The sequence below is a fragment of the Lynx rufus genome, unplaced genomic scaffold, assembly GCF_022079265.1.
Source record: "Lynx rufus isolate CCGP_SWC_20201006 ecotype Redwood Valley unplaced genomic scaffold, mLynRuf1.p SCAF_2, whole genome shotgun sequence".
Lineage (NCBI taxonomy): Eukaryota > Metazoa > Chordata > Mammalia > Carnivora > Felidae > Lynx > Lynx rufus.
In genome coordinates, this window is record NW_025814834.1 from 117,381,992 (window position 1) to 117,503,887 (window position 121,896).

General features: G+C 40.9%; 2 protein-coding genes across 5 annotated transcripts; both read right to left on the bottom strand.

Annotated features, from left to right (window-relative positions):
- Positions 1-31,544: 31,544 nt before the first annotated feature.
- On the bottom strand, positions 31,545-40,006 carry PLEKHO1 (pleckstrin homology domain containing O1). Its single transcript, XM_047083841.1, has 6 exons — positions 39,799-40,006; positions 39,078-39,224; positions 34,749-34,889; positions 33,904-34,008; positions 33,434-33,535; positions 31,545-32,333 (listed from the first exon to the last, which is right to left on the bottom strand). Exons 1-6 carry the CDS (start codon positions 39,823-39,825, stop codon positions 31,629-31,631), a joined length of 1,227 nt encoding a protein of 408 aa, XP_046939797.1. The 5' UTR covers positions 39,826-40,006; the 3' UTR covers positions 31,545-31,628.
- A 5,206-nt stretch (positions 40,007-45,212) lies between these two features.
- VPS45 (vacuolar protein sorting 45 homolog) lies at positions 45,213-111,280 on the bottom strand. Of its 4 annotated transcripts, none has more exons than XM_047083542.1 (15): positions 111,094-111,280; positions 110,321-110,455; positions 107,127-107,187; positions 104,118-104,197; positions 102,752-102,820; positions 102,497-102,634; positions 101,955-102,065; positions 99,556-99,690; positions 98,868-98,981; positions 98,304-98,471; positions 88,895-89,053; positions 88,584-88,691; positions 87,609-87,730; positions 70,967-71,098; positions 45,213-45,888 (listed from the first exon to the last, which is right to left on the bottom strand). In XM_047083542.1, exons 1-15 carry the CDS (start codon positions 111,184-111,186, stop codon positions 45,609-45,611), a joined length of 1,905 nt encoding a protein of 634 aa, XP_046939498.1. In that variant the 5' UTR covers positions 111,187-111,280; the 3' UTR covers positions 45,213-45,608. The 4 variants fall into 4 exon arrangements, with proteins under 4 accessions (XP_046939498.1, XP_046939499.1, XP_046939500.1 ...); XM_047083543.1 differs by having other exon boundaries at positions 110,321-110,475; positions 111,094-111,152; XM_047083544.1 differs by having other exon boundaries at positions 45,679-45,866; positions 111,094-111,278.
- Between the last annotated feature and the right edge of the window lie 10,616 nt (positions 111,281-121,896).

The window sequence follows — 121,896 nt, forward strand, 5'->3', positions numbered from 1 at the left end:
CACAATGAGGCTCTGAGGCACCGTGGAGGGAGCCTTCACAATGGCTGCTTTCACCGTGAAAATACCAGTGAAATGAGATGAGAATACATTGACAGCCAGTTCCCTCTGTCCACATGAAGGGGGTAGGCCTATTTTTCACAAGTTATCAAGCTTAATTCTCTCCTACAGTAACCTAACATGTTTCTAACATCTACTGAAAAGGTCAGCTTTCTGCTAAAGGGTCACACCAAAGTAGCATTGTTGACTCTGTCATTTTGTCTTCTGAAGTCAGCTTCTATTTTCTGAATCAAATTTCAACTTTTTTGGCTGTGCTACTGGATTTACTTTATCTCTTGAGATTTCATGGGTAGCTACTGCCACGTGTTTAAATGCACGTGTCATGTCCACTAAATTTGTCTTGCGGTGGTTAGTATGGGTGCTCCTCATTGAATGTGTTTGTCTCCAGGTTTGGCTCTTGGGAATGTTATTTAACTTAAGGTAGATAGCAAGTATATTTTAGTGAAAACATAGTTACTAGCAACCAGCGAAAGAGAACACACATTTTAAAAACACAAACATGATGAAATGTGATTGTTCAAATGGTGAAATGCCAACTTAATGGGATATTAAAAATACTAAAAGGTTCATGAAATGTTTCTGTATTCGTTTCCTATTGCTGCTATATATAACAAATGACCATAAACTTAGTCATATTATACAAATTAATTTTCTTACAGTCCTGGAGGTCAGAAGTCTGAAATGGGTCTAATGGGGCTAAATCAAGGTGTCAGCAAAGCTGTAGTAGAGAATCCCATCCTTGTCTTTTCCAGCCCCCATTCCTAAGCTCATGTCCCTTTCATCTTCACAGGTGGCCACTGCACTACTCTGACCTCTGCTTCCGTGATCATATCTCCTCTGCCTTTCCTGTCCCCTTCTTTCATAAGGACACTTGTGATGATACTCTGGTTTCTCTTCGGATTGAAGACAGAGACTTGTGATTGCCTTGGGCCCAGCCAGATAATCCAGCCTAATGTCCCCGTCTCAAAATCCTTAGCTTAAGCATACCTGCAAAACCTCATTTGCCATGTTAGGTAATACATTCACAGGTTCTGGGAATCAGGACATGGACTTCTGGGGAGCAGTGGGTGATTATCCTGTTCCTTTAAATGAAAACCTAAGGAAATATTTCCTTCATGGGGTTTAGAGTGCTGTGAAATTAGCAATGAATACATAAACTAATTTCTAGAATAATTTGCTTAAAAAATGTTTATTTATTTTGAAAGAGGGGAGCGAGGGGCAGAGAGAGAGAGGGAGAGAGAGAATTTCGAGCAGGCTCCAAGCTGTCAGTGCAGAGCCAGGCGTGGGGTTCAATCTCAAAGTGTAAGATCATGACCTGAACCAAAATCAAGAGTCCAGGCACCCCTGTGTTATCATTTTAAATACACATTCTAAGCCATTTGGCTGTCCTTTAAAAAGATCAAAGGCTAAAATCTATCTTATCTTGCTTTATTATACGACTAGAAGACTTTCTAGGGGTGCCTGGGTTGAGGCTTTCTCGGGGTGCCTAGGGGAGCCCCGTGTTGGGCTCTGCACTAAGCGTGGAGTCTGCTTGGGATTTTCTCTCTCCCTTACTACCCCTCCTTCACACATATACACTCTCTCTCTCTCTCTCAAAGAAAAATAAATACATTTTTTTAAAAAGGTGAATTTCTTTTTTGAAAAAAATTTTAACATTTATTTTTGAGATAGAGACAGAGCACAAGTGGGGGAGGGCAGAGACACACACACACACACACACAGAATCTGAAGCAGGCTCCAGGTTCTGAGCTGTCAGCACAGAGCCCAACATCAGGCCCAGACCCATGAACCGTGAGATCATGACCCAAAGTCTGATGCTTAACTGACTGAGCCACCCAGGTGCCCCAAAAAGACAAATTTCTAATCGAATTTAATTAGAGAGGATAGAATGAAACCAGTATAAACAGAGTTAGGAAAGCAGTAGCTTCTAAGAGGAGGCTGGGGAGTGATCACATACTACTCTGTGTAGCTAAAATAGATTTCCATCCCAAGGTTCTGCTTATAGAGCTATAATATTTCCAATTTAAGTCATAAATATAATAGTAGATCTGAATACATTAATAAAAAGTGATATATTCTTTTTTTTAATTTTTAAAAAATGTATTTATTTTTGAGACAGAGAGAGAACATGAGCAGGGGAGGGGCAGAGAGAGAGGGAGACACAGAATCCAAAGCAGGCTCCAGGCTCCGAGCTGTCAGCACAGAGCCTGATGTCTGGCTCAAGCTCACGGACTGTAAGATCATGACCTGAGCTGAAGTCAGACGTTTAACTGACTGAGACACCCAGGTGTTCCAAAAGTGATATATTCTTTTTTTTTTTTTTTAACGTTTATTCATTTTTGAGAGAGACAGAGCATGAGTGGGGAAGGGGCAGAGAGAGAGGCAGACACAGAATCTGAAGCAGGTTCCAGGCTCTGAGCTGTCAACACAGAGCCTGACGTGAGGCTTGAACTCACGAACTGCGAGATCATGACCTAAACGGAAGGTGGACGCTCAACCAACTGAGCCACCCAGGCGCCCTGTAAAAGTGATATATTCTTAACCAAATAATAATTATTTATTGATTCTTATTTCTTTATTTTCTTTAGTAAAACCAATTTAAGTCAGTGAGAAATCTGATGAAGGGGGTAAGTTACATTCAGGGCCAGTCCAAACTCCTTTTTCATTTTTAAAGTATCTAGTTTGTAGGTTTTAAAATTCATTTGTAGTCATTTGTAGGTTTTAAAATTCACAGAATCAGGATTTATAAGCATAATGTACTTACATGAGGAATAATCATTCACAGCAGGCAGATCTGAATAAACCCTCTTACTGTAACTTTCTAAAATCCCGATTTAAAATTTTGATAATTTATAAGAATTTTCATGTTATGTGTACAATTATTATGTTTCATATTATGTTAGAACACAGAACAGACCATACCTCCCCTACCCTTTTCCCTACCATCTTCCCTACATTCAGCTAGAAGTACAAGCTGTTTTCTAAGCACTTTGAAAGGAAGTGAAAAGATCTAAGAAGTAAAACTGGGGTATAAAGTTAAAGGTGTAAAGAATTTCCCACTAGCCAGAACTTAGGGGGGTAGGGAGAGAGACCTGATAACCTTAATTCTCTATTTTTTTTGTTTTTATTTAATGCAGAAATGAAATTCTCCTTTATCTCACTTAGAGTAATTAGAGGAGACCCTTTTCTGCTTATAATTTTCAGGACTAATGTGAACATTTTGGACAACTTTTTAGTATAATACAGTGGTTTTCAACCAGAGGTGATTTTGCTCCCCAGGTGACATTTAGCAAAGTCTGGAGACCTTTTTGTTTGTCACAACTGGGGTTGGGGATGCTACTGCATCTGGTGGTCAGAGGCCAGGGATGCTGCTAACACCCAGGATACGCCAGGACAAAGACTTATTGACCCAAAATGTCAACAGTGTGAAGTTGAAAAATCCTGGGTTAATAGGATGTTATTTAAGTTTTGACAGACTTTTTTGTGGTATGATGTTAGTGTTTAATTTTATTATACATTTTATTATAAAATTTTATTATAAAAGTATAAGCACTAGAGGGCAGTACGCGCCCAACAGTTGCGGCTAATGTCACTTTACTCTGGAGGGGTGGGTAAAAGTGGAAGGAAAAAAGAAGCTTGTGATTGAGGTAACTTGAAGATAAGGGACTGTAAAAGATCCTTAAAGAACTACTTAAGTCATTCTAGATCAAAAGACAGTTTTAACGATTACTGTTTCTGAAGTCAGTAAAAGCAGAGCAAGAAGGGTTTTTTTCTTCTTTTTATAATACCTTGTGAACTGTTGCCAGAGAAAGGGGAAAATTCACACTAGGTTTTCACACACTGAAACACTAACGTCATTGCCACTTACACTTCTATTTGCTCTCTTGAAGCAGATTGATGCCAAGTCACTATTCCTAGGGCATGTGGATCTGTCATGCTGTTGAAGCTGTGTCTTGGGCAAGGGACTTAGAAAGGCAAAGCTGATTGAACCTATTAGACAACTCAGAGTCTGACTCAACTCTGATTCTGTGAAACAGAAAAATAATTCCCAGTTTGTCGCTGGAAGATTTACATAAGCTATCTATGCGAGAATGCGATACAATTTTCTATTTTTTTCCCTAAGGGTCAGTCTAGTTTTTAAAAATGAAACAACTTTTTTCTTTTTAGTATGAGACATCCAGGCTTAAACCTGAGTTTTCAAGGATTTTAATAAAGATTGACCCCACTTCCCCAAAACAGGGTACACCATTTGGTAAACTCATGTTAAACTCACATTTTTATTTATTATTAAACATTCAAGGTATACAACTTGATATAAAGAATGGACATCCATGAACCAACCATTCAACTTAAAAAAAAAAAAGTAATAATCCAACTTAAACCCACTGTGCACCCTTCTCCAGTTATGTCCTTCTCTCCCTGCCTCCTGCCTGCCCTCAGGGCCTGGTAGAGGAGTTTGATGTTTACCATTCCCCTATATTTCTTTGTACTTTTATTCTGCGTGTTAAATATGCACAGTAATACATAGCTTTTGCATATTTAAAAACTTGATATACCTGGCGTGTTAAGTGTTCTGTAATTTGTGTTTTTCCTTCAACATTCTGTCCATGTTGATACAAATAGCTCTAGTTATATCAACATTTATTCATCATCTTTACCATTATAGATTTTTTATTGTTTCCAGATATTTGCTACTACAAATAATGACGTTGTGTATGATCTCATATATAGTCGTTTTGGTGCACATACTTGGTGTTTTGCTATCTTATCAATTAAATCTAATGTTGAAAAATGCAAAACCCTATAATCTGTTGCATCAGATTGCATATTTTCTGAAAGTCTTGAACAAATATGAAGAGAATTCTCTGAATCTTATGCTTTCATTTGGTTTAAGTAATGAGTTTAAACACATCTTTGTTGTTGCCTCTGGGGCTAGGGAGAAGGTACTAATTAGTGTAGTGCTATAGAATACTGAATAGATTAATCTTTCTTTTGAGAGGGTGCTAGGAATGGATAAAAGACTAGGAAAATAATGGGCTCATGTAATTTTTGAACTTACTTTTTTTTAAGTAAATTTTTTTAATGTTTATTTATTTTTGAGAGAGACAGACAGCACGAGTGGAGGAGGGGGAGAGAGAGAGGCAGACACAGAATCTGAAGCAGGCTCCAGGCTCTGAGCTATCAGCACAAAGCCAGAGGCTGGGCTCAAACTCATGAACTGTGAGGTCATGACCTGAGCCAAAGTTGGATGCTTACCAACTGAGCCACCCAGGTGCCCTTTATTTTTTTTGTTTTTAATGTTTATTTTTGAGAGAGAGAGACTGAGAGTGAGGGAGGGGCACAGAGAATGGGAAACACAGAATCCAAAGCAGGCTCCAGGCTCTGAGCCACCCAGGCACCTCTTGAGCTTACTTTTAAGATCTCTTTTAAATATCCAAGAATAAGTCATATTAAAAGATGGAAATAGTTCAGATTGACTTTATTCATCTGGACAGGCTTTATTGCCTTCTACTAGAATATAAACTCCATGAAGACAGCAATTTTTGTGTTTTTGTTTATACTTGTAAAAATGCCTAGCTTGTAATAAATGTTCAAGGAATATTTAATCATTGAATGAATGAATATATAGAACACAATGAATGAAAGCTTGAAATTCATTGAACCACTTGGATAGTTATAATACAGCATTTAATACTAAGCAACACTGTTTGGAATTATCAAGATATTTCTTGTTTTTCATCTAGGTATTTTACACAGTAAAGACATAGTTGTGACTTTGCTCTCCACGGTGAATAATAATGATAATGAAAATAGCCAACCCTGGTGAGTAAGTGCTAGGCACAGTACATACTCATGTACATGTACATACTCCTGTAACAACTCTATGAGGTAGGTATTATAATTATCATCATCTCTATTTTTATCAATGAAGAAACTAAACACAAAGCTAGTAAGTGGCAGAGCAGAGATTTGAAATCAAACAGTTTGGAAGAATTTTACTGTTTAAACCTGGGAGTAGGGATCTTTTTTTTTTAATTAAATTTTATTATTATTGTTATTACTTTTAAAGTTTATTTATTTGCTTTGAGAGAGAGCAAGTGAGCTGGGGAGAGGCAGACAGAATCCCAAGTAGGTTGCCAAGGCAGAGCCTGATGTGGGGCTCAAACTCAGGAACTGCGAGACCATGACCTGAGCCAAAATCCAGAGTTGAATGCTTAACTGACTGAGCCACCCAGGTGTCCCTGGGAGTAGGGATCTTTGAAGTCCTGGAGTCCAATCCTTTTAAGTCAAGCTTTATATAGAAAGATAACACAAGCCACTTATTTTAAATTAACATTTTTCTAGTTAGCACATTAAAAAAAGTAAAAAAAAAAAATTGGTGAAATTCATGTTTTTTTTGGAATCAAAATCTTTATTACCAGTACCCTCCAAGAGCACAGGAATATAACTGCATATAAAAAGGTCCTTCTTGGGGCGCCTGGGTGGCGCAGTCGGTTAGGCGTCCGACTTCAGCCAGGTCACGATCTCACGGTCCGTGAGTTCGAGCTCCGCGTCGGGCTCTGGGCTGATGGCTCGGAGCCTGGAGCCTGTTTCCGATTCTGTGTCTCCCTCTCTCTCTGCCCCTCCCCCGTTCATGCTCTGTCTCTGTCCCAAAAATAAATAAAAACGTTGAAAAAAAAAATTAAAAAAAAATAAGTAAAAAGGTCCTTCTGGGGTGCCTGGGTGACTCAGTCAGTTAAGTGTCCGACTTTGGCTCAGGTCATGATCTCCAGTTCATGAATTCGAGCCCCGCATTGGGCTCTGTGCTGACAGCTCAGAGCCTGGAGCCTGCTTCAGATTCTGTCTCTCTCTCTCTCTCTCTCTCTCTCTCTCTCTCTCTCTCTCTGCCCCTCTCCCACTCGTGCATGCACATGCACTCTCTCTTTCTCTCTCTCAAAAATAAATAAATGTTAAAAAAAGTTTTAAAAGTCCTCCGAGCAGTTCATCATTCATCTATGAGGATACAGATTGTAAGAGATTTTTGAAGAACGTTCAACAGAGAAATAAGGCATAAATTTTCCTGTAAATATATCAGTGAATGTATACAAATATGACCTGCTAGTCAAATTATAAAATGAATCCTCTCCCAACTTATAGTCCAGAAAGATACCATTTCACTTGACTTGTACTGTATGCCATGGTCCGCGTATGTTAGTGGACTGCTGATATTGCCAGCAGCTGTTGTTGTTTGGAGATGGTGATGTACGAGCGTTTCTGGGGAAAGATGCCTTATACACATCTGAGAACCATGGCGAAGTTAAATTTTTTTTAAGTTAATTTAATTTTATTTATTTATTTATTTAAAAAAATTTTTTTAACGTTTATTTATTTTTGAGACAGAGCATGAACAGGGGAGGGGCAGAAAGAGAGGAAGACACAGAATCTGAAACAGGCTCCAGGCTCTGAGCTGTCAGCACAGAGCCTGACGCGGGGCTCAAACTCACGGACCGTGAGATCATGACCTGAGCTGAAGTTGGACGCTCAACCGACTGAGCCACCCAGGTGCCCCAAGTTAATTTTAATAGTATATTTTCTTGGGGCGCCTGGGTGGCTCAGTCAGTTAAGCATTCGACTTCAACTCAGGTCATGATCTCGTGGTTTGTGAGTTAGAGCCCTGTGATCCTGGAGCGAGATCCTGACAGCTCAGATCCTGGAGCCCACTTCAGATTCTGTGTCTCCCTCTCTCTCTACCCCTCTCCCACTCATGCTCTGTCTGTCTCTCAAAAATAAACTTAAAAAATAATGAATTTTATTTAACCTAATATATCAAAATATTATCATTTAAAAATGTAATCAATATAAAAATTAAGATGTCTTACATTAGTTTTTATATTAAGTATTTTTATTTTATTAAAAATTTTTTTATGTTTATTCATTTATTTTGTTAGAAATAGAGCACAAATGCACGTGTGAATGGGGGAGGGGCAGTGGGCAAGGGAGAGAGAGAATCCCAAGCAGGCTCCCAGCTGTCAGCGCAGGGCCCAATGAGGGGCTCAATCCCACAAACCTGTGAGATCGTGACTTGAACCAAAATCAAGAGTCGGACGCTTAACCAACTGAGCCACCCAGCTGCCCCTATACTAAGTCTTTAAAATGCAGTGTGTATTTGACACTTGCAGCATATCTGAATTTGCAGAAGGCACATTTCCAGGGCTCAAAAGGCACCTGTGGCCGGTAGCTACTGTGACTGAATGGGATAGCTATAAATTATAGGGAAAGCACATAAATTGTCCAAAGTCATGCAATTAGTTGGGTGATTCACAGGTATAGGTAAAAATCTTACCATTTTTAGAGGTGGGGGGAGTGGTGCCAGGTGATGGCAGACGAGGGTTTCTAAAACTCTGAGAGAGACTGGGACCAGGACAGACCCTTGGAAATACAGGAGTAATATGGAGTCCCCTGGAACCACTAGGTAGGTATAAAATGGATTGATTTAAATGGCTACAAACTTGTTCCCATTCTGAATTAAGGTTCATTTAGTTATTGGGCATTTAGCTGCCAAATGCGGCAAGAATAGTTATGTAATTACTACATACAGTAAATACAGTGTATCTTTGTCACATATCCCAGGGCATTAAAAGATCCTGGGATCCATTATGTCTGATTATTTCACCAGCTGCTCTACTTAGTGACTTAGCTCTTTATCAATGAGAGAAACAGTCATTGAGAAGTTCTGATTATATGCAGAAGGGATGGGGGATGGGGAGGTAGTTTTACTACAAAAAAACCCCAAATGATCTTGTTTCTCAGTAAGCTTGAAATCTACTGGGAAAGTTAGTATAGAGATTTAGTATAAACTTTATAATCCTAAAATGTTATGCTGTCAAAGTACTAAATTTGTAGTTCCAGAAATGCAGAAGGAGGGAGAGAGAGTTCATGGATCCCAACTTAAAATGAAATATCTAATTATTTCAGAAACAACTTGTTAATCATAGCTGTCATACTGTCATTTGTACATTATTGAGACAGTAGGTTTTTAATTTAAGTTTAATCTGTTTTTTTCCCATTGTGAAAAGCACCCTTTGAAAATTTGGAAAGTATGAAAAAAAATTAATGCATAATGTTCAACACAGCAGTTTCTGTATATTTCCCTCCAAGTCTTTTAAATGTATTTTAAAAATATTTGGGATCATGAAATATAATTGCTTCTTTTGCTTTTTTCTTAAAATTATGAGCATTTTTTAAAAAGATTTTTTATTTTTAAGCAATCTCTACACCCAATGTGGGGCTTGAACTTAAAACCCTGGGCTCAAGAGTCTCATGCTCTATTGACTGAGTCAGCCAGGCAAACCCCAAATTATGAACATTAAAAAAAATGTTCACAAATATAAAATGCCTACAGGCCAATAGTCTAATATATCATAATTTGTTCAGCCTTCCTCCATTGCTAGACATTTATTCTACTTTTCCATACAGGTATCATTTGGAGGTATTGTGGGTTTGATTCCAGATCACCACAATAAAGCAAGTCAAATGAATTTTTTGGTTTGCCAGTGCATATAAATGTTTATAATATACTGTCGTCTAATCAGTATGCAATAGCATTATCTCTAAAAAAACAATGTACGTACCTTAATTAAAAAATACTTTATTGCTCAGAAATGCTAACCATCATCTGAGCTTTTAGTAAGTCAACTTTTTTTTCTGGTGGAGGGTCTTGCTGCAGTGTTGACAGCCACTGACCGACGATCAGGGTGGTGGTTGCTGAAGCCTGGGGTGGCTGAGGCAATTTTTAAAAATAAGACAGCAGGGGCGCCTGGGTGGCTCAGTTGGTTATGCGTCTGACTTCGGCTCAGGTCATGATCTCGTGGTTCGTGAGTTCGAGCCCCACATTGGACTCTCCAATGTCTCTCCTCTCTGTCTCTCCTCATTGGATTCTGTGTCTCCTCTCTGCCCCTCACCTGCTTGTGCTCTATCTCAAAATACATAAAGCGAAGCACAATAAAACGAGGTCTGCCTGGGTTCATCTTTGAACACGAGGTCTGCTTCAGTGACCATCTTTGTAAGCAAACTCTTCTTCATATTCAGCATTAATGTCTTTAGGTCCATTTCCTGGAAATGGAACTGCCATTCTGAAGAATGTAAACATTTGTAAGGTTCCTGATGTATCTTGACAACTTACGTGCTGGAAGGGTTGTCCTGTTTGCACCTCATTGTGGGTGAAAGGGCCCATTTCATGGCAGTCACCAGCGCTGAGGTAGTCTCATTTGCGTTTTAGTTGCTAACTTGGGAGACAAAAAATGTTATTTTGGTGCTTTAATATCAATTACTTGGTCGCTATTGTTCACTATGAACACTTCCTTATATTGATGGAGATTTTCTATTTATATTATAATTTACTTTGCCATTTTTCTCAGATTTTTCTTATCAGTTCATTTGAGTTCTTGATGTATTAAGACCTTGTTAGTTTTTTAAGTGAATAGTGTTGATTGTTCTTTTAAGTTAATATTCCTTTAAACAGCAATTTCCAACATGTAGGGTTTTTGCTTTTTAAAATATTATTTGAAGAAAACACTCAGTTTCTGTTCTTTTTAGGTGCTCTTTTGAACTGGTTTCTTATACTGTCAATGGATGTGGCCTCAACTGGTATAATACCTATACTTAAGCCATATTTTAAGAAAAAGAAAATTACAAATTTTCTGTAAAATGTACACAAGGTATATATACTAAAGCGTAGAAGAAAATGCTTTTGGAGAAAAGTGTCTTTGGCAATGTTTACTTTGGATTATCTGCACCAGCTCTTCTATCGTAGTGCCAACAGAATTGGTTGATTGCACACGAAGATCTTTAAAAAACTAATTTATCGAAAGGCAATTCAGCATGAAAAAGTTTTTACATTCAAATTTTGGAAAGCTGTATGGTTTGATTTGGAAAGGATGGATGGGCTCTGCATTTGTTTTGTTTTGTTTTGTTTTGTTTTTTGGGGTTTTTTTGCTATTGCAAAACCTGAAGAGTGTCTCCTTGTTGATTCCTGGTGCTCAGGACTGACTTTCTTTTCTTTTCTTTTTTCTTTAATTAGTGCTGGTTTCTATAGGTTGCAAACTTTTCTCCAGGAGCTGAAAGCAGAGACTTCTGGGTACTTTTTTTATTTCTTCTTTCTTTCCAGTTTTAAAAGAGCCCCTTTGCCTGCACTGTTTGTCATTATGTGTACTGAAGTACGGAATAGAAAATGCAAAACAAGACAGCTGTACAGGAGGTTTTTCTTTTTAAAGAAGTTGATAGACAAATGGCACAAGGTTCACTGTTCTCACCAGCTGAGAGCTGAGCTTCCAGAAAGCACTACTTTAGGAGAACAAGTGAAGTAGTGTGGAAGGTCTGAAAGGCTTCATTGACACAACAGCCGGGAGCCTCTTGTACCGCATTGTCTGGTATGCACTGCCTTTCCGAAACCAGATCCTGAGACCGAAGTCTCAACATCCCCCAAAGCTTAAAAAATTGTTTTTGTTTTTGTGTTTTGTGTGTGTGGGTTTTTTTTTTTTTTGGTTCCCCCCCGCCTCCCCCATTATACTTCGTTTTCTAAGTGAAATTCCTGAAAAGGTGTTTGTTTTTGTTTATCTTTGACCTTTGGGTGTTAGTCAATGATTCCCATAATCACATGGCTTACCTAAAGGGAACAGTGGGGGTCTAGGCAGTAAGGCTGTGTTGCTGACAAATTAGTGGTCTAGCAGGTGTTTGTTTCCTGAACTAGAATCTAAGTGCTGTAGCAAAAAGGAGTACTGGAATGGGGGAAATAAGGCAAATCTGAAGCTGATGATTTAAACCATTATTGATAGTTTCTCAGTGTTCTTGAAGGTTGATGTGGAGAGACTTAAGTTTATTATAAGGAATAACTCTCCAATGGAAGAAGATATTCAAAGTTACTAGGTTTGTGAGTTGTAGACTCACTTGTAGATGTAGAGCGGAGAGCTCTTCAAGGAAGACACAGTCATCTGTTGGTTTGGTATAGAAGGGTTGGGGCCAGGCAACCTCTTCATCAATGGCTTTCATTCAAGTCTTAATAGAGCTCCCATTATGTGTCTTGAGAAAGGATGTGGCCTGTGCTCCTGAACTTTAAGGAGCTCAGAGTCATAGGCCCGTAGACTGGAGGATCCTTTGAGATCAGTACTCTACCCTTCTTCTGCAGGGGACACTGAGGCCCAGAAAGGTGACTTCCTCAAGATTACACAGAGGGTTAGTGGCAGACTCTTGACTTTCTTGAAGCTAGATCTTTTTACTCCCAGCGGTATTTTTCCATTCCCCTGTTGTTGAAAGTGCTTTGTAGCTGTTAGAGAACAATTCAAGATATTATATAATTAAGTGTAAAAAACAGAATAATCAGTTGCCATTGTATATCGATAGAGTTCACTGTTAACTGGAATTATCTGGATGTGTGACAGATTTTGAGGAATGGGTATGGTGTGGACATTACAAAAGAACCAGAAAAATCTGGTCTCTGTTCTGTGTTGTTGGGGGACATGAATGAAGAAATTTATATCTTTCAGTCCAAGTACAAAGCCTTTAAAGGTGCTATCTGATGGTGCACATAACCTAGGAAATTGCCCTGGTGAGGATCCAAATGAAAACTGGGCTGGGTTGGGAGGTCACATTTCAGAGTAAACTTGGAAAGACCATCACACCTTTGAGGATGAACCTAGATTATTAGAACATTGAGTCTATGGCAGCCTTGTGGAAGGCTGGATGTGAAGAACTTGAGTCGTTTCCTCATTAGGTAACTTCTGCCTGGCTGCTAGAAAAGTTATTTCTTGGCTTTAATATTTGCTCTCTTCTTACCTCTATGCCATATAGGTTTCCTTTCCATTTTTGGAGCACTGCTGAAAGCCAAAGTAACAATCTGAACGATCTGCCACTTAAGCAGAGATTTATTGCTTTTAATGGAAATGATACTTGTTCCAACAGGAGAAAGGTATGCATCAGAGAGGAAAGCCTGTGGCAACACACATTTTGGTCACTGCTCTGCAGTCAAGTTGGTAAGGTGCGGGTCCCCAGAGAGCATACAGCAGATGCAGAGTGTTAGAGGCCAGAGAGTGTACACTGCTGGTTCAAGGAACAGGAAGTTCAGCTCTAAACTGGAGTTTAGAGCAGGGTGCAGGCCCCGAGGCATTAGTAAGGGTTTGGGAGGGGGAGACTGAGGCTGAAGAATCCAGATCTGGAGGGCCCAGTAAGCCCCATTAAAGAAGTAGGTTTTCCCTCAAGGACAATGGGGAATCTTCCTGTCATTTAAATTTTAGATGTAGTTCTGATTGCAGTATGCGGATGGCTTCTGGGAGAGAGAGGAAGAGAAACAATGGAATCAGTGAGACTAATTACAAACCTGTTCCACAGTACCGGAGAGGGGGCCTCAACCTGTAGGGGCAGAACCATGAATAGCAATTTTGGTTCTCAGGGCAAACATCCCCAGATTGACCTTCAAGCAACTCTGTCATTCAAGATATGCCTTGCAAATGGGTGTGACTGGTAATGTGCCTTTCAGTAGCTTTCAATTTGACTAAATATTCTGGGTATTTAGTGCTGTTCTGAGAGTGATATTCTTTTAAATAATTATGTAAAAAATATCTACCTCCTGTAGCTTTTTGTCTCCAGGAACAAAGCATAGTCAACCCCTGGCAGTTAGTCTAGAGAAGAGGTGGGTGAGGGAGGGAGGTAATCAGATTTAGGAGATATTTAGGAAGTAGGATGGACAAGGAAAGCTTTTGAGGGATAAAGAATTTGAGTTCATTTTTTAAGTTGTTTTTTAATTGAAAGAGTAATACATGCTATGATAAAATTCAAACAGTACTAAAGACATAACAATGAAAATATGTCTCCTTAACGAAAGTCAACCACTATGAATAGTTCTTGCGTACTCTTCTAGACATTTTTGGTGCCAGTATAAGCTTATACAGGTGTTGCCAGGTGAACTGGGGAGACCCTGGGCCCTGGGGCCTTGACCCAGCCAGAGTAGAAGGAGTGGCTTCTGAAGGTTCTTGGTCTGGTCACAAGAAGGAATTCAAGAACAGACACAAAGCACAGCAGATGAGTAACACCAGCAGAAAGTTTATTAAAGTGACAAGTACACTGGAGATATGAGGGCCGCAAGCTTTTAGAGAGAGAGCTATGTACCCTGGGGTCGGGTTTCTGTTGTTTATTGACAGTCGGTTAACTAGGGGATAGAACGCTTACTACTTGGGGCTGTAAGCAGGGCTTCCCAGTTTGTTTGTTTTTTCCTAATTTGGTCAGGGGTTTCCCCATCTTGGCTCCCACCATCTGGGGCCTGTCTGGTTTGATCTGGCTTCTTGTGTGGACTGCCTCCGCCAGGACAGGCCTCTGACCTTGCCAATAGCTGGCCAGCACTTCCTCTTTGCTGACCTCCAGGTGTCCTGTTAGAACCTAACTAACTGCCTGCTCTAACATAGCAGAGATATTGTGGGTTCGGTTATAAATCAATGCAATAGCACTAGTTCAATGAATTTTTGGTTTCCCAGTGCATCTAAAAGTTATGTCTCTACTATACTGTAGCCTATTAGGTGTGTAATAACATTGTGTCAAAAAAAATTGTACATGCCTATGAAAATCCCTTTGGAAACTTCCACTTGACTTTACCTCCCCCAACTCCCAAGTATATAATCAATCTCTCCTCATGGTCCCAGGGCAGCTCTTCCTGCCCACGGGTCCTGTCCCCATGCTCTAATGAAATCACCTTTTTTGCACCACCCCCTCCAAAAAAATTATGCATGCCTTAATTAAAAAAAATATATTGCTAAAAAATACTATCATCTGAGCTTTCAGCAAGTTGTAATCACTGGTCACAGATCACCATAACAAATAATAATGAAAAGTTTGAAATATTGTGAGGATTACCAAAATGTGATAAAGACAGGAAATGAGCAAACACTGTTGGTAAAATGGCACCAACAGACTTGCTTGATGTAGGGTCGCCACAAACCTTTAGTCTACAGACTGAAGGCAATGTTTGTGAAGCATGATGAAATGAGGTTTGCCTATTATTTTTAACATTTTGTGAAAATAATATTTATTTGTATTAAGAGAAATATTAAAATATTTTTCTTTTTATAAAATGGGAACATACTATGCATGCTGCTCTCTCTGTACTAAGTCACTTAAACATTATATTGTGGTCCATTGAGTGCATGTGTTACCATAATTTATTTATATTGGTCTCCAAACTGATGGACTTTGGGGCTGTTTCCAATTTTCGATATTTGAATTAGATTTTATCTATTTATTTATTTATTTTTTTTATTTTTAAAAATTTCTTTATTTTGAGAGAATGTGTGCATGAGCAGGGCAGAGGCATGGGGGGGGGGAGAGAGAGAGAGAGAGAGAGAGAGAGAGAGAGAGAATCTCAAGCAGGCTCTGTGCTGTCACCACAGAGCCCTACAAAGAGGCTCAAGGCAGGGCTGGATTCCATGAACCGTGAGATCACAACTTGAGAGCAAACACCAAGAGTTGGATGCTTAACTGATTGAGCCACCCAGGTACCACTAAAATTAGATTTTAAATAAGAACAGCCACATGAATTAACAAAGGAAGAATTCTAGGTGGTGAAAAAAGGTTTATACATAAGTGGGGATCCTAACATTTTTGTGACTGAGGAACTATTCTTGACTTGCCTAAGCCTTAAGGTGCCCTATTTATGAGGGTGGAGGTGGGAGAGCAGAGGGCGTTTATGCAGACCTTCAAGTCTATGTGTAGAATTGGAATGTGACTTAAGAGCTGGGCCTTTCTTTTTTAACTTAGTTATTTTTATTCTGGAGAGAGAGTGCAAGTGGGGGAGAGGGGCAGAGGGAGAGAGAGGATCTCAAGCAGGCTCCATGCTGTCAGCACAGAGCCCAATGTGGGGCTCGATCCCACGACTCTGGGATCATGACCTGAGCAGAAACCAAGAGTCGGATGCTCAACTGACTGAGCCACCCAGGTGCCCCAAGAGCTGGGCGTTTCTAACAGGCAGTAGCCATTTCTTCACCAACTAAAGATCTTTCAGGGTAGGAGGTGTGAGCGCTGTGGGAACACTGCCCATACTCCCCTGTGGTTAGAAGTGCGTTCTTACCCATCCATAGCTGTCACCCTATTGCACCCTAAATCTGCCTGCTAGCATAATTGTTTCTCTGGGCACCCCAGCCCTCGTGAGAAACAGGAAGGATTTGTAAAAGAAAATAGGTGTGATAACCTGGATAGAAAGCTGTGTCAGGGAGGAAAGAGAAATGGGCCATTTGTGGAAGGCCGCCTCTTTCATTTAAGCACAGTTGACTTCTCCCACTGCTGCTGGAAGGGTTTGTTCCCCAAGCACCTAATTACCACTTGCGTGATTCTGGGAAAGTGTCAACATCTGCAAGCGTCAGTACCCCCATCAGGAAAGTGGGCATAATAATTCCTGGTTGGCACAAGCATTGGGAAGGTTGAATAAGCCAATGGGTATCAAAGGGCCTATTGTACTTTTTTCCAAAGACTTGACAGAATGGAGTTTGTAAGGCAATATGTGATCCATTCCAAGACAGTGAAGCATAATCTATTCTTTCCTGGGATGTGCCTGCTGGTGGCCAGTGTAAGCCTCTCATACTCTCAGCCTGTGTGTGTGTTTTAAAGTGTATTTATTTATTTTGAGGGAGAGAAGGAAAGAGAGAGAGAGAGAGAGTGTGTGTGTGTGCATGAGTTGGGGATGGGCAAAGAGAGAGGGCAGAGAGAGAGAATCCCATTGGGCTCCATGGTGAGCCCAATGGGCTCGATCTCACAACCATGAGATCATGGCCTGAGCTGAAATCAAGAGTCGGACACTTAACCGACTGAGCCACCCAAGAGTCCTCAGCCTGTGTGTTTCATTTAAACCATGCTTGAAAGTTCATCACCTTAGGAAAATACTACCAGATTTCTTTATATTTGTATATTGCTTTGTGGCTGGCAAAGAGACCTTAGCAACAGTGACCTAATGTGAACCTCCCAGCAAACCATCCGGTGTAAGAAAGGCATGTCTTATTCCCATGTAGCAGGTGGTGTAACTGAGGCTCAGAGAGACTGATATAATGAAACTGAGACTCAGGGAAGACACATAAATAATAAACACTGGAGACCAGGAATAGGTCCCCTCTAGGCTACTTACAGGACTCAGAAGGTGAGAGGTAGCTACCCTGCTCTTTATCAACCTAGGCTTGGAATTCCTGAGTCTGTTTTCCCAATTTTACCCAATCATATTTTATATCCTAGTAAAATGTATGCAACTTTAAAAATAGTTTTTACCCCAAATAGCCAAAGCAATCTTAAAAAAAGCAAAGCAAAGCTGGAGGCATCACAATCCCGGACATCAAGTTGTATTATAAAACTGTAGTCATCAAGACAGTATGGTACTGACACAAAAACAGACACATAGATCAATGGAACAGAATAGAAACCCCAGAAATGGTTCCACAACTATATGGTCAACTAATCTTCGACAAAGCAGGAAAGAATATCCAGTGGAAGAAAGACAGCAAATCGTGCTGGGAAAACTGGACAGTGACATGCAGAAGAATGAACCTGGACCACTTTCTTACACCATACACAAAAATAAATTCAAAATGGATGAAGGACCCAAATGTGAGAAGGGAAACCATCAAAATCCTAGAGGAGAACACAGGTAGCAACCTCTTTGACCTCAGCCGGGGCAACTTTGTACTAGATCTGTCTCTAGAGACAAGGGAAACAAAGGCAAAAATGAACTATTGGGACCTCATCAAGATAAAACGCTTCTGCACAGAGAAAAACAATCAAGAAAACTAAAGGGCAACCTACAGAATGGGAGAAGATATTTCCAAATGAAGTGTCTGATAAAGGGTTAGTATCTAAAAATCTACAAAGAATTTATCAAACTCAACACCCAAGAAACAAATAATCCAGTTAAGAAATGGGCAGAAGACATGAACAGACATTTTTCCAAAGATATCCAAATGGCCAACAGACACATAAAAAGATGCTCAACATCACTCATCATCAGGGAGATGCAAATCAGAACCGTGATGAGATACCAATTCACACCTGTCAGAATGGCTAACATTAACAACACAGGAAACAACAGATGTTGGTGAGGATGTGGAAAAAAGGGAACCCTCTTACATTGCTGGTGGGAATGCAAACTGGTGCAGCCACCCTGGAAAATAGTATGGAGATTCCTCAGAAAGTTTAAAAATAGACTACCCTATGACCCAGCAATTGCACTACTAGATATTTACCCAAAGGATACAAAAATACTGATTTGAAGGAGCACATGCATTCCAATGTTTATAGCAGCGTTATCAACAATAGCCAACTTCTGGAAAGAGCCCAACTGTCTATCGACTGATGAGTGGATAAAGAAGATGTATATATACAATGGAATATTACTCAGCCATCAAAAAGAATGAAATCTTGCCATTTGCAATGACATGGATGGAACTAGAGTGTATTATGCTAAGCAAAATAAGTCAGAGAAAGACAAATACCATATGATTTCACTCACATGTGGAATTTAAGAATAAAACAGATGACATAGGGGAAGGAAGAAAAAAAAAAGAGAAAGAGGCAAACCATAAGACACTCTTATGTTTATAGACTCTTAGGTTCTCTGATAGAAAAAAAACTGAGGATTGCTGGAGGGGTGGTGATTGGGGGGTGGGCTAATTGGGTGACAGGCATTAAGGAGAACACTTGTTGGGATGAGCACTGGGTGTTATATGTAAGTGATGAATCACTAAATTCTTCTGAAACCAATATTGCACTGTATATTAACTAATTAGAATTTAAATATAAGCTTGAAACACAAAAAATACTTTTTCATTGAAAAAAATAAATACCATTGGCAAGATATTTTAGTTTACACCTTAAACACCTTAAAATCCATGGACTCATTTGATTCTTACAGTAACCCTATAGGTAAGCAGAACAAACATGAATAATTCCACTTTGCAGATGAGGAAATAGATTTAGGAATTGAGATCTGTCCAAGGTCAAAAACCCCGTAAGGAGCAGAGCCAGAATGGGAACCTGGGTTTTTGGTCAACAACTTCAATGCCTTTTTATACTTTCATTATTGTTATTAGGCTTTTATTATGCTTTTAAAATCAAATAACCTTGTGTAGACATTCATTACAAAACATTTATTGAGTACCTTTGTAAACTGCTCAGCATCTATCTAGTTGGGAGAAAAGTAAATAAACAAAGAGTTGCAATAAAAGACAAAACAAAGTTTGCAATTTGGAGATTTCACAAATGGTTTTTAATGACAGCATGATGACAGCTTTTACTCAAAAGGTAATAATCACAGCTGACTTTTGTGAAAAGTGGGAGAAAGAAGCCACACACACATACCTGTGTGTAACTACCCAACCCACCCCAACCCCATCAGTGAAAATCCGAATCTTACATTCCAGGAAGTAAGTGGCATTTTCTTGGCATGTTAATCTGTAGGAAATTACAGGCCGAGGTGTTGTGGTGTATCGACAGAGAATGTCGAGTAGATTACTGGGTTATGTTAACTTTGATGTCGCTGCCCAGCATTGTTTTGGTCTTTTCCTTGCTAACAGATACATTTACTAGATGTTAGCTTGACAACATCATGTGAAAAAGGGGAATTTATAATAATTTCCTTTGTAAACAGCTTATTTCTTGCTTGATAATAAAGACTTTGCTTATAGAAGTCCCTTTGCTATTTTTAGGGGTAGCTCAGGTGGTTAAGCGGCCGGCTCTTGATTTTGGCTTAGCTCATGTCTCACAGTTTGTGCGTTCAAGACCTGTGTCGTGCTCCGTACTGACAGTGCAGAGCCTGCTTGGGATTCTCTTTCTCTCTCTCTCTGCCCCTTGCCCACTCGTGCTCTCTCTCAAAATAAAGAAATAGACTTAAAAGAAGGGGGCACCTGAGTGGCTAGGTCAGTTGAGCGTCTGACTTCGGCTCAGGTCATGATCTCACGGCTTGTGGGTTCGAGCCCTGGATCGGGCTCTGTGCTGATGGCTCAGAGCCTGGAGCCTCTTCACATTCTGTGTCTTTCTCTCTCTCTCTGCCCCTCTCCCGCTCACACTCTCTCTCTGTCTCTCAAAAATAAACAAACATTAAAAAAAAAAAAGGCCTCTTGCTATTTTGGGGCCTCAGTTGCTTGTTGGTCTGCTCACCTTCTTAGTTCTCCAGGGTAAATGTGACCTGGAGCAGATTCTAAGAGAGGAGGGGTGGAGCAAGGCTTTGAGATCAAAGATTAGATAGAATAGTATCTTTGGAATTAAAAAAAAAAAAAAGCAAAACAATCCTGTATAGTGAAGAATTAACTTTTTAAAAATTTATTTGTTTGAGGGAGAGAGAGAGAGAGAGAGAGCAAGCAGGAGAGGGGCAGAGAGAGAGGGGGAGAGAGAATCCCAAGCAGGCTCCATGCTGTCAGCGCAGAGCCCAATGCAGAGCTCGAACTCAGGAAGTGTGAAATCATGACTTGAGCTGAAATCAAGAGCCAGATGCTTAACTGACTGAGCCACCCAGGCACCCCAAGAATTGACTTTACCCAAAGAGAGGCATGGCTTTTGCCTTCTGCTACTGGGAGGTGATCTCTAGGCACCTAGAATGTCCTGCTTGATAGGAGTGTCTTTGCCCTGGGGGTGGGGGCTGGCTACTGGGCAGTCTGACAATGTGATTTGTGATGGCTTTGAAACATGCTGTATCAGTTCCAACCTCCAGAGAAGCTGGAGACTATGGGTCAGCAGTGTAGGTGGTGTCTGATAGAGCCCCGATAAAAACTCTGGACACCAAAGACTTGGGTAAGTGCCCCTGGTTGGCAACACTCAAGTATTGTTGCACACTGCAGGTGAGAGGAGTATATGCCATCCAGGACTCCACAGGAGATGACCAGAAGCATTATGTTTGGGCCCTTCCCAGATTTCACCCCATCTGTCTGTTTTTTTTTTTTTTTTTGGCTGGTTCTGGTTTGTATCCTTGTAATAAAACTTTAATTGTAAGTACAGTGCTTTCCTGGTTCTGTGAGTAGTTCTAGCAAATTATCAAACTTGAGGAGGTAGTGGGACCCTTGAACTTGTGATGAGTGTCTGAAGTGAGGGCACTATGAATTTTGGCCTACCTGTGGTTGACAGCTGGTGTCAGGCATCATTGCATTTCCCAAAACCTGATTTTAGATTCAGATTTTGGCACTTTCTAGTTTGGTTACTTCTGTCAGCTTCGGTTGTGTGTGTGTGTGTGTGTGTGTGTGTGTGTGTGTGTGTTTATCCTTAATTTGGGTATCATCTCTGTTCTATTTCCCACACAGGGTTAATTCTTAAGATCAATAAATAAATAAAGTATGTAAAAGAATATGCTATTTAAAAACTGATGGGCTGTCAAGATATAGCAATGGAAGTAAATGGTGTGGATGAATGTAGCAGAGGTTTGCGTGGGACTCTAATCATTCATTCGTTGCACAAATGTTGCATTAAATATTGTGTGCAGCACACTGGGAGAGAACAGTGAACAAGTCAAGATCCTAGGCAAAAGAGGCAAATAATTAGACTGTGGTAATTGTTGAAGGAATTGAAGGGAGCAAATAGTAATGTGACATGGAGCAAGTCATCTGAAGGGGTGCTCCCCCTGGAAGAGACAGAGTGACCAGTAAAGAGCTCTCAGGGGAGCTGACATTTGAATAAAGATTTTAAGGAAGAGAACTAAAATGTTTTCTAAGTAGAAGGAATAGCAGGGGCAAAGGGCCTGAGGTGGGAAGAAGATTGGTGTGTTTGATGAATAGGAAGGAGCTCTGTGCGGCTGGATCAGGATAACATAAGGTGGGAGGTGTGCATGGGTCAGATGACAAAGGGCTTTATTTTCCAGGGAAAGGAGTTTGGATTCTTATTGGATTTTCATTTTAAGAGTGTTGTGAAGCTTGGACGATTTTAAGTAGGCAAATTACAAGAATTGCAGGGGCGCCTGGGTGGCTTAGCCGGTTAAACATCTGACTTTGGCTCAGGTCACGATCTCACAGTTTCGTGAGTTCCAGCCTGGCATTTGGCTCACTGCTGTCAGTGCAGAGTCTGCTTCGGATCCTCTCTCTCCCCCTCTCTCTGTCCCTGCCCTGCTTGTTCTCTCCCTCTCTCAAAAACAAATAAATAAACATTTAAAAATAAGTAAGTAAATAAAAGCCTTCCTTTAAAAAAAAGTTACAAGGGTTGCTTCCCCAGTTTCTGAATGGGGAAGAGTCGAAGCAGAGACAGAGGTCATCAGGAGACCATGCAGTTATTTGGACGATGATGGCCTGGCAGGGGAGAGATAGAGAAATGGTCAAATACTAGATATGCTTTTAAGGTAGAGCCAAAAGACTTGCACATAGATTGTTGCACATGTTGCACATGTTGGCGCTGGGGAGGTCAAGAGGAAGAAAGGTATGTTGGTTGGGTCCTCTAGGAAGTAGATGCTGAGGAGTGGGGAGTGTAAGAGCTGTAAGGAGGGGGTGTGCCTATGATAGGAAAGGGGAGAGGAAGCAGGCTTGGGCAGGGAGAGCCTTGGTCTGAAATGCAGATGAAACCTTGGGCAACCCACTGGGAACCCCAGAGCAAAGATTCTCAAGAGAGGAGTTCCCATTGGGCAGAAATGTTCAGGCCCTCACCACCCCTCACTCTGCTGTTAGTCATGGGCAGGGGGCCCCGGGGGGGGGGGTGCCAGGAGGGGCGTGCCTTGGCTTGAAAACTGAGACCAAGCCTGAAGCTTCCAGCAGCTGAGGGCTGATAGCTGACTGCCCTTCCTGCAGCTGCTCAGCAAGCTCTTTCCTGAAGGCACATCTAAGCAGGGCAACTCCATGGCCACCACAGTCCATCCCTTGTACTGTGTGGACCCACTTTCCAGACACATACGAGGGGTAGTCCTTCATCCTAGTGAGCTCTCTTCCTAAAGGGACCTAGAAAAGGATGGCTTAACCAGAGGCTGTTGCTGTGGCGGGTCTTGGGCTGCAGCTGGTAATTTATTATCTTTCTCCTCCATTATCCACCGTCATCTTGGCTGGTGTTGATGGCTTACCTGGTGGAGTCACCCTAACCCTGATTCTCGAGGCGGTCTGAGCCCCTGATAACCTCACCCTTCGTGGGCTGTGCTGTGCTTGCCATTCACATCACAATTAGACAACAGAGCGCCAAGAGGTGCCCATGTGGATCACCTGAGTTCCATAGGTATTCCCGCCCCAGGTGTTGCAGCATTCCACCTCCTTCTGCTGATCAGTCTCGATATCCCTGTCTCAGTTCCCACTCAAAGCCACAACCTTGTGTGTCACCCAGGATATAGACTGGAGCAGTATTCCTAAGTGTCGAACATGTTGTTTCCAGAATGAAGAGGTCCACCAGGTACCAGGCATGTAAGATGCAGCAGTTTCTTTATAGGGGATGTCCTAGCATGCCTCTGACCACCGGATCCCCCAAAGTACTGATTGGGGAGACCCCTAGAATCCTCACAGAGTTTATACCCCACCCTCTTGAGTGAATGTGTCTTACCAAGGCCTCCAGGTGTTAACCACCTGTTGCCCGTTCTCTACAATCAGCACAATGTTATTGATGCAGTGGATCAATGTGATGTTCTCTAGGATGTCCACGTGGTCCAGATCTTTCCTGAATAGATCATGACATAGATTGGGAAAGTTGTTACAGCCTGGGGGAAAAACTAAATGTTGTTGTTCAGTCTGTGCGAGGGCTGTTTCTGGTCCTCTTTCCTGAGTGAGATGAAGAAGAACGCAGATGTTAAATCTCTGGCCACATGTCTTGTGCTTTGAAGCCATGTTTATATGCTCTAGCAATGAGACCACATCCAGCACAGTGGCTGCAATCAGGGCTTGAATTGAGTTGGCTGTAGTCTACTGTCACTCTCCAGGATCCATTTCTTTTCTGCAGGAGCCAGACTGGCAAATTAACCAGAGGTATGATAAAGACCACTATCCTTTGACATCCTTAAGGGTGGTGCTGATCTGTCTTTCCTCTCTAACGGGATATATATTTTTTAAATTGAAGTATAGTTGACACACAATGTTATATTAGTTCCAGTGTACGACATGGTGATTTGAATGTATGCTATGCTTACTACAAGTGTAGCTACCATCTGTTACCATACAACACTATTATAATACATACCATTGACTACATTCCCTATGCATACCTTTCATCCTTGTGAGCTATTCATTCATAATTGGAAGCCTGTACCCACCCACCCCCACTCCCCTTCACCCATTTTGCCCATCTCCCGCACTCTCTTCCTCTGTGGTAACCACCAGTTTGTTCTGGGATATTGTTTTTTATTTGCCATCGTGCTTTGAAAGTACGTGAGTGGGGAGAGAGGCACAATTTCAGAAGCTTCCCCACTGTGATAGCTCTTACAGTTTATTTTGAGAGAGAGAGTGTGCATGAGCTGGGGAGGGGCAAGGAGAGAGAGAGAGAATCCCAAGCAGGCTCTGCACTGCCAGCGTGGAGCCTGATGCAGGGCTGATGTAGGGCTTGAACCCATGGACTGTGAGATCCTGCTCTGAGCCAGATCATGGCCTGAGCTGAAATCGAGAGTTGGATGCTTAATGGATTGAGCCACCCAGGCCTCCTCCTCATCCCACCCCCCATGACAGCTCTTACAGAAACCAATGACCCAATAATGTAGGGGCTTTCCTAACAGCCAAATATATCAATTGCAGTTACACATTCAGAAACTGGGGCAATGACCACCAGGTGGGGCCATGGGCCCACGGAGCACCTTGAGATGGATGTCAGCCAGGACTCCATTTTGACTGGGCCCATAGTCCATCACTCTTGTGAGGGTCCACAATGACATTTCAGGTCTCGAAATACCAATATCATTTCAGACCTTATGTTGTACTGGATATTCCCTCTCCCCTAGTTTACAGTCACCGAAGTAAATGCCTGTAAGTCCCTTTGAGAGAAGGACTGGTGAAATTAGCACAATACATACTTGCTGTAGGGTCCTTCCTCCTGGGGCGGGGGGGGGGGGGGGCGGTGGTGTGTGTTCAGCCACTTTTTCATTCAATAGATTTCAGGTTTGAAAACTATTTCAGGTGTAGGAACTGGGCAAGAGATCATGGCATTTTTAAAGTGTCTTTAAAAATTTTTATATTTAACTGAGGTTAACATATATAATAAATATATAATAAAATTTATCATCTTATCCATTTTTAAGCGTGCAGTTCAGTAGTGTTAAGCATATTCACAATGTTGTGCAACCCAGGTCTAGAACTTTTTCTTCTTGCAATACTGAAACTCTGTCCCCATCAAACAACTCCCCATTTCCCCCTTCCCCCAGCCCCTGGAAACCACCAGTCTACTTTCTGTTTCTATGAATTTGACTACTTTAGATACCTCGTGTAAGGGGAATCATACGGTATTTTTTTTTGTCTGACTTAGCTCATGTAGCATAATGTCCTCGAGGTTCATTCATGTAAGTATATGACAGATTTCCTTCCATTTTAAGGCGGAATACTATTTCATTATATGTATATAGCACATTTTGCTTAGCCATTCATCCTTTGATGGACACTTGAGTTACTTCTATCTCTGACCCATTGTGAATAATGCTACTATAAATGTGGGTGAGCAGATATCTCTTCAATATCTAGCTTCAGTTCTTTTTGATATATATCAGGAGTGGGATTGCTGGATCATGTGATAATTCTTTTTTTTTTTTTTTTAAGGAACCGCCATATTGTTTTCTATAGTTGGACACACCATTTTACATTCTTACCAACAGTGCACAAGGGTTTCAATTCCTCCAGTTTCTTCTGGCTGGAGACTGTTCCTGTCTCTTTATGATTTCTCCCTCAAATTTTGCTTGAAAACTGGTTCCTTTGTTAGTTCCTTTCTCTTTCAATACCTTATCATTTACAGCTAAGAAAAGCATATTGGTATTGTCAACATTCTCCTTGGAAATCCCCTTAACCACCTCCAACAACTTCATTAGGTACATTTTCTATTTTCCAAGTACCACAGATGATGGTTTCATAAATTATTCCACCACTACATAACACAGGTGACCCTTTCTCAGAGCATCCAACAACAATTTCATCCCTGTTCATCCAGCCTCTACTAATAGTCTTTTTGCTGCCTGCCCTTATAGCCTCTGTCTGTTCCCTGGTCCCAATGCCAATGCCATGTGTTTTAGGTTTTAATTATGATGGTATCCCACTTCCGCATACCAATTTCTGTTTCCATATCTACTGCTGAATAACAAACCACTTCCAAACTTAGTGGCTTCAGACAACAATGATTTATCAACTTCTCACAATTCTGTGGATTGACTGGAAGGTTGGCTGTCTGGTCTTGCATCGTGTGCTACATTTAGCCAGTGTTTGTGTGGAGGCTTGGATGTTGGGATGATTCCATGTGGTTTCAGGACCTCTTTCCCCATGTGGTCTCACATCCTTGAGCTAGCCCAAGATTCTTGCATGCAGCTGAATTTTAAGAAGCCCAGGCTTCTTACATGCAGTGAGGGAACTGCAAGACCTCTTAGGGTCTAAGCTCTGGAACTTACACAATGGCACATTCCATCAGTGAGATCAAGGAAACCCAGGTTCAAATGGCAGTTGGAGAAATCTTGAGCGGAGGATGGTAAACTCACATTGCAAAAGAGCATGGAGGAAGGCTGATTCACCAAGAACCATTGTTTAAAGATCTTCCACATTTATGTTAAGTTTAAGATGCCTGTAGACACTGAAGTAGAGATGTCAGATGGGCACGTGGCTGTAAGTGCCTTTATTTCAGAGGCGGGTTCGGGCCCGGAAGGTAAATCTGGGAGTCCTCCACATATAGACATGCTGCTACTGTGGGTTGTCCTGCCCACCAAGTACCTGGTTCCTGCGTAAATCTGGACTGTAGATGAGGCGGGGTGTGAGCCGAGTGCAGCCCACTGCAGTCAGAGCTGGGTGGAGGCTGGGGGAAGAGACACCTGTTCTTGAAGTGACTCCAAGTCCCCTTACCACTTGGGCAGAGCCTTGTCCTTCCCTTCCCATCTCAACAGAGCCACAAGTGCCAGGGATGGGGTTGGGACAACTGGCCTGCACGCAGAGGACATAGGACAGGGAACCTTCCTACTGCCCTGTTTTGCCACCTAAAGAAAGGAACCCAGGGAACGAGGGCCACATTGCCCTCCATCTTTTTTCCTGTGGTGCTGAGGTTGCTGCCAGGTCGGAAAGCTGCAAAAGCAACCGGATTCTACCACTTCTATTTCTTCTCATTCTTCCTCTAGAAGACAGTAAGTTGGGCATCATCGCCATACTTCGTTAACCCAAACCTGATCGCCTTTGTTTTACCCTATTCCGTGTTTCTTGGGAGGAAGGAACTGTTTGCTCTCATTGTTTTCATATCTGGAAGGAGGAGCAAGAGTGAGGTGGATCTAGCATTTCTGAAAGAAAGAGGGGATTTCAGAGTTACTGCAAACCAGCAGGAAAGATAGGGGAGACAACCCCAACTTGTCCGAAGTAAAGAGGAAGAGGGATGATGAGTTGGAGATGGGTGCAGGCCCAAGATTCCAGTGCTACCCGCCCTTCTGAGTTCCTGGGCTCCGTACTGTCTTTCAGAGAAAGAAAACTGCCAACTGCCTGCCGTATGGCCCTGCACCAACCTCCACCCTACTGATCACTTAAGAGGAGATGGGAATCTGTATTCTTCCCAACTTCAGTGCAGTTTTCTGCACGTTTGTCAACTCTCCAAGATCCTATTTTTAAACTGGTCCTGCTAATCTTTGCCGTCTCCCCTGCCTGCTTCCAAGGCCAGGGTTGAGTTGGGGTGGGGGTGAGGCGCCTACAAGAGTTTCTGGCTCCACCCCTCATTTCCTGGGCTGAGCTGGGTTGCACTAATTGACCTCAAGGGTCTCAGCTGTGCTAAGCTGGGTGTTTGTTATATCTCGTTAGGCTTGTAATTAGTGCAGAAAATCTAGGTCAGAGGCAACTGGTTGGAGTGATGGTCTCAGGGGGGCGTGAATAAAGGCGGGGAATAGCAAACAGGTTCCTCCTTCTGTGTGTGTGTGGGGGGTGGGTGAGCCGGGGACAGGGAGCCGTAGGGCTGGTGTCATCCACACGGAAGAAGGGACACAGGGTCTTGTGCAGAAAGGTGCTCAAACTCTAGGGTGTGTGCGTGTGCTGGTGTGTGTGTGTGTGTGTGTGTGTGTTTGCTCCCGCATTTACTTGGGTTTCTTTCCAACCTCTCCTTATATGGTGTGGCTCCAGAGCAGGCTGGAGATTGGCTGTCGCGGTTAGGAGCCTGGGAGCTGGGAAGAAAGGAGGAAGAGAAGCGAGCCGAGGGAATGGAGTGAGAAGGGGAGGGGGCTGGAGCCAAGCTTGGGGGTTACAGACTGGGGCTAGGTCTGCTTGCCTGAGAGGTGTAGAAAAGGGAGAGATCTGGGGTGGGGGGACTGGTTTTTAGGGGAGGCTGAGGGGTAACATACTGTTGACACAGGGGCTGGGAGAGAGGGCAAGAGCTGTTTCCCTGGGGTCAGAGCTCCAGGCTGGGCATGGCATGGTTTCCAAAGGCTTGGAGTAGGAGTTAGAGAAACTCATGGGGTGGTCTCTTCTCACCCTAAACATCCTATAGCTATGCGAAAGAGCATGCACAGGAACCCATCAACTCTTCAGGTGAACACCTCAGACGTTTTCCTCCTGTTCCCCAAATCCCTACTTAAGTGAATGGAGAAGAACAGGCAGAGTTGAGGGGAATGTCACCGAAATATGAAATGGCATTTGGTTCTTCGCCTGTCTTTACTCCTTACTCGGCTTTGACTCTGTCCTGGATTTCCTCACCGCCCCATCCTAGGACATCCCAAAAGATTCTCCCTTTTCCAGTTCATTTGTGCAAGAAAAGATGTAGCACACTTGATGGAGGAGAGAAGGGGAGGAACAAGAAATACACATCCTGGAGAATGTTGGCAACCGTGTAACGAGCAAGTTGGCTCACATCCCCTACTCCGTCTACCCAGTTACCCCAGAACCCAGCAATTGGGAGGGAATGGGAGCAATTCGGCAGGCAAAGAAGTTGGGACGATGGAATGAATGAGGGGAGAGAGGTCCTGGGAGAGGGGGAGCTAGGGTCCCAGCTGTTGTCCTCCTGTCCTTCTGCCTGTGCTCGCTCTGGGTTAAGAGACCTTGCTAGTGCCCACCTTCAGGGTGTGCTTTAAGCTGGTTTTCTAATGGGAAGGCCAGCTTGATGCCAATCTCTGCAGTTCCTGAAGACAGGAGGTCTAGCTTTCCCCCTCTTATCTCCAGCCTTACACAGTCCCTGGCACTCTCCCCTTGAAGAAAGGGTGTGGGCACTGTGTGTGGACTCAGCTGATTTACTAGAACAAAGTGACAGTGATCCACCCCATGCCCCAGGCCTCGTTCCAACTGTCTTCTAGCCCTCGTGTGCATAGCCCGAGGAGTCGTTTCACTAATAGCAGCAGCTGCAGCCACAGTGGCCATTTGCTCAGGGCCAGTAGCCTTTCATTGGCCTACAGGCATTTTCCACGTAATGTACGGTCTTTGCCTGTCCCACAATAACTCTCCATTTTGCAGATGAGGAAACTGACCCTCAGAAAGTTTAATGCCTTGCCCAGGGCATCATGACTGAAAAGACAGAATTGGAACCCCAGATCTGTCTGGTTCCAAAGCTGGGCTTGATTTTACTACCTTGTGGCCTGGAGACAGCAGGAGCCCAGTGTCTGGCTCTTAGTCTCCTGGGGGCCCTGATCTTTCTTTTCTGCTCTCCTCACCTGTCATTCTCCTCCTAGTGTCCCCCTCTGTGCTCTAGCCCCCCTGGGAGCCACAGGTAATTGGCACGTTGGGATATACATGTCCTTCTCGCTCTTGTCTTTTTCTTCATTATGAGGGAGCAATAAGGAAGAAAAAGAGGAAAAATACTGGTAAGATAAAATTAATACAAAGGTGGGACCTACACAAAGAAAGTAAATTTTCCTGATTTGACAATCGGTAGGTCTGCTGAGTTTAGGAGAGGAAGGCCTGTTTGGAGGAAGGCAGGTCCGCAGACGGATTTCCTCCCATGCTATCCCGGGAGATCTTGGGGACGACATTCAGGTGGTGCTCTGGTGCACTGTCCCTCACTCAAGTAGGATACACGTTCCTCAGGGAAGAGACTGGTTGACAGATGTACAGGCTAGATCTAGGGAAAATCTTCAGGATCACATGGTGCAGGGCTAGAAGCAAGAACTTCTGTTCCACAGAGACCATTTAACTTGGAGACAGTCCCCCATCATGCTTACTTGGGATATAGGAGGAACAAATCCCAGAGCAGAAGAATGGGAATTGAAGGGTCTGTGTTCCACCCAGAGGATTCTCCTTTTCTCCTTCCTACCCCATTTTCCTGAATGTCCCAACGGGGCAGACTCATCGCCAAGACCGACAGGCAGTCTGTCCCCGTGTTACCCCATCTTCCTTCTCACCCCCAGAGAGGCTCTAGGTCTTGGAGGCCAGAGGAGATGTAGGGAAGAGGGGCTAGCAAGGGGCACATATACCTCAAAGTGGTTTCTAACCCCTCTACTTGATTCATGAAGCTCTGTCCCCTTCTTGTCAAAAACCACTCTTGCCTTCCCAAGTCTTCTCTGGACCCAGTCACTGTTGCTAACTTGATCTTAGGGACTTCAAAGGAAAGAAGCAAAATACAAGGAACATGTGGAATCTATCATTAAGAATGCAGGGGGGCCTGGCCAGGAGGGTGGTGGCATGAGCATAAAGATGTTTTGCCGAAGTTGGGGCTTGATGAGTGTTGGAAGACAGGTTTGAGGAAGGAGAGGGAGAGGCTACAGAAGCCCTAGCTTGGCCAAAAAGAGGAACACGGGCATGCTTTTGGTTTTCCCCTCAATCCTGCCCAGCTCGCATTGCAAATCAGTTTCATTCTTAGTGGGGTTCTTCTGTGGGGTCAGCTGTCCCTAGTTCCCCTGAACTGGGCCCCCCTCACCAAAAGGCCAAACCAATGCCATCTGCCCAGCATTGGATCTTTGAGTCAGTAGTGGGAAGGCTGTGGGAGATTAAAAGGAGAAACCCGGCAAGAGATCCAGACAGCTCAGTGTCATTCAGAGGCTATGAGGCAAGAAGCTGGTGTCTGGCGGATCCCCCACACCCTGATCAGGGCTGGGGCAGATGTCACTTCTGTGTGCACACACAGGTGGCAATGGCTTCCCTATCCCTAGGGCTAGAGCTGGGTAGCTGACATGCCACCCTCCGATAGAAAACTGGGAATGGGACATAGGAGAAAAACCCTTCCCCCAAACTCAGGAGCTTACACATGTCCTCGGGAGCAGGCATTCCCCTCCATGCCTCAGAGGGGTGGTGTGTGTGGATGGCCAGACTATGCCCGTATCCCCCTCTATCTCTCCTCTAGGTGAAAGCTTTTTAACATTGCTGTAGGGGTCACCTCCTCAAACCTGAGGCAATTTAGGTGTCAGAGAGACAGGGACAGGGAAGGAAAGGAGGGTGGGAAGAGGACTGGGCATCAGCATGCGCAACGAGTTTCTTTTTTTCAACTGAGGTAAATAAAAAAGCTTTATCCTGCAACACTCGGAGATGAGTCTGTGCACCCCCCAAGTCCCAGCCACCGTCCCCCTGCCTTCACATCAGGCTCTTGCGGTACTGACTGTGCTGAGTGGCTGGTGTGAGGTGGGGGCCGGGGGCCTGAAGGTCCATCTGTCTGTACAGGTCCCTCAGCTCCCTGACCTCCTGCAGCACCCTCTTCGCCTGGCTCCAATTGGACGAGGCCTCTCCAAGCAGCCGCTCGGTCTCCAGCAGCCTCTGCTCGGACTCCGAATCGGGAGAGGACCGAGGGGGGTCCTTGGCCTTTCGCTTTCCATCTCCCAGTCCCTGAACCTCTGCCAGCAGCTCCTGAGTCTTCTCCAGTTTCCTGGCTACCAGGTCCTGGATCCGGGACAGCTGCCCCGGATGGGGTGGAATGAAGGCCGGGGGGTCCTCGGCCCGCAGCTGGGGGGTGCGGGCAGGGGCGGCGTCCCGCTGAGACAGGATCTCCTCCAAAGAAGCGCAGCGGCCTTTCTCCGTGGGGGTCAACTTCTTGGGTGCCTGGGGGGTGTAGGTGGCCCCTCTGTCTGGCTTGTCCCAAGCTCGGGGTAGGCCGCTTGCTCGGTCTGAGGAGGGCTGGATACGGTCAGAGTCTGCTCTCCGCCGGCTGCCTGCCAGCGGGGCCACAGACTTGTCCAGGTCAACCCGGAAGCTCTCGGCACAAGAGGTGGGTTCCTCGGGAGAAGGGTCTTCCTCCTGGATCAGGTCCAAGGTCAGCATCCCATCCGAGGTAGAGGTGGAAGCCTGGAGGGGAGAGGGCGGGAATGAAGGGGAAGAATTGCCAGCAGTGGGCCCTTCGGGACTGACTGGGAGAGAGATGCAAACTGGTCACTTCCCTCCTCGACGTGCCTTCCCTGAATGAGAAGCACGCCATCCTCACCAAGCCCTTGGGCTTTTTTACTTTTTCTTACTCCTTTCATGGTGGTTTGAACCTTTCTCTCATTTTTCTGTGATCTAAAGTAGCTTCTGGTTTCCCCTATTCTCCGCTTTACTATGAGTTTCCTGAAGAGTGTCTTTCTCCTCTGTCTAGTGGACTCTAAGCATCGAACTGGGTCTGACACACTCAGGATACTCCACACAGCAAGTTAACTGTCCTCCTCCACCTGTACCCTCAGAGCCACGCACCTCAACTGCTTCTGCTCCTGACAACTCTGAGCCCCTTGCCTTAAAACAAAACTTGTTCTATTTCCAGAATACTGTAATAAAAAAACTGACAGGGGTGTTCGGTACCTCACGTGGATTGATACATAAATTGCTTCAATCCTTCCTCACAGCGACCCTTCAAGGGGGGCACGATTACCGTCCCGCTTTACCGGCGGTGACGTGCAGCTTCAGGGAATCACACAGAGAGAGCAAAGCACAAAGCTAGGCCCCAACCCAGTTCTGCCCGGTTCTACTGTACCCGGCTGGCTCTCTCCCTAGAGACCGAAGGCTCGGACAGGGAAAGGAACCACACTTTGTGTGTTACAGTGGTTCACGGTGAGCCTTCCTCCTGGAGACGACTGCAGTGCTTAATGCTGTCACCTGCCACAACAGCCAGCTGCTGAGCGGTCGCTTACATTCCCTGGAACAGCATTCACCTCTTCTACTCCTTCACTTTCCTTGTGGGTATATCTCATTTCCCCACAAAGGATGAAATGAGGGCAAGGACTTTTGAACTCACAGTAGGTGCTAAATATTTTTGATATGGAGGAATCAGGCAGGGGGACGGGTAGAGGGACTGCCCCAGCCTTTGACCTTGGTACCACAAATGCCTCTGGTGGGCGGTCTCAGGTACCATCATGTCTGACATAGATGTGGAACCGGCCCTTCCACAACTTTTACTTTCTTACAATCTTACGTACCACGGCCATTAGGTGTCCCCGCGTTGGGGGGCGGCGGGAGTGTTGGATTTTTGCCCTGTCTCGAGTGGGGTGGGCGAGATAGCTGTCTTCCTCGACGGTGACCTGAAGAGATGCACTGTGAGTCATGGGTGCTCTTCAGAGACTCTGTCCTGACCCAGCAGCCCCTGAGGCTTGCACCTGCCTGGACTGGGAAATAAACCCACCCCATTAACTGCTTCTGAGAAGATCCAAGGGCAAGGCATTTACTGCACATGCGGGGCCTCTGGGGCTGGCCCCATGCATCACAAAGCAGGGAAAGAGGAGTTGTGGCAGAGGGACTTAGAAGGTAGGAGAATGGGGTTTTTAAAGGGAGCTAAAGAAGTGTAGCTGGTGGGGGGAAACATGTAAGGGGGCGCCGCCCTGTAATCTCCCCCTTTAGTGAGTCACTGCCTCTGCGCTGGTGTTCCTCCCCTCCGGATGAGCCCTCTGACCTCATCCAAGATACGGTTCTTGGCTCGGGTGATAGCGGAGTTGAGGGCATTGATCCACAATTCCTTCTCTTCTGGACTAACTGCCAGGAAGATGAGGCTGGGAGCCTGTGGGGGAGACATTCATGGTTCAGCCAGGGCTTTGCGGTTGGTGCTTCACTATGACAGTGAAGAAGTTACTGTCTCATTCCCTCAGACCCAGCTCCTAGAAGGAGAGGCCTTCTGCTTCTGGAGTCATCCATAACCTAAGGAAACCGGCCTTTCTTCCTAGAAGGGGCCACAGCTTAGAGGTTGCTTTAGAAATGACCAGGGAAGAGTTAAGAAGGGTAATGGATACTAATATGGTGCTGGAGAGAATGAGAGGAGGTTCGGTAAAGCACAGGTACCAAAGTAAAGATCTTTAAAGGTCTGAGTAAACAGAATGTGACAGGAACTTCCCTGAGGTCCCTCAGACAAGAGAAACTAGATTCAGAACTTCAACCACCCATCAGGGTACAGGGAAAAGTGATTTTCTCCCAAGAGATGTATGCGTGTGCGTATGTGCATGCATGCGTGTGTGTGTCTGTGTGAGAGAGAAAGAGAGAGAGAGAGAGAGAGAGAGAGAGAGAGAGAGAATGAGAGGAGAGAGAGATATGATCTTTGTGGTCGGACAGTTTAAAGGCTGGCTTGCCTGGAGGGAAGGAAATGGCTAGGATATTCTGGGGTTAAATAACAAAAGTTGGCAGGAGAGCAAGTCCAGGCCTCTGAACCTGGAGTGGAGAGGGAGAACCCGCAGAGGGAAGGGTTTCTCCCCTGCCCCCTACACACAAGCGGGCTGAGGTTCCCGGGGCGGAACATACGGGACATACCGTGTTGCCGGGCTGCTTGGAGTGGGCAAGAGTAAACTTGCTATGATTTTTCTTGCTCCTGCTCTTGGATTTCCGGAGCTCTTCGCACTTCTCATAGTCACTCAGGTCAAATACCTCTTGAATATTTTTCTCATCTTTTACCTAGGGGAGGGTTAGAGGGGAGGTGCTGAGGAGAAAATTACTTGGTGCCTCCCCAGAGTGTTAGTTTAGCCCTAACTTGGGAAGCAGAAGCCTGAGGAGAAGGGAGGGATGACAGGACAGGGGGGCTGTCCTACCCAAGGCCCGCTCGCAGGCCTTGCCCCGACTCCTCAGGCGGGCTTCCGTTTAAACCCCTTATCGGCACTCTCTTCAGCTAAGCTACTGTTTCCGGAGCCCCACGATGTCTCTCTTCACTCTGACCCTGTTTTGTCCTTCAAGACACGGCTTAGACAGCTAGTAGGTTAATCCTATCATCCTGAAGAAAGCAAGACCTGGATAGACGTGGATGCTGATCATCCAGAGGGGGGAGAGACCAGCAGGGCCGGCATCAGGGCATGTCTGGAGGCAAAGGCCACCTCTGGGCGCCCCCATCTTATTAAACATTTGCACTGCTGCTTTAGTACCTGACCTGACTCCCTCCTCAGATCTTCACTATTCTAGAGTCATCTACCTCATTCCTTTCAGGAGCTTCAGCACCACAGAAACAGCGTTCCCCTGTATTCAGTTTGTTGAGTTTGTTCAGACATGCTGAAAAATACACCTGTAGTTAACCCTCCTTCTTCCCTCCAAGGTACTCTGACAACCCAACCTAGCCCCTGCAGGCCTCAAAAGCCATTTAAATCGTCCACCTCTGGGCACCTGGGTGGCTCAGTCGGTTAAGCGTCTGATTTTGGCTCAGGTCATGATCTCATAGTTGCTGAGCTCTGTGCTGCCAGCTTGGAGGCTGGGGCCTGCTTCTGATTCTCTGTCTCCCTCTCTCTCTGCCCCTTTCCTCTGCTTATGTGCACACTCTCTCTCTCTCTCAAATTAAGTAAATAAGACATTAAAAAACAATCCTCTACCTCTCTCTAGACAAAGATGCACTTATACTGTCCCTGGAGGACGAAATTTCAGACTTGTATTCTGCTACTTCTTGCCATGGTTCCAATTTGAGAGCCTAAGCCCCTTACTGCCGGGCAGTTCTTGTGTCTAAACGTAGCCTTTCCTGCATGTGGTATCTATCTGGCACCCTGGTTCTACCCTTAGCAGCTGTAGCCAGCATTTGGCTCTGAACTCTCTTGCGGAAGGTCTAATCAGAGACCACAATCCTATCCATATCCTCTGACCCAACTGGCCTTTGCAGAGTGCCACAAATTCCAGTAACATTTCTGCCAAGGTCTGTTTTATTTTTTCATTATTAAAAAAAATGTTTATTTATTTTGAGAGACAGCAAGTGAGCAGGGGAGGGGCAGAGAGAGAGAGGGAGAGAGAGATTTCAATGCAGGCCCTGAGCTGCCAGCACGGGAGCCCGACTTGGGCCTCAAACTTATGAATCGTGAGATCATGGCCTGAGCTAAAATCAAGAGTTGGGACACTTAACTGACTGAACCACCCAGGAGCCCCAAAGTCTGTTTTAAGACTTGCGGCAGGCCAAGCGGCTGACGCAGAGGAGGGGGGCTAACTGCACGGCCTCATTCGGGTCAATGACTGCTCGTATATCTGTCTGTTTGCCCTGGCACAGGGCTGTCCCTTTCCCAGGGCTCCCTGGCTTTGGGCTGGGAAGTGACCAGAGGCCTGGGAGGGTTGTGGATGAAAGTGAAGAAGATGTCAGCAAGGGGATCCGAGAACAATTCCCAGAAACACGGGGCAGGGAGGCAGGGTGATGCATCAGGTCACCTTCCCTCCCTCCTCAGATTGGAGGCTATCAGCAGAGACCAGAAGCCCTGGAGAGGAAAGTGCTGGGTGTGTACATGCAACCAGGGAAGGAGAGTTACTTGTTCTGTTTCCCTTACAGGAAGGGGAGAAGGGAAGGGCAGGAACACGGCTGACAAGGAGCTCCAGGAAGCAGGGGACAGTGACAGGGGTCGAGCCCTGACAAAGCAGGGGTTCCCAGGGAAGATGGGTAACTCCAAGGCCCTTGTTCTCTGCTGTACGGTTTTTCCTCTGTCAAGTTCCCAAAGCCTCATTTATAATTTCCCATCTTCCAGAGTGAATCTTTCTTTTCCCCGGAGCCTGCAGAAAGGGATTTTCCCTTGCCAAAACAGATTCCCTGAACCCAGTCTCCTCTACCATGAGATCTCCTGAAGATCTAGTTCCTGTTACTCTACATCAACCCCATGATCATAAGGTGCCCTTTGACTGAGAATGAGGAAAATGATTAATAACAACAAATACAGAAGGATTTCTTGGTGCAGGCAGTTGTGGGAGATCCTGCCTTTATGATAAGTAACGAAAAAAAAAGACCACTGAAAAATCAAGAGGAGAGGGTTAAGAATATTTTTGCACTAACACATAGGTTACAAACATTATACTTTGCATTTCAAACACAAATCTTGAATCTCTTAGCTCCGGAGCTTATGGGAAGTGGACAGAATAGAGCCTAGAGTCCTGGGTCAGCTTCACCCTCAGCCCAGGCCCGTCGTGGCACGGACGGGCTCCCAAGAAGAGAGGTGACAGTAGGCTGGTTCCCACTTCTCCTGTGCCTTTCTCAGCAGGAGCAGTGGGCCCCGTGACCAGTCAGATGCTCCTGACTCACAGGACACCAGGCATGGGAGGCTGAGGTCATTCCATCCTTCCCCCTGTCTCCGTACTCCTTCCTTCACACACAAGAAACAAGTATGCTCTTTTGCCCCCCAGACTCTGTTCTTGGGACGAACATAAACAAGAAAAAAAAATGTCTTCTTTCTTCTACCCCTTTCACTGTTCTCATGGTTCCCCTCTGACGTGTAGGAAGTTCTCTCTGACTGCTCACCAGAGTTTCCTGCCATTATGAAGTTTGAGGAAGACAGGAGATACACTTTGACACTTGCTTCTTAGTATTATTTTTTAAACTGGAAAGCCAGCCAATTGTGGAAAAACCTTCTATAGGATTTGGGATTGGGTAGAAGTGGCCCTTAAAAATAAATCCTGCAATCAAATTCTTCTCTCACCTCCCTCCATCACCAAGTTCCTGGCTTAGTGTAAACAGTAAGGCTGAAACACCCTGAAGGGGATGTCTCTCTCTGGCCCTGACACAGCTTCGTTCTTCCCTACTTGCCTAGGTAGATGTTCTGTTCGGATGAAAACTTTCTCTAGGACTGTGCGTGTGGCTGTTTCAATACCATAAAAGGATTTATTTACCTAAATATAGTCTGCAGAAAGCAGAAGAGGTTAGAACTCAGGGTGGACTCCCAGGAGCCTCCGGGGGTTAGGGAACACGGGATTGGGGGAGGAAGGGCCCATCCTACCAGGGGCGCAGGGGACAGTCTCCCAGGCTATGCTGACACAGTCTCAGAAGGTAGGGGCTGGAATGACTTCTAACTCATGGAGGGGCAATTCAGTTTCTCAAGTGGTACAGGTCTCTCGAATTATAGAGATAAAAAAGAGTCTGGATTCAATGATCTGGTCTCAGGTTCCGAATGTGGACTGTGGGCTTCATTTTAACTCTGCAGAGACTTACAGGAGTTCGTGACTCCATTTGTCTCCTTTCTGATACAAATGGGGGAAGTTGGGAATGGTGGAGAATACGTTCCTTGCCTTTTTTTTCCTTTAAATGGATTAGGAAGCATACTGGCTAGGAACCTTGGCTTCAACAGAAACAACTACACTCACAGATACTCTACCTGAGGTCATGTGAGGATGACCCAGGGCTGTGCATGTTTTCTGTGATTGGGACAGCTGCACTGGTGAGATGACCTGCGTAGACCTTCCTTCTAGAGACAGGAAAAGAGGAGGCTAGCTGGCTTAGGGTTGGGGGGGACAGGAAGGGGTGGAGGAGAAGCTGAATAGAGTTTTTCAGCAGCAGTAGCAGAGAAAAAAAAAATCCCACCTTCAGCCAGCTGCCAGGACGGGGTAGGGGGCAACAGGGGACACATAGAACTTTTGGGACCTCTTGCGAGGGGGGTTATTGTCATTGCCAGAAAGGTGTTTGCAAAGAAAATTCATTAAATAAGATGCACACTCAACTTCGAATTCCAACCCGGGTCTTCTAGAGAAGGGGTGACCTTTCTCTGCAGATCTGATGGGGGTAGAGACCAACCGAATTGCTGAACTTGCTTTTGGAACAAAATGGGGGTTGAGGGCAGGGGGAGGACGGAGATAGGGAAGTCCCCTGTGGAGGGACAAAACGGGGAATATGAGAAAACGGGGACAGAGGTGGTAAAGGGCACCTACCTCCTTCTCAGAGATGTACAGCTGGTCCCCCTTCAGCACCACATAGCGGTTTTTCCAAATCTCCCTGAAAATCCCTTTCCCGCAGAATTTCCGGACCCAGCCGACCTTCTCCGGAGGTGCGGACGGATGGTTTCCATCCTGAGGCCCCTGCCCCCGGGCAAGAGCAGAACCGTCCGATTAGGGGGCTATCGCTTTTCCCTCCTCTCGTTCCGTCCCTCGCGACCCCCCTCGGCTCCCCTCGCCCCTTCTTTCCCGCGACCGCCCCCTCCCCCCACCCCCTCCCCAAGCTGGACTCAGGGCGCCCAACGTTCGCTCCCCACTTCTCGGCAGGTCTGCGCTCGGGGCAACTCTCTCCCCCACGGCCGCCCTCCCTCGTCCCCCAGATAAACAACTCCAAGTGCGAGAGCTGGGGGCCAGGGCCCAGGCTGGGCGGAGGGCGGCCTCGGGATCGCCGCCGGGCCCCCCGCCCCCGCCCGCAGCCTCGGGCCCCGCCGCGCGGGGAGAAACGGCGTTTCATTTTCTCTCTCATTGTCTCCTCGCCGCCGCAGAGCGCACGCAGGCGGCGGCCGGGAGCCCGGGGGAGGGGGCGCCGTGGAGGGGGGGGCGGCGGGAGGAAAGTGAGCCAAGTCCGCGCCCCCGAGCCGAGTCCCCGCACGGAAGCCCCCGGGGCGGCGGGGCCGGGGCCCTCGGGGCGGTGGGTGGCGGGCGCGGGCGCACTCACCCTCTTGGCGGAATTGTTCTTCTTCATCGTTCCGGGTGGGCGCGGGCGCGGGGGAAGGGGCGGTTGGCGGAGCTGCCCCCGGCGCCGCCGCCGCTCCGCCCTCCCTCTCCCGGACGCTCCCCTTCTTTGTAGCTCCGGTTACACTAGAGGCCGGCCTCCCTCGCACTCGCACACACACGCACGCCCGCTCCCCGCCCCCCGGCGCCCTCCATCCCGGCGCCCACGCGGTCCGGGCCCCCGCGCGCCCCCGCCGCCTGCTCCCCGGCCCGGCCCGCGCCCCGCCGTTCCATCCGCCGGCCCGCTGACGTTGCGAGTTCAGAATAAAGGGCGAATCGCGGAGCCGGAGATGGTGCGCTCCCCCACCCCCCCCTCCTTTGTTTCTGGCTCGCTGAGGGTGAAGAAGACGGACCCAAACCCAGCCGGAGAGCGGCTCCCCGGGGAGGGGGGGGGCGCGGGACCCACGCTCGCACCTGCGGCCCGAGCGAGAGGTGGGGCCCGGGAGACCCCCACCCGCACCCCCCACCCCGCCGGACCTGCCCGGACAGACCGCGGAGGCAGCCGGAGCGGATAATAGGGAGAGGTTTAGGAAGACCGAGATAACCCAGATCAAGATTGGCTCCCTCCCAAACAGAAAACAAAAACAAGAGCGGGAACTGGCATCTGGAATTCACGCTCCTTAGGTGGCAGAGATAGTGGCCTGGGTAGGTCAGACGTTGGGGAAAAGTTTTACGTTCCGGGAGCATGGGGGTATCGATGTGTAGGGGGACGCGTTGGGAGTGGAATTAATATTAATGCACAATTCTGCCCGTTTACAAAGCCTCGGGCCTTCTTTGAGCCTAAGGATGAAGTGGATAAAATGATCTCCATTGCACACAGAGAAAAGTGAGACTCAGGATGGCTCAGGGATGTGCAGACACACATGCTAATTCCTGGCAGGAAGAGATTTCTCTGTCTCCAAAGCCATTGTCCAGAATATCATGTGGCTTTAAATGTAAGCTCCGGGGGAGGCTTAAACTTCCTACGACCCTGGGTATCTCTTCGACCCTGGGTATCTCTTCCCGCCGCACTGACATGTAAACATCCCATCAGAGTCCAGTGGAGGGAAGGGCTCAATGCCCAGAAGATGCTCTGATGACTGGGGGAATGGCTGCTGATGCCTCCTACACCAGATCTGCTTCAGAGCTTACAGACCAACATCTTAGTAACTTCATTCCTCCCCACTCGCCCCCCCCCATACGTATTTAAGGGGAGGAGGTGAGTCAGGAGACCCAGGTTTGGGCACTAGTTTCATCATCACCACTTTGTGGCCTTAGGTCAAGTGACCGAATTTCTTTAGGCCTCTGTGCCTCCATGTATTAAAAGGTGAGGGATGAACCGCCACTTCCATCAACAAGCAAAGGGGACTATCAGAGGTGACCTGTGAAAGTCCTATGAAAATATGCAAGTGTTGCCCTCTAGGGTCAATTATTGAATAATAGCAAGCAGACACATCTCCTGGCATATGGTAGACATGCAATAACCACTAAATGAATACGAATCCCCGGCACACAGGAGCAGGGAAAAGGAAGAACTCTTTTTCCGGAGATGTCTCCAGATAAAAGGAAGTATAGGCCAATTTTGTGGTTTGAGGAATGGGGTGGGCTCAGCTTTTTCTGGCATCTGTCAAATGAACAGGGGCTTCTCTCTTTTTCTGGCACCCTCCTTTCCTCCTAATCCAACAATATTCCTCTTAACCTCTTTTCATCTACCATACTAATTAATTCCTCTATTTTAGGCTGATAAAGAAATTTATCCTTGCAAAATGCTCTTGTACATCATTTCTTTAAATCTTTAGTGCCACCTTGTGAGGTATATAGAATAAATATTATTCCCACTTGGAAAATGAGTAAACTGCTCAGCGAATCAATCGGCTTGCCCAAGTTTACCCAGCATGTTACTGGCTAAATGGATTAGAATCCAGGTTTTCTGACTCCAGCCTACCGTTTAGGCTTTGTACACACACACACCACACCATATACACACACAGTCCCTCTCCCCTTCCCACCATCTGTATTTCTCAAGAATAAGAATCCAGGGGTGTCTTCATAATGAGAAAGCAAAATGTCCCAGCGTACTAGCCTGCACGATCTTTTGAGGGCTTGCTGGCCAGATAGATCAGAGCAGTCTGAATTCAGAGTTTAAATAGATTCTGGTGTATGGGAAACATGTAATTCATGACTTGCCCTATCTTCCTTCTTTCCCCTCCTTTTAGTCAACAAATATTTGAGTGTCTTCTCTATGCACGGTAGCGGGGTCCTTGTGTGTGGCATCAGGCAGGTGCTGGAGCCTTGTGGAACATCAGGCAGAGGGACTGCTCGGAAATCAAAACCCTCCAAAGTAATTTTCAGATTCCAGAACAGATGCATGTGGGCTGGAGAACCTTTCTTGCCTATTTGCTCCTTAAGATGTTACATAAATCTCTGGGCTTCTCCCCCCACCACTAACCTGCACTGCTGTACTGCCTCATGTTATCCTGCCCCTGCCTTCCCACAGTTTTGTCTCCCCTGGTCCTATTATGCACGCCTCTTCCCCTGTGCCATACTCTTCCGGGGCCTGTTCTCCAACTGGCTTCTCTCCCACCAGGTGATCCTCATGCCACCTGAATTGGGATCTATTGGGATCTATGACTTAGGACTGTTTCCAAAGACCAGTTCTTAAGTGAGAAATCTCAGAGTGAGAACTTATGGGCTCTTTTGCACATTTTCATAGCGCTGTGTCTTCAGTGAGCTTGACACTGCCATACACATAAACCACAAAAATACGTTAATTTCTCTTTTTGGAGATAAGATACTGGGAGGACCTGTGATGGGGTTACCCCACTAACAGCATCACCATGGATAAGATACAACTGCCAGTTTTTATTCTTCAGCTGACTTTTTTTTTAAGTTCATTTATTTTGAGAGAGAGAGAGAGAGAGAAAGTGTGGGTAGGGGCAGAGAGAGAGAGAGAGAGAGAGAGAGTGTCCCAAGCAAGGTCTACACTGTCAGCCAGGAACCTAATGTGGGGATCAAACGCATGAACCATTAGATCATGACCTGAGCTGAAGTCGGATGCTTAACGGACTGAGCCACCCAGGCTTTGGTTGACTGTTTTATAAGCCAGTCCACTTGAGGGAGGAATAAAGGAGCTCTCACCAGTGAGGATTTGTGAGTTGCTGCCTGCAAGTTTACTGGGCAAAAACTGTCATCCAAACAGTTGTTCGCCTAAAAGCAGAGCCTTGTCTTTTGTAGAGTAACTGGGACATTTGACTAGGGCATTTCAATCTGTGGAGGAGAGGGCATCAAAAACACATGAGACTTTAAAATGCTGTTTTTTAAATGGTAAAAATGAAAGGCCACTAATAATGTGATCAGCTCTGTAAATCTTAAATAAAAATTTAAGTCTTTCATCCTCAATAAATACCAGGGGCGCCTGGGTGGCTCAGTTGGTTAAGCGTCCGACTTCGGCTCAGGTCATGATCTCGCGGTTCGTGGGTTCCAGCCCCGCGTCAGGCTCTGTGCTGACAGCTCAGAGCCTGGAGCCTGCTTTGGATTCTGTGTCTCCCTCTCTCTCTGCCCCTTCCCTGCTTGCACTCTCTCTCTCAAAAATAAACATTAAAAAAAAAAGAAGAAATGCCAACTTCTGGCATCAAACATCCTGAAGTTAAGGCTCTGTCTCTTGCTCTCTTTTTTTAAAATTGTTTATTTATTTATTTTTGAGAGAGAGATATCATGACCTGAGCCAAAGGCAGACGGTTAACCAACTGAGCCGCCCAGGAGCCCCTGTAAGGCTCTTTTCTTAGACTTGGCATTGTCAACTGGGTAGCAGAATGGGAGCGGGCAAATATTCAGGGCAATGGTCTAATAAAAGTCTCCGTTCTTACTCTTCTTATTCCAAAGAGTTATCTCGCCTCGAGGAAGGGAAGCACAGGTCTTCCTGCTTGGAGGGAGGGTTCTGTTTATTTGAAAAGACTGTGTAACTTGTAACATGCTGCATTTAAAATACTGTCTTCCCCAAATGTCATATGACTTCACTCATAGGAGGACTTTAAGACACAGAACAGATGAACACAAGGGAAGGGAAGCAAAAATAATATAAAAACAGGGAGGGGAACAAAACCTAAGACTCTTAAATATGGAGAACAAATAGAGGGTTACTGGAGGGATTGTGGGAGGGGGGATGGGCTAAATGGGTAAGGGGCACTAAGGAATCTATTCTTGAAATCACTGTTACACTATATGCTAATTTGGATGTAAATTAAAAAAAATAAAAAATAAAAAATAAAATACTGTCTCCCCAAGTGAAGGCTATCTCCCTTTTTTAGGATTATAAAAATTGGAAAAGTAGAAAAAAGTACCTAAAGTGACCCACCAAAAAAAAAAAAAAAAAAAAAGAGAGAAAAGAAAAGAGAAGTAAGACCTAGCTCTGAGCTATACTACAGCCAAAAGCCTTAGGGCTTCACATGACTGGAAGTTAGAGAAACAATGATGAAAAGGGGGGAGGAGGAATGGGAAAAGGGGGATGGATGGAATGACCTTTATTTTTCCTTTTATTTCTTGAGTTGCTGATTAGTGCAGTGGGAGGGTTGACAGGAATCCAAACTTTTTATGTAGTGATTTTGTAGCCCCAAGTTGGAGATAGGAATCAGTCTTACTGTCCTATTCGTAGTCAAATTTCATTTAGTGTTTACAATGTTCTAAGTGCTTTATATGTATTATCTCATCTAATCCTCACGATCCTATGAGGTAGTTTATCACTTTTACATATATATCATATATATTTATATTTATATTTATATTTATATTTATATTTATATTTATATTTATATATCATCCCCAAAGTCTGATAATTGTGACAGATTTGAGCCTAGGGTATCTGAGGCTAGAGAATATTTTCGGTTCCACATGAAAGAAAGGTTAAAAAACATATAAAAGGCCTACAGAGAGCCAGAGAGGGATTGTGCTGTGTTTTTGCTATGATCTGAGGATGCCGTAATCTGGCATTAGTGACATCAGCTTCCACTGTTTTCAAGAGAACTGAAATTGACACCAGAACTGATCATCTGCCTTGACATTAATTTTTTGAAGTTTATTTACTTAGAGAGAGAAACAGAGCATGCGTGCGGGGGAGGGGCAGAGAGAGAGGGGAGAGAGAATCCCAAGCAGGGTCCGCACTGTCAGCGCAAGAGCCCGATGTGGGGCTTGAACCCACAAACTGTGAGATCATGACCTGAGCCAAAGCTAAGAGCTGGATACTTAATCGCCTGAGCGTTGACATAGTTTAAATATCCTCTGGATAGAAGCGATGCCTTCTCTCTGTTTGGTGTAAAGCCAACTCATGCCTCATCTTGCAAATTCCCATAAACCCCATTAACCCCAAAGAAATAAAAACTTGTATCTTTTCACAAAATGGATTTTTATTGTAGTCATACATGGTTTCTCAGTGCCACAGAAAATTGCAGTGTAGGAACAATTTTTGGATGGCTTTCTACAGAAACATGATGAGTTTTCAAAAATGAGGTGTGCAGGAATGTGGTTAATGAAAAGTAAGAGGGGTCAAGAGAAGGGAGGATGTGTAGCGTGTGCATCAAATGGTTTACTTTTTAAACCCCTCTGAGCTCTGATAACCCTTTTCTCAAGTGAGATCCCAACAAATTCATCAGAAACCAAAGTGATTGTGCTGTCAAATACAAGGAATATATCTGTTTATTTGATAAGGAAACCACGGGAAAGGTGGGTCAGGACCGGCACAGAGTTCTTCTCAACTTGTCCCTGGGATGTGGGTGTCTGTGCCTACAGTTCAGGAGTGAGAAGGCTACCTGGAGGTGGGTTAAAAGGACAACCGTGAAACCCAAGGCTCTCCTCCAACACCTGCGGCCAGTGGGGAAAGCCTGCAGGGAGGTTGAGGGCGAGATGCGCCGGCCTCCTCGCCCTGCGCCTCCTCTCCCCGCGCAGGTTCAGGTTCACCGTCTGCTTGTGGACCTCGCTGTAACTTGAGAGCTCTCCTTGCTTCTGCTGTGCAGTCCGGAAGCCAGCACTTCCTCTAGGAAACTGACCGGTAGACTTGAGGTTACTCAAAGGGGGAAAAGGAAAAGCATCTCCAAATTAGAAGATCTTGCCCGTGACTTGTGACTGGATGAAGGAGATCGTGAAGAGTATGCAAGGATTACTGTCCTGGTGTGCGGGGCACTCAGACATCCGGGCTAGGAGAGCCCTCCCTCGGTGCTCCTCCCCAGGGTTCTCATGGGGTTTTTTAGCACTAAATCTGCAAGATCTGGTAAGGCTAAAACTTCCCGTTTGAAATTTCTAGTTAGGAACCCAGGAGTTTTAAGGGCAAGGCTACTGTATTAACTGAGAACCACGTTCCATCGAGCACCTCTTATCTGTACTCTCGAAATGGCTTCAGAACTTGGACTGTGTCCCTTCAGTCTCCTCCTCAGCCAGTGTCCTCTGCAAAGTGGCACTAGAATTCATTTTCTAAAATACAGATGATATCCTATTGCATATTTTTGCCTCTTCCACTTGAAGACCTTTCTTTTGCTTACAGAATGACGCACAAGTTAAAACTTGAGGCCCTTCACATTGTGTCCTTGTAATAACTCATACTTGTATTTATTGTGTTCTGAGAACTGTTTTAAGCCATACGTGCATGTGTACGTACGTGTGAAATAGACGCTATTATCCTTATTTAAAAGATGACAAAAGCTATGGAGAGGTGAAGTGATTTTCCAAGGTCACCACAGCCAGTAAGTGGCTTAGCTGTGACTCAAACCCAGGCTCTGGAACCTGCGCCCTCGGGCCCCACATATACTGCCACTGGATTGTTCCCTTGCTCGTCTGACTCCACTTCCCACCCTGCGGCCCCGGGAGCGCCCCAACACTTGCTGTCCCCTAAACACCTCATGTGCGTTCCCACCTGTTTGCTCTTAGGTCCTGTGTCCAAAATGCTAGACAGCCCTTCTCTGTCTGATGAAATCCTTTATATATTTTTTTAATGTTTGTTTATTTTTGAGAGAGGGAAAGAGAGAGACAGAGCACTAGTGGGGGAGGGGCAGAGAGAGAGGGAGACACAGAATCCGAAGCAGGCTCCAGGCTCCGGGCTGTCAGCACAGAGCCTGATGCGGGGCTCAAACCCACAAACCATGAGATCATGACCTGAGCTGAAGTCGCACACTCAACTGACTGAGCTACCCAGGTGCCCCTGATGAAATCCTTTAAGGCTAAGGATTAAAAGCCACCTTTTCTGTGAAGCCTTCTCAAACTCCTCCATGCTGGACGGATCCCTCCCACGGCTCTAATCACTTTCTGGTGCTATTTTAGCTCTGTATGATTATTCCGTAGGTACTCCTCGGTTATTTCTGTCACACTAGACTGTGAGGTGCTTAGGGTGGGTCTGAGACTTCTTCGATCTCCAAGGTGGATCTCCAGCGCTCACTCAGCACATATGCTGACTTCTAGCAGGGACCCAATAAAGGTATACTGAATAAGTGAATTCATCTGAATGGCTCCTGTTGGCAAAAGAGCCTTTGCTGTGATATAGGAGCTCTGGGGGCGGTATTTTTAAGTGCCACACTCACGCTCAGGAGACAGACCTGTAGCAGAGGGTTGGAGGGGTGATGGCCAGGTCCCTTATTATTACCACTGTTTTGCAGTTTTAGACCTGGCAGATTTGGCACTTGGAGGATTTAAATGAAAACTCCTTTGCAAAAGAAAAAAAAAAAAAGATGAAGTAGAGGGAAAGGAGTAGAAGCTAAATTCATTTATTCTGCTACTGAAATATGGGCACGTCTGTCTGGACTGGTTTTCTGGCCAGTAGGACTGGAGACACGTGGAGGACAGAAAACAAGTGTCAGGAAACGAAGCAGCACTGCTTTCTTGAAAGACAGCACAAGAAGTCTTTGGTCAGTGATGGTTAAGAATGAAACAAACCTGCTGGGAAACCCTACGGGAATTCAGCGGTGACCTTTATTTGCTTCCCTTCAGACTCTGCTACGGTGCAAAGAAAAGAAGTAACTTAACTGAAATTATACTTAATGATCCTCCTCTGCGTATCAATAAGACCCCACATTTTTGACTGCAAAGAGAAAATACTATTTATATTTGCCAAGTCTAATTTTATTTCCTAGGGCCATTGTGACTTTTAAAAAGTATCTATTTGAGGACTTTGATGAGTCACTGCGGAATGCTTAAAAAATTATGGGCGGTGAACATATTGGTATCTATACCCCAAATTTAGACTATGTTTATGAAAAACAACAAAAGAAGGATTTTTCTTTCCTAGCTTTGTTTTAAATCAATTTCGCTTACAAAGCAAACTAAAAAGTCCCCTTCTCCTGTGGTACTATAATCTAATTCAATTCAGCTCAGTTCAATTCAATTTAACAAGTGTTTTACTGAGCATCCGTTATGAGGTAGGTGTTGAGCTGGGTGTACAAAGGATCACTTGTTAGGGTTTTTTTTTTTATTATTATTATTTTTATTTTTGAGACAGAGAGAGACAGAGCATGAATGGGGGAGGGTCAGAGAGAAAGGGAGACACAGAATCTGAAACAGGCTCCAGGCTCTGAGCGGTCAGCACAGAGCCCGACGCGGGGCTCGAACTCACGGACCGCGAGATCATGACCTGAGCCGAAGTTGGCCGCTTAACCGACTGAGCCACCCAGGCGCCCCACTTGTTAGGATTCTTACCTTTAAGGGACTGTCTGAGACAGATACAGTCGCAATTCAATGTGAGACAAGATATAAACAAAGAAGGCTCCAGAAGCTAACCCAGGAGGTTAATGCTACTGCTCGTCTTGGTTTGTGCTGTCACGATTCCCAACTCTATGGCAAGAAGCAAGGTGGGCAGTAAAAGGCCCCGATTTTAAAGTCAACCTCAAGAAAGGCTTGCATCGCACATTGAGAAAAGAGTTTCTTCACTTTCTAGTCTTTGGTAAGGAACTAGAGACTAACACTTATAGGATTTTAGATTTTCATTACTAAAGTAATTTCGTTGAACAACTGTGTTCTTAAAGCTATATAGCAAGACTGTCTATCACCTCCATCTTCCTCTTTTTTCACTATATTCCACAGGTAGAAATTATATGGGATTTTTTTTTCTTTTTCTTTTGAGACAGAGAGAGAGAACATGAGTAGGGGAGAGGGGCAGCGGGAGAGAGAGAGAGAGAGAGAGAGAGACTCTTAAGCAAGCTTCCACTCTCAGCCTGGAACCTGATGCGGGGGTCGATCCCATGACCTGAGCTGAACTCAAGCTCAAATGACTGAGCCACCAGGGTGCCCCTATATGAGTTTCTTAATATTAAGAAAACCAAAGACACCAAAGGAAGCTAGATCAAATGTGAAGGGGAATAATGAAACAAAATGAATGGAATTTATGGGAAGCAGGAACCTAGAAAAGGACTTTCTGGAAAATAATGAGAAAAAAACTTGAAATGTTTGCCTTAATGGAGTAATAATCTTCTAATTACAGCCAAACACTAGAGATGCTGGAATATAGGAGAGGGTCAGAGAGAAGGATGTGACGGAGCATTTAATAGCCCAGAACACTGAAAAGTCTTCTCATTTTCCACTGCTTACAGCGCTCAGAGCTGCTCTGATATCTTGTACCTCTTTGCTTTTGCACATTCTATTCCCTCTGCCTGGAGGACTGCCCATCTGTGTCATACTTTATCTGAACTATGCATCTTTTACAACTCAACTCTCATATTATCAATCCTCTAAGAATTCATTTGTCTACATGTCTTTTTTCCACTGAAGTCTATAAGCTTTTTGAGGACACAATACATGAACACATTCTTTTGGTAAAAGTTTTAAATGGTACACATAGAGCTCAGGTCTTCCTGGATTCATCTCTTCCCCATTACTCTTTCCAGAGGACAATTTGATTAGCAAATATTTGTTAAGTGCCTACTATGTGCCAGGCCCTGTTGTGGAAGCTGTGAATATAGCAATAACCAAAGTAAAAAAGTTCTCTCATGGAATTTACATTCCAATAAGGGAAGGGGAAGATAAAGGAAGTTAATAAGTAAAATACAATAATAATAACACAACAAAAATAATCACGGTGAACTCCTAACAGTGTAGGTGAGGTTCTGTTCTGATGAGATAAAAACTATCCCACCTTACAAAGCAACTGAAGCACAGAGAAGCCTAGGTCCTACATCTTGAGAGTGACAGAGTTGGGATACAAACCTAGGCAATCTGGCTTCAGAGTTTATTCTTGTAAGCAGGATGCAGTGGTCTGGGGTATGTCAGATCAAGAAAGCGCGATGGGGAAAAATAAAGCAGGTTTGAAAGAGAGGTGGAGGTTGTGTTGGTGGTGTGAGATCTTAAATCCTGTGGTCAAGGAAGGCCTCACTGAGAAACTGACATTTGAGCCATGACCTGAATGAAGCAACAGAGAAGATTATCTGGGGAAAGAGCAAGTGCAAAGGAACCAAGGCCGTGTGTGCTGGGGAACAGAGAGGAGGCCAGTGTGGCTGGAAGTCTGGGTAGTGAGAGAGGAGACAGAAGGAGATGGATGGGCGTAGAAGATGAGATCACGTGAGGCCTGGTAGCTTGCTGTAAGGATTTTGATTTTTACTTTGAGTAAGAAAGAAAACATCTGGAAGTTGTTTATTTATTTATTTTGAGGGGGTGCGGGGGGGGGGAGAGATTCCTAAGGAGGCTCCACGCTGTCAGCGCACAGCCCGATGTGGGGCTCGAACTCATGCATGGTGAGATGGTGACCTGAGCCAAAATCAAGAGTTGGATGCTTAACCAACTGAGTCACTCAGGCACCTCACATCTGGAGGTTTTTGTGCAGAGATGTGACATGCCCTGAATTACGAATTTTCACAGGGTCACTCTAGTGATACAGAGAAGGTGAGGCAGTTGTAACAATCCAGGTAGAAAATCATGGTGGCATGGACCAGGGCAGTAGTAGTAACAGCGTGTCAGATTCTAGACACACTTGGAAGCAAAGGATTGTAAGATTTACTGATGAATCAGGATGCAGGTGTGAGAGAAAGAGGGGAGTTGAGGAAACACCCAGGTTTTTGGCCTAAGCATACTAGTAGAAGGATGGTATACAATTAACTGAGGTGGGAAGTCTGAGGGAGGATTAGGTTTAGAAAGATATATCAGAAGCGTGGTCTTGATCATGTTACATATGGATAATTAGACACTCAAACCGAAGCGTCAAGTAGACAGCTGAATATACAAATCTGGAGTTTGGGGAAGAAGTTCAGACTAGAAACAGTGGTTCTCAATGAGGAAGGGGGGGCAGAGAGGTGTCATTTTATCCCCAGGGGATATCTGGCAATGTTTGGAAACATTTTTGGTTGTCGTAACTGGTGCGCTCTGGCATTCAGAGGCTAGCGACGTTGCTGAACATCCCACCGTGCACAGGACAGTTCACTACGACAAAGAATTATCTGGTCCCCAACATTGATAGTGCTGAGGCAGAAACTCTGGACTTGACATACACATTTGGGAGTCTGTAGCAGAGAGACTTTAAAGCCATGAGCCTGGAGAATACTGCCAAGGGAGTGGGTACAGAGGAGAAGACTAAGGACATCTAAGCACTAAGGAAGTCTAAGGACAGTGTTCTAGGGGTTCCAAAAATAGGAAAAATGAACAAAACTGACAGAGCAGGAACGGCCAGCGAGACAGGAAGACCGGGAGACTACAGTTTCTGGAAGCTAAGGGATAAAGGTGTTTCCAAGTGAAGGGACTATTAACTGTGTCAAATGATGTTGACAGGTCAAGTAAAATGAGCGCTAAAAGTTGACTCTGGGTTTAGCCATGTGGAGGTCCCTAGAGACCATAGTGGGAGCAATTCTGGAGAGTGATGGGGGTGAAAAACTGAACAGAGTGAGGTTTAGAAGAATATGTGGGTTCAAGAGAATATGTCAGGAGAGGAATCAGGGACAGTGACTATAAAGAGTTCTTCAAGAATTGTGCTACAAAAGAGAACAGAGAAATGATATGGGACCTGGAAAGAGATAGGAGGCTACTGGAGGGTTTTTAAGGGTGGGGGAAAGTCAGTAAGTTTCTATGAATGATCCACTAGAGTGGGAAAAACTGAGGAGAGAGGAGCCAGTTTGGAGTCATATCCTGGAGCAGGTGAGGGATAAGACCGGGTGCCTATGAGGGGGGCTGAGCTAGGCTAGGAACACTGGTCCCAGGGGACAGGACAGATGGAACTAGCAGGGGAGGGGCAGAGAGAGAGAGAGAGAGAGAGAGAGAGAGAGAGAGAATCCAAAGCAGGCTCTGCGGCATGCCCGGTCAGTGTGAGCTTGACAATGCGGGGCTCGATCCCACAACCTGAGCAGAAATCAAGAGTGTGACGCTCAACTGACTGAGCCACCCAGGCGCCCTGGAAGCAGTATTTTCTTTAAAAATTTTACTGTTTATTTATTTTTGAAAGAGACAGAGAGAGAGAGAGAGAGAGAGAGAGACAGACAGAGAGACAGAGAGACAGAGAGAGAGCATGCAGGAAGAGGTGGAGAGAGAGGGAGACGCAGAATCTGGAGCAGGCTCCAGGCTGACAGCACAGAGCCCGACACGGGGCTCAAACTCACAAACCATGAGATCGTGACCTGAGCTGAAGTTGGACACTTAACCTGTTGAGCCACCCAGGCGCCCAATAAACTAAGTTTATTTTCTAAACTTAGTTGGCTATAGAATCCTTTTTTAGTGGAATACCTATCAATACTAAACAAATGCCAAACACATTTTCTATAGGACAGACCTTGGGAAACACTGAATTAAGACAAAATATTTCCTTGATTATAACCACTTCCACTGAGGAATTGACACTTTCTTACAAACAATGTAACTGCCTATTAAAAAACATAGCTTCTCCTTCCCAGTTCCCACCTTAGCACTAGACACCTGACTTATGGGGAAAAAAAACCAAAACCCTAAAAGCAAAGCAAAAGAAACAAATAAACAGGAGCCCTTGGCTTTATTTCTCACTGAGAAGAAAGAGGACAAAAGCCACCAGTGGGATTCTGCCTGTAGCCAGCATTGTGCGTATATCATTCACCGGAGGGCTGTGTGAGGAGAAAGGACTACCCTTGGAGTCCACAGGGCAGAAAACAGACTCCTCAGGGACACAACTGCCTGTAATATCAGTTATACAGGGGCCTGAAAGGAGGTTATCAACCGAAAACCAAAAGAGCTAGAGATACACTTTCTCACCACTGGGAACATTCAAGACCACATCAATTTCTCAAAGCAACCACAACTACAGGAGTAGAATGGTGACCACCACAAAAAAATACAAGAAGCAAAGCCCCAAATAACCTGCCTGCAGCGAGCATGGCTGTGGAAGGCTCTGTGCTGGCCTATTAATTACACAGGTGCTGACTCTGGGAGCCTCAAAGGGGACATTTTAAGTGAGCACAAACGGAACCTGAGCTACTAAACATTTTTGTCCTCACAGACCACAACACAAAGGTCATCTGGCAGCTGGGCTACTACCTTCATAGTAAATTTTATCACTGCCCTGGTGTATTCCTACTTGGGATAATAACAGAATTCTGCTCTTGAAGGGTTTCAAAACAAGTGACTGAAGTATGGGTGATGGCAGAGGTGGTTGATGATGAATATCCAGAGTTCCCCAAATAGAAGAGCAGTTAACAGTGGCAGCAGCAGCAAGTAACAGCTATTGACTGCTTCCCCCACGCCAGATTCTCCTGCAAGCATTTCATATATGTTCTATTATCCGTTCATCATCACAGTGATGTGAAAGAGCCATTATGGACCTCCATTTTACAGCTGAAACACTGAGGCACAAAAAGGTTAAATAATTTGCATAAAGTCATATAAATGGACACATGGCAAAACTGGGATTTAAAAAGGTAGTCTTGGCACGGGAGTCCATGCTCTTAACTGCTAGGCGAAACTGCCTTTTTTTTTTTTTTTTTTAAGAGAGGGAGCATGCCTCAGTGGGGCAGAGGGGCAAAGGGAGAGACAGAATCTTAAGCAGGTTCCATGCTCAACGTGGAGCCCCACGCGGAGTCCAACTGGGATCATGACCTGAGCTGAAATCAAGAGTCTGAGTCACCCAGGAACCCCTGTACTGTCTTTTAAAAGATGAAAGGTACCAAAAAGTGATGTGTAAATCACAGGTCCCATTCAACCCCAGAGGCTCTAATGACAATCCATGTGAAAGAACAGGTCTCTTGGTGGATACATCACTCAGCTGGGGAAGGTAACAGAGTTTTGGCAGAGGAAAGACAACTCAGGGCTGTGTTGACAATAATCAACTACTTGAGTATTTAATAATCTCAGTGACATCAAATTGATAACTTTTAAGAATCTGTAGAACATTTCAGTATTTTTTATCATAAAAAACAGAACTGTAGATCATAAGGGTGCCTGGGTGGCTCAATCGGTTAAGCATCCGACTCTTGATCATGATCAAGGTCGTGATCTCACGGTTCTTGAGATCGAGCCCTACATCAAGATCTGCGCTGACAGCCTGGAGTCTGCCTGGGATTCTCTCTCTCCCTCTCTCTTTCTAAAAATGAATAAATAAACTTAAAAAAAAAGAAATGTAGATAATATATGAAGTAAACAGGTCACTTTTGTGTCACTACACAGAGTTAGAAGTTTTGAACTTTTCCTTCTATTTTTAACTTTCTATTGTTTAACCCAACAAATCCCAAAACAAATATGCAAATACAGATTGAGTCTTACACACTACACAAAAAGGCATATCCTATAAACTTGTAAATGACGAGAACATTTTTCTAAAATGCAACATCCTGACTATAAGAAACAGAAACTATTCAAACAAGCTTATGTAAAAGAAAAAGGTGTATTAGATGGCGTGGGGCTGGGGGTAAGCTGAAGCGATGGGAGGGAGAAGGGGTCAGTATCTCCCTCTGACTCTCTTGTCTCTATTTGTGTCTCTCTCATTTATTGGTTTCTCAACTTCACAACGTTTATCTGCTTCTTTCTTCTTTCTCTGATTTGAGTTGAAGTTTTTTTTTTTTAACCAACCTCCATACAAATTGATGATTTTTGATAGTTTTTTTTTTTTTTTTTTTTTTTTAAAGCAGTCTCCTCATCCAACATGGGGCTTGAACTCCCGACCCTGAGATCGAGAGACTGAGCCAGCCAGGCATTCCAAGGATTGAAGATTTTTAAGTTTAGTTTTAAGAATCAAGTGCACCTAACCTCAGTGTTGCATGGACATGATGTGAAGGTTAAACTGGTAATAAAATCTTTGTGGCTGGAAAATTAGTAATTTAGCATCTTAAAAATATTTGGGGTGCCTGGGTGGCTCAGTCCGTTGGTCATCCGTCTTCATCTCAGGTCGTGATCTCATGGCCTGTGAATTTGAGCCCCACGATGGGGTCTGTGCTGACAGCCCAGAGCCTGGAGCCTGCTTCAGATTCTGTGTCTCCCTCTCTCTCTGCCCCTGCCCCTCTCACACTCTGTCTCTCTCTCTCACTCTCAAAAATAAATAAGCGCTAAAAAAATTTTTTTTTAAATATTTATGTTCTGTGACTCTTGATCTCAGGGTTGTGAATTCAAGCCCCATGGTGGGTATACAGCTTACTAAAAAAAAAGTAAAAACAAACAAAAAAAAAGTTTATGCTCTTGGAGGCAGTAATTTCACCTTAACATTGCTAGCAGTGCATGAATCTAGGATCACACAAATTTGAACTTGATTTACAGGTTTGCACTTCCTTGTCGTATGACCTAAGGCAAATTATTTCATTTCTCCATGTTCTTGTTTCTTCATTTTAAAATTGAAATCACAACACTGCCTCTTGGATCACAAAGATTAAATGAGATAATATATGTAATGAAGTCACCAGACTGTCTGGCATCTAGTATATGCTCAATTATTATCCCAAGTGAACGACTGGACAAGTATATAAGGATACATATAAAATAATGTTTATTATAGCATTATTAATATGATTGAAAAATTATAAACAATTAATACCAAACAATTTTATCCATCACTGTAACACAACACTGTAGTCTTTTTTTTTTTTTTTTTTTTTTTTTAAATTTTTTTTTTTTTTTTTAACGTTTATTTATTTTTGGGACAGAGAGAGACAGAGCATGAACGGGGGAGGGGCAGAGAGAGAAGGAGACACAGAATCGGAAACAGGCTCCAGGCTCTGAGCCATCAGCCCAGAGCCTGACGCGGGGCTCGAACTCACAGACCGCGAGATCGTGACCTGGCTGAAGTCGGACGCTTAACCGACTGCGCCACCCAGGCGCCCCAACACTGTAGTCTTAAGATAGCTCCTGGAACACAGTAAGCACTCAATAAGTGCTGAATGAACAAAAAAGGGTTGGTTGAATAAATTGGGGCACAATCAGACAACAGAATGCTATTCAGTCACTCTAAAAATGACATATGTTGGAATTTTCATTGAAAGTACATGTATAGTACAGTCCTTTTGTTTAAAAATATATGTATATATATAATAGAAAAAGGTCCAAAAGGCTATACATACATCAAGATGTTGACATTTCCTATGGTGGGATTGTGGCAGTATGGATATTTTTATTATCTTATTTTTGCTTAGCTGTATTAAATTTTTTTCCTACGAGTATTATGCATTGATTTTGCAGTGAAAAGCTATTTTTAATTTTAAAAATATATGTTCCAAATGCACAAATAAATTGGAACCAAGAGACAGACCTAGATTTGAATCTTGGTTAAATCCAGTTTTTTCAAAAAGCATCTTATTATTCATTTATATGCTTATTTTCCCATTGGACATCGAAATCCTTAAAAATATGGAACATGTCTCCATGTTTGTCTCTTTGTAGCGCCTTTCACAAAACCTTACACGTTATCAGTGCTCAATAAATGCTTGTCAGTGACAGGCAATACACCCCACCACAGCTCTTGCAATGGTGTTTAATGCGTTGGTCACAGCAGCAAAGTAACTCCCTCTAGAATCTCTACGGAGATGGTGATGGTTCCAACACTTTTAAAAAACTGATCCTGAAATGCCCATAAGTGAACAAGAGTGTCCTCTGGATTCCTCTTCCTTTGAAATGCAAATTCTGTTACAGGATCCTAATTTTTCTGTAAATAATTCAGAGATCGAACCAACTTGTGGTTACAGGAGAAGGTCCAAGTTTCTAGTGTTACTTGTTTAGGTAGAAATCTATAAAGTACCTTTTGAAGATATTAATCAGCCCCCTCCCAGCTTCACGTTTATTTACAGAAATCCAAAATGCCAAATGTTTTCTCGGCCCTAAAACGTACTCTCTGCAAAAAAAAGTACTCTCTGCACTGTAACTTACTTACTCTGTCAGGATTATATTATTACCAACCCTTAAATTATCATCTTAGGTAGTGATGAAACTAATAAGAGTTATAACTAGTTAATCAAGTTAACCATTTTTTATTCAAAGAGCAACACTGTCTTAAATCTCATTCTTAATTATTCCTCACTTTCGTACTATTTTTTCCCCTGCTTTGGTTTACAACATATCTTAGTAGGCAGAAAGCTTCACATATTTGTGAATTTGGTAAAAACAAATCCTGCCTACTTTGTAAGTGATATTTATAAGCAAGGGATTAGAAAAATCATAGCTAGATAAATCTTAAAATATTATTTCAGCTGAGTGCTTAGTTGTCCGGACTGGAAACACACCATCTGAGTTCAATTCCAGCTTTGTCGCCTATTAGGTCTATATGACTTTGGATAAGGTTTTCACTTCTCTAAAACCTCAATCCCATCTGGAAAATGAAGTTGATGATAATAAAAATATCTACCTCGTTGGGTCGTTACGAGAATTAAACAAAACTGAATGGATAAAGCAGTACTATCCAACAGAAATGTAAAGCAAGTTACAAATGTGAACTGCTACGGGATTCTAAATGTTCTATGACTATATTAGAAAGGTAAAAAGGAAGGTGAGATTAATTTTAATAGCATATTTGGCTTAACCCATATATCCAAAACATTATCAACATCAAAACATTATTAATGAGATTATTTTACATTTCTTGTTTGGTATTAAGTCTTTGCAATTTGATGTATATTTCATATCGGCAGCACACCTCAAATTAGACCAGCCACATTTCAGGCGCTCAGTAGCTACATGTGACTAGTGGCTATCTTCCTGGATAGCACAGGTATAACGTGCTATCTAGCACATACTATGGCTAAATAAATTTAATTCTTGGTATCATCATAACTCCCTTTTTAGGAATCGCTATGGATTTTTCTCCAAGTATGTGAATCATAACACTAGCTAATATTGGGTGGTTCTGGAACAATGGCGTTAAAAAACACTGAATTACATGGTCAGAAAACTATTCCTTCTAAAATTACTTTTTCATCTTTCTGACCATATCGAGAAAAAAGTGTCAGTTTGATACTACAAAACTTTGTTTTTAAAATTTAAATTTCTTATTGATATATAATTCACAGACACGAAATGTACCAATTTTAAGGGTGTTGTTTGATGATTTTGACAAATGGATACAGTTGTGTAACCACTTCCCTAATCAAGATACAGAACATTTCTATCACCTGGGCCAGGGCTTCTTAAAAGCCAGGAAAACTAGTGCAACCTCAACAACAAGAGCCCTGCAGTCAACCCTGTATCTTTGAATACATACAGATTGCTTCCCGGAAAAGTTCTACCAATGTATATCTCTAAGCAATACTGAAACAGCCTCACTGCACACTTACCTTAAGGAAATAATCAGAGATGGGACAAGGGTTTCTCAATACACAAGATGTTTATTGCCATATTACTTATATCAAATAAAAACTGTAAACAATCTAAATATCTAATAGTAATGGTTAAAGATATGTTCTTAACACTGAAATTATATAGCCATTAAGATTATTTTAAATAATTTTTAATAACATGGGAAAGTGTTCTCAATATAATTAAAAGTAAGAAAACAAGTAGAAAACTGTATAGACAATATGGTCCTAATTATGTCAAAAACAAAACAAAACTCAAAGAACTTTAGGTAAAGAAAAAACCAAAGGGAATATGCCAAAATACTAACAGCGGTTAATTCTAACTGTGGTGTTATGAAAGGTTTTTACTTTAATACTTGAGTTTTTCATTATAATGAGAATGAACTACTTGGTGGAGAGAGCCTATTTTTCTTTATTTGTCTTTACTAGTTAGAAAATAGTTGAAAAATGGGACCATTAATTATTCTGCAGGCGTATAGCTAATGAGGGTTTAACTGAATCCGGTAGCATTACAGAGAACCTACTATGTGTAGTCGTTATTATCAGATTGAAAGGGAATTTGGCTGTAAAGGGATTGTTGATCTGGGGTCACCTTCTAGCAGGATACGTCTTCCTCCTTGTTAAAATTCTTAAGTAGTAAACTGACAGCACTGGAGACTACCGTGCTCTCTTCACCCAAGTTCAAGTGGGGTTCAGGCAAGGGCAGCACTTTGGCTAATACATCTACGTAGCTTCCCCGTTCCCCTCCACTTCTATCCTGAATTCCGAGAAGACAGAGGGATTTCTTCTACTGAGAGAACAATTCCATCCGTATGGATCTGGTTCTTGGCCTCTCAGCTCACACGGCTAACTTAAAGTGTCAATTGCGGCCGGCAGGGACTAGAACTCTTTAATATTGATTGACTTGTGAAGTGATAAGGCAAGCCAGCTCAAATCCCTAACCAAGATGCTCATTTATTTGCAAGGTAGGATCATGTGCATTAGAAACACAAGAACAACAGATCAGTCTATTGTAGGTGAATAAATAATGGGTATGGTTCATTTAAATACACCTAGGAATTTGCATTTTTCTATTAACACGTTTATTTTGAACACTTAAGAGAAATAATACCTCTCTTGAGCATATTAGCTTTTAAGCATATTAGCCAGGGTGATCCTGATAAAATATCAGATGTCACGGTTCTGCTTAAAAATCTACAAAACACATAAAAACTTGTACCTAAATGTTTATAGCAGCACTGTTTATAACAGCCAAAAGGTGGAAACAGCTCAAATGTTCACCACTGACAAACGGATAAACAAAATACAGTATAGGCATACAATGTAGTGTATGCAGCATTAAAAAGGAAGTAAGTATCGGTATAGGCTACAACATGGAAAACATTATACTAAGTAAAAGAAGCCACTCGCAAAAGGCAATATATATTATATGGTTCCCTTTACATGAAAAGCTCAGAACAGGGAAATCTACAGAAACAGAAAGTAGATTAGTGGTTGCTTAGGCCTGGGGGGGAGAGGGGTTCTTTCTAAGGTCATGAAAATGTTCTAAAGTTGACTGTGGCTAATGGTTGCACATATCTGTGAATACACCCAAACCATTGAATTGTATACTTTAAAGGGATGAATTGTATGGTTCATACGTTATAGTTCAATAGAACTGTGAAGAAAACCCAAACCCTTCAATGCTAACTTACAGTGCAAACCAGTGCTCGAGACAGTGGACAAGACCTCCCCTGTCAGGTTCCAGATTCCTCTCTGACAGCACATCTCCCTCTCCTTTCCTCAGCCTCTCCTGTCTCCTCAGACACACTGCATGACTGTGCCTTAGGACACTAGCTCTGCTGTGCCCGAAATGTTCTTCCCTCCACCTATTTGGTTCACTCCCTCAACCCCTTCAAGTCTTTCCTCAAATCTCTTAACGTGGCCTTTTCTGACACCATGCTGAGGAGGGTAACTTACCTCCCACAGCCCCCATGCAATACCAATTGCCCTTTACCTTGCTTTGCTTCTTTTCTCCCATAGTATTTGTCACCTGATTTACTATCAAGTTTACTTATTAAGTTTATTGTTTATTTCTGTCTCCCTCTGCATTAAAATGTAACTTTCACGAGGGCTAGGATCTTTATGTTATTCACGGAAGTATCTCCCATGCTCATTTACTGAGCTGAATTTATTTGCTGAATGAGTGAGTGAACTATGAACTTTATGCTGTTCTCATGTGTTCAATATATATTTATTTATGAATTCTAGAACTCTCAACTAGGGCAGTAAGACTTCTGACTGTTCCACACAGATGTTGGTGAAAATCTCGGTTGTGCTATGGAACAACTCATGTCATATACAATTCCTAGAAGTTGAAATTTTGACCCCCACCCACTCCCCGACCAGCAATTGAGGGTATATTAGGCCAGTATGACTAATGAGACAAATGAAGAAGGAAGTTGGTGGTGGGGGGGGGGGTGGGTATTAATTCCATAAGAAGGGAAAACACTGAGACAGGAGACCACAGTGTATACACTGCAAACCTGCATGGACCCCAGAGACACAACGGACTAACCATTCAGGGAAAGCACACCTGTATGTGTTCAGATCTCTGCTAAATCCACTACCCAGATCCTTTTTAGGGCAGGTTCTCTGCAAAGAAGCATGAAAATTATGCCTTTAAAGAGGTCCCTGTGACCGGTTAGTATCTTTTTTTTCTTTGTATTTCATTATGCACAAAAAAGAGAAGGGAAAGTAAATCAAAATTCATATTAAACTTCATATGGCTATGGAGAGGAGATAATATTGACTGCCTCTCTTTATCTGGAGGCAATTTTATTAAGAATGTTGCTAAGGAGATAATTAGCTTCTGCAAAATTCCTTGGTGTCTTAGCAGCAAATACACGCCTTCTATTTTAAATGGTGTTTAAATCAGGGCGCCTGGGTGGCTCAGTCAGTTAAGCAACCAACTCTTGATTTCAGTTCAGGCCATGATCTCACCATTCATGGGATAAAGCCTTGTGTGTTGGGCTCTGCACTGAATGTGAAGCCTGCTTGGGATTCTCTCTCTCCCTTTTTCTCTGCCCCTCCCTGACTCTCACTCTCTCTCTCAAAGTAAATAGATAAACTTAAAAAAAAGTTTGTTTAATCTTTTAAACAAGATTTAAATCTTGTTTAAACCTAGACAAAGATGATCACAATTACACTTAGAGCAGGACCTATAGAAACAAACCCTGTAACTACAGAAGGCTGTGGAACTCTGCTTCACTGTAACCAGTACTTGAATCATCGAAAAATGTTGTCACAAAAGAATTGTTTTAAAGAAAGAAGATGCTTATATACTACATTAACAAAATGAAAGATAAAAAATGATATGATCAGATCACTTCACTAGATACAGAAAAAGCATTTGACAAAATTCAACATCCATTTTAGATAAAAATTCTTAACAAAGTGGGTACAGTGGTAATGTACTTCAACATACATAGTAAAGGTCATCTATGACAAGCCCACACCCAACATCACAGTTAATGGCGAAAAGCTGAAAAGCTTTTCCTCTAAGATCGGGAACAAGACAAGGATGTCCACTTTCACCACTTTTATTCAACATAGTATTGGAAATCCCTGCCAGAACAATTAAGCAAGAAAAAAAAAAAAGGCATTCAAATTGGAAAGTCAGAAGTAAAACTGTCACTTTTTGCAGATGACATGATATTATTTACAGAAAACCTAAAGACTCTACCAAAAAAATATTAGAATAATTCAGTGAAGTTGTAGGTTACAAAATCAATAAAAAGAAATCTATTGCATATCTATTCACTAATAATGAACTATCAGAAAGAGAAATTAAAAAAAAATCCCATTTACAGTTATATCAAAAAGAATAAAATACCTAGGAATAAATTTAAGGAAGGAGGTGAAAAGACCTGTACATTGAAAACTATAAGACATTGATGAGAGAAAATGAAGACATAAATAAACGGAAAGATATTCCATACTCATGGATTAAAAGAATTAATATCGTTAAAATATCTACACTACCCAAAGCAATCTACAGATTTAATGCAATCCCCATCAAAACTCCAATGACATTTTTCATAGAAATAGAATAAAAAAATTTGTAACCACAAAAGACCTTGAATAACCAAAGCAATCTTAGGAAAGAAAAGAGCTGGAGACAATGTGCTCCCTGATTTCAAAATGTATTACAAGGCTATAGTAATCAAAATAGTATGGTAGTAACACAAATGGATCAATGGAACAGACCAGAGAGTCCAGAAATAAACTCTTGCATATATGGCCAATTAATTTATGGCAAAGGAGGCAAGAATATACAACGGGGAAAGGATAGTCTCTTCAGTAAATGCTGTTGGGAAAACTGGACAGCCACATGCAAAAGGATGAAACTAGACCACTATCTTATACCACACACAAAAATAAACTCAAAATGGATTAAAGACATGAATATAAGATCTAAAGCCATGGGGCACCAGGATGGCTCAGTTGGTTAAGTGTCCGACCCTTTTTTTTTTTTTTTAACATTTATTTATTTTTTGAGAGACAGAGAAAGACAGAGCAGGAGCAGGGGAGGGGCAGAGAGAGAGGGAGACACAGAATCCGAAACAGGCTCCAGGCTCTGAACTGTCAGCACAGAGCCCAATGTGGGGCTTGAACTCACGAACTGTGAGATCATGACTTGAGCCAAAGTCGGACACTTAACCTACTGAACCACCCAGGTGCCCCAGTGTCCGACTCTTAATTTTGGCTCAGGTCATGATCTCATGGCCTCAGTCATGAGATGGAGCCCTGCATTTGGCTCTGTGCTGGGTGTGGAGCCTGCTTAAGATTCTCTCTCCTCTCCTTCTGCTCCTCCCCTGCCCACATGCACACACGCATGTGCACTCTATCTAAAAAAAAAATAAAATAAAAAAATTAAAAAAAAGATCTGAAACCATAAAACTCCTATAAGAAAACATAAGCAGTAAGCTCCCTGACATTGGTCTTGATGATAATTTTTTGGATTTGATACCAAAAGCAAAGGCAAGAAAAAAAAAATAAACAAGTGAGATTGCATCAAACTAAAAAAGCTTCTATACAGCAAAGGAAGTCATCAACAAAATGAAAAACCTACTGAATTGAGAAAATATTTGCAAATCATACATCCAATAAGGGGTTAATATCCAAAATTCATAAAGAACTCATATAACTCAATGAAAAAAACAAACAAACAATTCAATTAGGGGTGCCTGGGTGACTCAGATTGGTTAAGCAATCTGACTGCAGCTCAGGTCATGATCCATGGTTCATGGGTTCAAGCCCATGTTGTGTTCTGTGCTGACAGCCCAGAGCCTTGAGCCTGCTTTGGATTCTGTGCCTCCCTCTCTCTCTGCCCCTATCCCACTCATTCATTCTCTCTCTCAAAACTAAATAAACATTAAAAAAAATAATTTGATTAAAAAATGGGCAGAGGATTTGAATAAACATATTTCCAAAGAAGTCATACTGAAGGCCAACAGGTACATGAAAAGATGTTCAACATCAGTAGTCATCAGGGAAATGCAAATCAAAACCAGGATGAGCCATTACCTCACACCTGTTAGAATGGCTATTATCAAAAAGGCAAAAAATAACCAGTGTTGGCAAGGATGTGGAGAAAAGGGAATTCTTATGTACTGTTGAGGGAATGTAAACTGTTGTAGTCTCTATGGAATAGAATATGGAGGTTCCTCAAAAAATTCAAACTAGAACTACCATATGATCCAGCAATTCCACTTCTGGGTATTTATGTAAAGAAAACAAAAACACTAGCTCAAAAAGATATACACACCCCCATGTTCGTTGGAGAATTACTTTCTTTTTTAAAAAAATATTGATTTATTTTGAGAGAGAGAGCATGTGTGCAGGCAGAGACAGACAGGGAAAGAGAGAATTCCAAGCAGGGTCCATGCTGTCAGCACAGAACCGGGCTTGGGGCTCGATCTCATGAACCATGAGATCATGACCTGAGCCCAAATCAAGAGTCAGATGCTTAACCAACTGAGCCATCTAGGCACCCTGCAGAATTATTTTCAATAGCCAAGATAAGAAAACAACCTAAGGGTCCATCCATAGACGGATGGATAAAGAGAATGTGGTGCATATCTATACAATGAAATAATAGCCATAAAAAAAAAAGGAAACTTGCCATTTGTGAAAATATAGCTGGATCTTGAGGGCATTATGCTAAGTGAAATAAACCAGACAGAGAAAGACAAATGTTGTATGATCTCACTTATATGTAGACTCTAAACAAAGCAAAACAAAATAAAACAAAACCAAGCTCACAGATACAGAGAAAAGATTGGTAGTTGCCAGAGGCAGTGGGTGGAGGGGTGGGTGAGATGGGTGAAGGGAGTTGAAAGGTGCAAAACTCATTTTATAAAATAAGTAAATCAGGGGGATATAATGTAAAGCCTGGAAACTCTAGTTAATAATACTACATTGTATATTTGAAAGTTGCGAAGAGAGTAAACCTTAAATGTTTCCCATCACAAGAAAAAACATTTTTTGTAACTATATATGCTGATGGATGTTAACTAGACTTACTGTGGTGATCATTTTGTAATGTACATGCTGTATACTTGAAGCTAATATAATGTTATATATCAATTATACCTCCATTAAAAAAAAGGTACTTGAGAAAGTGCAACTTAAATTATAACTTTTTTAAAAAACTTTTGTGTTTCAGAGTTTATTTATTTATTTTGAGAGAGAGAGAGGCAGAGGGAGAGGGAGAGAGAGAGAATCCCAAGCAGGCTCTGCAGTGTCAGCACAGAGCCCAATGCGGGGCTTGAACTCATGAACTGTGAGATTATAACCTGGGTCGAAACCAAGGGTTGTACGCTTAACTGACTGAGCCACGGAGGCACCCGTAAATTATAACTTTGAATGGCAAGTTGAATTTCAGATTCAACTAATGTATATCTCTATTTAAAGTCTTGATGTCTTGGGGTGCCTGGGTGGCTCAGTCAGTTAAGCATCTGACTTCAGCTCAGGTCATGATCTCATGGTTTGTGGGTTCAAGCCCCACATCAGGCTCTGTACTGACAGCTCAGAGCTGGAGCCTGCTTCAGATTCTGTGTCTCCCTCTCTATCTGCCCCTTCCCTGCTTGTGCTCTGTCTCTCTCTGTCTCTCAGCAATAAATGTTAAAAAAAAGTTTAAAAAAATATTGATGTCTTTTAGAAATAGAAGGTATCCCAGGATGAAGATTATTAAAATTGCTACATGAGAGATAAGGTTACATGTAATTTTCTAGGATGCAGGAGATCATTTTTGACCTACTTACCATTACATTAAGTATCTTGGCCCAAATCATAAACTAGTAAGTGGTGGTATCTGACTACAGAATAAACCTCTACTGATCTAAGGTTTTACTTAAGAGATCAGGGAAATCAAGTGACCTGTATCCCAGAAATATCCTCCAATACACATTTCCCACTCTAGAGGGATGGTAGTTCCTCTATCAGCACATCACACTCCCAGCTATGAGACATGATTTCTTTCCTGTTTATTGAGACACCTATTAATCCATAGCCTTGTGGGGTAGCCCATACCACATTTTACATGATTCCAAGTATAAAAGGAGGGCATTCATCACTCACATCTAAAAGTATACTATTTCCTGATCACTACAATCTCTTAAAATAGTACTTCTGTGCCGTTGAACTCTTGGGGTCAATGCTGTGTGTCACTTATTTCTTTGGACTCTTCCTTAAGAAATAACCCCCATATTACATAGGGAATTGCATAATACACCCCTTCATAAAAATTAAACCCCAACAATTTACAGAAACAAATTACTAAACTTACTCTCCCCCAAATGAAGGTTTTATTGCCAGCTCACAGCAGCCCTACTATATCCAGTTATGAAACTGATTTTAAAAAATATTAACCTTTCCACTTACTGAGAGTCCAAGATTTCAAAATATATTAAGAGATGTGGACTTATGCAACATGCTTAGCAATACCCAAGGTAGCCCACGTTCATCATGAAAATGGAGCCTTTCCACTAAAAGATGAAGCTAAGTTGCTTTTGATTATTTAGGCCTTTATGATAATTGATCTCTGATATACAAATTCCACTATCTTTTTACTGATAATGATAAATTTCACGATCTATTAACTAGAGGTTATATATTTATGAAATATATATGATAAAAACCTGATTGATGATTTTATCATTTTATAAATGATAAAAACCTGATTTTGGATCATTTTTGTATTGCAAACATTAATTAATTTTTTTTCCAGGTTGGTAGTTACCATAGTAACTCCCTCCTTCTTAAAAAGTTTCATTGGTTAGGGCCAGCAAACAATCCTGTTCAAGATTTTAATGAACCTTCTATTGCTGAGGCTATTAGCTCAAACATAATTCAGTGTACTGCTTAGCATACTGTTAGGTCAGACGAGGAAATACCAAATCTGGCTAGTTGGAAGACTCTAATCTAAAGCTTTTGCAAAAATGCCCCACTTTCTTATTTTTACATAAAAGATTATTTGCTCAGGAACTAGAAAGTATTTTAGGTTATAGAATTAATGTGATTAAAGAAAAATGAGGAATTTGAAAACATGAGGGAAGAAGAAATTAACAAAATATCAAGAAAATTTGAAAAAGAAGCAAAAAGAACTTATAGACATAAAAATATAACCTTTGAAGTTAAAACCTGAATGGACAAATTAAAATAAACACAGATTAGACACAGATGAAGAGAGAATTATTGAAATGGAATACTGATCTGAAAAATTACACAGATCTGCAGCACAGAGAGATAGGAATTGATAATATAAATGAAAGGTTAAGAGACAAAACATATCTCATAGGAGTTCCAGAAGGATGGAACAGAGGAAACAGAAAAGCAGCAATGTTAAAAGAAATAATGACTAGAAATTTTCCAATAATTTTGCCAAACATGAGTTTTCATGCCAACTACTATAAATATAAATTCACATTTAGATACATAATACTGAAACAAGAACATCAAAGACAATCTTAAAAGAATCAGAGAATATACTGCCTACAACCCCAAAAAATAATTATATTGAAAGGAGACTTAACAGCAACAATTAAAAATAATATTCCATTTCTTCTGACTTTTAAGTGCTGAGAGTAAATTATCAACCTGGATTTCTAAACTTAATAAACTAAGATATTTTTATAAAAAAAATCAAATTGACTAGTAGCTAAAAGAACTACTAAAGGATTTTTAAAAATGTTTTTAATTTTATATTTGAGAGAGAGAGAGAGAGAGCATAAGCAGGGGAGACAGACTCTGAAGCAGGCTCCAGGCTCTGAGCTGTCAGCACAGAGTCTGACGTGGGGCTCAAACCCAAGAGCAGTGAGATCATGACCTGAGCCAGAGTCGGATGCTTAACCGACTGAGCCACCCAGGTGCCCCAAGGATGTTTTTAATAAGAAGAAAATTGGATTAGAAAGAAGGAGCAGAGTGAAAAAGCCAGTGTTGGGGGGCAGGGGAAGCAAATACATAATGACAACTGAAAAATAATGATGATTAACCAAATTAATCATAATTATAAAAACAAGATGGAACCAAAATGCTAACTATGATAGCTTGTCAGTTGGGAGGAAGCTAATCAGAGATCCTTCTGATCATTCCAAGATCCTTGTATTATTTGTGAGAAAGGCAGAAATAGATTACTTTTAACCTGTTTCTTCATTCATTCAACAAATATCTTTTAAGGGCAGGTAAAACTAATCTGTGGTGATAGAAGTCAAATAGTGATTATTTTGTGAGAGTTGTGACAAGGAGGGGACGTGAGGCATAAGGGAGACTTCTGGAGATGCTGGTAACATTCTACGACTTGGTTTGGGTAGTAGTGACATAGTTGTATTCACTTTGTCATATTTCATTGAGCTGTCTGCTTATCATTCATACACTTCTCTGTATGTAATGAAGTATGCAAGTATATATTTCTATAAATTATAAAAGGAAACTACCGCACAATTTACTACAAAATAAAATTTTGATGGATTATAAAGCTATAACTTTAAATGCAAGTCCTAAAAATGGAAAAAATAGAGGTTAGCATTTACATAATTTTGGCTGGGAAAGAACTAAGAACGGCACCAAAGGCAGAAATCACTGGTAGTTTTGACTACATAAAAGTAAAAATAAAATATAATAAAAACTTTTATACAAAATACTGTGAATACTATAAAACGGATCATCAAACAAGAAAAAAGATTTGCTAAAATATGTAACAAATGGTCAATATCCTTAATTATACAGATATAATTAATAAAAATCATTGGCAAAAAATAACCAAATTGTAAAATGGGCAAAGAATATGAACTGGGCAAGTAAATAAACTAAAAAAAAAAAAAAAAAAAAAAGAAGTGCCTGGGTGGCTCAGTCAGTTAAGCATCTGACTCCTGGTTTCAGCTTAGGTCATGATCACACAGTTCATGAGTTTGAGCCCCACGCTGGACTCCGCACTGATATCGAGAAGCCAGTTTGGGATTCTCTCTCCTACTCTCTCTGCCTCCCCCCACCCCCCACACCTGTGTGTGCACACTTGTATGTGCTCTCTCTCTCTCAATAAATAAATAAACTTAAAAAAAACAACAACAATATGAACTAGCAATTCAAAAAGAGCTATATAAATGGCCAGTAAGCTCTGGAAAACTGACAAAGCAGTTAAGTAATTTGCCTAAACAGTAAGAGGGAAAGTCAGGATTCAAACTCTGGTAATCTTATCTTTCAATTAATATTTGTTTAATGAATGAATGATTATATACTTAACACTAAAAGATGTATACATCATAGACTACAAAATTCAGGTCATAAAACAGAATGTATAAGATATCCCTTTCTGCTGATACACTCACATAAATCAGGCTCAGAAAAAAAAAGGTCTCACCAGGGTGGCTCAGTTGGTTAAGCATCCGACTCTTGGTTTCAGCTCAGGTTATGATCTCGTGAGTTTAAGCCCTGCATTGGGATTCTTTCCCTCTGCCTGCCCTTCCCCCACTCATGCTTTATCTCTCTCTCTCTCTCTCTCTCTTTCTCTTAGAATAAATAAACTTAGTTCAGAAAAAAAACGTGCTGGAAAGATCAAAGTGTAACAATGGTTAGATTATGGAAGCTTTTTTTTCTCTTTATATTTTCTGAATGAAAAGAATTTTAGAATAAATACATATTACTTCCATGATAAAGGGGAAAAGTTATGTTAAAAGGCCAAACAGCAATACAAACAAAAAAGAACACAAACACCTCTAAATGACTCCTGATGTATCCATGTGTTCCTGGCTCAGCATGGATAGATCTCTCAGCGCCCCATCATTAAATTCAACTATCGTACCACGGTTCTCCATCTCCTCCTATCTTTCCTACTCTTAGTTTTTTGTTTTTTAAAGTTTATTTATTTAAGAGAGAGAGTGAGAGAGCGTACACGAGAGGGACGAGGGGCAGAGAGACAGTAGAGAGAATTCCAAGTAGGCTCTGCCCTGTTAGCATGAGCCCAAGGTAGGGCTTGATTTCAAAACCTGTGAGATCATGACCTGAGCCAAAATCAAGAGTCGGATACTTACTTGACTGAGCCACCCAAGTGCCTCTCCTACCCTTAGTTTCCAAATTAATCTTCCTAAAATACTGTGACTCTCTTGTAATTTCTATTGCTTAAATACTTTCAATGATTCTTCATTTTCATTCTCAGCCTGGAATTCAAGGCCTTTCACAATTATAGCATTCAGTCAACGTTTTCACTTATTGTGCACATTCCAGCTGGTTGACTATTTGCTCTTCTTTTCCTATGCATGTTGCCTATAGCTTCTGTAACTTGTTCATGTGGTTAACTCTGCCTAGAATGTATTCTTCCTCTTCGTGTCCGTTTTCTACCCATGGCTCAGCTTATGCACTATCTTCTCCATGAAATATTTGCTAATTTTTCTTAGTCACACTGAGAAGCCATGGCTCTTTAGTCTGTCTCTCCAGGCACTTACTTTGTTATTTTTTTCATGTTCTATCTTTCCTAACAGACAATGACTTCCTTGAAGTAGGATCTGTATCTTATTTATCTTTGTATTCTTCTTACTACTTATTGAATAAATGTAATTAATAAACAAAATAGAAAAACTCATGGAATTCAATATGATTATGCTTTAGTATTTTCAAAGTGCCAGTCTGTGGCTATTAGATTTCTCCTTTTTTGAACATAAGAAATATAAAGTGTTAACAGTACAGGCTAGTCCTTATACTCTAGGTCCCTTGAACTAATTAAGTGATTTATGAACCTAATGGGAGTATAGATCCTTCATTTCACACCAAGTCTAAATTGCTAAATTGCTCTATGAACTGTTGCATTTTGGTCTAGAGCAGTTTACTCAACATTGACCTTACCTTTCCTACATAAAAGGAATTTAAGCTTTATTCTCTAGGAAGGGGAACAGAGTTGTAGGATGGAATGTTCTCCCTTACCTTTTTGTGTTATGCACTGTGGTTCCTCCCAGGACAATCCTCACTCCAGGAGTGGTACGGTTCAGGTTATAAACTGTTAGAGCCTCTTCATAGGTGGCTCCTCCAATTATAAACACAACGATATCCTGAGGTCTGCAATAATGAAGAAAAGTCAGTATCATAGGATAAGAGGGGAAAAAGGCAAAGATTTGTTGTCACTATGATATGCACAGTTTTAATTTCTAAATCTTTCATTTTTGGTGGAAGAAGCAGAATTAAAGCAGAATAGAATAAAAGGCTTAAAAAAAGTTTTAATTATCTGAAATTGGCAGGAAACAGAGCAGGAAATGCTGAATAGTGATTTGCTTTCTGTTTATGAGCGGATGTCTTATAATTTCTGTGCTGTGGATTTCAGAATAGCACAATAGTGTTTGCTAGAACCAAATGTAGAAATATTCTTTTATATTCAAGAGGCTTCAGAGTACTTCACTGTGACATGATATCAATATAGCAGTAATTTATGCTTGTACTACACAACTCCTTTTGTATATAAGCCCTTTATCAAATACTTAGTACAGTGTCATTATAATGGCCTCTGTCCAAGGACCTTAAAGTATTTTGGAAAGTACTGGTACATTAGGATGTTCCCATAAGATGGAAACTAGAAACATTTAGTATTTTGAGTGTAAAAAGAGATTGGGACACATAAATAATGACACTTCTAGGAAATCTACCTCTTTGTAAAATCTTTGTTCTTGAATCATTTGAAAAACCAAGAAAAAAAAAAAAAACAACCCTGAAAACAAATGAAAAACTCTTGTGTCTCGTTTTGATACTGGAGATACTGACACATCAACTCAGTCACTTGCCTCACTTATCCACTGTGTGGGTAGCACAGTGCAGTTTTATGTGTTCCAACCTTTATCAGAATGGCTTATAACAAAGTAAGTGGACCTCGGTGGGGAGGGGGGAAAAAAGTAAGGACCTCCTATTGGTCCCTTCTGTAGATACTCACAAGAAGGAGACCATATCATTCCAAAACTGTTAAAGTTTGCCTTGTTTTTTCTCATGCCATCAAAAGAAGATACAATTACTTAATTTTAGTAGGCAAGTAATTTTATTAAATGACTTAACTGCACATTATTTAAAACTACATCAAGCAGAAGCATCCATTTGGAGGTTATAGCACAAAATTAAACAGAAACATCTTTAATCATATGTGCTTATGTATAAATCATGAAAAAGAGGACCTGCATTTCCTTTCTGTTCATCTCTTTCTTTTTTTTTCTTCTTTTTTTTTTTTTAATTTTTTTTTAATGTTTATTTATTTTTGAGACAGAGAGAGACAGAGCATGAACGGGGGAGGGGCAGAGAGAGAGGGAGACACAGAATCAGAAGCAGGCTCCAGGCTCTGAGCCATCAGCCCAGAGCCCGACGTGGGGCTCAAACTCACGAACCGTGAGATCGTGACCTGAGCTGAAGTCGGCCGCTTAACCGACTGAGCCACCCAGGCGCCCCACTGTTCATCTCTTTCTAAAACACCATGAAGGAATTAGCTGAGAGAGTATTTATTCTTATGGCACTTCATGGACACAGAATCAGATATTATGACCATAATTAAAAATGTTCTGAGAATCTGAATTGCAGAGATACCCACTAAGAGGCTCCAGATGATGAAAAGGTCGTTGTTTTGCAACTAATTAGGTAGAGAGTCAATCATGACATTTCTGTGTGAACTTGGAACTTAAAATCATGCCTTTAAATACTAAATTTACTTTTTAAATTTTTTTTTTCAACGTTTATTTATTTTTTGGGACAGAGAGAGACAGCATGAACGGGGGAGGGGCAGAGAGAGAGGGAGACACAGAATCGGAAACAGGCTCCAGGCTCTGAGCCATCAGCCCAGAGCCTGACGCGGGGCTCGAACTCCCGGACCGCGAGATCGTGACCTGGCTGAAGTCGGACGCTTAACCGACTGCGCCACCCAGGCGCCCCCTAAATTTACTTTTTAAGACAAAATAAACTTCATTTAAGTCTACTTACCTGAAACGATGTACTTAGCACTATAACGCTTTAGGAGTTACTTGCTATTATATATTCTATAATTGTTTTTGTTATTTTAAAATATGCTATTTTAACCTAGATTAATGTTTGCATATGGTATAAAACACAAAAAGGAATACTATAAAAAAATTGAGTTTCCTCCCTGCCACAGTGCTCTCACACTTCAATTTGTGTAGAGGCAAACACTACTACTTGAATCTTCTGTGTTCTTTCATAGATATTATCTATGGTATATATGCAAATATACACACATATACATATTCACATACATATATACACACACTACATATATATGTATATATATTTATAGCACACACACATAAATAAAAGCATTTTATGTGCACTGTTCTGCTCCTTGCCCTTATCTTGGATCTAGTGTGCATTTTATTTTGTTATTATTTTTTAAAGCTTATTCATTTATTTGGAGAGAGAGCGAGCATGAGCAGGGGAGGGGCAGAGAGGGAGAAGAGAGAGAATCCCAAGCAGGCTCCGTGCTGTCAGTGCAGAGCCCGATGTGGGGCTCGGTCCCACAAACCATGAGATCATGACCCGAGCCCAAATCAAAGAGTCAGACGCTTTGTCAATTGAGCCACCCAGGCGCCCTTTAGTGTGCATTTTAAACTTTGGTAGATGTCACCAAGCTGCTCCACAGATGTCATTCCGCCAGCAACTCAGGAAAGTGTCTATTTCTCCACAACCTTTCAAGTACCGTGTATTATCAAGGCTTTTGATCCTTTTTTTTTTTATTTTTTTTTATTTTTATTTTAGAGAGTGTGTGTGAGCAGGGGAAAGGGTCAGAGGGAGAGAGAGAAAGAAAAAGAAAGAGAATCTCAAGCAGGCTCCACACTTAGTGCAAAGCCTGACATGGAGCTTGATCCCACGACCTGGGATCGACCTGAGCTGAAATCAAGAGTTGGACACTTAACCGACTGAGCCACCCAGGCTGCCCAGTCCTTCTAAGTTGACTAAGTTGATCACTTGTTCCTCCTCAATATACTCTCTTCACTTGGTTTCCAGGGCATCACATTCTTGGTTTTCTTCTTACTTCATTAGTTGCTATTTTTCAGTGTTCCTCGATGGCTTCACCTCATCTCCTTGACCTCTTAATGGTGGAATGCCCAGAGCCCAGTCACTAGTCCTCCTTTCTTCTTCATCTACACTTACTCTCCAGATCTACTTTGCCCAGTGTAGTTACCACTAGCCACATATGGCTATTTAAATTAATTAAAATAAAATAAGGGTGCCTGGGTGGATCTGTGGGTTAAGTGTCTGACTCTTTGATTTTGGCTCAGGTCACGATTGTGAGATCGAGTTCCATATTGGGCTCTGCACTGACAGCAAGGAACTTGCTTGGGATTCTCTCTCTCCCTCTCTGCCCCTCCCCCACTCACACGTGCTCTCTCAAAATAAATAAACATTTAAAAATTAATTAAAATAAAATAAAATAGTCAGGGAGCACCTGGGTGGCTCAGCTGGTTAAGCATCTGACTCTTGGTTTTGGCTCAGATCATGATCTCACAGTCGTGAAATCAAGCCCTGTGTGGGGCTCTGCGCTGAGCATGGAGCCTTCTTAAGATTCTCTTCTTCCCTCTCCCTCTACTCCTCTCCTGCTTGTTCTCTCCTTCTAAAAAAATAATCGGGGGCACCTGGGAGGCTCAGTTGGCTAAACGTCCGACTTCAGCTCAGGTCGTGATCTCACAGTGTGTGAGTTCGAACCCCACGTTGGGATCTGTGGTGACAGCTCAGAGCCTGGAGCCTGCTTTGGATTCTGTGTTTCCCTCTCTCTCTGCCCCTCCTCTGCTCATGCTCAGTCTCTCTCTCTCTCTCAAAAATAAATAAAAACATTAAAAAATCAATCAATCAATCAATTAATATTTAGTTCTTCAACAGAACTAGTCACATTTCAAGTACTCAACAGTCACATGTGGCTAATGACTACCTTACAGGACAGCACAGAGCACATTTCCATCACTGTAGAAAGTTCTATTGAGCCTACTGATTATCCCTAGATGATCACACCCAAGTTGTATGGTTTCTAAATACATCTCTCTGCTGATGACTCCCAAATCTCTGTCTCCAGCCCAGACAGACCTCTCTCCTAAATGCCAGCCTTAAATATCTATTTACTTGACACTTCTACTTGGATGTTTAACAAATTTCTCAACTCAAATGTTCAAATTCCTAACCTCCCCCAAGCTTGTTTCACCTATAGCTTTCCCCATCTTAGTTGATGGCCAGTCTATTCTTTCAGTTGCTTAGGACAAAAACTGGATTCATCCTAACTCCCCTGTTATGGCTGGAATGAAGCAGATAAATTAGAGACATAGTGAGAGAAAGAGAGGGAGAAGTAAGCATGGGCCAGACAATGGAAGGCCTTGAGTCTTCTAGGCCATGGGGGAGTCACTGAAGGGTTTTAACAGGTACCTTGATCAAATGTGCTTTTTTGAAGGACAATTTTGGCAGTTGTGTGAGAATGGACTGGGGGATGCAGGTAGGAAAAACTGGGAAACAAAAGGCTATTGTAAGACTTCTAGAAAGACATGGTGAAAAATGGAACTAAAGAAATACCAGGAGTGTAGAGAGGGACTGGATATAGAAGACACAAAAAATGAGGACTCTTCAGAATTTGGTCAATGATTAAATGTGGAGGATGAGGATAAAGGGAGAGGACATTATATGTTTAAGTTTTCTGGTTTTGGTGACTAGGTATAGTGGTTTAGGTGTGAGAAAGCAAGCAAGACTGATTTACCGAAAATAAGACAAAAACATGTATTGGAGATACCTGTGGAGCATCCCAACAGAGATGTCCACTAAACATCTATCTGGACATTTAGGCCTAGTGATTTCCCTGAATACAGGTGGCAGCTGAAGCCATGGGAATAGAGTTCTTTTTTTTTCTTTTAACTTTTGAAGAAAGTTTATTTATTTTGAGAGAGAGGGAGAGAAAGAGAGAGAGGGATAGAGCGTGTGAGAGGGGAAGGGCAGAGAGTGAGGGAGATAGACAATCCCAAGCAAGCCCTGCGCTGTCAGCGCAGAGCCAGACATGGGGCTCGATCCCACGAACTGTAAGATCATGACCTGAGCTGTAACAAAGAGCTGGACGCTTAACCAACTGATTCATCCAGGAGTGAGGAGTTCTACCTAAGGAGGTCGTGTAGTATGAGAAGAGAACCCAAAGACAGAGCTTTGGGGAATCTTTAACATCTACAGGCTAAGCAAGATGAATAGCCAGCAAAGGTAACTGAGAAACTATCAGAAAAGTAGGAGGAGAACCAGAAGGGAGTGGCCAATGGACAAGTGACTTTCAAGAAGAACAGAATGGTTAACAGTGTCAAATGCACAGTGGGTAAGTAAGGTGAGGACTGAAAGAGACCGCAGTGCATGCTGCTGTGATGTGCATTTGTAAGAAAAGTCTTAGTGTATTATTTTGGAGTAAGAACCCAGGCTGCATGGATTGAAGAAGTGAAGACAGTGATTTCATTCAAGAAGCCTGGCGGTGAAAGGAAGGAGACAGAGAAGAACGCAGGCTCAAGGGCTTTAGAATTATTGCTTGTTTAATAGGAGAAACCCGAGTATGCTCATAGTCTGTGGGAAAGTAGTTAGACAAGGAGAAGCTGAAAATATAGGAGGGAGGGAAAGAGAAGGAGGGAATCAACACAGGAAGGTCTCAGGAGATGACAGGAGTCTAAGACAAGAGTGTTGACAGAGTGATTACCTCCAAATAGGAAAAAAGGATGTATTACCGTTAGAGTGGAGGAAGGATATAAAGGTAGGGATATATAAATAAGTTTATAAAAATGGGGGCTAGACACTGAGGGAGTTAATGTCTGACAGATTCAATTTTTTTCTCTAGGAAACACTGGTGGGCTCTGGGGTGGATTAGGTGATTTGTAGAGAATGGAAAACATTCAAAACTGATGTGGAGAATGAGACAAAGAGAGAGAATCAAGGGTACATAAAAGTTTGAGTATCTTTCATGTTTAAAAGACACTTTTAAAAGTTTGGTTGGCTCAGTTGGCTGAGCGTCTGACTTTGGTTCAGCTCATGATCTCTCGGTTCATAAGTTCAAGCCCCCCATCTGGCTCTGTGCTGACAGATTTGGATTCTGTGTCTCCATCTCGCACTCTACCCCTCCCCTCTCTCTCTCTCAAAATATGAATAAATGTTAAAAGAATTTTTAAAAAAAGTTTGAGTGTCCTGGAAGGCCCAAGTGAGTTTAGAAATAATGAATTTGTAGTGGCACTAAGCTATAATTTGTGTTATTTCCTCTAGTATCACAAAGAAGTAGATACCAGCCTTTAGGCTAAGTTATTAATCCAGTATTAATCTAGTGCTTTAGGCTGTAGGGAAAGAGGTTCTTTGTAAACTTGCAGGAAAGCATTACCTGAATCACTAAAATTCTCTATACCATCAAGGTTTTTTCCGTCAAGTCCTTGCCTCCAGTTACTGGCCAGCTTTTTCTTGTGGAGAAAGGTCATTTGCTTAAGAAATGCTGTATGATTATGACAGTAATATTTTTTCACCAAGTATGATTAGCTTTTAATTATTTGGGGACTGAATATTCAGGCAAAATACAGGTTCTCTTCTTTTTCTCCAACTGACATGGGCTGTTTCAGTTCGGACTAATACTTCTACAGAAGGGGAACATGAACAGCTAAAACTCAAGTTTAGTTCTTGTCAGATCTTTAGGAAAGATTTTTTTCTTTAATTTGTTTTATTATTTTGAGAGAGAGAGAGAGAGAGCGCACGCATGTACATACATGGGGGAGGGACAGAGAGAGAGGGGGAGAGACAATCCCAAGCAGGCTCCATGCTGTCAGCGGAGAGCCCGATGAGGGGCTCAATCTCATGAACAGTGAGATCATGACATGAGCTGAAATCAAGAGTTGGACAAATCGATTTCTTAAGGGGATCAAATAAGCTACAGTTGGCTATAATTTTAAATATGGACAGGAATCTCTGTAACCTTTATCATAGCATTACCCTCATGAATATATGCAATTTCTTTTTAACACCAAACTATGAAGGATATAAGTTTCTAATTCTTCCCACTATATTGATTCAAGAAGTACCAATGAGCTGAGATAATAATGGCTTCCCAAATACAGTCATTACTGGTTTAATATTCATTAAAGGAAGTGAAGAATTAGTTCTGTGGAAGAAAAAAATCCAGTGTTGGAAGAATGTGCCATCAAGGAGACAGAAGACATTCTGTCAATTGTTTGGTCTATGTTGTAACCACCTGAGGTCAGCCTAGGTAGAAAATGGGGGAAAAAGCAGTTACACTGTTCGGAGAAGTAATAAAATCCTCAAAGCTGAAATGAAATTCAATTCTCAAAAAAAATGAGTATTTTTTTTACAGTGAGACTCTTTACATTGAGGGACAACTCTAGACCTGTTATGCAGTTTATCTTGAGTAAATACTCATGAATTGCACAGATTATTTCATTAAGAAGAAGGGAAGGAAGTTTCTTTCTTGCAGGGAGAAGAACCAGACAGGAACACTTCTGTTTTGAGCTTCTGATCTGATAAGTCAATTTAAAAAGCAGCTGGGCAGACTAATGAGGATCATCCTGGAAAATATTTGTTGATTTTCTATAGCTTCCCTCTATTTACCTCAAGAGTACATCTGTCTCTTATGGAAAAGAAAGGCGAGAACTGAGAAGGAATAAACTCAAGCAGACTCCGAGTAGAGTCTGAGAATTCCACCCTTTAGCCTGACAATTTCAGGGTGCCAGAGTATTTTCGTGTTACTGGAGAGGGAAGAAATGTCACAGACAGTACCTGTGGGTGTAGGTTATATTAACATAAGGACAAAACTTAGATACAGGGATAGACTCTTACAGTCTGACTTAATTGTGTACTTAACAAAGATGACTATGTCACATTTGGTTATGAAAACATTAATAAATGTTTTCCTGAGCCTCCTACTACTTATTCAAACTGGCTTAAGGAGGAACATCAACGGAAAAAAAAAAATCCCTGACATTTTTCCTTTTCATTCCTTTCCCTGGTGAATTTTAAAAGTAGATGTTCTGATGGGGCCAACAGTAAAATACATGACAAATCATTTTTATATGATGGTTAGAGCTAAGTGGAATACACAGGTTCAATTCTTTGTACACATCTTGCTGTGCTCTGTAATTCACCATAGCAACCAAAAGCATTAATTAATGCAGGCAACAAACATTAGAATAAACAGCAGTCAGTTCATGCTGTATATAGATATACAAGGATACCTTGAGAACTCAACCAATTTACACCTTATTTTATTAGAAAAATAAACAAAACATTCTCACATATAGTATTTCTGGAAATCATTACTTCCATACATGAATAAGCTGAGTAGAAAAACTTAAACTTTTGGGGCGCCTGGGTGGCTCAGTCGGTTAAGTGTCCGACTTCAGCCAGGTCACGATCTCGCGGTCCGTGAGTTCGAGCCCCGTGTCAGGCTCTGGGCTGATGGCTCAGAGCCTGGAGCCTGTTTCCGATTCTGTGTCTCCCTCTCTCTCTGCCTCTCCCCCGTTCATGCTCTGTCTCTCTCTGTCCCAAAAATAAATAAAAGTTGAAAAAAAAAATTAAAAAAAAAAAGAAAAACTTAAACTTTTAAGAGGCAATATTTTATCTACTTTGTGGACCACTGTGTTTATGGCTAAAATTTAATTTTTTGAATACACTTACAGATAGTAAAGATCTTATGAGCATTTACTGGAAAAAAGGCCAATGTTAAAGGACTGCTGCCTTTATAGAAACAAAAATAAACTGCTACAACAAGATTCTACTAAATTTGTGTAAACGTGAAAAAGTACTTCCGTTTTGAATTGACTATGGAATGCATGACCAGATAGCTCCATTTTCTCACCAAATGTTTAAGTTGCTTGTTTTTATCAGGGACAAGAAGCAATTCTGGAGTGAGAAGGAAAAATGAGCCTGTTAACTAGGCTATGTGGGAGTCCCATCTGCAGAAGAAAGATCAAAACTCAATTTGTAGATATGGCTATACTGCCAAACAGGTAAACCATGAATTTAATAGCTAAGGGCTAAAACATTTCTACAAGCGTTCCTGGTTTTGCAAAAAAGTTGTATTCTTGCCACATCTCCTTTGATACTTTCTAATAACAACAAAACCAAGGAGCTCTATCCTGATGAGACTTAACTTACATAAAGATGACTAAAATTAATGACTCTTCTCAATGTGATGATCCAAGACAGTGGCTACAACTGAGAATGAGGCCAAGTGGAGGCAAAATACTGTGGACAGTTGATGGCAAACTGTAAAAATCTCAATTTTCTGGGAACATCAACCAATTTTATCCTTTACTTTAAATTTTCCAACTGTAAATCTTGTCATTTCAACTGTTTTAAATGCCTACATAAGAAATTTGACAACATCTATTGGACACCTATTTGTAAAGCACTGTGTTAAATATTGTGAAAAACCCAATATTAATAAAACATAGTTTTTACTTCAAGATTATGATACCTAATGCAATATCTAATGGGAAAGATAGGTATGTATACATCTAACTACTGTCTCAACATCCAGAGGTAACCACTATTAACATTTTCTTGTTAATTCTTCAAGAAATATTTACTATATACATAAGCATATATATTACATACATATTATGCATGCCTGTAGCCAAGCAGACTTGTTTATATACACATACGTATATAATCACATTTATGCTTAGATATGTTTTTTTACACAAAAGGGATATTATAGCATCTTGTTTTTCTATCCAATGTATCTTAGAAAGTTTTTGTATTACCCCAAGAAGAGTTACACCATTTTTTAAGAACACATAGCACTGTACTACAATTTAGGTAACAAGTCCTCTACTGATGGATATTTAGCTTGTTTCTGTTTTTCCTTTTTTAAATGTTTATTATTTTTGAGAGAGAGCAAGTGAGTAGGAGAGGGGCAGAGAGAGAGGGGGACAGAAGATCAGAAGCGGGCTCTGTGCTGACAGCAGAGAGCCTGATGCGGGCTCGAACTCAAGAACTGTGAGATCAACACCTGAGCTAAATTCCAACACTTAACTGACTTGAGCCATCCAGGCGCCCCTTGTTTTTTGTTTTTTTTTTTTCCTTAAATTATTACAAATAATGTTTTGGTAACTATCCTTGTTTATAGGTGTTTGTGTACTTGCACAATATATCTACATGGAATTGTTCAGTAGGTCTTTTTTTTTTTTTTTAATTTGTTTTTGAGACAATGCAAGAGACAGAGTGCAATCAGTGGAGGGGCAGACAGAGGGAAACACAGAATCTGAAGTAGGCTCCAGGCTCTGAGCTGTCAGCCCAGAGCCTGACGCGGGGCTCGAACTCACAAACCGTGAGATCATGACCTGAGCCGAGTCGGATGCTTAGCCGACTAAGCCACTCAGGCGCCCCTTCAGTAGGTCTTTTTAAGGCCTCTGTAGTCTTCCTTCTGTTAAGTGGGGCCAGAAAGTGACATAGGGATCTTCTGCGCCCTCCTCTGTTGTTGTGTAACCAACTTCCCTGCCTTCTTCAATGTTTCCATTGACCTAGAGGCTCATGATACAGTTGCAGTGTTTTCTGCTGACCTCTTTTCTTGGTCACTGTCTTATTCCCTAAAGACTTTAGCTCTCATTTATTGTCCTCCTTTTCACTGTTGTTCCTTTCAGGATTTTCAGTGACTTTCACATCAATGTGGATTACTCATCTTCTATCCTGGTCTCCTCATCCAGGATGATCTGTTCTTCCATCCCACATTACCAACATCCATGATTATACACTTGATCTTAATCAAAAGGCCGAGAAGTGATCCAACATCTATGATTATAACACAAACTTTTTCACTACAAGTATGTGCACTGTGAAATCTTGAATCCGAGATCTGTTTCTCCAATAATTACCTCCTTAACTTCTAATTCACTTATACTAATACTTCAACTATAATAATTCTTTGATGTCATCAAGACCTCCAATCCACTCAACAATACTTTATTCACCATCCAATAACCTCCTTCTGTTTTCAGTTCCCCAAATCCTGGTTGGGCCCAGCTATCACCCTTATCCTCATTTATTTATTTAAACTTTATTTTTTAAATTTACATCCAAATTAGTTAGCATATAGTGCAACAATGATTTCAGGAGTAGATTCCCTAATGCCCCCTACCCATTTAGCCCATTCCCCCTCCCACAACCCCTCCAGTAACCCTCTGTTTGTTCTCCATATTTATGAGTCTCTTCTGTTTTGTCCCCCTCCCTGTTTTTATACTGTTTTTGCTTCCCTTCCCTTATGTTCATCTGTTGTGTCTTAAAGTCCTCATATGAGTGAAGTCATATGATATTTGTCTTTCTCTGACTAATTTCGCTTAGCATAATACCCTCTAGTTCCATCCACGTAGTTGCAAATGGCAAGATTTCATTCTTTTTGATTGCCGAGTAATACTCCATTGTGTGTGTGTGTGTGTGTGTGTGTGTGTGTGTGTATCACATCTTCTTTATCCATGCATCCATCGATGGACATTTGGGCTCTTTCCATACTTTGGCTATTGTTGATAGTGCTGCTATAAACATGGGGGTGCATGTGTCCCTTTGAAACAGCACACCTGTATCCCTTGGATAAATACCTATAGTGCAATTGCTGGGTCATAGGGTGGTTCTATTTTTAGTTTTTTGAGGAATCTCCATACTGTTTTCTAGAGTGGCTGCACCAGCTTACATTTCTACTAGCAATGCAAAAGAGATCCTCTTTCTCTGCATCCTCACCAACATCTGTTGTTGCCTGAGTTGTTAACATTAGCCATTCTGACACGTGTGAGGTGGTATGTCATTGTGGTTTTGATTTGTATTTCCCTGATGATGACTGATGTTGAGCATTTTTTCATGGTCTTCTTTGGAGAAGTGTCTATTCATGTCTTTTTTTTTTTTTTTTTCCTATTCATGTCTTTTACCCATTTCTTCATTGGATTATTTGGTTTTTGGGTGTTGAGTTTGAGAAGTTCTTTATAGATTTTGGATATTAACCCTTTATCCAATATGTCATTTGCAAATATCTTCTCCCATTCTGTAAGTTGCCTTTTAGTTTTGCTGATTGTTCCATTGCTGTTCAGAAGCTTTTTATTTTGATGAGGTTCCAATAGTTCATTTTTGCTTTTGTTTCCCTTTCCTCTGGAGATGTGTTGAGTAAGAAGTTGCTGCTGCCAAGATCAAAGAGGTTTTTGCCTGTTTTCTCCTCAAGGATTTTGATGGCTTCCTGTCTTACACTTAGGTCTTTCATCCATTTTGAATTTATTTTTGTGTATGGTGTAAGAAAGTGGTCTAGGTTCATTCTTCTGCATGTTGCTGTCCAGTTTTCCCAGCACCGCTTGCTGAAGAGACTGTCTTTATTCCACTAGATATTCCTTCCTGCTTTGTCAAAGATTAGTTGGCCATGTTTCTGGGTAGCCTTATCCTCATTTAATCTAGTATAGCCAAAAGTTGCTGGAGAAAACCACTGGGCTCATGGGCTCTATTTTATTTTATTAAAAAAAATTTTTTTTTAATGCTTATTTATTTTTGGGAGAGACAGAGCATGAGCAGGGCAGGGGGAGGGGCAGAGAGAGAGACACACACAGAATCCGAAGCAGGCTCCAGGCTCTGAGCTGTCAGCACAGAGCCGGACGCGGGGCTCAAACTCACAAACCGTGAGATCATGACCTGAGCCGAAGTTGGATGCTTAACTCACTGAGCCACCCAGGCACCCCTCATGGACTCTATTTTAAATTAATGACCACAAAACTCTAATGGGCACTCAATTTGGCTAGAAGTCCTACTTACATTTCCCTAGTAAATTTTATTCCTATCCTGCAAGTTGAGTTTCACAGTATTTTCTTTTTACCCACTACCTCAGCTGATCACCTGACATGTTTTCCTGAGAAAATACAACCAATCAGATAAGCTGGCCCCATATTCTCACCATCAAAACTGCTTAGAAGAAAAAAAGTACCTCTGCTTCCAAAGGCTCCTCTGCTTATGCTCTGGATTCCCTATAGGCTTCATTTCAGCTCTTCCTCTTTCTCTTCTGTATTTTCTACTTTGCTTAGGATAATTCTTTTTTTTTTTTTAATGTTTATTTATTTTCGACAGAGAGAGAGACGGAGTGCGAGCAGGGAAGGGGCAGAGAGAGAGGGAGACACAAAGAATCCGAAGCATCTCCAGGCTCTGAGCTGTCAGCACAGAGCCTGACGCGGGGCTCAAACTCACGGACCATGAGATCATGACCTGAACCAAAGTCGGCAGCTTCACTGACTGAGCCACCCAGGCGTGCCTCTTTAGAATAATTCTTATCAGATTCTAATCTCATTAGGAATGCTCTAGCTCTCTTACCCTTGAGCCCACACTCTCTCCTAGCTACCATCTATATTTCTCTGACACCTTCATGAAAAAAATTTTTAAAAGTGTTATATACATTTGTTATCTCTATTTTACCTTATATCCCGTAACCCTAATTAGGTTTCCAAGCTCACTGAAACTGGGGAATAGGTCCCCAAAGACTTTCTTCATGTTGCCAAATCTGATGGATTCTTCACTGTTTTCAGCTTTACCTCTTCAGAAGACTAGACTTGGGTTACCACTTACTTTTTGGTCTTTATGACACCATGCTCTCCTGGTTTTCCTTCTACCTTTCTGTCTCCTCCTCAGTGTCTATTTCTGGCTCCACGTCTTCCACTCAATGCTCAGTCCTGGACTCTCTTCTTTTCTCTTTCTATGTTCTCTCCCTAAGTGATCTTATATATATTATATCCTGTAGCTTTAAATATTACCAAAACCCTGTTGACTCCTAATTTGGTATCTAACATTTCATCTTGGTTATCTAATTGGCATCTGCAACTTAACTTGATTCCCCCCAAAACCTGAGAGTTATTCTTGACTTCTCTTTTACCTTGTCCCATCAATCTACTCCATTAAGTAAGTCCATTGAGTCTCTCTCCCAGCCTCCTATCCAAACCTCTTTCACTCCTTACATGGACTATTAAAACTGCCTCCTAAGTAGTCTCCCTGCTTCTATTTTTGCCTTCAAAAATCTGTTCTCAAAAAAAAAAAAAAAATCCATTCTCATACAAGGTGATCTTTAATAAGTAATTCAGTTCATGTCACTTACATGCTAAGCTCTTCAACAGTTCCCTATGACACTTAAAATTTAAAACCCCTCTTAACCAGGGCCTATAAGACCCTATGTCATGTAGTCCCCATTTATTTTTTCCACTTTTTTCCCCCTTCCTCGCTTTGCTCCAACCATACTGGGCTTCATTCTGTTCCATCAACTTGCCAAGTTCTCTCTTCGAGGCCTTTGCTCTGACATTCCCTCTGCTTGGGATGCTTTTTCTCCTAATCATTTTGTGATTAGCTCTGTCTTATAATTCAAAGTTAATCTTAAATATCATTGCCTCAGAGAGGTTCTCTCCATCTAAAGCAGCCCTCCTCACCTCTACAAAGTTACTTTGTAGTTTATTACCCTATTCATTTCCATAGCAGTTGTCTCATTCAAATTATATTCTTTATTTGTTTACTGTCTCTGGCATGTAAGTTCCTTAAGGGCAGGTAACTTGTCTTTCCTGTCACTTCTATTTCCCCAGCATTTACAACAGTTTTTGACATATTGAAGGCACTCAATAAATATTTGTTACATAAAAGGATGAAGCAATTGAATTATTAACTGTATTTGTATTTAGGTAATAGTGACAAATGCTAACAGAGGCTGACAACTCAAAAATGTGCATTTTGTTGGCAGAACATCATTCTGAGCTTTGTTTGGAAGTGAATCACCCAAATTAGAAAGGTTTGCTGTTATGAACTAATCATACACTATATACTGTTCTGGTGGTATATGGTGTCCCTTTAACAATAAGTAGCTAATTGCTTGTTTGATAATTCTTTTTCTTTTTTAATTTTTTAAAACATTTATTTACTTTTGAGAGAAAGAGAGAGAGACAGAGCCTGAGCAGGGGAGGGGCAGAGAGAGAGGGAGACAGAGAATCTGAAGCAAGCTCCAGGCTCTGAGCTGTCAGCACAGAGACCGATGCAGGGCTCAGACTCATGAACCATGAGATCATGGCCTGAGCCGAGGTCAGAGGCCTTACTGACTGAGCACCCAGGCGCTCCTGTTTGATAATTCTTATATGAAATTCATTAAAAAAGTAGTATTTTTACTTTTATCATATTAATTAGAAAGCTATTTAATAGAGTTATACTGTTTTTCTTTTTTGAGTGAGAGTGCACATGAGTGGGGGAAGGGAGAGGGAGAGTGAGAATCTTAAATTCTATTTTTAATTTAATTTTATATAAAAAATGTTTATTTATTTTGAGAAAGAGACAGAGCAAGAGCGAGCATGCATGCATGGGAGGGAGGGGCAGACAGAATCTCAAGCAGGCTCTGCACTGTCAGCATAGAGCCCAACAAAGGGCTCGATCCCAGGAACCACGAAATCATGGCCCAAGCCGAAGTCTAGGGTCAGATGCTTAACCAACTGAGCCACCCAGGCACCAGAGTTATACTGTTTTTCAGAAAGCCTCTAAGATAGGTGAATAGCTTTAGGCTGGTTTTCATTCTTTCCACTTAGCTGACAGTTCTACATCTTGATGTCAAGGTCCTTAAACACTTTATCTGAATGAATGTACTGTTTGAATTTAGGCCCAGATATTCTGCCTCTCAACCTTGGATTTTTTTAAAAAGATTTTTTTTCTGTTGTTACCAAATTACAGTTTTTATTTTAAAGGAACAAAATGGAAAAAGAATACATTTTATCATATAAAAGAGTTATCTATGTACCTAAAAACATTCTTCTCCTTTCAGAAGTTTATTGTATTTATAAAACACTATTCTTCCAAGACTCTTAGATTATGATTAGCTAAAATAACAGAAGAATTCTATCAATAGTAACAATTCTCACATCAATCTATCCAATAGGGTTCCATTACATATATCAGGCTCTTTATAACATGAAGTTCCAATAGAAAAAATATACAAGAATATAATTTCTAACAACGTAGACTTTGTGTATATTTCAAATTTCAGGTTGGTCTAAGTAAGTTGTTCTGGAGTTTTGTTTTTATTAAAACTAACAAACCACTGGATTAAAACTGCTTCCTTCAGTTAATACCCCCAAAGCAAGCCATCCTTTTCTTCTATGTAACAAATGGCCTTTGCTAATTAGATCTGTTTGTATGCTGGCCACATGTGGCAAAGTCCAGTCCTCCCCCAAAATAGTAACAACCTGCTCTGGATGGCAATCAAGTCACAAATCTATTTTTGGCTTTAATGTTTGAAAGTCCAAATGTGAAATGCCATGGAACTGAACCTTAAATGGCATAAGTGAAGTCATCTGATATGAAAGGACAGAATACAAGTATTTGGGGTACTCTAAAACACCTGTTTCTTTGTTCCGAAAGAAATAATGTTTCAGGCCTAGCAAGTGAATTTATAGCTAACTTGGACACACATAAAACCAAAATGAATCTCAGAACTGAAACAACAAGGGAGGAGGAGTGGCACAATATAATCTTAATTGTAGTCTCTTACATCACTCTACATTTCCTATTTTCTTAGTGTTTATGGTCTTTATTATGAATATCTTGGTTGTCTTACCTGTCTCTGAGTGTGTTGGGGCCTAGATAAGGGTACAGGTTTTCCTTAAGCTTTCCTTTGATGAGATGGTCCAGGGTCTCATGTAGGAAAGGTTGATGTTGAGTATACACATTTTCTACTCCCTAAGACAGGGAAAGATGGTTCTTATATCATTTTTGGGAAATGTGTAATATAAGAGTTAATAATACTCATCAGAAAAGGACATGCATTCAATAGGTTTTTCATGGGATAGATTCAAATAGGAATTTTAGAAGAATGCTATGGTTAAATCATTAAAAAATTTCTTTTCATCAATCAGAAATGTTCCAATCTCATAAAAATACTGTAATTTAAACCTAGCTATTAAAGAAGAATTTAAAAAATGGAATGGCTTAAATCCTTTATCATCTCTTCAGTGATTCTCATCCTTTTGTGAAAATGTTATATGACAGGTAGAGCAAATAAAAGGAAAACACATTTTCCTTTCTAGAAACACTCAGGAAAACGGAAACATTTCAGGAAACCTAAGAAAGGCTTGCAGATTAAAACTAATTTGTTACCAAAAAAAAAAAAAAAAAAAAAACTAATTTGTTACCATCTTAAGAAAATGGTTTAGTATTTTTAAAAGATCTACAATTGTTTCCTTTATCTTTAACTTCGTTCAAAGAAAAGATACCAAACAAACCTTGAATTATAAACAAATGGAGTAAAATGGCCATGACTAACAGAACTGTCTGTCTTTTTACTCTTGGGTATTTCCTAGAAATATTTCGTTATTCCCTATTTGGCTGTTTGGTCCAATGCTGATGCTGCTCCAATATAGAAAGTATTTGAAGAAAAGGCTTTCAGGAGGATGTCTGCTTTAATTTCATTAAATTGACACAGTACTAAGTCAGCAACAATCCTGAAGTTGCTTTGAAGATTGTATTTATTCGCTCTCAGCTGTAGGGGCTTCAACGGTTTCTCCTTTAGGAAAGCCCAGAGGACATGCCATACCTTCAATCCTTTGAGGAACTGTTTGGTAATAGCCACAGCGTCTTTGGGGCTGAAGAGGTCACTTCCTCTAACCCGTTTACCGCCATATTCAACTATTGCAGACACAAGCTATAAGGAGAAAAAAGAGAAACTATCTCTTACTGCTTGGGGATGAGGAGACCCATTTCATAAGAAAATATCTTTATTAAGGAAATGAGGACATGAGAGGACAGAATTATACATTTTTGTTAAGTAAAACAGTATAATTCTCCTCTGTCAGAGCTAAGAATGTTATTACCTATTTGGTGGGATTAACATACAGATTTGGTTACCTTTCGATACTTTTCAGAAACACCTTTATTCCTGAGGTCCATCATTAGTCCTGGCAGGCTGTTGCTGCTGTGTCGCTCATAATGTAGAGCATAAAGCATCACCAGGCGGGCAGCGTCAAACTCTGTCACTTTGGGGTTCTGCAGGAGCCTCTTTACATTCTGAAAAAAGAGAGCTGACATTTATCTCCCCTTCACTTGAGTCAGGTGTAATATCTTAGATCTAATAACTATTGAATGGCATCTGAGTTTATGACTAAGATTACCACTATGGCAATGTACAGGTCTAGGTTCAGCCATTGTTTCAACTACAGAAAATTAAATGCCTTTGCCTAAGATATGAAGCAAATAAGAAAAAAATTCCCACTGTAATTGCTTTAGGACAATAGCGAATTGAACAATGGATGGTTCTTCCTTTCTTTCCTTTGATGAGTTGATCTGTGGTCTCAGGTAGGAAGGGTTGCGGTTTCCTTGCTGAAACAAGGAACACACATTACTTGTACCATTTCAGTCAATACAGCTCACAAAGGAACTGACCCGGTGACTTGAACAAGTATGGCCTAGTGTTAGTGATTGACCAGTGACATGAAGATGAGTAGGGGGACTGGGCTTAATCTCCAAGAAGCATCAGATGAACGCTATGTCTCAATATGGCTTTCAGATATACAAGTATGTAGAGCACGGGATCTTTTTTTTTTTTTTAATTTTTTTTTTCAACGTTTATTTATTTTTGGGACAGAGAGAGACAGAGCATGAACGGGGGAGGGGCAGAGAGAGAGGGAGACACAGAATCGGAAACAGGCTCCAGGCTCTGAGCCATCAGCCCAGAGCCTGACGCGGGGCTCGAACTCACGGACCGCGAGATCGTGACCTGGCTGAAGTCGGACGCTTAACCGACTGCGCCACCCGGGCGCCCCGAGCACGGGATCTTTAAACGGAACACTTAGGATTTTAAGAGGGCAGGTACTGACAGCAAAGGGAGCTCAACAAAGTCATTTAGGTTTTGCTGATGCTCACATTAAGGGACTTCCCTATAGTATCTATTTATATTTATTATGCAGCAGAATAAGTTAATCCAGGCCGATAAATACTTTGTGATCTCCCTCTAAGCATAAGGCACTATGCCAGGCACTGGAGGGGATACAGAGATGAGCTAGACCCAGTTTCTGTCCTCAGTGAGTTCAGACAAGGAGGTGGAGGGGAATGAAACACTTATAGCCTATTCTGCTACGGAGCATTTTCTTGAAATGCACCTTAACTCTATGAGATCATTAAAATATGGGAATAGTGTCAGTTTAACACAGAAGGCATATTGCTTTATGGGTAGTTTTTTGAGTGTTTTAATATTAAGAAAGGAATAGGGACAAGTTTCCTCTTTAAAGACACTATGTTAAGAAAAGGATGTAAATCCTACACAAGTGTTTTCTGCAAGAAGTAGCTGGTTTGTAGCTTTAAGACTGCTGTACATTCCACTGTATTAAGCTATCTGGGGAAAGGGCAAGCGCAAATGAAAAGGATGCAAAGATATTTCTCTGAGTTAAAAAGCAAACAAAACAACAGCCCCAAACTGACAGATATCCTCATATTATATTTTTAATTTTGGTTCAACTAGTTTGTATGAGAAACAAAAGTTTTTGTAACCTTACATCGTGAAGACTAAATCATGAACCCCAGGAATAAGGAAAGCTACAAAGGATGGGCTGAGTGTATTTATAGGTGCAAATGCCTGTGGAGATTTAATCGTGCTAATATTTTTATTAGGATTGTTATTGTTTTTATTAGGGCTTTGATTACAAAGTTATATAGATTTTTTTAGTTATGCAGATTTTAAGTGACCTGCTTATAACCCTATTTTCCCAGAACACTTGGTTATTTTTATTTTTTTAAGTTTATTTTTGAGAGAGAGAGAGAGAGAGAGAAAGTGTGAGTAGGGGAGGGACAGAGTGAGAGGAGAGAGGGAATCCGAAGCAGGTTCTGTGCTGGCAGTGCAGAGCCTGATGTGGGGCTTGATCCCATGAACTGTGAGATCATGATCTGAACCAAAATCAAGTGTTGGACACTTAACTGACTGAGCCGCTCAGGTGCCCCAACTGGTTTATTTTTAGTACATGATTTTGCACAGTGGGAGGTTTTTCTGTTATAATACAGAAACAGATATAAAAAGCAAAACAAGAAACAGAAACTGAGAATCAGCGCAATGGGGGGGGGGGGGAAGGGGACACAAAGTGACGAAAAGTACATCTGCTTGCTGAGAAATCAAGAAAGACTTCATGAAGGAGGTGACATTTGCCAAAGGCCTTAAACAATCAGTAAGTGTTGGAATTAGTCTGAGAGACTAAAAGAGGAGATGCTCTTAATGGGAATAAGGAAATCAGAGAAAGAAATGGGTTGGGTTGAAAATCTGGCAAAAGCCTTGATGGGCACTGGGTTCTGAGGACATAGCAACATCCAAATGGAACTTTACAACTTATGAGATGCTTTCACATACCTTATCTTTTTAATACTTCACAACAACCAGGTCTAATGTTTAAGAACTCTTCTGTTCACACCAAAGAGGGACTGTGATGACACGGGGGATCTCCCAGGTGTCTCCCAAGTAGAATGTTCTCTGGGGAGGATACCTATTGTTGCTTTTCTGTGTGAAGATTTCACTAGCCTCATCTTCAAGGGATCAAAAGGGAAGAAATTTCTCTTCTGTAGACTTAAACCCTGCAGCCATAAGAATTTCCTTGTTTTTTTTTTTTTCTTTTGTGGTACCCTTTCCAGAGCTGTCACAGAATACAGACTACTTAGAATATCTGTTCAAATTTGCCACTAGTTTCTACCATACTACGAAGACATTTCAGAGTACAAATTACCATCAAGTAAGAATAGCCAATTTCATATGTATCTCAATCAACTTAGCATAAGCTTAAAACATCCATCTGCGATCTCTGTTGTCACTTTTCTCATAGGCCAATGTTTCACTCTGTGCCCTTGCAGTCACTGTCTTTTTATCTTAAATCTTCTTAATTTATATACCCTTCAGCAAATCTGAGACACTCAAGTAACTATAAAACCACAGAACTGGTACGGGACAGAGACTGCAGCAATCAGCCTATACCCTTCCCACTTGCTCCCTTTCTAATTACTTTCACTTGCATCCTGACTCCTGGCTCTTTCCCATTAAAGAATCCACTTCTCTTCCCTGAGATCTGGTGCTGGTATTTAGAGTTCCTGGCTTGACTCTTAGTTCTCCCTTGAGGACATGGACCAGAATCCGATGCAGGATGACTTGAGTAGACTACTTTGTTTACTTTTGAGCCCTTAGGATGCAACCCATGACTCAGGTCAGTGTTCCAGCTAGACTTATCTATTTCCTCATGAGAAGAAACCTGTAGGTACAAGCTCTTTCCTCCCTTTCAGCTGTGTAAGTCCTTGAAGAAGCAGGGCCTTTTTGTCTGCCTGGATCCCAGGTTACCCTTTGACTTAATTTTGAACTATTTCACTCATGGCTACTTGACTCATCAACTTGACTGACAGTGGCATACACTATACTGAGATTCCAGGGTACTAACCAGAGAAGAGGAGAAAACATTCTGAGAGACTTCTAATTACATAGAAGGTTATCTGCTACATGGTGGTATTTATATGCTGGAAATACAAGTGAATTACATAATGAACTTCTGGTTTCTCTTTTCTTATTAAATTTTCCATAAGTCTTGAGACTTTCAAGAGAGAAAAGTATACATCACATAATAACAATGGCTGAGTAACGAGAGAAACAGAAAACTATTGTCCCCTTAAGAAGACAGGATTCAAACATAAAATTCACTGAATTCTAACATTCATACAGGTTTAATGAAGGAATAGGAAAAGAAAAGCAAAAGCACTATCTCTGAAGGTCAAGTTTCAAAAAGTAGCTAATGTTCACTCAAAAAAAATCAATTAAAAAACAATTCTTCTTTTCTGATATTTAAAGATCCTTCCCATTGTTTGGGGCTACTTTTCCATTTTCTTCCACCAAAACTAGGATGACATAACACAACAAGAAAAGTTTTTTATAATGACATAGCTACATGTTAAACCACTGTACAAATCACAGATGAAGTCAACAACTAAAAATAGTCCTTAATTTCTGCTTCAATTTAACCGAAAGAGTAAGAACTCTACCTTGTTATCTCTTTTTTCATCTTAAATCTACTCAATTTCTATACTTTTCAGCAAATCTGAGATACTCAAGTAACTATAAAACTACAAAACTGTAGTAAAATTGTCAATGAATACCATTATAAGCCAGCAGATTAGAATGGCAAGATGAAATTGGCAGAAGCCTTCAACAAGCTGATATGATAAAAAAAAAAAAAAATGAGTCTAATCTGTTTGAGAGAACAGTGTTGTGGGACTATAAAGAACTTATCCAGGAAAAATGATAGAAAGTAGGCAGGACCCAATTCCAGTGATTGGTAATACATCTGAGTCAGTATTCTTTTTCTTAATATCTAGTCAATATAAAAATTAGCTTTTGCTGTTCCACACTGTTTCTGAAACACTAGTTAAATGTTGGTTTATACAGAAAAAGATCATTTTATTCTTAATTGGTGAAAGTAAAATTGTCACCTCAAGGTGTCCCAAACAATTTTCTTATGATTTTAATGAGAAGCAGAAAAACCCTTCTGCAATCAGGGAGAGATCTGAGGTGATGAGTAGACTAGAAAACATGTCCTGGATACCACAAAGAAAATAGAATGTGTCATCAGATAATAATACTGATAATCATGACAGTTACTACTTACTAAATGTTGTAAGTACCAAGTACAATATTAAGTGCTTTATATGTACTAGCTCACTGAACCCTCAGAAAAATCTTTAAAGTAAGCACTGTGATTTTTTCCTCAGTTTACAGACAAAAAGACTAAGCCTTAGAGTGGTTATCATTTTCAAACCCAAGCCATCAAAGTCCTAAGCTCTTAGCCACTACTCTATACTGCTTCAAACAGAACTGTCCTCTTCATATTTCTAACAAGCATTTATTGAGTCTTTATACCAGTAATAGGATGATTTGAGATCTCTTACCCAAGGTCAGGAAAGAAGGATATAAAATAGTTCCTCCTTCTTTTTTTTTTTTTTTTAATTTTTTTAACGTTTATTTCTTATGGAGAGATAGACACAGGGCACAAGCAGGGGAGGGGTAGAGAGAGGGGGAGACATAGAATTCGTAGTAGGTACCAGGCTCTGAGCTGTCAGCACAGAGCCCGACGTGGGTCTTGATCTCACAAACTGCAAGATCATGACCCAAGCCAAAGTTGGTCGCCCAACCAATTGAGCCATCCAGGTGCCCTGAGTAGTTCCTCCTTCTAAATGAAAGCTATGATATGAGACATGGAGTTGGAGGACTGCTTACTTTCTGAAGATGTTTCTCTTCATGGCATGAAAATAAATCTTCCTCACTAATCAAATGAGTCCTTACTGAGGCTATGGATATGTTTCAATGATGTACATTACGTTTGGTTCCAGTGAAAATTCTTCTAAATCAAATTTTTGTTAGCCTGTAGGATAACTGGTTAGAAGTGGAAGCAATTTATAGATTAATTTTTAGCAATATATGAACTTTTTTCCTTCACTATGATATAGTTACTATTCAATAAAGAAAACCCCATTCTACTCAAAAACCTCAATTCATTGCTTCATGATGTATTATCGTCCAAGGTCAAGCCAAGGAATGCTATAACCCATCTAGGGGTCAGGCCCCTGGCATCTACTCATTACCAAACAAAAGCTCCCTTCATAGACTATTTAAATCATGTTGCCAAAGAAATCTTTTATGGTGGAGGAGTCCAAATCAATTGCTCACTGTAAAACCCTAACAACATGGGCAAGAAAACCTTCAAAGGATAACTTTTTAAGATATAAAGTGGACCACAAATGGAATTCATATTTTAAAGTATCTATTTTTATCTCTTAAAGTGAACAAGAAATAAGATTTCAGGCAAGGAATTATAGTAACCCTGTCCAACTGCTTTCCATATGGTAGAGAGATACAAATAAAGATACTAAAACTGGCTAGTGATTAAGTTTGGTTCTATTGTTTCAAAGAGAAAAATAAAATGATAAAGAAACAGAAGGAAATTTATTTATTAATTTTTTTTTTAATTTGAGAGAGAGCATGCATGAGTGGGGGGAGGGGCAGAGGGGAAAGGGGGGAGAGAGAGAGAGAAAGAAAGAAAGAGAAAGAGAGAGAGAGAGAGAGAGAGAGAGAGAGAGAGAGAGAGAGAGAATGTTAAGCAGGCTCCATGCTCAGCATGGAATCCAACACTGGGCTCAATCCCATGACCCTAGCTGAAGTCAAGATCATGAAGTCAAGATCATGACCTGAGCTGAAGTCAAGAGTTGGACACTCAACCAATTGAGCTACTCAGGTGCCCCAAGAAACAGAAGGAAATTTAAATTTAATTACAGGACAAAATTTTGTTTTTATTTAATGAGAGAAGAAAATTCATTTTATTGAGAAAAATAAAAAGTTTTCATAGGAATACTTCTATTAGAACCACAAAACAATTGTGAAGTATTATTAGTAGTATTGCTTAAAGTAAAGAAGTTGGTCAAGTTAAATAGATTGTGATACATCTTTATGAAGGAATACTGTTCAGTGATTAAAAAGAGAATGAGGGGAGCCTGGGTGGCTCAGTCGGTTGGGCAGCCGACTTTGGCTCAGGTCATGATCTAGCGGTCCGTGGGTTCGAGCCCCGCATTGGGCTCTGTGCTGACAGCTCAGAGCCTGGAACCTGTTTCGGATTCTGTGTCTCCCTCTCTCTGACCCTCCCCCGTTCATGCTCTGTCTCTCTCTGTCTCAAAAATAAATAAACGTTAAAAAAAATTTTTTTTTAAATAAATAAATAAAAAGAGAATGAGTCTCCGAGATATGTGGCTAAGTGAAAAAATAAAATGCAAAACTATGTGTACAGTATGATATCATTTGAATTTAACAAAGAGAGAGATACACTCACTCATGCAGACTTGCATCCACAGAACAACTGTAAGGGTGTATGTGAGGCTGGTAACTGACTCAGTTTTTACTATACTCCTTTTGGTGAACCAAGTACTTATATTATCTATTTAAGAATTAGAATTTAATACAATTTAAAAAATAATAAAGACAGCCTAAAAGTTCTTTGAAAAGATTTAAGGGATAAAATTCAAAGTGATGACGGAAGTAGTTTTCATAAATATAAAGCAAATAGCATCATTATGATTTTCAAAATGATGGTGTTTTCAGAGGAAATCTTAATAAACACTAAAAAGTAACAACTATAAATCCCAGTAAAGACTTTGCTATAACTAAAGCAACCACAGGTGGATGGATTTCTTTGTTCTGGTTGTACAATATGTTTAAAACATGCTTAGAGAAGAAGAAACAACATTTACAAAGCACCTATCATATGTGAAGGATTTTGCATATCTCACTGAATCCTGGTACAAATCTAAAAGTTTCAAATCTTTATCCCTGAGGCTTGGGAAAAATAAGTAATTTCCTCAAAAAAAAACCTCTGGTATGTAGAGACAGAATAAAAGCCAGGATGGTCTGGCTCCAAAGCCTGTGTTGTTTCCATTATACCACACTGGCTTTATTTTATAAAGTTGAATTGCAGCCGGGAAAGAGAGAGACTAAGTTATAGAATACAGGGCCCTATAAATAAGGAAATGTACTTCTTATGGGGAGTGCCTTAGAAATGGCCATCTCCCTAAGGACTCTCATTCCCAAGTGACTTATTGCCAGTGATACCACATTGTCATTTCTCAGGAGCCTTGGAATTATTGGATTAGTTCTGTCTTGTTATCCTTATATCCAATCTGTCGCTAAATTGTTGTTTTGTCCCTTTGAATTGTCTCTCAGATTTGCCCTTACTGTACATTTTTAGTACTATCACTATGAGTCTACCAGCCTAACTTCAGTTGTTTTTTTTTTTTTTTTTTTTTACCTCCAAAGCATCCTTACTAGATTAAATTTCCTAAAATACTGCTTTCATCATATCGACTTTCTACAAATGGCCCCACAATGGATGTCTTTGCTTATCTCAGCAAGTGCAAATTCCTCTTACAGGCTTCTTCATAAACTGGTTCCTGTGTACCAATCCAATTTTATCTCCTATTTCTCTTCCACACCCACTCTCACACTGCTTATTACTTTTTTGCATACTTCTGCATCTTTGCTTTTCTGTTAACCCTGAATGAAATCCTCCTCCAGATTCTGTTCATTCTTGATGGTCCATCTTAATATCATCTTCTCTAAGGAACTGTTCTCAATAACCTCAATCTTATAGTCAGCATCACAATTTTGACTTAATTAAATATTACCTTAAAACGCTAAGCGTTTCTTGTGTTTTAGTTTTGTCCCTTCAACAATGCTGCAAATTTCTTAAGGCCAGGGTCTGATTATGTCCCTTTTTTTCTAAAATCCTCTGGTAACTCTCAACATTTTAAGATTAAAGCCCCATCTCCTTTCAGTGGCCATAATTGGGCCCCAGTCTTTCTGGCTTATCTAAGACCACTCCTCATCTTGTACCTTGCACTAGCTACATTGAATTATTCTCTGTTCCCTTAACCCACCCCCCCTCGCCCCCCGCCATCTCCATGCCTGCATTATCTCTGCTAAGAATTTCCCCTCTTGTCTCTGGTTGGTACACTTCTACTCTGTTTGGTGCACTCCTACTTATTTGTCCAGACCCAATCTAATGTCATCTTCTTTAAGAAGCCTCATCCTTAGGGAAAACAGTTGTCCTTCCTCTGTATTTCCATATCCTTTTGTAAATACCTCTAGTATAACAGCACTTATCATATGGTAATTCCTGGTTTAAATTTCCTTCTCCCCTACTATCATGTGAGCTCTTTGAGGAAAAGTATGGTATCTTTTTCCTCTTCGTACCTCTGGATCCTTATAGCACTATGTACACGCAGCAGGCATTCACATGTTTATGGACTGAAGAGCAAGTGTTCAATAATAAAAAACTTAGATAATACATTTTAATATATATTGCATCTTTAAATCTTCCTTACAACATTGTGAGATAAATATCATTTACAGATGAGGAAACTGGCTCAGAAAATAAGCCAACGGCTCCAGGTCACAAAGCCAGTAAGTGGCAAATGGCCAAAATCCAGATCTTCTGATTTTGGTCTAGAATTCTTTCTAGTAGCCTAGGATGCCCTCCTAAATACTCCTTAACTGCCTGAACCCTCTGCTACTGCACATTATTCTTCTCCTGTGGCTCTTGTATCTAAAATCAAACTAATCTGTGTTCTTGTCTCAACTCCTTGTTAGACAATAAATTCCACGTTAGTGAAGAAGGATTACTTTTGCCTTTGTATCTCTTGTTCTGCCTGGCACAGTGCCTTACACACAGTAGGTGCTCATCAAATTGGACTGAATAGATACCTGGAGAGCACTAGAATGGTCATTCTGACAGGCCAGTTCTTGCTCAACTTCTGAAACCTCCAGCAGATTCCGCTCACTGACCAACCGAGACAGCTCTCCAACCACTGTCACATGCTTTGATACCGTCCCAGACATCTTCTTAAACTGTGGGTAATTCTCAACAAAGGCCTGCCATGGGAAAGACATCAATTGAGGGTTCTGTTATTTGACTGAGGATAGACATGTATGAAGAAGGGAAAAAATAAGCAGGAATTGTTCTGCCCAGACTAAGGCATCTACCAATCACATGGTATTTTGTTTATGCTTAAGAAGATAAGAACTGGTATATGTCAATACACTGACTCTTTAAATAGTCCAAATGTGACTGAAGAATGGAAAAAAGTACATGGCTTGTTATGAAGTTTTCACTATACTGTTTCCTAGAGAGAAATAGTACAGAAAATTATTTCAAACCAAACAAATGAATGTAGGCAGAAATCAGACTGAGAATATTCTAGAAATATTGCTTACATGAATAGTTCCAAAGTCTTGCATGTTAGTCATCCATGAACATGTTCAATTTACCTTCATGTCTGCTATTGATTCTAGTTTTTGCTGTTCTTTTGGTTTCTTCTTCTGAAAGTCTTCCATGAGATTCTTTATATTGCTACCAATCTCAGCAAAGTTCAGGTACATATTCTGTGAAAAGGAAGTTGGAAACAGTTCCAGCAATGAGTCTGACTTCCAGATCATTTAAAAGAAGTGAGAAATGGAAACCAATTTGACAATAAATTTCATATTTTGAAAAATAAATAAATAAATTAAAAAAATAAAAGAAGTGAGAAAGAATCCCAAAGACAGAATTGAAAGGCAAGAAAATTCCATTATAATGACCAAATCTGGACACTGGCCAGGACACGGGTGATGAATGCCATTACTATTCTCACAAAGGGCTACAGAAGGGAAGGAAGTAAATAAATCGGGTTCTAATTCTGAGAGTATAAAACTAAATATGTGATTTCTATGGGAAAAAAACTGTTAAAGGGTCAGAATCCAAATCTTCTGCCTTCTCTTGAGATGCAGTTTATCTACAGGATGCCTCAACAACCTTCCCCATGAAATCCCATACCTGTTTTCATTCGAACAAGTCAACACCAGCCTTCTTACATAAAAATAATGAAAAACAACGAAAAAAAATTTTAACCTACATTAGTCAACACCGGCCTTCTTACAGAAAAATAATGAAAAACAATGAAAAAAAATTTTAACCTACATTAGCATAGAATTCATCGTTTTCAGCAGATAGGACCACCTCTCTTAAGTCTTTACTGATCCCCGGCACTCTGGAAAGATCAATCCGATTGTTGTTTATGCCCAGTAGTTCATGGACCATGGCCTGATATGTCCACTAAATGAAGAAGTAGGACAGAAAAATTGGTAACTGGTAAAACATGGAAATAGCAAATGTTCAGGAAAACAAATAAAAACTGGTAACATTCTTAGCAACTAGTCTTCTTTACACAGAGGCTCTTTATTTAGTTCAAGTTTTATTAATACTTTGTGTTATACTAAGCATTAAGACTTACTGTAGTTGGTTAAACTAAAAGTCAAAATACTTTTAGAGTTTACACTTTTGGAAGAGGGGCAGCGAGATTAATATTCCTTATAGAAAGAAAACAAATTAGATCTATCATTAGCTCTACTTTTTGCCCGTGAATTAAGAGTATATTTTTGGCTTCACAGATAGGGCTATATTGGTACTGCAGTTACAAGCTGTACCATTTCCTGTACGCTTCTGTGGTTTTCTGCAGCATGAGAAGTGTGTTCTTGCAGATCTGAGTGGTGCTATATTTATCTTGGGAACACTAATATTATCAGAAAAAAACCTTGTAAGTTGATCAAAACACACATATTCAGAAGCTTGCCTCTGTATCCATTTTATTTCCTATTTTTCCTTAACATGAATTGTGAAGAAGGATTGGTTTCCATTCTTACAAAATGTGAACTTATTTGGCAAAAATGGAAAGGAGAAACTCCAAATTTTGCCTTCTCACCATTTATGGAGAATGGGTTACTTTTAGTCCTAGGTCCTTTAGACAAAACTAAGTATTTTCCAGCCAATTACTCTCTAACTCTAGAATCTAAATGCTAGAAAGATTTATACATTTCATCTTAAGCAATATAGATCTATTAAGAAAGAACTTAAGAGGTTATAAAAGAAGGTGCTTAATTTCCAAAAATATTTGCCAAATGAATCCTTAAAAAAGCAAGTTTCATTGGGGTATGTAAATTCAGTACAACAAAATGTTTATGCTTCCACAGGCAGCATCCTGTGCATGCGTCTACCATTAGCACTTACTCTATAATTAAAATTATCAGTTGGAGCACCTGGGTGGCTCAGTCGGTTAAGTGTCCTGAGCTGTAGGTTAAAGTTGGGCCTATATTGTCAAGGCTCTTAGACACCAAGTTCAGGAGTCTGTATTTAAGCCAGTAGGCAAATGGGAAGCAATGAAGATTTTTGAGTCAAGAGTAAAAAGATCAGAACTGTGCTTTAGGAAAATAATTTAAGGGACGCCTGGGTGGCTCAGTTGGTTAAGCATCCAATTCTTGATTTCGGCTCAGGTCATGATCTTACTGTTTTGTTGGTTCAAGCCCTGCATTGGACTCCGTGCTGGCAGTGTGGAGCCTGCTTGGGATTCTCTCCCTTCCTCTGCCCCTTCCCCACTTGTGCTCGCTAGCGCACATGCTCTCTCTCTACATATAAATAAATAAATAAAGTAATTTAACAACACTGTGGAATATATTAGAGTGGGAAGAAATTAAAAGTGGAGAATCAAGCCCCTTCTGTTTCAGCAATCTTGGAGCCTGTGAAGGCCTGCTGGGAATAGGATTCCTAAAATGACAAATATGCCTGGAAGGCTATGGTCCAATGCCATTTTTGCTGACCATAAGCAGGGTCTCCAGAACCAGAGGGAGCATACAGCTCTTCTTAAAACTGAAGGTGTTTATGCTCAGAATGAAACTGAATTCTTTCTAGGCAAGAGATGTACTTATGTGTACCAAGAAAAGAACAACACAGTGACTCCTGGTGGCGAAACGAAGAAAACCAGAGTAATCTAGGAAAAGGCAGCTCCTATTCAAAGCAAACAGCAGCATGGTTCATGTCAATTCCAAAGCAACCTACCTGCTAAGGCCATTGGACACAGAATCCATGTGATTCTATATCCTCAAGGACTTAAACTTACTGAAAAGTAAATAAATAAAAGTGTATATCTGTTTTCTTATAAAAAAGGAAAATAAGAAATAAGAGTGAGGAATCAAGTAGATGACTATTTCAGTAATCTTATAAAAGATTAAGGGTTTATGACAAGGTGACAGCAGTATGAATGGGAAATTGCAGACAGACACTGGAAAAGTAGAATCTACAGAACCTAGAAGTTGCCTTGATTAGAGGTGAAGGTGGTGGTAGAAAGGGACAGAAAGGATAAAGCAGAAGAAAGAATCGAAGATGACCGTGGTTGATACCAAAATAATAGGAAATACAAGGCAAAAAAAAGAAAAGCTGAAAATAAGGAGGAGAATACATGGATGACATTGTTCATTTCCACATTGGCATTTTGATGAATACCACATGAAATTGTACTTGTATTATGCTAATAAAGGGTTCTGCACCTGGTTTAGCAATGGGGTGATGGCATCATCGCAACGATCTAAAATAAGCAGCAACGGAGGAACCTCAGTCCGCCGGAATTCAAACAGTTCATATTCTTTAGTTATTACTTGCTGTGGATGAGACAGAAAGATGATTTGGTCAACCAATTAGTTACAGACAGAGATGATATAAACATAAAATTAATACATAAAATACACATTTAACAACAGTTCTTTGCATCTTCATAGGCTTTCCAGAAAAGGATTCAAAAGCTTGACAACGTCTGGTAGCATCCTGTTTAAGAGGTTAGTATTTAAAACTCTATTTTACCAATGGCTTAACTGGATCAAAATAGGTTAAATAGCTAGCAAATTTTTTTTGAGTTAAGCCTAAGAATCTCAGCTCTAATTTGTTGCTTTTGGTTTTTTATTACAAATATCTACCTCTTTGCCAGTAAACCTAACATATCACCTCATTGGTTATAGATAAACTATTCCTATAGTTTCTGAAATATGATAAGGAAATGAATGGTCTTTGGAACTGGGGATAGAAAAAGCCATACCTTAACACATTCTGCAAGTCTCTTTGCTGACTCTGATGAAAGCTGATAACGAATCATGGGACACTTCTTCAGAGATAGAAGGAGAGCCGTCAGTCCTTGAGTTGTTCTGGATAGCTGGGCTGGATCCCAATTTCGACCCTTTTTGTTAAAAATATATTATCAGAGAAAATATTTGAATTTTTTCTTACAAGTCCAATTACTTGCTGAATTAACTCCCACCTGATAAACTTATTTTTTTATCCTTTCATTCCATACCTGGCAGCAACCCAAAATATTCAGGGAAAACAAATGTGGATTCACAGCAATGTAATCACCATAAAATTCCTGCAAACGAAGCACAAGATCAGTCATTCGTTTCATAAATTCCAACTGATGATAAAGTAACATTTTCATATGTAATATAATACTATGTGATATAATCAAATTTGAGCAAATGCAGGGGGAGCAATGTGGGGGAATAAAATAATTATAAAATAGTAGCAATAATAATAAATCTTTTAAAAAACAAAAAACAAAGTTGTAGAAGTATAAATATTACATTTCTGGAGACTTCTGTGCACATTTATCAATTAGTAAAATTAAGACACTGCTATAGGATATACAATGTCACACACAGATGAAAAAGAACTTTGCTGTTCAGTGTATTCTTTTTTTTTTTGTTTTTAATCCAGTGTATTCTCATGAGGCAGAACATGATTTAAAATAGGTCATTCTTGGGGCTCCTGGATGGCTGAGTCGGTTGAGTGTCCGACTTTGGCTCACATTATGATCTCACGGCTCGTGGGTTCGAGACCCGCGTTGGGCTCTGTGCTGGCAGCTTGGAGCCTGGAGCTTGCTTTGGATTCTCTGTCTCCCTCTCTGTCTGCCCCTAACCCACTCGCATCCTGTTTCTCTCTCTCTCAAAGATAAACAAACATTAAAAAAAAATTTTTTTAATAAAAAAATAAAAATAAAATAGGTCATTCTTTTTCATTCCTTTACCACCTAGCACATCCTTCTGAAAATCCAAAACTCATTTATTTGCTGCCCTATTCTTCGCTTAGGTGATAAATGTATTCAAACATTTGTGATAAATGTATCCAAGAACACTAAAGCGTTTAAGTAAAAGGTAACATGGTATGTTCTAATGCCACGTATTCTATACCATGCAGAATAAATATTTAGAAGTTACCAAGTTTTAACCTAATGACAAAAGTATGCTTTTTACCTCCCAGACAGAGCAAGATAATCACAAAAAGAACTTTAACAAACCTCACTCACATCCTTTACTTTCTATTCTTTTCCAATCAGACATAGCCCTGTAGATGAACATTCTTATAATGTGGTTCATAAAACTAGAAGATATATCTGACCCTGTCCCCAACCCTATGAAACCCTCCTTATCCATGCAATAGGATCCAATACCAGTGCAATCTCCTTATTTGCACTGATTCCTCTAATTTTGTTTTCCTTCAATTTGATACCTCTTACAAACTTTCTAAATATGAGAATAGTTTGATGCAATGCACATTTATTGTGTCTGATCAACAGCCTCCCTTGAGACAGCACTTTTCTTATTTTAGATGCAAATCTTTAAAAAGGGCCAATAACAAGAGATGTGTTAGAGGACCAATACGTTTACCTGAACCTCAGCCACGACTTCCTGTTCATCAGCTTCAGCTAATGACTTCACATCACTCTTGCTGATCACATTACTGAAATCTGAAACAGACATATGAGTTGTGGCTGATTCAAAGGAGATCACCTCTGCTGCAATTAGACGTAAATGGGCTTGACAGTTAAAGCCTAATGACTAAGTGAAGTTTGGTATACATTGTGGTATATGTCAAAGTCAAACACCTTCAAATTGAAATGAATAGCACAAATATGTTTAAATCCGTAAGTCCATAATAATACTTAAAAAAAAAAAAGACCACTATGTAGGCATTGGAGGATAGCAGGAAGGAAGTCCTTAATATTGAAAATAACAAATAACGGAAAGAAGTGCGTCTTCTTCCCTCAAATACAAACTGTACCACCAGAGAGAAGACGAGGGGAAATTCCTCTTTATGGAAATATTCCAACTAAAAAAACAAAGAAAAAATGATAATGATAGAATTAAAACATCATCATTTTTATCAACCACTAATGAATCAATGATGGACCTGGGCACTGAGCACCAACTGCCGCTGATATCACAGTAAGAGATAATCATTGAAAGCACACAACACTGACTATCAAATATTCTTGCCAAAAAGAAATCAAATCTAAACCTAATTAAGCCTCTATATCCAGGTACCAATTTACAAAACTAGAGGATAGAGAAATATTTTAAACTGCAAAGAATTTGTTAAACTACCCATGGGGATACAATCGCCAAGATGCAGGCTGTCAGAAACTTTAACAGAACAATGTAGTTTCTTCAATAATAAATTGCCCGGGGTGGGGTGGGGTGGGTGGGAAGAGGCGGGGAGAGAGACAGAGAGAGAGAGAGAGAGAGAGAAAGAGGAAGAGAGAGAACATCTAAAGAAGATTAAAGAAACTGAAACAACATATCAACCAATAGATATGTGTGGATCTTACTATGATCCTAATTCAAATACAAAAACAGTGGGGGAAAAATAAGAGAGTTTGAAATTTGAACAATGAATGAGTATTTGAAAACAGGAATCATTTGTCATTATTGGGAATAATAATGGTATCTTTAAAAATGAGTCCTTATCTTTTAGAGATGCACACTGAAATATTTAGGGATGACATATGTCTTAGATCTCCTTCAAAATACCATTGGTGTGGAAGTAGGTGGCAGCACCATAGCTAAAACAAGACAGACTGTGGCAAAGCAATGTTTGAAACTGGGGGATGGGTACACTGGAATTTATTATATTATTGTCTACTTCTGTATATAGTTGAAAATTTCCATAATAGAAATAGTTTTTATTTAAATAAAGGAAGGGAGGAGCCTATCATACAAGATGTTTAGTAGACATAAAAATGCAAAAAATGAAATTATAAAAAAATGAGATGAGGGGTGGCTGGGTGGCTCCATCAGTTAAGCATCCGACTCTTGGGTTTTGGCTCAGGTCATGATCTCATAGTTTGTGAGTTCAAGCCCTGCATCGGGTTCTGTGCTGACAGCAAGGAGACTGCTTGGGATTCCCTCTCTGCCTCTCTCTGCCCCTCCCTCACTCATGTTCTTTCTCTCAAAATAAAAAAAGAACGAGGAGACTAGGCAGTAGATTTATTATTGGTTATTAGTCTTAACTGCTGTATCAAAGAACTCTTTAGAGGAAAAGGGAGCCTTTCATCTTGTGACCTACTCAATTTTTAACTGAGAGACAGCACAAGAGTGACTCCATTAGATGTCTACTTAAATTCAGCAATACAGGGAATCTCTCTCATATACATATATATGTCATTGAGTACAAGTTTCTACACTTTCCTAAGTATCTGGCTTATAGTCACTGTAGAAAACATTTAGCAGTTTCTCTTTTTTTGATTTCTTTTTAATTTTTATTTTTAAATTTCTTTTTTATTTTACTTATTTATTTTTAGTGTTTATTTATTGTTGAGACAGAGAGAGACAGAGCATGAGCCAGGAAGGGGCAGAGAGAGAGGGAGACACAGAATCTGAAGCAGGCTCCAGGCTCTGAGCTGTCAGCACAGAGCCTGATGCAGGGCTCAAACCCATGAACCCATGAGATCGTGACCTGAGCCAAAGTCAGATGCTTAACCGACTGACCTACCCAGGTGCCCCACAAATATTAATTTTTGGTACCATTATTTATTGTTGCATATTGTTGCATATCGTTACATAAAAAGTATGTATATCTTAGAGTATAATCTAAACCCTAAAAAGCCTTCAAGCAAGCTTTAAAATTTCTCAAATGTCCTACATACTGAGAATTAAGTTTTGTCTTTGTTTTGGAAATGGCACCAGATAAACTATACCTACTAATCCTATAAGGATCAATAATGACATCTAGAGGAGAATGGATGTAACTTTCTAAAGCAGAATGTATTACATAAAAAAATAAAAAATCATATAAAATGTATAGTAACTGCAAACCTAATTTATTTCCATGACTGTACCCTCCCCAAACTCCCCCCCACAAATTATGTACATAAGAGGTATCTACTGAATAACTTGTTCTTTCAACCATTACATAAAGTAGCAAGAAGTGTTATGTTTTCATCTGGTATGTAAAATAAATCTTTGCTTTTCCAACACACTCAAGTATATCCTCCCTCCAAGTAATTCAGCTTCTGTGCCTCAGTTCATGAAAGTACAAAATAGGGAATAAGTGTACCCTTTCTTCTTCTTTTTCTTCTTCTTTTTCTTCTTCTTCTTCTTCTTTTTCAGAGGTGGGATGTGAAATTTGGCTACTTACAACTTTTGCCTTGCAAAGAATCTTGAAAGGCAAAGGAAAACTTAAAAAATAATTTTACCTAATCAATGATGAAAAAAGTCACGCTCAGCTTTCTAAAAGAATGTTAGCCATAAGACTTTTAATACTTTGAAAGGACATTAAAAAAATCAGACTTATATAGAGATGGATTCACTTAACTTATTGATGATATGAAGCACCTAACAGGAAAAAACTATCTAGGATACAGTTACATGATTGAATAGGTGAAATAATATACTTACAAATAAAATATATACTGTATTTTGGTCTCCGGAGCTCTTGAATCAGATAATCCACATTCTCCTAGAAAGGAAAAAATAAAGAAACAAATAATATATGAGGAGAACTCATATTTAAGTAAAAAATTAATAAATATCATCCATTGATTTATTTCAGTATCTAGTGAGAATCTACTGTGTGCTGAGGTCTAGATTAAGTGTTTGTATATTGCAGGGGTGAGGGCTGGCAGTGAAAAAGAGATACGTTAAGTATTCAGGAATCAACTATAACATTAACTAGCTGTATTACCTTGGCCAAATTAAGATTTAAAAATATTAAAAACACAGGGATGCCTGGGTAGCTTAGTCGGTTAAGCATCCAACTTCATCTCAGGTCATGATCTCACAGTTTGTGAGTTTGAACCTTGCATCAGGCTCTCTGCCCTCAGCACAAAGCCCGCTTTGGATCCTCTGTCTCCCTCTCTCTCTACCCCTCCCCTGCTCGCGTTCTGTCTCCCAAAAATAAATAAAACATTAAAAAAATATTAAAAACACAAATGTGGAACTACAACATAAAATTGATAGTAATTCTGCAAATTTGCCTCAGGCTGCTGGCCTGTAAATTATTCATCCAATCAAAATTCTTAAAAAAAATTTTTTTTAATGTTTATTTTTGAGAGACAGAGACAGAGACAGAGCATGAGCAGGGGAGGGGTAGACAGAGAGAGAGGGAGACACAGAATCTAAAAGCAGACTCCAGGCTCTGAGCTGTCAGCACAAAGCCCGACGCGGGGCTCAAACCCACAAGCTGTGAGATCATGACCCGAGCTGAAGTCAGGACGTTCAACTGACTAAGCCACCAGGCGCCCCCTAATCAAAATTCTTATATAGACTATCAAAATGTAGCTAATTCTTTAAAAACCAACATTCAAGAGAAAATATACTTAATTGTATTTACTTTGGCTTTTAACTTATTGGGACCTAAGATTGTACAACTGTAATATTTGTGAAGTATTTGCACACAGTAGGCTAAGACTACTATTTAAAAATAAATATGAAATCTAGAAGTAAACATAAGAATTCCAATTACTGGGGCGCCTGGGTGGCGCAGTCGGTTAAGCGTCCGACTTCATCCAGGTCACCATCTCGCGGTCCGGGAGTTCGAGCCCCACGTCGGGCTCTGGGCTGATGGCTCAGAGCCTGGAGCCTGTTTCCGATTCTGTGTCTCCCTCTCTCTCTGCCCCTCCCCCGTTCATGCTCTGTCTCTCTCTGTCCCAAAAATAAATAAACGTTGAAGAATTCCAATTACTTAAGATCATAATGCAGGTTTTTAATCTATTGTCGATAGAAATTTAACTATTAACAAGTTAAATTTCAATATGAATTTAGTCCCCAATCTAGACATGATATAAAATAGTATTGAATGTTTAAAAAATCACACATTTCTTTAAAGAATTAAAAATAACGCAAGCAATGCACATTACTTGTTAAATGGGAAAAAGGTTTTTAAAATTGTCGTTTAGATTAAAAAATACATTGAAAGTTAACTTTATAATTTTAAGGATAAATCATTTTTAGTTTGAGAGAGTATATATATACAGCTGTGAAAGAGGTTTTCTCACGAAAAATCTTAGGAAATGGACTAGATGATCTCTAAGATCCCTCTCAGCACCAAAATTTCAAAAGACCTACAAATGTGAAACAACTAGAAATGACTATAATACAGTATTAAAGCATTCATTCATTCAGGAACTGTTTATTGAGGTCCACTATGTAGCAGGCACTGGAGACATAGCAGTGTGAAAAAACAGATACCACCTCTGTTCTCATGGAGCTTACTGCTGGTAGGTAAGACAGATATTAATCACACAAACCATATGAAACTTAGACTATGACAAGCAATAGGGAGAAGATGGTGCTGTAAGTGCTTGTAAGAGGGGGGTTTGGCTTGGTCAGCAAAACCAGGGAAGACTTTCTGGAAGAAGTGAGTAAGATCCAGGTTGAAAGAAGAGTCTGTTCAAAAGTCCTGTGGCATGACAGAATAAAGTGAACTGAAAGATTAATGTATCTAAGAGCAAAAGGGGGAGTGGTTTGAAATGAGGCTGTACAAATGACAGGAACTAGACCATACAGAACCACAATTGAGGAGTTTTGTGTTTAGCATAAAAACAATGAAAAGTCATTCAAGGATTTCAAGTGGGGATGACATGAGCAGATTTGTATTTCAGAAAGTACATAATATACAAGCATGGTAAAACAGCTCATTGGAGTTGGCGAACATGAATATAAAGAAAATATACAGGGGCGCCTGTATGGCTCAGTCAGTGAAGTGTTTGACTTCAGCTCAGGTCATGATCTCACAGTTCGTGAGTTCAAGCCCCGCGTCAGACTCTGTGCTGACAGCTCGGAGCCTGGAGCCTCCTTCAGATTCTATGTCTCCCTCTCTCTCTGCCCTTCCCCTGCTCACACTCTCTCTCTCTGACTCTCTCTCTCTGAAAAATAAATATTGAAAAAAAAAAAAGGGAAATATACAAAATAAGCCTGGAATAGTACAGGATTTTTACAGGAGGACTCAAGCTAGATTTATATGATGATGGGTGAAGATGGACAGAAGGCTAAAGAACAAATGGAGAATTAGGGGAGGGGAACAAATAGAGAACAGGAATGAGCATGTAGAGGGATGATAAAAAGGCCTAGTTGGCCGTAGTGGAGGAGCAGAGATTGGACACAGGAGGCTGTATACATAAGGGCAGACCAAACCAGCTAAAGGAGGATTTCAAGGACGGAGCTACTAGATATTGATTTAATCATGGAAGTAAAAGTGAGCCATTATACGTTCCTGTGCATAGAGGCAAATAAAATGATACAGACTCAAGATACTGGTGTAGGTATATAAGCGTGCAAGATTAAGTGGCAATGGTGTTCAGTGTAATAGGTATGGAGGTTAATCCAGGAATTAATCCAGGAAGTGATGTGCGTCTCTGGCAGGATAGTGGCTCTGGAAGTGGCTGAGAACCTAAAAGGCATCTTGGAGGAAAAACGGGCTATAAGGAGTGAACTGAGATGTGGAAAGGAGAAAAGTCAAGGTTATAACTCTGATGAAGCCGGTTAAATATGATGCCACAAATGACGATAATACAAATTTATTTTGCCTTCTTAATGCTTTCAGATCATAGTGTTCTGTATTTAGGCAGATGACAGCTCAGTTTATGTAGTACCTTCGTAGGTCGAAGAAAACAAATTGCTTTCAGATGTTTCATGATCTCTCGATTTTGAGAATCAATGCGTTCAAAAAGGTACACTTCTTTCTGAAGAATCTCTGATTGTGTGTATACCATACTCACAATGCCAGTCTGTGAAGAAAAAGAATCAACTAATATTATGCTAGTTAGAAATAATATAAACAAGCAACAATACTTAAGACTTAAAAAATTATTTTTCATTAATACTTAGCTGGATAACTTAAACACTAACATATGTAATAACACTTACTGAGCATCCAAAACATATAGGTAAGGTACCAGGATGAACAACATATTCTCTATGAACACAATCCATACATTTCCAAAACAAAAAATTTTCCCCATCACCTTAGAGAGTTTTTTAGAAAAATAATTCTGTGACCAACAAATAATAACCTGTCATCTCAGCTTGAGCACTAATAGCTTTATTTTAAAAACACAACGCTAAGTGGAAATAAAAGTCTTCCAAGTGCTCTGTCTCACATATTATTTCTTGCCAGAGACATTTAGAAAAGGATTCCTGACTCCAATAAATTGTTCCGGGTTACAAGAAGAAATCTCTGGTAGTAGATGGTAGAGCCATTTAGACCGAAAACCTACTAGACAAGCTTTATACCACCTTTCAGTTCCATCCAGAACTGACCCTCGTTTCAAAACCTTTCAAAAATACTAAATCCTACAGCGGAGTGGGAGTAGCTATCGTAAGGGAGGGAGGGTTCCCTCACAAATACTGAGCAAAGCAAACTCACCGTCTCTTTATCCATGAGAAGTACTTTCATACCCGGACCGCTGTCCTCTATCATTTTGGAAACGTACTGCTTCACAGCAAAAACCACGTTCATGGTAGCGAATTGACAGGTTAGCCCCACAGCCCTTCCCGCCCCCTTTTTTCTGGCTAAATTAACCCCCGGCCTTTTGGCCGGGTCTCGGTGGCTTCCTCCCCGCCCGGCTTCGGCTTCCGGAAGTCCGGGCAACGGCGGTGCTGGGAGTTGTGGTTCCGCTGCGCGGCGCGGGCGATCCAGCCTCCCGGCGGAACGGAAAAACCCCGCTGAGACCCCTGGGCTGCGACGCTCGGCAGTGATTCGCCGCCACCCACCGCCAGCCTAGAGGTGTGTGAGGCCTGGACTCGGACCTGCCGGCCGTGGTTCCGGGGTGCCCCGGCTGCGGCCGCAAGCCTCTCTTGCTGGCTTGGGGAGAGGGTAGCCCCTCGCGTGGTGGAGGAACTTGGCGTAAGGCTGACTTGGAGGCAAGAACAGCAGAGTGTGGCCGTGGTCGCTGTTTGCCACGAATATTTTCCTGGGGGCAGTGAAGGATTAAGGGAAGAGAGATGGCGTAATGCGCCCGGCCGATCGGGAAGGTATTTGCTAAGTAATGGCCGAAGTTCGTCCTCCCCGGCTTCACCGTATCTTTAACAAGACGAGGCCAGTACTCTTGCAAAGTGAGGCCCGACTTGGTTTTCCGAAGAGTGAGGAGCACGTGAAATTGAATATTTGTTGAATGAAAGAACAAAAGGAATGCCCTTGAGGGATGTTTTAGGACAGGCCTCAGATCCTCCCGGAGGGCCTGGAGCTGAGTCGGCCGCGGGGACTGGCAGCACGGGCGAGCGACCCCAGGTTCGGCACCCTGGGGGATTGGACTCTGCGGGCTCCTGCTCGAGCGGGGAGCGAGGGACCTGTGACGCTGACACTGCGGGCAGGAGCCTAGTTAACAGTCAGAAATGGGTAGGGGGTACGTATGCACTAGGGCTACAGCAAAGTGGCGTGGGGATTGTAAGGGAAAACACATTTTGATTTAAGAAACAAAAACTTAGCAGCAAAATGAATCTTAAAGCCATCAACTCCTAAACGTCTGCAATTGTGTTTATACTCCAAAGGTCTTCTCTTTATCATGCCATTTCTCGAAAAGGAGGGAAAATGTTAGTTTTCCCCCCGCACCTTTACTTTGGGGAATTGAAAAATCAGGAAGATAATAAGAAACAACAAGAATCTACAACTATAATTGTTTGTCAATATTTCCATTAAAATAATGACCATTGTTGGGGTCTGTTTAATCAATAGTTTCAACATTACCAAATCAATCATTCTTTCGTTATATTTTAAGAAGGATTCAATTACAACTAGACCCAGAGCACGTTAACATTAATCTGGCTATTAAGATTACTTTATAAAACTTTATATCGGATAATCAAATCCTTTCAGGGAGATGGGAAGCCACTTGAAATATCCTAGATGTTTGTCACTTCTGAAATTGTGAAGAGAATGTGTCTTATTTTCTTTTCAACTTTTCTACCGTGTAAATAAAACTTCCCATTGGGCTTTTATCCATTTTTGAGTTATGTTTTGAAAGAAAAGTTAAAATGAAAATGTGAACTTTAAAGGGATACAAATGAGAAAAATCTAACATATGAAAATTCTATTTATTAATTTAAAATATTACTTAAAAACTTAAATACATTAAATATTTAAAATACATTACAATTTAAAATATAGAAAACAGTGAACCAGTGAAACACCTGCAAATCTTGTAAGTTAATCAATGTTTGAAAATTCACCACTTTCCTGTGTCCCTTGGTTTTTGTTTTTTCTTACCTATAATTTAGACTTCAGTGTAAGATTGTTTTCCATTTTATACATTTTTTTTAGAAGAAACAAGGAAAGTCTTGTCTATGAAATTTGTGCTTTATTAGGCAGTAGTCAATCTGGAGGCAATACATGGCAAGAAACTGCATTCTTTATTTATAGTTGGACAATTCTAACATTTTTAAGGAGATGGAAAATGCCTATTTTGACAAGGCTTAGCGATTCATTCCATTGCCCAGGAAGTTCCATGATATCAGTGGCACTGTTATTTTGTACATTGATAAGATATGGAATGTAAACATTTTGTACCAAAGTTGTGATGTAATTAAAGGATGCTGTGATAGTCCTAAAGTTTGAGAGCCTATTCCCTTTCTGAAGAAAACTACAAAAGCCATTTTAAATGTCTCCAGATTAAGAACTTTGTATCTCTCTCTAAAATTAGGACTGGCACCAATGATAAAGTCCAAACTCTTGCTTTGAGACTCATCCAGGATATACCCAGAGTAATTTGTTTGGTTGTAGGCAAGACACAGCAAATTCAGAAGCCAATATGAAGTGCCTTACTTATTTCTTTGTTTAAATTTACAGTGTAAGTAAACTGTAATAACAAATATTTTCAATAATAAAGGCTTCTCAATTAAAAAATCATGACATTCTTCAATTATGATTGCATTAATTATAAAAGTTTCTAATGTGATTACTTGAAAGTTACTTTTGCTTAGGTCCAAGAAATCAATGCTTTAAGGGTACAAAACAGGAAGTTAAAAAATACTGTATTTACATTTGTACATTTTGTGTAGACTTGTAAATATGTGTGTAAGTGAAATAAACAGGAATGATTACCTGAATAATTACATGTGCTCCAACTTTCTACAAAGTGTAATGTAATGTAATAATAAAATAATATAGAGGTTTAACTACCCATTTGATATTTAATTAAAATCATGTTTTTCCTGCAGAACTCAAAGTTTGATATAAAACAAAGGATATGTAAATAAGCTTCAGTATAATTATAATTAATTGTATGGCTAACTCTTAGTTATCTTAGATTGTTAATTATCTACTATTGTTCTTTGTTGCTGGGTGTTAACATTTCCCCCACAAGCCCTGGATAGGAGAGAAGTAAAGATGAAATTCAGTGAGACTTAGGTATTAGATTTCCTACTTGTTAGCAATTGAAAAAGTATTTGGAGAAAGAATGACAGTATTGCCCAGTGTCAGACAACTAGTCCCTGTGCAGTGTTCTTTAACCTCTAACCATTTTCTCATCTGATAAATGGTAATGATTTACTTTAGGAAATTGTGAGAACTTAATGAAATAATGTGCAGAAAAAAAGTGTCTGGTACATACTAAATGCTCAGTAAGTATCAGCTTTAATTATTTGAAATCAAAAGGTAAACATACCTTTTAGCTTATTTTTTTACATAAGATGTATTTTATTTCCCTTTGACAAGAAAATTTTTAAATGTGGTCAATTTCAGAATTTGTAAATGACAGCTTCCAAATATAATTTCCATAATAAGTTTATCTTGCATTATCATACAGTAATAGAAGTGTTGATGGGAAGAATTGGGCTGCTCTTTCATAATTTGTAAACCGTACAATTTTCACAGAGAGAAAACTTAGGAAAAATATGCTTCAAGTTACTTAGTGATTACCCCACTTCAAATCAAACAGCATTTGTTAAGTTTTTGTCACAGTTGGTAGTTTAGTACTGAACTTTATGGCAGCAAAAACATTGAATTGCTTTAAATCATTAAGTAAAAATTATGTGCACAGAGAGTCCTGTCTGCACATTGAGTAGTTTGCATGGTTTCACCTTTCTGATGGTGATGTTAACTTTGATCACTTGGTTAGTGGTCTCTGCTGGGTTTCTCCACTGTAAAATTATTTTTCTCCTTGTAATTAATAAATATGTGGAAATAGATAAAGGGAATTAAGAGGTAAAAACTTACAGTTATAAATAAGTCATGGAGGGGCGCCTGGGTGGCGCAGTCGGTTAAGCGTCCGACTTCAGCCAGGCCATGATCTCGCGGTCCGTGAGTTCGAGCCCCGCGTCGGGCTCTGGGCTGATGGCTCAGAGCCTGGAGCCTGTTTCCGATTCTGTGTCTCCCTCTCTCTCTGCCCCTCCCCCGTTCATGCTCTGTCTCTCTCTGTCCCAAAAATAAATAAACGTTGAAAAAAAAATTAAAAAAGTCATGGAGATGAAAAGTACAGCATAAAGAATATAGTTCATAATAACGTAATCGTGTACGGTGACAGATGGTGACGACACATTGTTATGAGCATTAGTAATGTAGAGAATTGTCGAATCAATATGTTGTACACCTGAAACTAATATAACATTGTATGTCAGTTATGCTTCGATTAAAAAAATCTAGGGGTGCCTGAGTGGCTCAGTCAATTAAGCGTCCAACTTTGGCTCAGGTCATGATCTGTCTCAGCTGGTGAGATCGAGCCCCGAGCCCCGAGTCAGGCTCCTGCTCTCAGCGCTCTCAGCGCAAAGCCTGCTTCAAATCCCCCACTCTCTCTGCCCCTCCCCTGCTTGCTCTCTCTCAAAGATAAATAAATAAATAAATATAAGTAAATAAATAAATACCTGCGGTTTTAAGCAGACTTCTTAGAAATTCAAATTCAAAATAAAGTCTTTTCATTATCTTTTTATGTTATTTTTTAAACTTTATTTTTTTATTTTATAAAATATGTAAACCTTACATTTCCCCCCAAACTCCTCTTCCTGCCTTCCAAATGTTCTGTCTTCAGGTAAAAAATAAAGTCTTTTTAAAAACATCTATACTTGAAGCAAAAATAAACAAAAATATATGGAGAGATGCCATGATGTGTTGCAAGTGTCCCATTTCTCCTCATACTTGTCATACCTGCTAATTTTAACTGGAATCCATGGACATTCTTGCCTGCAAACATTGGTGTTTACCTGATGGTAATTACTTTCCTCATTTCTTCTACGGTTATTGTTTGGAATTCTGTAAAAAAGAGCTATACTCCCCCCCTCCATTTATTTATTCAATCACTTATTTATGTCAGACTCATGGATATTTAAGAAAATGACTTTTTTTAAAATTTACATCTGAGTTAGCATATAGTGAAACAATGATTTCAGGAGTAGATTGCTTAATGTCCCTTACCCATTTGGCTCATCCCCCCTCCCACAACCCCTCCAGTAACCCTCTGTTCTCCATATTTAAGATTCTCTTATGTTTTGTACCCCTCCCTGTTATTTGTTTTTGTTTTTTAATGTTTATTTATTTTTGAGACAGAGAGAGAGCATGAACGGGGGAGGGTCAGAGAGAAAGGGAGACACAGAATCCGAAACAGGCTCCAGGCTCTGAGCTGTCAGCACAGAGCTCAACGTGGGGCTTGAACTCACCGACCGAGAGATCATGACCTGAGCCGACCTCGGATGCTTAACAGACTAAGCCACCCAGGCGCCCCTCCCTCTCCCTGTTTTTATATTATTTTTGCTTCCCTTCCCTTGTGTTCATCTGCTCTGCATCTTAAAGTCCTCATATGAGTGAAATCATATGATATTTGTCTTTCTCTGACTAATTTCGCTTAGCATAATACCCTCTAGTTCCATCCACATAGTTGCAAATGGAGAAAATTACTTTTAAGTAATAGGAAGGATATATAGAACTTGAGAGTGCAGGCTCTGGAATTGGGCAACCTGGACTCGATTCTGCTGAACACTAGTTGCAGGACTCTGGCAAGTTACATAGCCCCTCCAGGACTCAGTTTCTTCATTTGTAGACAGGAGAAGGTAATACCTACCTTAGGTTGGAGTGAGCAGGAAGTGAGTTAATACGTGCAGTTGTTAGCCTAACTTTAGTTACTTTTTCCTAGCAAATATTTTGCACTGTGTTTACTGTTTATAAATTTCCCCACCTACAAACTGAATATAAAAATACTTGACACACAGGTGGTAACCATGCTTGTGGTGAGCATAGTGTAAGGTACAGACTTGTTGAATCACTGTGTCGTATACCTGAGACTAACGTAATGTATGTCAACGATGCTTCAATTTAAAAAAAAGGGAGAACACCAGAGAAGGAAGAAATGAAGGTGAAATAGCAATAAACAAACAAATACATTGTCATGTGCTTGCTCTCCTGAGATATTATTAAAATTCACAAAACGAATTTAAAAGTGTACTGTTAAGAAGGTGCATAATAAGTTCTTATTTAAAAAAATGATTGAGCCAGAATATTGTAGGGTCTCTTTTATAATCATGATTCTGTTCTTGGATTACACTGGTTAGAAATGTAAATGACCAGGGGTGCTTGGGTGGCTCAGTCAGTTAAGCAGCCTGACTTCGGCTCAGGTCATGATCTCACACTCTGTGAGTTTGAGCCCCGCATCAGGCTCTGTGCTGACAACACAGAGCCTGGAGTCTGCTTTGGATTCTGTGTCTTCCTCTCTCTGCCCCTCTCGCACTCATGCTCTATCTCTCTTGCTCTCAAAAATAAATAAACATAAAAAATTAAAAAAAAAAGTAAATGACCATGAAATGTGATGAAATTATTTAAAAAAAATTTTTTTTAACATTTATTCATTTTTGAGAGACAGAGCTTGAGCAGGGGAGGGGCAGAGGGAGAGGGAGACACAGGATCAGAAGCAGGCTCCAGGCTCTTAGTTGTCAGCCTAGAGCCCGGCGTGAGGCTCAAACCCATGAACTGGGGGATGATGACTTGAGCCAAAGTCAGCCGCTTAACCAACTGAGCCACCCAGATGCCCCGAAATCATTTTCAACATTTTAGATGTTTCAAGACAATAAGCAAGCCATGTGAAGTAAATACCAGAAAATGCATGTTCTTATAAATCCTTAAATTTCATTAGTGGTAAAGGAATTTTAATTATATTTTTTATATTGAAATAATTCCTTTAGAGATGGCTCATTATTGACTTGATCAAGCATTTGATTAGGATTACTTGTTTTTCTTCACTAGAAAGAATATTTGATATTGAAAAAATAAGATAAAAAATATTTTGTTTGCACATCTTTCTATTAGAAACAAATGAAATTTAATGTAGGAGGTTGTTCAAGATTTATTTTTTTTAATGTTTATTTTTTAGAGAGAGAGAGAGACAGACAGAGCTTGAGTGGGGGAGGGGGAGAGACACACACACACACACACACACACACACACACACACATACACAGAATCTGAAGCAGGCTCCAGGCTCTGAGCTGTCTGCACGGATCCAGGCTTGGGTCTCGAACTCAGGAACTGTGAGATCATGACCTGAGCTGAAGTTGTACACTTAACTGACTGAGCCACCAAGGTGCCCCAAGATGTCTCTTAATAATATTAATAAATAAAAGCAAACATCTTTAACGGTGCTTTTACTATGTGCTGAGACCTTTACAAATATCTCAGTCAATTTTTGCAACTTTCCTTTGAGGTATTGTCTAGATATTACAGATAAACTGAGGTTCAGAGAAGTTAAGTAACTTTTCTAAGGTGACACAGCAGCAAATTGAAAGAAATATTTCTTTTTCTGTGGGTATTTTACCATATTTCTTTGTACATGTCCTTTCCGCACATCCTTTTTAGGAAGTGGATTGTCATTTCTTCGAGGAGAGAGGTTGTTTTTTTCCCATCCTTTTCACCTAGTGCAGTCCTATGCACAGAAATTACCCAATAAATATTTCATGTTGGTGATACTCATCACTGGACTAACTTCGACAATGGCATGTTAAATAAAGTGTAGAGTTTTACATGGACAGTCCAAACAAAGAGATCAAGATACTTATCCAGATGATTTATGCCAATAATTTTATTGAATGATACGGAATAAATTCTGGGAAAGATATCATGGGTTTTCTTTTTAAATTCCCAAGTACATTACAAGGATGTAGACTTAACCGTTCTGGCACTCTAATCACAAATGACATGAATTTTGTTTTTTTCTAGCTGCTAGCTGTGATTAAAGAGAATGAACTTCATAAAATTGTTGATCAAGTACTTGAGAAAGCATCAGTTTTCAAAAAGTGTTTAATTTAGCTTTGAATTTTTTCAGTACTCAGACAGAGGGCGCCCTTGGACCACCAAGAAGGTATCAAGAACTAAAGCAGCTTTTCGACATTGCATGATGGCTCACTAAGTAATGGTTACGTGATTGAAGGAAAATATATTGTTTTGGTCAAAATAGATTACGAAGTGCTTTGGTATTGAGTTTCATCTGGTTTTGGCTTTATATCATATTGAAAGATTTGCAAACATTTACCGCTTTCCAATTTTTTCATTTCTTAAGGAACTAGACAAAAGTAATTGCTATAGGGTTCAAATCAACAAGCATTCAATTTGGGAGATTTGTTTAATAAATATAAAGTCATATCTAAATTTGAAGGCTGGAAAAGTGATTACAACTTCTCTTCATGTCTGATTGCAACTGACAGTAAATCTGTCAATATGAATATGTATGTGTTAGGCTATGTGCTGAGTACTTTCTGTGCATTATTCTGATAACAACGCAATGACGTAAGTAGTGCTGTTACCCTCTTTTTGAAAATGAGAAAATTGAAGCCTAGAGAGGTTAAGAAGATTTCCATCAAGAAGTGACAAAACTGGAATTTGAACCTGGAGGTTCACCAGCATCCATACTTACAGCCAGAATACTATATTGCAAACGACAGTTTCCCCTATTCATGGCACAAAATATACAACTAATGGTGAAATTGTTTTTTTTTCCTTTAATTTCCAGTAATTATTGAAAGAATACAGCAACATCGAGACTCACCATGGTTTAATTTAGGAATAATTTTGGGAAATCAGACTCTTTATTTCCTGGTGATATAGTCATTTAAATTCAGATGCTATAGACTGACTCAATTCCTGGGAACACTCAAGTTTGCCATGATAGAATGCAAAGAACACTGAATTGAGAGCCAGGTAATCTGATGTATAGTATATTTTACTACTAATATCTGGGTGAGCTTCAGAAATTATTTTAGGGGTGCCTGGGTGGCTCAGTCAGTTAAGCATCTGACTTACGCTCTGGTCATGATCTCACGGTTTGTGGGTTCAAGCCCTGCATCTGGCTCTGTGCTGACAGTGCAGAGCCTGGAGCCTGCTTCGGATTCTGTGTCTCCCTCTCTCTCTTTGCCCCTCCCCTGCTTGCACTCTGTCTCTCAAAATTGAATAGATGTTAAAAAGAAAAAAAAAAGAAATGATTTTAGCTCATTAGACCTCTGTCTTTCAAATGAGGGGAATCGGCTAGAAAACCTCAGTTCATAAATCTCTGAGTTTTAGATTTTAATGTGGAAATCATCTTCTTTGTTTTATATCTGCATATGGTATTTATCTTGTTCAATTTCTGGGAGCAGTATATTCATATAAATCTAATAATGCTATGCATCTGCCTTAGCACTGGTATGGAGCCACCTACCCCCACCCCCCACGGTGTAAGGCATCTATGGAGGCACTTAGTTCTCAGCACTGGTTACTAGAGGTTTTGTGGAGGGTATTCGTTCTTTCAACCAGCACTTATTGAACACCTACTGTGTGCTAGCTATGGAAATATAGCATTGAGCAAAACAGACAAATTTCCTTATTTTATGAAGTTTACAATCTTAGGACAATCAGACAAAGAAAATACATAAAATTTATGGTAATTAGATGATGATTCTATAGAGGAAAACAAAATGGCTTTATCCAGATGATAACCTTTTTAAAAAAGAGATGGGGAGTATAGGCATGTGTAAGGTTTGTAGTTATACACAGGATGGTCAGAGAATCATTGACTGAAAAGTAGACATCGAGCAAAACCCTGAAGGGGGTGAGAGGAATAACCTAGGTGGTATCTAAGTGAAGAACCTTCCAAATAAAAGGAGGAGCGGTTGCAAAACCCCTGAGGTGGGAATGGCCTGTTGGTCAAAGCGCTAAGTGGACAGTGTAGCTGGAGCTGAGGCGTGGGGGGCAAAGTAGATAATGGGGAACAGTGTGTGCAGGACCCTACTGGGAGGGCACTGATTTTTATTTTGAATGAGCTGTAAGTCACTGGAGAGCTTCACGGAGAGGATTGATGTGGCTGTTGGGTTGGGAATAAACTGCAGAGGGCAAAGGTAGAAAGGGAGACTAGTTAGGAGTATTTACATTAACCCAGGTGAGAGATGGGAGGCCTTAGCCAGGCAGATGGAGAAGGTGGGGGAGGGATTCTAGAGATTGAGGCAGCATTAGCTGAGAGTTTGGATGAAGGATATGTGGCAGGGGAGTCCCAGCAAGATGCCAGGTTTTTAGCCTGAACAACCGGCAGGATGAAGCTGCCGTTAACTGAGGAAAAGCAGCCTTTACCCCTTCCAATCCCGCTGTTACTGCATGACACATATGCCACACACCTAAAATGCTACAATAGCCAAGGTTTAGCTTCTTCCTTTCCCCATCCATCCTGCGCGCTGTAGGAACTAAGAATAGGTTGTTTGGACTGGGGAAAAGCGAAGGCCACATCAATATTCAAAGGTTAAACATACTTTGCATGTATTGTATTTCTGTAATAGGGATGTGCCTTTGTATTTGATTGGTTTTGAAGTTGTTTTTTAAAGTGTATTTATTTATTTATTTAGAGAGCTAGAGGGCAAGCAGGGGAGCAGCAGAGAGGGAGACAGAAGGCCAGGCAGGCTCTGCGATGTCAGCACAGAGCCAGATGCAGGGTTTGAACTCTCCAACTGTAAGATCATGACCTGACCCAAAGTCAAGAGTCAGATGCTCAACCGACTGAGCCACCCAGGTGCCCCTGAAGTTGTTTTCAATGGTTCGATACACTCGGAATAGAACTACAGACATTATTTCCTCTGCTTTATTAAAAATGCTTGTAATGTTAATTATATTACCTTATATTTCTTTGTAATTGATGTTTATATATCCTACCTTCTGTAGGATAAATATAAAGCCTTTTTGTTCACAATTATATATTCTTGAGGACTTGCTGTAGGATTGCAGGAAGTTTAAAAATTG

What these genes read in the sequence shown, in the direction of transcription:
- VPS45 (XM_047083542.1), bottom strand. Translation starts at nt 111,186, where the DNA reads ATGAACGTGGTTTTTGCTGTGAAGCAGTACGTTTCCAAAATGATAGAG. An exon ending in ACGATGAATTCTATGCTAAT is followed by an intron (nt 98,982 to 99,555) that starts GTAGGTTAAAAT and finishes TCCTTTTCACAG; the next exon opens with AATATGTACCTGAACTTTGC. An exon ending in ACCATTCTAGTGCTCTCCAG is followed by an intron (nt 89,054 to 98,303) that starts GTATCTATTCAG and finishes CTCTTTTTTCAG; the next exon opens with AATGTAAAGAGGCTCCTGCA.
- PLEKHO1 (XM_047083841.1), bottom strand. Translation starts at nt 39,825, where the DNA reads ATGAAGAAGAACAATTCCGCCAAGAGG. An exon ending in CCAAGCAGCCCGGCAACACG is followed by an intron (nt 34,009 to 34,748) that starts GTATGTCCCGTA and finishes TCTCCCCCACAG; the next exon opens with GCTCCCAGCCTCATCTTCCT. An exon ending in GGGGACACCTAATGGCCGTG is followed by an intron (nt 32,334 to 33,433) that starts GTACGTAAGATT and finishes TCTCCCCTCCAG; the next exon opens with GCTTCCACCTCTACCTCGGA.